Below are 117,381 nucleotides of genomic sequence, written 5' to 3' on the forward strand. Positions count from 1 at the left end.
TAAGATGCTTTCAATCGAATGACTTGCGTCATGATTTTAGCGAAGGCATGGTTGCGTGTGGATAAGAGACATACGTGTGACCATCGTGTAGATGCGTCAATCAAAACCATGAAATATCTGAACGGTCCAGACAATGGTTGTATGGGGGCCACAAATGTCGCCTTGAATGCGTTCAAGGAACTTGAGTGGCTCAGCATGAATCTTAAGCGGAGATGATTTTAAGATTAGCTTTCCCGTTGCACAAGATGTACATATAAAATCAGAAGGTTTAGGAAATTTAGTAGACTTTAAATCATGACCAATGCAATTACCTGTGATTTTCCGCAACATTCCTATTCCAGGATGGCCAAGGCGTGCATGCCAAATCTTGAATGCGTCGACATTCTGAAAAATCACCTTGTACGTAACATGAGGTACAGGTTTTATGTATGTGTAGTACAATCCAGACGGAAGCGAAAGTATTCTTTCCAGAATGTTAGAGCCATATTCAGAAGGTTTGATAATGAGAAGAAATTCCTCATTATTTTCTGTATGTGTAGAAATATGTAAACCACATTTTCAAATATCTCGGAAACTCAATAAGGTACGAGTTGAATCAGGATACAATAAAGCATCCTCAATTGTAACTTGTGTATCCATAGGGAGCGTATAGTGGCTCGTCCAGAACCAACTATTGTTGCATCGCGTCCAGCGATTGTCAAGACATTTCCTGTTCTCTTAGTGAGAGTTTGGAAATATTTTGTTTCTCTAAGAATAGAGTTAGTGGTACAACTATCTACTAGGCACAATTCTTCCTCCATCGGATTGACTCCCACAAATCTAGATAATTAAAGAATTATAAGAACTTAATTAATTATACATAGAATTACATACATAATAATACGATAGAGTATGAAATGTACACACACTTATAGTCGATGTCTCGAGACTTATTACAATACATATGTCCCATACACACACAGAGACAATAGAGAGCTGATTTCTTATGGATCCTAGTTGAGGTCTCCAAAGACGTCATCCAAACTATAGTCTACGATGACGTTGTCTATGTCCATAGGCTCAGTGTAGGTCAGGAGTGGAAGGTTGGAAGTGCATGGTTCCTTTTGACTCATGCTTGGACTTCCAATATCAGCCTTCAAGTTGGATGGAGTGGCGAAGTGAGCTTCGTATTCCTGTCCTTCTGCAGCCTTGCCTTTGAAAGCTTGCTGGTACAGAGCCACTAAGTGGCGAGGAGTGCGACACTTGTTGGTGGGATGGTTGTAGCATCCACACTTCTTGCACTTCTCATCCTTGGAAGTAGTAGTGTCTTTCCTCGGAGCCTTTGTGTTTTTCTTACCCTTACGCTTGTTGCGTCTGCGCTTTCTTTGAATTATCAGAAAACTTGGAATGATTTTTGAAGCCATTCCCTTTCTTCTCATCTTTCATAGCATGATGTATTTCAGGCATAGGGGCAGCCCCAACACGACGTTGCTTATGATTTTTCATCGTAAGCTCATCGTGCTTTTCTGCCTGAAGCAGATCATGTATGAGTTCAGAGTAAGTCTGATAATTGCGAGCACGGTATTGATGTTGCAAGACCCTATCAGATGGGAGCATAGTTTGAAGTGTCTTTTCAATCTTATCCGCATCTGAAGGTTCCTTGCCACAAAAACGCAAACGAGCACAGATTTTATGAATAGCATGGTTATAATCACCTATGGACTTGTAGTCCTGGAGACGAATATGAGTCCAGTCATGATTCGCCTCAGGTAAGATTACAGCCTTCTGTTGCTCGTACCTGTCTTTAAGGGATAACCATAGTACATTTGGCTCTTCTTCCATCACGTATTCTGCTTTCAGATCAGGATGGAGGTGATGCCTGAGAATGTACAATGTGTTGTACTTGTAGGCATCATGCAGTGGCTCAGTCCTCTCTGCAGGAGGTAGCAATGCACTCAGAATGTTCTTTGAGGCAAGGCTGATCTTGATATGCAGCGCCCAAGTAGGATAGTTATGTCCATCGAGAGCGAGTTCTTCAAACTCTTTGGCCATTGATCCTACACAAGCAACCAGAGATTTTCTGTTTAGAAAATCATCATGGGTCTGTTATAGTATGTGTAGTAGCACAACATATTGTATGCTTGCTCGTATTGAGTTGTAAGAAATAACCCAATTTGAGATGAATAATATGCCATTTTGCATGAAATAATGATAATTTAAGATCTCAATGGCAAATAATGCAAGTGGTCAAAAAAATCGTCATGGCAAGGTTAATGATGCAGCTTATATAGTATTCAGAAAAATTAAGAACACATGGTAACTTAATTTTATGAATAATGTGGCATCAATTGTGGAAGGACTAAATATATTCTTGCTTGTATTAAATCACTTGGATTTAATTAAGATGAATTAAATTTTTGAATATGCATTTGAAGGAATGCAAATAAAACATATGTCAATATATGGAATATTGAAGAAAATATTCATTGACATATTTTCCAAGTTATAAAACCTTGGAAAATTCCTAACACAAGATGCTACTTGAAAAGTCATAAGCTGAGGATTAAAATTAACATTTAAATCCCTAAACATCATCAATTCTAATATCTGGAAATTAGAAAAATTAAATAACAGTTGAAGCTAAGTCCTTGTAGGCAGCCCAGACGCGAAAAACAGCCCAGCAGCTCGCGCGGCCCACCGGCGCGCGCGGCCAGCAGGGCCCGCAGGCGCGCGCGGCCCGCAGGCGAGCGCGGCCCAGCGTGGCCCAGCGCCGCGAGCGGCGGCCCGCAGGCACGCGCGGCCAGTGCGGCCCAGCGCGGCCAGCGGCGGCCCGCAGGCGCGCGCGGCCAGCGCGGCCAGCGGCGGCCCATGCGGTGAAAAACCGCTGTATAAGAGCCGAGCAGTTAGGGTTGGGAAACCCTAACCGCCCACTCCATCCACCACCAGCCGCCGCACCAGATGCGGCTGTGCTGCCGCGCCGCCGGGCGCTCGCCGCCGCGCCGGCCAGGGGCCGCGCCGCCCAGGGGTGGCGCGCTGCGCCGCCGCGCCGCGCGGGGCCGTGCCGCGCAGGGACGCGCCGGGCAGGGCCACGCCGCGCAGGGGCCGCGTGCAGCGGGGCCGCGCCGGCCGGGGGCCGTTCCGCCCGGGGGGGTCAGAGGCAGCGACGAGGGGGTGAGCGCGAGCGCTCGCGACCGGCATCCACCACGGGTGGATGTGCTGTCCTGGCCCACGAGCCCGGCTGGCGAGGGCGGGGGGAGAGATGGTGCGCCAAGCGGCGGACCATGCGGTTGCCGCTGGGGCTGAGCAAAGGCGGCGGGGAGGATGTTCCCGAGGGCTCGGCTTCGTCGGAAGGGCGCGTCGGGGGTGGCTGCGGGACGTCGTCGCCGGCAGTGGGGTCGCCCGATCCGGTTGCAGGTGGCGGCGGTTCTGTAGGAGCGGCCGCCATCCGGGCTGGGCACGACCCCCACCCATGGAGTGGGCAGTAGCGGAGGGGGCGGAGCGGTTGCGGCGTCTCTGAAGCCCGCAAGCGCTCGGCCACCCGCTCAGGCGACGGTGAAGGCGGGAGAGGCCACCCGTCCCCACGGGTCAGCGGCGGCCGGTACGGTGGCGCCGGCGCAGGTGGTGGAGGACCGATATCCGCCACTGCCAGTGGAGGAGACGCCGGTGGTGCGGCGCTAGAGCCCGTACCCGGGTCACCGCCAGTCCGCCGGAGTTGCTCTGGGTCAAGGGTGACCCAAGCATCACTTCGTCGAAGCCTGTGGGCAATACGACGACGGCGGGCAGTGCGAGCGCGTAGTAGGCGATGGCCGGAGTTTTCAACACCACGCCGGCGATGATGGCCGTCGTTCATGATGAAGCGAAGGATGAATGTGAGAAGAACAAAGGAGAGTTCTCTGTACATAATGACTTACAGATAAAACTCTCTTCTTTTCTTGTGGCTCCGTGGATAACAAGTGCTGATAACGTGTTTAGAACTAAAATTACAGTAGTAATTGTGAGGCAAAAAGTCAATCTTTATTCATTGATCACTGTTATTTATACATGTATGAAGGGGTGGAGGAGATGTCTGTTCAAAGAAGATCGTGACCATTGATTAGGCAACCGCCGTAATCAACGTCTGTGATTATACTACTCCTAATGATCAACTGATCATATATCGTAACATTCTACACCTACTATTTCTTGAGTTCATCAAGAAACAATCTCTCTTAATTTCTCTCTTTTCTGAGAGTGCCTTTGTCAAATCAACTAGTGAAGAATTGGGAACAAGCTCTTCCAAGGCTTGCCGTCCACGTTTGCCACCAGCTCCTTCTTTCCATTTCTTTCCTGTTATCAGAGTCACCACCTAATCTCAAGACACTGTCTCTTGCAGTCGCTAATCCTGACTCTAAAGTAGTGATTCTCTTCACAAGAGAGTTGTTCTCATCATCAAGTAAGAAGGCATCCATCTCCATAAAATTCACCTTGTCATCATCAATCAAAGTTTCTTTGAATGAATGCAACGCGGCCAAAAGGACAGGGGAAACTTCTTCTGTGCCCATAGGACCATCATCTTCAGAAATGCCTCCTGTCACTCCAGTTTCCGAATCCTGCTGTCACATAAAGGGGATTCATATAAGTAATCATCTAAAATTTTGCGTAGGAAAATTTCAGCAGGGCAATAGAACCTAATAGACAGACCGATTTATTTAGCTTGTACAGAAGCAATGAAACCGAAATAAGAACAGTTGCACAACCACTGTCACCTCGGTTAGCATTATAAAGTAAGTGGACAAAGAACCAGCCTCAAATAACAGCAATATAGCCCTTTACATCCTTACGGTATCATACAATATGAGATGGAACTGGACAGCCACAGACGCTTCTGTCTAGATTCTAAGGTTAGCCAGAAGATGCTAAAAAACAAAAAACATCTTTAGCATCGATCAACATCATGTTGAACTGCGAAAGACATAAGAAGCTATCATGGTCTGACTGCACAAAACAATGACTTCAGAACAAGTCCACAAGGTTGCTTTCGGGTGGCAGAAAAGTTAAGCCCATGAACAATAACCATTGGAAAAGGGGATTAGTATGCGAACCCTATCCCCCTATTTGATTTGAAAGGCACAAAAAATAAGAAAAATCTTTTTGCTACAAAGTCGCAGTTCAAATACATCTTAGTGGAGTCCAGGATGGAAGGACAGTAAATTCCTCAACCTATAAAACACTTTGGTGGATGCTGGTCCACTATATCATCTACTTCGATGATGCATAGTATGATGTAAGGCACATCAGATTCAATATGTCTGAGAGAAAACACCTGACACACTCAATTTTGATGAACTAGCACATAGGTCATATCTGGGTTTGAGAAAGTCACACGCAACACATATGCCTCATCATAAAAAAAAAATCAAATATCATAGACCATAAGTTCCTAACAGTATGGCATCGTTAGTGCAAATTGAAGTACAGGAGATTTCAATTATTCTTTACTCCCTGAACAGAAACATCAAATTGAGATGCAGCACCTACCATAAAGTAACCAGGAAAGAGAAATATGTGCATGCACGATCACAGATATACTGTTCTAGGAAAATTGCTTGCATGAATGCCATCAGCAGGAAATGATGAATAACCACATTCAAGCGCCAATAGGGAAAGACATGTCATACCAATTTTATGTTTACTAACTACTTCTTTGTTATAAACAACAGTAAGTCAATCTAAGAGCCTAAAGCCAGGGTAAGATAGACCAGCTAATAGTACCTATTTCGCAATAACCTCCTTGTGAGCCTTAAATGACAAAATCACATTCCATGCAAGGGCTACAAAATTAGCAGCAAGCACCTGAAAAAAAATGGCAGTAAGTTGGTGAGGGCAAGACACAAAGCATGCTAATATGACAACTTGTGAACATGAGTATCTTCAAAGACCTGAAACTTCTGAGGAACAAAGTAAAAATTCAGAAACTGAAACGGTATCCATAATTGCCAATTTGCCAACACTGATGATAACCACTCCTGTAGATGTCAGAAATGAAAATTAGATAGCCAGAAAAGTGTATGCGCACATCGTGCCAAGGGGTGAAAGATTATGGTAAGTTTCGGCTCACCTGCTTAAGCTTTGGCACTACAAGAGAAGACTTTCCCTCCAAGGTGACTAGTAAGCTCATAAAAATGCCGATGAAAATGGGAGAGAAAATGAACTGAGGAGAAGAAGATTAAGACAACATCAAAAGCAAATACAATAATTGTAGAAACAAAGAAACTGAAGGACACGCAAGAAAATGTCATGACTACAGTATATTTCCTCAGGGTTGCAAGGGAGAGAGGAAAAGAATGCAAACCTGATCAAGTATAAGGCGAGCAATGGCACCTGATGCTCCGCTGATTGTCACTAATTTACTCAAATAAAGGTACCTGCATATGAAGACTAACTATAAAACAAAGAGCAGTGCCGGAGAATGCTGGCTACACTATGTACTGATAAAGTGATAATTACTTCAGCTCAGAAAAGATTACCAGACATGTAAAGTTGGCCCCACAAGGGCAAGCCCCAAAAATGTGAACACAAATATTCTCCTTAAATCAAGCTCTGGAACTCGATCAATCACAAGCTGGAATAGAAAGCAAAGTGGATTTAGAACTACACATTTAAGTGTTTGAGCAGCAAACAACAGCGACTGCCATAAATATAGGATAAAAACACTTCAATGAGAGGCAAGCTTTCAACCTTAACAATTTCATAAAATGAAATCAGCATGTTTTCCAATCATTGCTGCGATACGCTTCTTGCTGCAGTCTCCTATAGTGTCAAACTGTCAATGGATTGGATTTCTTAGGTTGAATTCGTTTTCTTGCTTGTTAGTTGTTCGATTAAACTCTATATTTCAATTTTGACCTGCATACATTTATAGTTGATTTCACAAAGTTGGTAACAATACCATTTTTGTCATACAGTAGAATAGGAGTCTGTATTACTTTGCTTGTCTGAGAATTTTGGTCCTTTTTTTGAAAGACAGAATTTTGGTCTTTCAAGTTCCATAAGTACCTACCCCAGCAAAGGCCAGTGGAAATTATATATTACTGTTGTAAACAAAAATAACTCCACATAATCTAGAGAACGTCATGGTTGGCAACAAAATTTCAGTGGGATTATATTTCGGACACCAAGATTCATGGAGGATCCATACAACTGATTTGCACTGGGAAAAAAAATCTGAACACAATTAGGTTGGTAGATAGTGCTTTGATTATACCATAAACCTTGACAGTTTTGTGGTCCACAAAACAAACAGAAACATAGACGTACTAGGCTGCCTGAAAGTCACTACCAAATCCATGCATCAGACTGAAGCCAAATGCTGCAAATGTACCTGGCAGATGAGGTCCCCGGCCAGAGTTAGCACAGCAGAAGTGACCGCCTTAGTTGCAATCGGATTCTTATATAAACTTGTGCTAAAATCTTGAAAATAAGGATTCACTGTTAGTAGCTTTTTGGCAAAACAAACCCACCAGCCAAAAACCTTGCATACTAGGAGTCGGCTAAGTATATACCACTAGCCGGGTAAGTCTTGCTGAGTATTAGTTGCTCAGGGTTTGTTGCCCAAATTATTTCAGGTCCTGCTGATGTAGATTTCTGTCCTTGTTGTGCTAAGTTCATTCACCTTGATGTGGATGGTTGGGAAGCCGTCGAACCAGATGCATAGTCATTTGATGATCTCGGGTCGCACACGCGGAGGCTGAGTGTGTGATCCATCGTTCACGCCTTAATTACCGTAGTTGTCGGGTTTCCTTTATATCGGACTTTTATTCCAATTTCAGTTGGACTTGTGAATTATTTATGTATTCGAACTTGGCTTGTAAAACTAAATGTACCGTACTCGGTATTGTATTTGTAAGAACTCTGGCATATTTGTACTATCTGTGCTCACCTTCGAGTGAGAGTTCTGATGTTTGTTTCGATCGATGAAATCAGTGGTTAAATCGGGATGCTACCCAACAGACTGTCGAATTACAACGTTTTAAGTGCGCGTTGACCGAATTAAATATTCAAATGATGGTTGGCGCACTTAAGCCAGTTTAATTTGGATGGTTCTGCCACAGAAGTCCATGCTGCATTGCATCAGACTGAAGCCAAATGCTGCAAATGTACCTGGCAGATGAGGTCCCCGGCCAGAGTTAGCACAGCAGAAGTGACCGCCTTAGTTGCAATCGGATTCTTATCAAGAGACATCAAATACCTGTAGCATTGCAAAAATACAGTTTGAAGATGTAGCATTGCATAAATACCTGTAGCAGCTGCAGGCAGAGCATAAGACATATTGAGCGCAGAATCGAATTACCATGCCAAGTAGAACCGCCAATCCTTCGCGCCGGTAGCGCTTCCTCCACTGGTTCCTGCGGCCGGAGCGGAATTGTTGCAACAGGAGGCAGCATGGAGTTGCTGGAGACGCCCGGCCCTGCGCGGGTGGGTGGCGGCTTGGGCGGAGAGGGTGGCGGGTCGGGGAGGAAGAGCGAGGCGGCGGGAGTGGAGATGAGGCGAGGTGGGCCTCGTGGAGACAGGCCGGGGTGCGAGGAGGAGCGCAAGGGCGGACACCATGGCCATCATGGCAGGATGGCACCTGCAGCTGCCTGCTATGGAGGACGGGGTTTTAACCAGGCGGGCCTAGGATTTGGGAGGCAGGTATTCACAACTTTAAATGGTGTACAAAATTTCTTTGACAGCTCAAAGTACACATTAATAGCACATAATTGAGTACCGATAATATAAATGGTTCATAACTTGAAATTGTTCAACATATAGATAATAGATGTACTAAATGATCAAAATATCAAAATACGGTTACAAGCAATTGAGTTTCAGAAATATTTTCCTCATTATGACACTACATCTGCATTGTTGTGAATTGTCCATTAATTTCGTAAATTGCAATTACAGTTTTTACAAAATACGGACGAATTATCACTAACCTTTCAAGGTTAAGGGCTCGGTTGCCCTTGCCGGCTTGGCGCGGGCGCTCCCCCGCGGCGGAGCTTGCGCGGGGGGGGGGGTGCTGGGGGCGGGGCCGGATCCGCCGGCGGAGGGTGGGCTCCCCCGCGGCGGAGCTTGCGCGGGCGGCGGCGGGGGACGGAGCCGGGGGCCGCGGAGGGTGTTGGGGGGCGGAGCGCGGGGCCGGATCCCGCGGGGCGGAGGGGAAGGGGCCCCGGAGCGGCGGGGGGGGCGGGGGGCTCCGGCGGCCCGGGGGGGTGGGGGGGGGGGGGGGGGGGGGGGCGGGGGCGATCCGGCGGCGGGGAACGGAGCCGGGGGCCGGAGCGGGGGGTGGGGGGCGGAGCGCGGGGCCGGATCCCGCGGGGCGGAGGGGAAGGGGGCTCCGGCGGCGGGGGACGGAGCCGGGGGCCGGGGCCGGGGCGGGGGGGTGGGGGGGGTGGGGCGGAGCGCGGGGCCGGATCCCGCGGGGCGGAGGGGAAGGGGACCCGGTGCGGCGGGGGGGCAGGGGGCTCCGGCGGCCCGGGGGGGGGGGGCGGCGCTCCGGCGGCGGGGGACGGAGCCGGGGGCCGGGGCGGGGGGGTGGGTGGCGGAGCGCGGGGCCGGCGGCGGGGCGGATGGGGGCGGACGGAGGCGGGCGGGCGGGAAGACGGGGTGGCGGCTGGGAATTGGGACCTCGGGGATGGCCGGATGGAAGCATGGAAACCCTAAAATTGTGTATATATATAACTACTTACGTCCATATGTCAGCGGATCTGGCAGGTTTGCGGGTTCGGATATTAATTTTTCAAATCCGTTACAAAATATCCATTGGGTTTAGATCTGTACCCGCGCCGGTATCCGCGGGCACAAATCCAAACCCGTACCCGCGCCCACCGGGTTTAGTATCCGCGGGTACGCGGGTATTTCATACCCGTTGCCATCCTTACTTGCTGGAGCCATCCCCTGTGCGCCTGCGCGGGCAGCGCTCCCTGGTCCTGGTCGCCGGCTCGCTGCCCTCGCCGCCGGCCGCGTATCGTGGTGTCGCCCGCCGCCACTGCTCGTGGAGCGCTCCTGCCGCCGCCGCACCAGGGAAGAGATGGAGATGGCACGGCGGCCGTGGGCTTGGTGAAATGGATGACGCGTGAAGGGAGTGACGGGCTCGTCGTGCAAGGGCCCGCAGGTGCACAGGCCGGCCCATGCTTTAGGGCCCATCTACTACACCATCTTGTTACGTTTTTTTTGTGTGTGTATGGAGAATTAATTGCACCTTACCCATTATTGCAGAAACTAGCGCAAATACTACTCTCTCACCCTCTCTATCTCTCCCATAGTTTTTAAGGCGATAAGGCGAGGTAAGGCGAGCGACCTCCTTTTTACCTTTTAAGCGGGTAAAGCGTAAGGCGAGGCGACGCCTTAATATAATATGAATATAGGAAAAATATAGGAAAATAGTCTCAAATAGATAGCAAATAGTAGCAAATAGATAATGCTCTCATATCTCAAGTAGCCACTCTCAATATCCATCATCAAACTCATCGAGAATGGAAGGATCCATGCTTTGTTCACCATCTTCGCCACCGACCTCTTCATCACTATTACTCACATCTATGTCATCATGTGGATCGTCCTCAATGTCTTCACTACCCCCATCATGTGAATCTTCTTCAGGTTCTTCTAATCTAGCCCTTCCACGCCTTTGGGAGCCTTCAGTGTAGTTCCGCCTAGTAGCTTGCCTTGGAAGGTTGCGACCTCGAAGCGACACTGATGCTCCTGTAGCGTCATCAACATGATCCCATGTCAAGGCAACAAGGTCATTGTCGCTCCCACCTTCTCTGTGAACAACCGATGAGTCTATCCACTCATTGTCCCAATCAAAATCTTCAATAACTAATGGATCATAACTTGTGCCAGCTTTCTCCTTCCTCTTTATAAACCTACTTTGCATCTTTCGGTTGTATGAAACAAAGACCAAGTCATTTAACCTCTTGTGTAACAACCGGTTCCTTTTCTTTGTATGCATCTAGAAAAAACAGCAATGGCAACCAAATGAGTAACTAACAAGACACGAAGCACAAAGACCATAGGTTCATATCCACTACTTACAAATTCGAAGGTGCTCCAATTCCTCTCACATCCGGAAGATGAAGCACAAAGACCAACCACACGTTTTGCAAATCTTTGAAGTTCAAAGGCTCGGCCACCATATGAACGCCACCAATCAACTAGAATGACAAATGCACAGACATAATAAGAGTTAGAAAAGAGTTGACACTAAACAGCCACACACACATACATGATAGAAATAGACTTACGTGGGCTTTTTGCTTCAATATTTTGGAGTGCCAACTTGTTTGAAAAGATAGGTCCTCGTTGGTCCTCATAATGCATGGCATAATCATCAATCTTAGCACGAACTAGCTCATCTTGTTCCATCCTTGCAAGCACATCATTGAAACAACTTCTCAATTCTGCAACATATCTATCATCTCCTTTTTTTTAGATGGCAAAGAATTTCCCAGGGTTCAAATAGAGTGCTGCTCCATACAATGGATGATTCATTTGATCCTCCCACCGCCTCTCAATGATGTGTGTGATCTTGTTCAGCAATGCTTGCTTATTTTGGGTAGGGAAGCTTAACTTGATTTTTTCTTTTGCAACATTCATTAAGGCTGCAACTTCAGCCATAGCTGGTTTCTCATCACCATCAGCTGCCCTAAGCACAATAAGAAGAGGTGCTGAAGCTCTAAGACAATCTTCAATTGAGGACCAAAAGACCTTTGCTAGAACAATATCACACACATTCTTGCCAGCTTGTGTCTTTGCCAACTTGTTATAGTTCCATATATCACTCACAAATAGTCCTCTCAATGCATCTCTATGCTTATGCAAGCTCTTCAAAGTAAGAAAGCAAGTGGCAAATCTAGTGGCTGCAGGTCTTACAAGATCCATCCCACCTGTCTTCTCCCTCATCGCTGCTAGAATTCTTCCATGCCTATAAATAAAAGTGGTGATTTGTTTGGCTTGTTTAATAGGCTTCTCAAATTCTCTCAATTTTCCAATATCTTCCAACATTAAGTCCAAGCAATGTGCTGCACATGGGGACCAAAACAATGTTGGAATCCGCTGCATTAGAAGTTCTCCTGCTGCCTTATAGTTAGCTCCATTGTCGGTGACTACTTGAACAACCTTGTCTCTTCCAATGCTATCTATCCTCTTCTCAAGCAAATCAGCTAGCAACAGTGCATCATGCTTTTCAGCTGATGCATCAACTGACTCCAAGAAGTAAGTCCCCTCTGGGCTATTGACAAGAAAGTTGATCAAGTGATGCCCCCTTCTATCGGTCCATCCATCAGACATTAGTGTGCAGCCATAATTCTTCCATGCCAACTCATGTGCAGCCCTCATGTTACTCACATCCTTGACACACTCACGAAGTAAAGGCTCTCGCACCTCATGCATGGTAGGAGGCACATACCCTGAACCATATTGTGCGGTGGCCTCACAAGCAATCTGAAACTGTCGCGAGTTTATGGTATTGAATGGCACACCACACTCATAGAACCACAAAGCCCATTGCTTGTTCACATATCTCTGTCAGCCTTAGACTTTATGCTAGCCTCTATGGTGGTTTGGTGTGCGCTTGACGATCGCCTATCATCCACCACTTGTTCAGGAGTTCTCCTAAGCATTGTTGCAACTTTTCCAGCCTCTTTTGCTGTGCTAGTGGGTGTTTTTGAAGGTTGACCTGCTGTCCTATACTGGAATGCGGCCCTACTTCTCTTGGCAGCTGTCCCTGAGCTTGGATGAACAATCTCAACCTCTTCGCTGTCTTGCTGTTCCTGCCCTCTCCCTCTCTGTTGCTGTTGTCGATCATCATTGTCATCATCATCAATGAAGATTGGTCTATTTCTCTTATTCTTGTCCAAATATGCTTTCATCTCTTTTCTAATCTCAGTAGTAGTCTGGGAACACATGGTCGTGTCTGCATACCCTCCAACAAGGTGCTCTTTCAACCTCTTGATTCCACCTGTTGTCACTGTCTTGCAAAGGATGCAAGTGACCTTTTCTCGGTTCCCAATTTCTGTCCAGTACCCATACTTCCATCCGGGATCATTGGATTTCGCTCTCCTCTTTGGATCAGCCATGGGATCATAGCCATCTGCATTTGCTGGAGCAGCAACAGAGCCAGCACTCTCCATCCTACAAACACATCACAGAGCAGGAGCATGACACAAGCACAACATCAATGCACATCTCAGAGGACTGAGAGGAGAGAGGACAGGGAAGAGGCGCTACCATGAGTTGGTGAGCTGGCCAGGGGAGGGACCGAGAGAGAGCAGAGCCGAGCCGAGCCGCAGAGTAGACTGCAGAGCCGCAGAGAGGTGCGGGCGCGGCAGAGCAGAGCCGCAGAGGGGGAGGGAGGACTGGAGGAGCTCGCCGGGGAGGGAAAGGGGGAGGGAGGAGAGGGAGGGGCTCGCCGGGAGGGAGAGGGGGAGGGAGCAGAGAGGTGCGGGCGCGGCAGAGCAGAGCCGCAGAGGGGGAGGGAGGACTGGAGGAGCTCGCCGGGAGGGAAAGGGGGAGGGAGGAGAGGGAGGAGCCGGGGAGGGAGAGGGGGAGGGAGCAGAGAGGTGCGGGCGCGGCAGAGCAGAGCCGCAGAGGGGGAGGGAGGACTGGAGGAGCTCGCCGGGGAGGGAAAGGGGGAGGGAGGAGAGGGAGGAGCTCGCCGGGGAGGGAGAGGGGGAGGGAGGAGCTCGCCGGTGGAAGGGCGCGTCTGCAGATCCGCCGCACCAGAGCCGCCCCTATGCGCCGCGCCGCCGCCTCCTTTGCAATTCAATCGGATTCCAGGGATTCCGTCAAGGGGGGTCGGGGTTCCGGGTTCCAGGGCTTATAAACCCTAAGGCGACGCCTTCTGGGACGCCCCGAGGACGAGTGGCGACGCCCTGACGCCTTGGCGTCCAAGGCGGACGCCTTAGGGCCTTTTCAGGGCGACGGTGACGCCTTGCCGTCGAAGGTCGCCTTACCGCTTAAGCGTCGCCTAGACGACGCCTTAAAAATACACCGGACCAAGCACTGTGATTCTCTGTGTAACAAAATTGACATATGCCAAATGTTTCCTTTCAGAATTCAAACCGCTTGAAACATGTGTCATAGTTTGTAACCACCGCTGTCACATTCTGTGTAGCATCTAGCATGCTCAGACAGCCTAGCAGAATCAAATCAGAATTATTGTAAATAGAGGATAAAAAAAATTCTGTGTACTGAAGGAAGCTTGGACCTTCAGTAAGCCTGAGAAGCAAACCCAAGATCCCAATAAACCTGAATACTAGCTCTAATTCGAAGCACAATCTTTGTAGCACCTCATGACTCGTGAGGTACAAAATGATCATGTAATTTTTCAAAAAAAAAGACAAGAAAATGCTCATGTAAGGAAAAAAGGTACAGCCTTTTTAATAAAACAAATAAAAAGGAGAAAAAAATTCGAGAAGCGAAGTTGCAAAAGGCGGGAACGGATAAGATAACAAAAACGAGGCCCCGCAAAATCGCGCTCCGTTCTCCAATGGCCGCCGCCGCCGCCGCCGCCACCACCACCTTCCTCCCTCCACTCCCAACTCCACGCCCCCGCCTCGCCGTCGCCGTCCGCCGCCCTCCTCCCATCTTCACGGGCGCCGCCAATGCCGTGCCCCCGCCGGAGGACGAGGACTCCAGCGACGACGACGACGGCGACGCCGCCGCGCCGCGTAGGAGCGCCCGCAAGGACCGTCGCCGCGCGGTGCGCATCGCGTGGGAGAAGCTGGTCCGGTGGTCCCGCTCCTGGCGCCGCCGCAACCGCAGCGACGTCCTCGAGACCACACGCAAGGTAGGCCGGGACGCTTCGCTAGCTTCCTTGCGGTTGCAGGATCTGATTGGGAGCGGCTGCGCGGGTGGGTTTCGCAGGTGGTGGTTCTCGGGGGAGGGTCGTTCGGGACGGCCATGGCGGCGCACGTGGCGGCTAAGAAGGCCCACCTCGAGGTGTCCATGCTGCTCAGGGACGACCTCGTCTGCCGGTCCATCAACAACAGCCATATCAATTGGTTCGTAACTATTGTTGCTTCCTTTTCCTAAGAAAAAAAACTATGGCTGCCTCCTTTGTACCTTTCTTGATCGGTGCAGGGAAACAGTTTGCTACATTCTTCTTTTATTCTCGGAGCATGTGTTAGGAAGATCATATTTTTGTCCATCAAAATTTAGATTCTTGGTCAGCACCCATGGCACAAGTATTTAGGATCGTTCGACTGTGCATTCCCATCAATATTGCTCCTGAAAGTGCAATAGTCCTAGGTAAAATATCTGATGGACATTGTTGCCGAGGGAGGAGAATGTGCAAAGGCACCACATTTGATCTAAACTGACTTGAATTCAAGAGTACATATAACTGCGTGTCATTTATCATTTTGTCCTAAGTGTCCATTTTGCTTGCAACATGGTCAATCTGGATATTAATTTTGCTTTATCAAGAATATGCTGCATTGCAATTCATGTAGATGTACTATTTGGCATCACACAGAAGAGAACAAGATAAAATATTTTGCTCATGTCTATAGATACCTGTTTTCATTTCAACGTGGAAATAATGTGAGTCATCTGCATTACAGCTTGTCATTTTACTGCAGCAAATACTTACCAGAACACAGATTGCCAGAAAATATTGTTGCAACAACAAGTGCTGCTGATGCTTTAGCAGGAGCTGATTTCTGCTTCCATGCTGTTCCGATTCAGGTATTCAAATGTCTTTTTGAAGCATTGTGCGTTCTGCAGGGATTTCGTCCTTTTTGACTCTGATATTTTTTGCGGCAGTTCAGTTCATCCTTTCTTGAAGGTATTTCAACACATGTTGATCCAAAGTTGCCATTCATATCACTTAGCAAAGGGCTGGAACTCAATACCCTTCGGACAATGTCTAAAATCATCCCACGAGCATTGGGAAATCGACGCCAACCATTTATTGTTCTATCAGGACCTTCTTTTGCTGTAGAACTAATGAGCAAATTGCCTACAGGTTTGCTGATATTATTTTTCATATTGTTAACCTGTTATATCTTCTTCAGGCCCTATTTTGATTGGTGCTAAGCTATTTCTACATGAATTCTTTTTATCTTTTCTTTTCACATATCTGTATGTAAAAATAAATTCAATGGAATCCAAGGCACCATAATAATGCTAAGAATGATAAATTCTGCTAGTATTTTGGATTTCTTCCTTTCATAAGCACTTTGAATCTGCTAATTTGGATTGAAGATCACGGTTATTTAACTTTAAAATTGTAGCAATGGTGGTGGCATCTAAAGACAAAAAGTTGGCAAGTTCTGTTGAGCAGCTATTAGCTTCCCCAAATTTGAGGATAAGCACATCAAGGTAAAAATGCCTAATCCCAAGGCTTCATCACCAATGATATGACAACCAACTTTATAACATGGGAAATTGCATGCCATAAAAAGGCGAATGAAGTAACAAAAAGGGTTTGCTTGAAAGCACTTGAAGTTCCAGAGGTTTTCCATACAATGTTGAGTTCTCAAATTAGTTCCCCCAGTTTACATGGCTGTCCTTTTAGTTTACGAAAAATTGGCTTGTTTTTACTAAAAAATGGTAGAGAAGATGAGATGAAAGAGGTGAGCATGAATGAAATGGGGGATTTTTGCTCCACTGTTTATAGTACTCTTTGATTTTTTATGTTCAGAAAAACATAGAAAAAGACCCATATGCTAAATTCAGAGAAAAATAAACAATATATACGAATATCTGTTCAAAAATTGTTTTCCCTAAGATGGTACTTGCTGAGTTCCAGAACATCATTCAATAGTAAAAAGGGAAAAGCTCTAGAATTTTTCCTCAGTTTTCATCTGAAATTAAACTAGTAGTCTAAAATTTACGACTAGTATATTCCATGCATAAGAGTTAGATTAGTAGAGATATTATAACATTAGGAGAAGAAGAAGAATATTTGAATGTGACCTGTGATACTTCAGTGATGTTACAGGAGTGGAAATTGCAGGTGCGCTGAAGAATGTTCTTGCAATAGCAGCAGGTATAGTAGAAGGCATGAATCTTGGGAATAATTGTATGGCCGCCCTTGTTGCTCAAGGTTGTTCAGAAATACGATGGTTGGCAACAAAGGTCTGCAATATCTATCATCTGCCTTTCCATTATTTATGAAGTCTGAAAACTTGCTACATTCACTGACATCAACTTCTTAAATTGAAGATGGGAGCGAAGCCGACAACTCTTTCTGGTTTGTCTGGGTCGGGTGACATCATGCTTACATGTTTTTTCAATCTTTCACGGAATAGAAATGTGGGGCTGCGCCTTGGTTCAGGCGAAAAACTTGATGAAATCATGAGTTCTATGAATCAGGTGTGCAGCATTCTTTCTATGACATCAATTTATGCACAATACATGACCTGTATGATACAATATATTCTTCTGTCTTTAGGTTGCTGAAGGTGTATCAACTGCTGGGGCTGTGATTGCATTAGCTCAGAAGTACAATGTCAAAATGCCAGTCCTGACTGCAGTTGCGCAGATAATTGATAATGAGTTGACTCCGAAGAAGGCGGTTATGGAGTTGATGAATCTTCCTCAGGTAAACCATTTGATTTAGTATACCAAATGTACTTTATTCCACAGACAACCTTCGAATTATTGCCGTATTTCAAATTGTTGTGCAAACTTGTCCTAGGGACTTCACTATTTAAGTTAATACATTGCAAGTAGGCAAACATTGGTTTCTCCATTTAGCGAAATGGTGGTTTGTGCTTTGGCTAACAAACTTGAAGCAATGGTTTACTAATTTGTCTAACCAACCAAGTTGTCTCAAAAAAGGCAAACAAACCAAGTTCCTCTTGCAATCTTCATTTGTTGCTTAGTGTCTTTTGTAACGTTCCAGCAACATATTTTGATCATGAGAATAGGCATTCTTATTGGTTCCTTTGACTAAACAAACATGCTGTGCATTTCAATTTGATGATTTTAGTTGTAAGGATAATTTACCTGAGACACTGATGATTTTTTCAGTAATTATGCTGGCAGAAAGGTTCCTGACCTGATATCTGCGTATTTTAGCAGCTCTGCCTCTTGTCTTGTTCGCGTAAATAAAACTTCCATTTTACAGGTTGAGGAAGTCTGACAAGGATGGCAATGGAGTTATGCTCCGTTTGTCTGGACTGGAAGTGTAGTTTTGGGACCGATCATACGAAAATCTGCTGAAGGCCACGATAGTTTTTATATATGATCTCTGCTGTGCAGGTTTATTTCACTTCAGAGGCTGTACTGACAAATTATTCGTTTATTAATGCGGAAGTGGTATCCAGCTTTCGGGGAATAATGGTGGCCTTTTGCAAGTTCCAAGTTTTTGTAGTTTTTTTATTTTTTTCCCCTTCTTTACACGGGTAAAATCTTGGCCATGACATTTTTTCAAAGAAAAAAACTTTACACGGGTAAAATCTTGGCCATGACATTTTTTCGAAGAAAAAAAATCTATTGGTGGCGCTGGCTTAACTGAAGGTGGGCACTATCCGCACTCACGGGAGATGAACTCATTGTCGCATTTTACTCGCAATGATGTTGCAAGTGACCATATGCTGTGATCAGGATTTCTTTTTTCTCGAATGCGCAATATGATCAGGGATTGCACTTGCTAACACAAGTATTTAACCTCGAATCCTCGATCACCAAGCCTTACCTTCCATTATAAGAGCACCGTTTTTTTCCATCTTTTACGGCGCATAGTACTGCCGCTTGGTAGTACCTAGGAGTGATAAGATTGTCATTAGTAATTTAATATAAATTAAGGATAATTTTATATTTTTTTGCAATTTTATCTATTGCAACCATTTTAGCTTATTGCAACACGTTTAGATCGTTGCATCAGAGGTGAAATCTTGTAGTGAAATAATTTTTCCCATATTACATTTATACTACCTACACTATCTAGATATGCTACCTCGTACTACTAAAAATTCTCAACCGTCCGATGTTTACATACAAATTCTTTTCACATAGTAGTATATGATCCTATTATATGGTATAAAAGTGCTCTTTTATACGGTGCCATTGAACACCGAAGAAATCCGTGGCTGGTTTCGTGCCACAGATGGTTACTGTTAGTCGTCAGTTCTTGTTCTGCAAGTCCAGCAGGAATTTGTCTTCTTCACAACTCGAAACAGGATGTTTCGAAGACGTGTAATTTCGAGTTCACAAAGATATGGAATCTGGTAGTAATTATGATAACGGGCAAGTCATGGATCATCCATGGGACACGAGAGGCGAGAGCTCCGAGTTTCTGACCAAGCTCACGCGGGCCGAACCTGGGAAGAACGAAGAATATCACGCGGCGCGGAACGGGACAGAGGCGAGGCCGCTATCCGGCGCACGTGTCGCCTCCTCCGCCGTTACAGCCCCGTGAACACCCGCGGGGGCACCAAAAACCCAAGCCCACACACCCTTCACACTTCCCACGCGCACCCACGCCGCTGCCGCAGCCCGTCGCCGGCGAGCCCCCCCGCCTAGCCTCTCCTCTCACCGATGGCGGCGGCCGCGAGGGCCGCTTCCGCGGCGCGCTCCCCTCTCCTCGTCCACCACCACCGCCACCGCCTCCCCCAGGTACGCCCCCTTCTCGCATCTCGCCATTTTCCCTGGGAGAGTAGTTGTCCGTCGCGTTCAGCTGCTCCGGGTTCTCTCGGCGCTGGAGCGAGGTTGCCCTCGATTCGACTGCGCGGCGGGGCTGGCGGATTTGACTGGGGTGGGGTCTGTTGCAGGTGCCGTCCGGCGGGGGAGGCTCGCTCCGGGGGGCGGGCCCGGACGCGGCCGGGAGGAGGGGCGGAGGCGGGCCAGGGTCGGGGTTAGGGTCTTCGCGCGCTACTCCCAGGCCCAGGACTTCTCCACGCGCCTCCAAGGTAACCAGCTGATTTCGATTGATCCCCGTGGCTGTAGTTATCACCTGGCAAGCATATGTCGCCCTCAGCTAAACCGATTCTGCAATTTCTGTATCCATGGCATCTACTAGTTAGCTAGGACGGAGAATGTCAGGATGATGTGAAATCAAGATGTTTAGTACCATATGTATGTGGCTCTTTCAGAATTTGTGGCGCTGTTGATAGTTTAAATGGTGATCTGTTGGGTGGACGAATGGTTTTAACGCTATTTAACAGTGGGGTGGAGTGACAAAGATTATTGTGTGACTTATAGTTTGTTTCTTCATTGCGAACTGATCATCTGGTTCTTCGCTTGTTTTTTTTCTTTATACGCAGATAGAGTTGGTGAGTTGCCTAAGCTAGTGGAGGACCTTCTCCAGACGTCGATTAGCACAGGGCCCCAAGGTGCTTTCAGGATAGCGCAAGGGATCCAAGCTGTGCTTGGGGTTGGTGGGGAGTGGCTGAATGACCTCTCAAAGGTTCGGCTTCTCCTGTTTTATACTTTAATTTTGTCTTTGCGTATCTGGTGCGGTTGAAAATGCTAGTGTTCTTGTAGTTGTAGCTCTCCAAAAAGAGAGGTCATACTTAAATGAAAGGTCTCCTGTCACAATGCATGCATCAGTGGTGCACATTTGCGCAATCACACCCATGCCCCACATACATGCTTGTATGCTGAAGGCTCAAAGAGTCATAGCTGATCATGGAAGGATCGGCATAAAACTATTGCCATACTGATTGCTTGAATTGGGTAAGCTTTTAAGGGACATTAGTCTGGTCAAGGTGGAAGGGAGGTTCCATCGTTGCAGGTTAGCCTGAGGTTGAGTTTTGAATAATTGCCATGCTTGACTGAGATAATTTTTATCAGTGATTTGAATTTTTATTTCAGCAGGAACATAATTTCATTTCATGCTCTTAATCTATTGCAGACTGCTAACACATCAGCAGGAATTCCAGCTCAGATGCAGCTTGGTTTGCTTTCTCCTCTTTACCTTAGGAGGCTTTTTGAGCGCATGGGTGCAACTTATATCAAGCTAGGCCAGGTAAGGGCATCTTCAAACTTTGTACTATGATTGATGGTAATCCGCAATATATTAGATACCAATAGAAATCTTTCTTAATGTTTAGTGATCAATGTGGTTTAAGTTGAATTCATGGCATTCTTAGTTGTAGTAATTATGTGTACATGGTAAATGAAAGAGGCTCCTAATGAACAAATTGATTATGCAAATAGCATCCTTAGATGATTACTATACCTGGGTTGAACCAACATGTTACCTTTTCTTGGATGGTCTTTTGAGGTGGGTGTGGGGGTCGAATCTGAATAACTTTCTGATTCCATGATTATGTACCATTTCTGCTCCATTGAAAACCATGTACTATTTCTAATTATCTGGGTATTGATAGTCAACTGACTGTGCGATGGTGCAGTTCATAGCATCTGCACCAACTTTGTTTCCTGCAGAATACGTCGAGGAATTCCAGAACTGCTTTGACCGAGCACCAGCTGTACCTTATGATGTGATTCAGTCAATATTGCGTGAGGAGTTGCAGCGACCATTGGATAGTATATATGAATACATCGATCCGGTGCCAATAGCTTCTGCCTCAATAGCACAGGTTTCTCTTGGGAACTTTTGAATTACATTATGCTGTCTGCTGTTGAAGCATTGAGATAATTCATTGTCACTCAGGTTCATGTGGCTAGGTTGAAGAGCTCTCAGAAGGATGTGGTGATTAAAGTTCTAAAGCCTGGTATTGAAGATACTTTGGTTGCTGATCTTAATTTTATCTATGTCATTGCACGAGTTTTGGAGTTCTTGAACCCTGAGCTACAGAGGACATCACTGGTAAATGCTCTCCTAATGATGAAGTTCATGTTTGACGAGATACTTGACTGTTTCATGACATGATAATTTTTCTTTAAATCACATACTCTTTGATTTTCTTTCTTTAATTAAAGCAGAACAAATTCATTATCAGCATTGAACCATATTTTATCATACAAACCAATCTCTGGACCAAATGGTTCTTGGAGAATGTGGGGATTTATATTCTGAAAAGCAATGTAGCTGAGTTTATCATCAAATTGTTCATTGTGCTAGAATTGGTGGGGAAGTCAACAGATCTCGAGTATAAACATTGAATAGAATCGTTTAATTAGGGATGTTACATGAGTATAGTAATAGATATTGAGGCTTTATCAAGACAAAGCTAAAGGGATTGTGAAGAAAGTTGAGGAATGGCTGAAGCTGCTGAACAACTTCAGGCCTTGACCTCTGACGTGGTGGAAATTTAGTCTGGCGTGTCAGGTTGCAGGCGGGGCGGGTTGCGGCCAGCCGCAAAACCGCAGAGCTCGCCGCTAATATATTTTTGCGGGTCCGAGGATGTCCACAAAGTTTAACACGCGGCCGACAAACCGGTCGTGGGTTTTGTGGCAGAAAATTTAATCCCGCATTGAAGGCAGCTAGCTTGCTTGCCCGGACAGGCAGCTTGCTTGCTTGCACAGTGCAACTCCATTTGATTAAACCAATAAGTATCGAGTATAGCTGATAAAAAGTAAAATACTGAAACAAAACAAAAGTTAAAAGGGTCATTAATACTCAGAACAACCGTGTCTTCTATCATTAATCAAATATTCAAATTAGAATTATATTACATCATCACGAATAAACAAGAACTGGTAGCTTCTTCCAAGGACAGGGGCGGATCTAGGGGGTGGGCTGGGTGGGCTCCAGCCCACCCTAAGATCCAGCCCATTAACCTCCATCATTTATTTTTTCTGCTGTTGAATGAATTATGTAGTGCCTCTGAACTTGCTGCTACTATTGTTTTCTTATGTACAACAACTAATACTTAAATTGAGAATGTGAAAAGTAAGGAATTATAATTTTATAAGATTAGATTAATTTGTTCACTTAACTATTTTTTTAAAAAAAATTATTTGACCACCCTAGCATGAAATCCTAGATTCGCCACTGTCCAAGGAACCGCTAGCTTCTTCCAGTTGTAAACTTGATACCTCACAGGGCCTTTTGATACCCCCAGTAATCACCATGGATAATCAAACTAGGATAGATAGCATCATCATCAGAAAACAAATAAGGATAGATGATTAAACTAATCATAGTAAGCTCACAAGAAAAACTACAAAATATTGTATCCCTCCAAGCATCTTGTTTCTTCAAATCTAGAAAGTTCAAAAACATAAGTGTTCATCAGAAATGCATGTCTGCAATGTGAAGGAATTTTGTAGCTGCATGGGCTCATGCCATTTCATCAATTTTTATCAACAGTGGAGTCCTGAACTTAGGTGAAGGTGCTAAATTTAACTGCAAAACTGAAATGATGTACAAGAAACCGGATTTCGCAAACAGTACTGAAAAAGTAAATGACAGTTCACTACAAGACAGTTGATTGTAAAAATTAGTTGTACTGAATTTCTTTCTCAGGTTTAAAAGTAAATTTTAGTCAAAATTACAAGGCTAGGGAAACTACTTTTGGCTGAAATGCTTGACATATCAAACAAAATACATGACCAAAGGCAACAAACACCTCTGGTTGCTGCTACATGTGGAAAAAACATGAACTCTACATAGCATTGGCACGGTACAATACACCTAGAGATTTAATCAAGCAAGAATAAAGGCAGGTTAAGCCTAGCAAGACCAAAAACAATTGTCATAAACAAAGAGTGAAACAAAACTTGAGCTCTGCATACTTGAGTTTGTACTGCTACCAACATCTGAACCATATAACAAAACTAGAAGCTAAACATTCTTAACAACAATTGGTAAACAAGGTATCTATTATCTAGTAACATTGTTATCTGCATAATTGATTTCTAAATTTCACTAAACCGATATAAGTAGAATCAAATAAGCAGGTGTATTCATAAAAAAACACATCCATGTACAGGAAGCCAGCTGGTGTCCCTCCTCTCGCATCTCATGTCAGTGTAGGTCACCGCCAAGCAGACGGTCAGCACAAAGATCGCAATCAAGCACCTAGAGCCCTGAAGCAGATGCAGCTTGACACCTAGGTGGAGTTGACACAGATCCGGCTAGATCCTAGACCTAACACAGATCTCCGCAAGTTCATAGAGCATGAGGGGCAGCTCGGGGCTGAGGGAAGGAGGTGCTGCCGTACCTGACGCTTGCCTCGCTGCTGTCCTCGGTGCCGCCGGCCCCGACGAGGTTGGAGGCGAGGAGCGGGAGGGCTACATGTCCCGCTGGGACAGGTCCCCGGATGCTGACGGCAAGGCCCTCCACCGCGCCATCAAAGCCTTCAAGGTGCACCTGGCCAAGGAGGAGAGGGAGAGCGTCAAGGGGGTCGGCGGGGTGTGCACCACTGCGGATTTCAGCGGCGGCGGCGACGAAGGTTTCGGGAGTGGGAGAGATGTGAGACGAGGAGGTCGCGGGTTCTTGCGGGTCCTTGCGGACGTACCCTCTTGTCTGCGGGCTTGGAAGGATGTTTATCGCAAGCCCACAAAGAAATAGCAGCTGGGCTGCATCTGCCACAAACTCTAATTTTGCGGGGCGGCTAAGCGGGCTTGTTTAACAACCCGCCCCGCCGGCAATCTGACTGGCGTGGAATGGGATAGTTTGCTTGGTTCATCCTTTTGTGTAGCTTCATAGTGTAACTGGTGTCCCCAGCAGGTTGTGAACTTTTGTAGACCTGGTATTGCTTTCAGTAAAAAGCAAAGTGATTTCCTTACCAAAAAAGTGGCTGTGTCCAGGCAGAAATCTATCATGTGATAACTTGCACAATAGGTGCAACATAATCAGAAATCCAAGAGCATTTAGTTTATGCGTATTGAAGTGGGGACAGCAAGCATTATGAAATTTTCTTTTATATTTTGGAAGATTTTTAAGAAAAAAATCAGCCTTTGTATTGTCATTCAATGAGCTAGACAAACTGCAAAGCATATAATTTATAAATGTAATCTTGACTAAGATTTTTTTAATTGTAGGTAGGCATTGTGAAGGATATAAAGGAATCGATGCTTGAAGAAGTTGATTTTAGAAAAGAGGCTGCAAATATTCAGGCTTTTCAGGGATATATAGATGCTATGGGATTTGACAGGCAGGCAAAAGCCCCATTTGTGTATCAACACTGTAGCACAAAACGTGTGTTGACTATGGAAAGATTGTATGGTGTCCCGCTTACTGACCTTGATTGTATAAGATCTCTTGTTCTGGATCCTGAGTTGACTTTAGTCACTGCCCTTAATGTCTGGTAAGATGTACAGCTGCTTCACTTTTTCTTGTGATATCATACACCATCAATTTTGAGATTTTTGTTTTCCTTTCATAAACTTTGTAGTGCCTTGGTCTATGCTTCTGAAAAATGCAAAAATATTGCAGGTTTGGAAGCTTGATTTCATGTGAATCCTTCCATGCCGATGTGCATGCTGGGAACCTATGGTTGCTCCGTGATGGGCGAATTGGTTTCATTGATTTCGGTATGCTTTAGCATTTTCTCCCATAGTCCTTTTTTTGTAGTGGCTCATAATCTACGTCGTAAATGTAATGGAGCATGAACCATATCACACAATTGAGGGTGGACTTTTACCTCACAATACGCTAAAACTCCTAGTACCCTAGGTTGATTGTTGTTGCAACTTTCTTCATTAGTTGTATAATTATATTAATTAATACTTTTCAGGTATTGTTGGTCGCATATCTCCAAAGACTTGGGCTGCTATGGAGGTCTTTTTGGCTTCTTTTGCAACTGAGGACTATGATGCTATGGCCTCTGCCCTTTCTGAAATGGGTGCTACAGGGAATGATATAAATATTGATGAATTTGCAAAGGACCTGCGAAAGATATTCTCATCAATACAGGTAATATTTCCGAGCGATAGTAGGCTATTTGATATCCTGAAAACTTGATCAACCTTTTTGAGATGATAAGGGCTTGATGAAATGATGAACCATCTTTTGAGTGACCTAAATCAACCGTTACTCTGTTAGTGTCTTAGTAATGTGCTGTTTTGGAGAAACATCTTTGCTAAAACTGTATTAACTTAATTCCATAGCAAACATAATCTTGTGGTTGTAACAGTTACAGCCACAGATTCTCAATAAGATGCAAATTGTAGGCAACTAATGCACATCAATTTATGTGACTAGTTTTGTATTTATGGAGAGGTACTTGCCTTCCTTAATTTCTGCTGTACTTGATATCCCATTCTTAAGCTTATTTTGACACAGAAAAATGCACTAATGTTCTTCATTTGTTAAGCAGGACTTGGATACTGAAATCATAGTCGCAACAGCAAGAGGTCCTGATGCTACAGCAGTATCTGCTAATGTTGTCCTTGATGAGAGACAGATGAATGCTCTATTTCTTGATCTGGTGAGTTACTTTCTTTTGTGATTCGGTCTAGAGCAGAAGAATGGTACTGCTACAAGCAAAAGATTACATGGGATAATAAGCTGTAAAAATGTTATTCCTCCTGCAGTTAGTATTTTTTTACTACAGAAATCCTTTTTCTTTGTTTTACCTTCCCTGATTATGTGGATACACTGAAATTTCTAAAGTTGATTCACAAGTCCAGAGTTTATTGGCCTGGTGACAACTCTGTCACTTGGCTGTCATGATGGTGTAGATGATTAGCTGACATGCTATTTGTGTATTATTTTTCATGTTTGCAATAGTTGTCTTGATGTGTTGCATGTTGCTATCTGAAGTTGAAAGGCACTGTTTTGATTTTAATTTATTCACCATGCTTTCATGAATTTTCCCGAGCTATGCATAATGTTTTTCAGAAATGAAGGGATAGAAAATGAAAGCTGACATTTTTGTTACCGCATCTCCCAGGTGAGGGTTAGTGAGTCTTATGGGCTGAAATTTCCTCGGGAATTTGCTCTTCTCATGAAGCAGCTACTGTATTTTGATCGCTACACAAGGTTGCTGGCTCCCAGCATGAACATGCTTCGAGATGAGAGAATCAACATCTCGACCAATCGACAACCCAGAAGAACAGATCGATTTCAATGAGGCCACTTCGTCAATAATTAGCAATATAGTAGAGGGGTGATAATAGCAAGCTTATGTTACCAAACACTGTATATAGTTTTGCCAGACCAGCATAGAAGTGAGCAACATGTAAAATATGTTTGTTACGATCCAGTAGACTGAACTGCCTTGTTCCTGGTCGAGCGGAGTCAGGCTAAGATGTGGCTGTACTGTAAGTCTGTACTGCAACTGTCAACAGAGAAAGTGATGATGATGTATCTTTGTAAAAGCCCAACGGTGCAGGTGTATCATGTGCTAAAGGGCACCGTGTTCTGTTGCATTTTATCAGGGTCACAACGATCTTTGGGGATTCTACTAGGATTGTACGGCGTAAAGTGACTTTCTTGTCCCTTTACTGCTGTGGCATGCGTAACAGGATTCAGCGACATTGACTCGGAAAATATCAGCTCAGGTTCGAGCTTCGAATAAATACCAGAATGGCAGAATTCACATTTTACATTCGTGTGGTTGCGTTTCTCAGTTTCAGATTTCTAGAACCAACCTGTCGTTTTCGTTGTGTTTTCAGCAGAACTCGCATGCTGGCTTGTGTTTACAGTGACTGTAGCATATCTGAATGCAGGTCTCTATATGAAAATTACCTGACGTCTTCATAGGAAAATAGTATAACCCTAATCCTAGAGGCAGAGCCAAAGGTTGGAAGAAACTCCGGGCTTTATTAGGTCCCACCGTCGTAGACAGATAAAATGGTGGTTGAAGCCTAGGCTTTGTTGGCAGATTGGTCCCTGTGAGTTTTTTTTTCCAAATAATATTTTAATACTCGAGGTGTAGGAATCATCAAACTAACAATTAGAATCCATTACAGACTTGGTCACGATGTTTCAAGGAGAAACAAGGTAGGTTTCTTTTCCTTTAAGAAAGGTAAGGACGTGGTCACGATGTTTAGTTTGAGAACCAATGCTTGTACTACTTTTTTCTTCAAAAAAGGACATGCTCATTGCTAACATTCAAGTATGAACATTTGTTAGTTTTCACCCATTGCGTTTTCACACATAAACATATATATTCCGATTTTGCCCTCCGGAAATATATCCCACTCAAACCCCTATCAAGTTGAGGGGTCCATGTCCATGTCCATGACAAGTCACTTAACACATCTAATTCTGCTTATTTATTCGAAGGGCATTTCGGCCATCTTAAATGCTAGTATGTTAATTTCAATGATAACCCTACATCACTAAACTACCGAATCACATACAATCATGTCACGGGGGCTCCCATTATTTTTCTCCTCCTGGAGGTCGCCAGTTCTTCTTGATGCGCAAGCTGAAGCTGCCCGAGCCCAGCTTCTAGAAACGGTCCCCCGTCCGAAAACTCTCCCACACCCGCACCCCCCCACCCGGTTCGTTTAGCCCCCGTTTGAATTTCCGAATATTCGAGATCCGACCCGAGGGGCACCCCCGTCATTCCGCCCTCCCCCGCCTCCCCTCCTCCCGTCCCCCCGGCCCCCGCAGCGAATATGCCCCGCACGGCGACCGCCCCGCCACGTGGGCACCCCCCGCCCTGAGGCGGAGATTCCTTGCAAGGCACCGCCACCGCGGAATTACCGAAACGCCCCTGACCCCCCCCGCCCCTGTTCGGCTAAAGACGACTCCTCCCCTTCACTTCGCCCCCTCGAGGCCCGTCCCCAATTTCCCCTTCGCTTTCTCTCTTCCCGCTCGGCCCCCCCACCGAAACCCGCCGATTCGTCGATCGCCGGAACCCTAGGCCTAGCTGAGGAGCTGCCCATGGCCGCCGCGATCGTGGGCTGAGGCGGTGCTGTTGTTCCATGGGGTGAGGAGTAGGCGCGGAGGCGTGGGGATGGACCCTACTAGCCTGAAGGAAGAAGAGATGAGGGCGGCGGAGGAGGTGGTGGGGGAGGGCGACTTGAGGGAGGTGGCGAGGGCGGCTGCGGCGCCGCGGTGCCGGGTGGTGCGGATCATCGTGCACGACGAGGACGCCACCGACTCGTCCTCCAGCGAGGACGAGGACGAGGACGAGGACGAGGAGGAGGAAGGGGAGGCGGGGAGGAGCGTGAAGCGCAGCCGCGTGCTCCTCCAGACCGGCGGCGGCGGAGGGGAGGAGGACGCCGCGGAGGGGGTGCGGTTCAGGGGCGTGCGGCGGCGGCCGTGGGGCCGGTTCGCGGCGGAGATCCGCGACCCGCAGCGCGGCCGCCGCCTGTGGCTCGGCACCTTCGACACCGCCGAGGAGGCCGCCGCGGCGTACGACGCCGCGCGCCTCCGCATCCGCGGGCCGGGCGCCTCCACCAACCGGCCGCCCTCCGCCGACAGCGACCCGCTCCCTCCGCCCGCCGCGCCCCTGCCCCCTCGCCCGCCGCCTCCGCCCCCGCAACGCCTACCTCAGCTACCGCTACTTCCGCCGAAGAAGCAGTACCTTCCGCCGCCGCCTCTGCTCCCGCCGAAGAAGCGGCTGCCCTCCCCGCCGCCTGTGCCGCCGGAGACCGGGAAGCAGGGCGGCGCGGCCTCCTCAGCCTCCCCGCCTGCGCCGCCGCCGTTCTCACCGCTGCCGGTGTGGGCGCTGCTGTCCGGGAAGCGCAAGAAGCGGTCGGGCTGCGGCGGGCGCGTCCCCGCCCTCCGCACCCCCGCCGCCGAGGAGGCCAGCCGCGCCTGAGCCGCCCACCGCTCTTGGCTTCGGTACCAATCTGAATCTCTTACTACTACCGGCTCCTCCCCGAGTCGTGATTGCAATCGATGCTAGTGTCGACAATCTCTGTAACTCTCTCTGATTCATGAACTGATGATGATGGTGTACATATGCTGCTGCTGCTGCTGCTAGAAGTTGCAGCGGACGATGAACTGATCTGATCTGTAAAATCTGATGAACCCTTTTGATGTGCGATAAATAATATCCGTTGACAAATTTTTTTTTTGGATCCGGGCAATGTTCTCGCCGTGGAGATTGCGAGATTGCTGCTGCTGCTGTTGCAGCCGTTTGTGGCTTTTCGGTTGGATCCTCCTGCAGTTTTTGTGGCAGTGAAAGTTATGAGTTCTTTTGTTTAAGAAGACTTGTACTGTAGTCTGTACATGTGATCCATCTTTGGACTTGGACCCTGACTTGTGTGGTCGAGCGGTTAACCTGCGCACGTGCGGGCGGGCTTGCGCTTTCTGTCAGCGCAAGCTCCTGACACCAGGATCTAAACGTCCGTTGCGTCACTGCGTGCCAGCGCTCAGAGCGGAAGAAAAAAAAAAAGGAGAGAACAGAACAGTTACCAGTTGATGATGTAACTAAGAGTTGTGACAAAATTTTGTTTGCAAATAAAAAGCTCATTTTTGTCACAAGTTTGTTCATGTGTTTCTCTGAATTGACACGATACTGAGAAAGAAGAGTATCGATGTGTTATAGGATGATTTCAAGAATGAAAGAAATTACATTCAAGAGTGACCTTTTTCTTTTTGCTAATGGCCAACGACTTTGAAAAACTCTCGAGTAATAGGAAGGTACGAGTGATGGGAGGGCTGTTTACGAGGGCACCCATTTGATTGAATCCACCAACGTTTAGATGGTCATGCTCAGGACAGATAGATATAGGGAGTAATCTTGCTCATCCGACTTGCAAGCGGATCTGAGATTCATACGCGAATATCTCTCGAGGTCGTATTGACCTCTCATGCTCCACCCTCTCTGCCCTGGCTCCACACATATAACCATATGCTTCTTCCGTTCCAAATTGCATGTCGTTTTGGTAAATTTAAATATATAATTTTTATTATGTATATAGATATGAATATATATCAAGTATATAGCAGAAATTATGTATCTTGATTTGCCAAAACGACCTACAATTTGAAATAGAGGGAGTATATAAATATATAATGAAGGGGTGAAAAGAATCAAACGTTACAATTATATACTCGCATTGCTAGAATACATATACATGGCCGTATATTATTCGCAGCTAGCTAGGCGAGTGGCTCTCTTCTCCGCTTCCTGCAGCGTCACCCGTCGGCCATCCCGTTGGCCAACTTGGACGCGTTATCCACGACCATGCCTGGGCCTGGCACGAAGTATCAAAGAGAGAGGCCAACTTGGACTGAAACCCACGGGCAGGCTGCAGCAGCTTTCCCTGCAACCTGCCAAAGCGTCCCTACCGCGGGAAAGCCCCGACACGCCGCCGGCCGCCGCTGAACGTTGGTGGGCGCTGCGGGCATGGCTGGCTGGCTGCTGCCATCACGCATTCCGAGGACGGCACTGGGGTGGGGGTGGGACTCTTCCTTCTGTCCTGAGGTTACCTCGTCAGGCCACGTCACCTAGGTCATCTGTGCATGTGTTACCCATGGCAGGATGAACTTTCCTGATTACTGTACTGGCAGTCTGGCACTCCAAACGAATGCGGAAGTACTCACCGTTTTATTTCCCGTTAACTTGGTCATCAATGTTTGTTCAGCGAGTTAGCGGGTGCATGCCATCTTACCATCATCCAAAACTACCCGCAGTTTTTAGATTTTTTTTTTCATTTTTTACCGTGGCTCATGGTCCACGTCTAAAATAAAATACTTGCTCCGGGCAAAAAAACTTTATTAAAATTAAGAAAATGGACTTTCCTTGATATAATATAATTTTGCTATGTTTTTATAAACGTATGACAACAAGAGAAGTTGTAATTTGCAAATTGTAGCAGGGCGATTCAGAAATTGTGGAAGCTTTGGTTTGATCAAGCTGCTGAGTATTGAAAACAAGCTGGAAAATTCTATGAAGCACAGAAACTGGTTGAAAGATTACGAAACGCTTGTCTTCTAAAAAGAGAAATATTGAATGAATAGATTGTAAATTCTGAACGTTGTGACCAAAACGTCATTTATTTATTTGTGACCGAATGGAGGAGCAAATGGGCAAGTAAAGATGCACACTACCTTATTCTGGTCAAAATATGCATATCAACTTTAACAACCCAATTTGTAGAATGAAACCTAGCCATTTGTTTGTTTTAAGAATCCATATTAATTGAATCCCCACGGATCCCCTTTGTACTATCACAGAATGGAGTGGGCCATGATCTTCTGTAATGAAAACATGGGAATCCACATACGAGTGCAATGCACTTTGATTTCACATTGTCCATTCAAACCTGCCATCATCAAACTATCATAGAGTGGAGTGGACCATGATCTTTTGGTTTTTTTTCCCAACTCCATAATGTAACAGGGGACTAATACAAGCTAATTAAACACCTAAACGAACAGATCACATTCTCAGGCTTACCTAGTCTCCCCTGAAATCACCTATCCTCAGCATCACAAGCTACTTAGGGTTAAACAGTCAATAACGAATAAAATGAATGTCCATGACCTTACAACAACACGCCTGGATCCACACAAGATCCAGACGGTTCAACAGCCATTGATTTCTCCTTATCCGAAGGAGAAAATGCGCTTGATACCAGACTAACCATCCAGCAAACGCATACCTTTTCTTACACAAGCACCCACGATATAAGCAGCACAGGCTTAAGACTCGAGAGCCCCTGGTTGATGCTGCACCTTGAAGGACCGAAGGGTGGAGAAGCAGCTTCCCTAGCTACTGACTCGGTTTCGCCCTTTTCATGCCACCGTTACTGAAAGGAGAGACACTTCCAGGATGAGGACTATCTTCTCTCAGACTTGAGTTTAGCATGGCCAGTTCCCTCAGTTGTTGCCTTTTGTAGAAATCTTGTGACTCGTCCTACATAAAAGGAAAACAAGTATTTACTTCGAAGGAGTTTCATATTTTCAAAAGAACTTAAAGAGGAAAGTATAAGGAAAATACAATATATGCACATTACATGCATGGTAGGTGAAAACCAATTTTCAGAAACATTGAGTGAAAGGGAAATAAATGCTCTTAAAGAACAAACAGCATGTAGCTCGCAATTAGCCAAACCTAGATTATAAAATGACACAAGTCAACAAAATCATATTTTAGCATGCCATTTCTTCTTTGGCTCTCTCAAGTCAATAGCCATGTGTTCTCTACTGAACCTATTAATACCCCACAAGCCACAAACAGTTAAGTGATACTTGACATGGACTCTGCACCTTTGACACCATAATACCATAGTATCCTTTGAGGGAGATTTACACATGCCCCAACATGCCACTCATCTTTATTTCAGGGAATATTATTATTTACATGCAGTTGAATTTTTTTCTGGGAAAAGTATGAATGGTTTATATTTTGAGAAAGTTTCCACCGAATTTATGCACTACAGCACCTTCAAGTTTTGGGATATACATTTCTTTTCATTGTAAACTTTAGATTGCAAAGTTACATAAAACAAAACTTCATTTTAGCTGCAACTAGTCACTGGATACAAAGTGATGCAAAGTACCACTAGCCTTTAACAGCAATTTACCAAGTAAAGGAAATTTGACAAGTATTTGAAGTGATAAATATCCAAATATTTCAAAATAAAGTAATGCACGGATCATGTATTCTTGCATGACTTCAAATAAGAGTACCCCTACAAACTCCTCCTATCGCAGAAGAGGACCCTGCAGGCAGAATTTTATTATACACTAAAAGAAGTTACCACTGGCTTTAGCAGTTCTTCCATGACTTCTTGAGCCTGTCTCAGTCTTGTATCAATGATATTCGCTGGTAACTCAGCCTCAATCAATATATGCAGTGGCTCATTTAGATGTTCATACCCAGGTTTTCCTTTAAGCTTCTCCTCCTAAAGCAATCCAAACAAAAATGTCTAACTGTATAGTCTTGGGGAATAAACAATAAAGAAGAAGAGAGAAAATGGAGCAGTAGGACCATATGAGTTGTAAATATGAAGTAATAAAGATTAAATGATGGGAATCATAAATATGACTTCTTGATTATCCCAATAATGATGTAATGATAACAATAAGTTAAGGAGGTAATACTGCCTTCCCAAAGATAACCACAAGGCATTGCAAGCAGAAAACACAGACATCCAAACAGACTAATATATGATATTCAGATATATGTGATAACATTCATAAGTGAATATCATGAGTTTCTAAACAAAATATGACATTGCACTAATCCAACACATTTGACCATAATAGATAACTAAATGCTACTATTTTACAAGGTATCGATTGTCTAAGACATGGGATAGTGAGGGAAAATAACAGGAAATGGATGTGATTCTTCAAGCCTTCTTCAAAAGAGGGCTCTAGTAAGGTTAATGGATATTCATAATACAGGTGCATCTAGGATTGAACACCCAAGATGTACAGTTTGGGAAAAAAGATGTAAACACCCAAAACTAATGATGCTTCAACGGTATGATGGAAAAACAAAGACTGCGAAATTGTGATGGCAGATGGAGAATAGGATATTCTTTAGTGGAAGATTAAAATAATTCCCCAGATACGCCCTTACATCATAGTGATGATCTTTCTCAGAATGCCATGGGAGGATTCGAATCCTGAACAGGACATTCTGTCACTCGGTCCCAAGCCAACACCGAGATCTATGAGCAAGGCAACATGCATATGTGACCTGCCTTGAACAGTACCGAAGTGTTAACCCAAAACAATGTTATGCCTGTCCTTATATTTTTTAGTTTTGCTGGTCAAGTCAGGCAAGAATTTGAAGATCATGAATACCAAAGTTTAACCCATTGCAGTGATGGCAAAGGTCAGAGGCAAGCAAGACTAGTTGAACAACATTAGGGTTACAAGTCAGGAAAAAAAAACTGAAGTGGCATGTAGTTTGTAGAGTTCCGTAACCATACATTGCATTAAATATGTTAAAGAAGCTCCTTGATCCAACAGGCTATAAAACCTTTCTAAACTTAAGATATCATAAATTACACAAGCACATAGGTGGGATACGATTACGAAATATAACATTTTGATTACCTTTTCTGTATCTTTGATGGAACCCTTCCCTCTAATAAAAACACGGCAGCCAGTTGATGCTTCCACCCTCTTTAGAGAATTACCTCTTGGACCTAGAATGCGCCCCACAAAATTGAACTGGAGAAATTTGAAAGTGGAACATATTAGAACTGAAACATCCTTCAGTGCTGAAGGATCGTTCGAGAAAAATTTCAGTGCTGAAGGATAAACTGCACAGGTTGTGGGAGGCAATACATTTGGGTAGGAGTCGACGGGAACTTCCAAGCGTATAATCTTCTTCACAATATAAGAGCCAGGACTTGGTGGTGCTCCTTGCCAGTCCATACTTGTTCCAGGAGGAGGAAAGCCCAATCTCTGTTATATTAAAAAAAACAATTACTATTTATGAAATAGACAAACCCTGGCTGAGGTATGTTCACTACAGAACATGATAACATTTGATAGATAATCATAGCCCGCATGATTGTAAAGCTGTGACCAGAATGTAACAAGAGTTGAAAATCCAAAACAATTAAAAAACACATAAAAAAGATGGTTATTGAAGAGATCAAAACATGTTAAAATAGGAATTTTATTACATTGATTAACATATTATGCGTACCTCTTGGGGTATCCCATTCCAAGGACCAAATCCATTGCCATGTAGATTAGGCCGGACAATTGGTGAAGACATAGGACTGGGACTTCTAAACCGGCGCCTGTCAAAATCGCTGAATCCATGGTCGTGAACCATGCTTGATACCCGCATGATTTCTATGTAATACAAATGATGAAAGAAAAAGAATCAGCCAACTTACTAGTCAGAATCAGGAAGGCTTCGATAATTTGCAACAAAATGTTACTGTTTATTAAAATCAAAATCATAGTGCAGTATGGAACACATATACAGGAAACAGTAGAAGCGGAAAAACATGTCCAATGTTACATAATGTAAAACTGGTTCCTTGTGAGCAGTAGATCCAGAGTATCATATATACTTCTATGGTCAACTAAAATTGTATACTTCAATCTGGTCTGTGCCTTCAACTTCCCTTTTTGATGGATAGTATGATGGGCTTTTTCAAAAATCCATATATGCAACAGGAAGAGGAAAATACCAATCTAACATAAGATATGATATTCATATTTTAAGACCAAAGGACAAAACCCTTTTTCAGAAGTAGTACTGCATGAATTTAACAGCTTGATCTTTTTGAGGGGAGCCCAAGGGTTTAGTTTCTGTAAGAGGTGTCTAGTCCTTCCATCTAAATGCAGCAATCTTACAGTAAACTACAGTTCCCTTTGCATTTGTTAATCAGCATCCTAAAAAAGCCAGTTTGGCCTCGTATAAAGGCTTTTTAAAGGGAAAAGGTCACTTCCTGTTTTGAATATTGAAAAAGGTCAAAGTAGCTACGTGGTTAATCAGAAAAGGACTTTGCTACACATACGACTAGGATGGATGACCCACACGTGTGACCAACGGACCAAGTCACAGCCCACCGCTCAGTGCACAAACAGTAACAGCGCCGGTGCTGGTCGTACACAGGGGTCGTGTGATCCAGCCGTATGCACAGCATTTTCCAACTGAAAATTAGTGGTTATCCAGTCCATTTACTTAGGTAAAACTATAGGCCATGCTTGAAAAATAGGAAAGGAGATGAAGCCTCATGCATGATAAAAAAAGGATGTTTTCAACTTTTGTGGATAAGTATGAAAGCTCCAGCCTACATAAATAGAGAAAAGATGCATTAGGTGCTGCGAATAGCACCACAAAAAGGAAAAAAAGAAACATATCAAATACTAGCTCATTGAGTGCATAGTATTTATCCTCGAAATGATTTCCCCAAATGAAATAATTAATTATATTTTCTAAACAAGATGATTGAAACCCAACGTAGTGTAATACATACAACCAAACTAATAACACTGCACAATGCAAGCGGTGAAGAAGCAATCAACAATGGATGTCCATCCCCAAAAAAGAACCTTCCGCATTCAATGGGCTCATAGCTATTTACATCTACAGATTGTCTATGAACTAGTATCAAGTATCAACCAAGAACAAATTACAAAAGTTGCTAGCAAGTCAAAACAACTCGCTGCATCACTTAAAAGGCCAATCCATTGGCAATTCCCAGCCGGGTATTCATCAGGTCAATATGACCAACAAGATTGTTCTGTGCTAGTTGCGAAAAATCAAGATGGCAGCTTGCCAACTATCCAATCATCCCACACACGACCCCCCTCAAAACATACGCTGCAGAAAAGATCAGCAGCCATCCGAGCATTGGGCTCAGGCGATTCCCCAATCCCGATTGCAGAGAAACCCTCTCCGATAGTCTAGTACTCATCCGCAAAAGGATTTCTCACCAATCCGCAAGCAACAGTAAGCGAGGGATAAAAAAGATCTCACCTTGGTTGAGCAGCCGGCTGCATATCGGCAGCACCTGCATGAAGGGCCCCAGCTTCTGATGCTCGGCAAGAAGCTCGGCCAAGTACTGGCTGCAAAGGAGTCAAGCAAGAATCGCACCACCAATTAATCACAAGGGTAAGGGGAAAAGAAGCAGCCGGAGGAGCAATCTTTGGATCAAGAACCAGTAAGAAGCAATCGGATAAGAAATCAGTAGTACCTGTCAGCATCGGGGTTGCTTCTAATCTGGGGGGAGAGGGTTCTTGCAGGGGAGAAGCCCTGGCTGTAGAGGCCTGACATGGTGGCGGCCGGGACGGAGAGAGCGAGCGCTGGGGAGAGGTTTTTTCCTTCCAGAGGAAGGAGGGTGATGATAGAGAGAGGAGGGAGAGGGACCCAGCCCAGAAGAGGAAAACAAATACTAAGAAAGGGTTGATGGTGTGAGGTGGTAGAAAGGTCTTGCTGCTTTAGGTTGTAGCCTGCAGGTGCTGCTGCATAAAGTGAAGCTTGCTCCGATGGAAAAGAGGAGAGGTTGTTGCTCAAGTAGGAAAAGGCCAGCCCAGTGAATACACTGCCTTGGTTTGCTCCTATGTGCTCTCTCAACACGATTTATCCTCTTTCTATGTGCTAATATGCAGACACCCGTTATTCTTATTCGACATCGATATATTGAGTTTTTTTGTCAATGCCATTTTACGTGTTCTTTTATTTCCAACTCATGGGCTAATGATTTTTTCACATGCATCATCAAATCTATTTGCATTGTTGTATCATCACCGCCTCTTTGACCGTCCATAACCTTTCCACCATGCCTCCCTTGCCCCACAGTTGTTGCCTTATGGTCCACTGATGGAGAGGAGCTGTGAACTCTAACCTTTCTCTAAATGATGCGAGTCCTCTAACGAGGGATTGTATCTCCATTATCACAATGCTTTTCAGTACCACTACTCCACAGCCATGTTAGACGTTCTAGAAATAAAAAATGACAAAGGCTGACCTAATAAAGTTTTCATCCATACATTTGAACTTTTTTTTATCACAAACAATTACTATAAAACTAGAGATACTTAGCACCTCAGCCAAGGGCAAACTAAGCTTGAGGAGGCCTCTTGACCTAGAAAACATTGAAAGGCCAGAACGTTATTTTTGGGCTTTTGGCCCATCTAGCCTATATGTTCCCATATCAGCCCATACGAGCACCACACGGACACAACAACTTTCAGCACTCAGGGCCCACGCTTATATCCACTCTTCCTAAAATAATAAAAAAAACACAAAAAAGGAAGAAAAGGAAAAGGCTAATCAAATCTGCGAATTGATATTGGGGCTCGAAGAAAATGAACTTGATACTCTTTGTCAGGCAGGTTCACCCGGAGTGCGGAGGTGTTGGACAGTTGGAGAATGATCAGAAAGAAACTTTTCTGAAGAAAACCAAGTTGCCCGATGCGAGTTCACCAAGCTGCTGGCGGGCTCATCATTAGAAATACAAACGGTGAAGTCCAGGGAGCAATTTGAAAACGACGAAGCTAGAGCAAATATCATGGGTACGTACCCTGAATTTTGAAGCTGAAGCATGCTCTTCAATTTGGAGCAGCCCAAATGGGAATGAGGAACTGAGAAACACATGAATGGCGTCACCTGCATAAGCACGTGTATACTTGCATTGCCTCTACAACCCCTGACAAAGTACCACAGAAACAATGAGGAAGAACCACATAAACTGCAATCCGCGAGACAAGCGTCCTGTGCAAGCCGTGTCTTGTGCTTGCTGTATCCTACGCTCTCTGCGTTTGCTACAGATCAGAAGCAGAAATTTGGTACTACGTAGCTCTATTGGCGGATGACCATGTAGCACAGAGTGCCATAGCTTCACCAGTAGCGGGTAAGCGCCGCTCAATAGCAAGAGCCGGCACCGGACCGGCACCGGCACCGGCACCGGCTGGCGAACTTCATGGAGGATGCTGCTCCACCAAAAGATTTGCGCGCTGTGGCATTGGGAACAGCTTGGGCAGGAGCTCCTGACGCCTCCTTTTCCTACTAGCTAGATAAACATTACAGAAATAAAAACAAATGGATCTTGTATGCTCTTTGTTAGAATAGAGGTAACAAGCTCTGTATGAAACTAGCTAACAAACGATCAACTTGGTGGTTGGGCTATACACACACACACACACGCACGCACGCAAGTTACACAGGTGCTCCGAAAAAAGTTCGGCAGCCACAAAAATCCAAGCGAAAGATTCTAAGATAGAGAACATGGAAATAAATGTTTAGACACAAAATTTCAAGATAAAAGAAATCAAAGAAATGAAAAGGTTAAAGACAAAAGTTAGAACATACGTAAGTTAGGAAAATAAAATTATATAAAAAAGGAAAGGAAAAGTTTATGTATAACTTATGCATAAAAGTTGTCGGGATGCGCAGGCTGCCGCTCCTGACCGTACTCAGATTTGAATTCTGAACGGCGCCTGTTGATAGAGATATCGGTGGATGTTGGGTCTGCCCCTCTTGGCTCTGCCGGAGAAGCCACGGGTGGGAGACGCAGACACTACCATTTTATTAGTAGTAGAGATAGCATGTAGACTTGACTAATGAGTATGTTTAAAAGGTTGAAATAATGTGTTTGGCTGTTTGCTAAATGCTAACTGATGTGCGTCTGAGGACAACATGCATGCTTTCTTTTGTTATGGAAATATTGCTTGTCATAAACATCTTAAAGGCTCGACGGTAGACAAGACACATCAATTTTTATTAAACCACGGAGAATCACGCAACGAAACCACCAATATGCATTCAACAGGATGTACTTGAGCCTCATGCTTTGAGCCACATGTATTAAACATATATTAAACAAATAAAAATATTCAATTTAGAGACCTGCTGATCAAAACGTCGAAACTTTCACTAGAAAAACCTATGAACATAACGTGCTAGTAAGGTTGAGCTGGCCACGCTGTAGGGAGGGCTCCGGCAATTCCGTGGGAGGACTTCAAGACGGGACTTGTACTGGCTAGTGCCAACTGCCTGCCCTACCTCCAAAACTTTGGTCAACGCAGGATCACTTTCAGCTACCCTTTCTTGTTGTTCTTTTCGCGTTGTATGGCACGGGTATCTTTAGCCCAAATTACATTTCCTTGAGAACTTGGGCATAAGTTTCTGATGCCTCCTTTTCCTACATGATTCTACAACCATATATATCGTGGCATTATATTTCTTGTTCATATTCTTCGGCCTCAACTTTTTTGGCTCTCACTCGAAGTGATAGATCATTGAGTATTTGAGACCGTAATGCAACACAAAAAAATAAGGCTCGGGACTTTTCCTATCTAATGAGGGGGATTTTTTTGACCTAAGTCTGAAATTCGCTTCCACGGGGAGTAGAATCCAGGATCTGAAAAATGCTACTAGAGCCATCCAACGAAGTCAGCTAGAGGTCCGTTCGCATTAAAATAAATATGAGCTCTTTTGAAGTTGATGACAAGCAAGCTGTTCCTCAAATAGCCATATGCACAGTTATCAGTGGCTAACCGTGCCAGTCACAAGCTCTGTCCTTCGAATATTGTGGTTCGTATAGAGTCCTGGCCAAGATTGGGAAGGTGGTTTACAAACTTGAGCTACTGGTTCACAACACCATATATACATCTAGTCTTGCAGGTTTCCCAATGCAAGGAAGATCTAAAGAAATACATAAGCATCAGTTTCCTTTTGCTCCTGCTAGCTACTTTTGTGTCCCTTGGAATGAGTTCCTGGTGCCTCCTTTTCCTACTACTAATATAAATGTCACGGAGAAAAAGGATCATGCATTATTTCTTCAAAATGCTCTATGTTCGATCAGAAGCAAGCTAAGGTCAGTGTGAAACTGAAACTAATTAACAAATCAGCTTGGTGGTAGGCCACTAGGCCTATATATGACACAGGTGCTCCTAAAGACCATATATGTGCAGAGGCCTTGTGGATATCTAAATGTATAGGTAAGTTGTACTGTATTCCCCTCCATCCTAAATCTTAAATTATTGGTCGTTTCGGCTTTTCTAGATTCATAGTTTTTCTATGCATCTACATATATTATGTCTAGGTGCATAATAAAATTTATAAATCTAGAAAAGTTAAAACAAATAATAATTTGAGACGGAGGGAGTAGTAATGTATATGTTGAAAATTTATATGGATCACGGTATAATTGATTGACCAACCTTACGTGGGCCCTGCATTGAAAATTTGAAATGAAGTTTTTCCTACCTAGTGATATGTGCTGAGGACAACGTTTGGATGCTCTCCTTCGCTATAGAACTATTGGTTGTTATAAATATTCTAAAGGATCGGCAGCAGCATACATAGACACATTACTAAATCATGGGTAATCTAAAATAAACTCATCAATGGACATTCAACTGGGTTTGAACCTCATGCTGCTGATAGCCACCTGTCAAAGGATGTGACTGGTCTGCTTCCTTGATGCATTTGATGAAGGCATATTTGGATGATTTAATTGCAGAATCAATAATCTACAATTGTTTCTGCACCTAGCTTGACAACACCACCCTAGTGAAAAATAGTGCTTACAGAGAAACATGAAACAATTGCTGTTGTTGTTGACTATATATATGCTAGGTCAAAATATATAAAAAAATGAAGTTCTGTGTGCTTGTTTTGCTTCACCGCCTTGGGTATGGGTGCTACTATACTTATCTTTTTCAGTTTTCCTGTTGGGTGAACAACTCAAGCTCAAGTACTTCTATCATTGTTTGGGCCTAAGTTTCTGATGCCTCCTTGTCCAACCTAATTCTACAACAACCAAATCATGGCATTTGTTGTTCACATTCCTTATTTAGTTTCCTAATTCTTTCTAGCACTATATGGAAACAAATCAACTTGGTGGCATGCTGGCAAGGTCTGACTCACGGAATTGCCTGTCCACCAACTAGCATATAGAAATCACTGCCCTGTAGTAAAGTCATCGTTAACTGATTCCCAAGTGTTAATATCTATAAAAGGACAAAGATTCAAAGTTCCTTTGCTACATTATTAGCTGGATTCTCTCTAAATGATGACACATGGCATGGTAGGAGCAGTCTCCACCACCACGACGCCGTGAAAGGCTTGGGTTAGTTGCAACATGATGCCATCGGTTGACATTCTCATTGTCCAACTCACGGATGCAACATGATGCCATGGCCGGCTGGGCTCTGACCATCCCGGCGACCTTCAGCGTGATGGCAATGTTGCCGTACTATTAATACAAAGATATGCAGTTCTCCTGCATGCTTGAGAAAAAAATAACAATGCTGCTGTGAAAGTAGACATCCTGCACCACGACAGCATGCATCACCCAAGCAGGTTAATTTCGATGAACTAGATCTTGTCCATGATCTCACTTCCACAGTTTGTGATATGCTTGTTCAGTTGTTCGGTTCATGGGTACTGTCTTACTGGGCATGAAACATAAATCCAAAAATTATCTACTGGTTCTAGTACATACCGAGTTCTGCAATTGAGTCTTGTTGACTGAATTTCATCTCGTGTATCACGAGAACATATTCCATGGTTTATAAACGTGCGTACGTAGAAATAAAATAAAGTCAGAGCAATTATCCTTGAGGGTGCTCGAAAGAATTGAACTCGATATTCTTTGCTAAAGGTAAGTTCACCTGGAGTTATTGGGGAATGATCGAAAAGAGTTTTTTTTTTCTGATGAACAAAATAAAGTTGCCAAATGTAAGTTCACCAGGACGGCGGTCTTACCATTAGAATTACAAGCGGTGAAGTCCAGGGAGAAAACTAAAAATGAGGAGGCTAGAACAAATGTCGAGGGTGTCCTGAATCTTGAAGTTGAAGCATGCTCTTCAATTTGAAATGGGAATTGGGAGAATAATCGAACTGAAACACATGTATGGTGGCACCTGTATAAGCACGTACGTGTATTTGCCTCCTGAAACTGCAATGCATGACGAAGTACCACAGAAACAATGAGGAAGAACCACTGGGCTGAATTCACGAGACAAGAGCATCCAGAGTAAGCGTCTTGTGCAGTTGTGCTTGCTATGTATCCCATGCTCTCTGCGTATATTACAGATCAGGAGGAGACCTTTGACAGTAACTCTAGAGCGGACCACAATGTAGCACAGACTGACATAGCTGCCTCAGTAGCAGCACTCTTTTAGGGTAATTAATGCAAGGATTTTTCCATATTTTTAAATTTTTTCCAACATTTATATTAATTGTCACAGTATTTAGTATATGAAAAACAATTATTTTCTAACTAAATTAATATGCTTTAGGGTGTATTAACATGAGTGTTGCATTCATGATAAATTGCATCGGGTGTTCCATGAGAAAGAATCGATCATAAGATGCCAAATAACATCATAAGATCCATTCAAGAGGAAAAATCATAAGATGCCAAATAACATCATAAGATCCATTGATTCGAACATGCAGTACATAATAGATACAAGAGCAATCTTGAGGCTAACTCCTAAAGCTTTGAAGATCTTGCACTAACACACGTGATACAAGTATATCGCGAAGACTCTGAAAAGGGTGGCATCTGTACAAGATCAACTCATGACATGACAACACTAGCCGGAATTTGATATCGGCAAGGACCAAGGTAAATTCTGCTCGACCAAAAAATTTGGGCGCAGTATCCTGGGGAACATCTTGAACATGAGCTCCTGATTCCTCTTTTTCCTACTAGCAAGATAAACCTTATAAAAAGAGGATCTTGCATGGTCTATGGTTGAATAGAAGCAAGCTCCACTGTGTGAAGCTAACAAATCAACTTGGTGGTTGGCCTGGGCTACATACAAGTGCAGGTGCTCCTGAAAACGACCATGGCTAGAGACCTTGTTGGTATCTAATATATATAGCGTGTAGACTGTAGTAATTTGTATGTTTGAAAGGTATGTGGCTCACGACATAATTGATGGACCGACCTAATGAGGGCGCTTCCTTGAAATAAAGTATTTGTCTAACTGGTGATGTGTGGCCGAGGACAGACTCTGGATCCTAATAAAGGCTCAACGAAAGGGAAGACACATTGTTAATTATTAGACCATGGAGAATCACACAACGAAATCACCAATATACATTCAACTGGACTGGAACCCGTGCTTCTAGACCCGGATCATGTACATGCCATAGGACTAGATATCCTCTTGGAACTTCACTATTGTTGTTGTGCTCATCCGAAACTACTAAACTAACCAACAAACCGTTTTTTTTCATAAAATATGAAGGAATCAGTTATATTTATGTGACTGAATATGGAAATTCAGAATACATATACATAAAAAAACAATTAACCATAAAACTACAAAGCAAAAACACCTACAACAATATGAAGTTACAATGAGAGTACTGCATGAAACTTATGTAGACAGGATGTCACTTCCACTGGCCAATACGATAACCTCTACCTCTGAATCCTTTGTCCATGATCACTTGTGTTCAGCTACCCTATCTTCATGTGTTTCTCGGATTGGATGCAGATCTTAAGCTCAAAAAATTCATTGAAGACTTGGGCATAAGTTTCTGATGCCTCGTCTTCCTATGTGATTCTACAACCCAAATAGATCATGGCATTTGGGCTGTTCATGTTCTCCTCTATTTTTCTAGCTATCACTCTAGGAGACAAATCGATTCAATGGTCGAGATTTGGATGCAACACAAAAGACAACGGCTTAGGATTTGATCCTATCTAATGTCTATATAAATGGTAGAAGCATGATGTATGATTGCAAGGTCGATATGACTCGTAGTATTATTGATCCACCAACCATATGTCCATATGAGGTCACTGCCCTGCACTATGTATAGTCTTGTTAACACTCATATGTAAGTGGTAACATCTACATACAAACTACTGAACTGACCAACAAACCGTCATTTTTTTCTTCATAAAAGATGAAGGAATCAGTTGTGTTTATGTGGCTGAAGTTGGACATTAAGAATATAGATACATTTAAAAAAAGGGAAAAATACCTACAACAAAACGTGAAGTTACCATGTGAATACTGCATTTTCCTTTAAGATTACATAGTTGACTTTGATTTATTGAGCGCGTACTGTACACAATTATTTGTGCAAATGGACAGCGATTTCATCACTAACACAACCGACAGATAATTCATGCTTAACGTAATGGCATTTTAACTGCTTTGTAGTCATCATCACGGCATTTTGGACTGGATCGTTCCATAGAATGTACTGGATCCTTTCATTTTGAACTATATTGTTGTGGGAACGATTGGCAGTGGCCGATCGCGTCCTTATCAGAGTGGTTTACGACCTGTCAGAGTGGGACCACAAACCAATCAAGGTCATCACACACTACTGAAACAATGCGCCGAGTATACAGAAACTTTCATGACTGAAGAGTGAGTCCATTTCTCACATCCCAAATGCATCAGCCATCAGGGTGTAAGAGAGGAGGATTAACAGCCAAACATGGCCAGCGATACAACGTAGTTACACAATCATCACTTAGCATGATGCGATTAGTTGCCTGACAGAGTCTTTTAAGAGTTCCAAATGCGTATGGATCACCAGGACGAGCTCTTAGATGGCATGGTGTTCCTCAATTACAATATGCGCCCCACCTGAAAATCTCAGCACGATATGCCTTACTGTCTTTTGGGCATCAGTTCCTAGTGCCTCCTTTTCCTACTAGCAAGATAAATGTCAGAGAGAAATAGGATCATGCATTATGATAGGCAGAGACCTTCTTGATTTCTATATGTATATATAGGTAAATTGATTCAACAACCTTACGCGGGCCCTACCTTGGAATTGGAATAAAGTTTTTTCTTATCTAGTGATATGTGGCCTAGGACACCGTTTGGATGCTTTCTTTTGCTAATAGAACCATTGGTTGCCACAAATATTCTAAAGGCCCGACACTAGACAAGACACATTATTACATCATGGATAATCTACAATGAACTCACCTTTCTACATTCAACTGGACTTGAATATCATGCTGATGATAGCCACATGGCGAGGATGTAACAGGTCATGAGCCTCTGCTGCTCTGCTTCCCTGATGCTTTGTTCAAGAATATTTTTTTAGAAAAAGGAATCGTCTCCAGCCTTTTGGATCGCACACAATCAAGTTTTGTTCAAGAAATATTGGGATGAATTAATTGTAGAATCAATAATCTACAAGTGTTTCTTCATGTAGCTTGACAATTCCACGTGCCTAGTTATTGACTAGATGCTAGGTCAAACTATAAAAAAGATCACTGAAAAAAATAACTTGAAGGTCCATAGACTTGGTTTTGATTCACGTCTTGGGGGTATAACCAGCTTCCTCAGCTTCACCTTGGCATCTTCTCCAGGCATAACCACGTGATCTTACTGCAACAATAGGAAATAGGAATGGAACGAGAGATGGATGAACAACTGTTTATTGTTTGGGAAATTTAATCATTTTTGTGCCGTCCAACTAATTGAGCTGATCTATTGAAGGATGCCACTAGACAGCAGTAACACACTAGTGGCTTTCTTGTTTGCAGCGCAGATGGTGGATGGATGACAAGTTCAAGCCTAGTGTTCGGCTACACATTTCTGGTACCTCTTTCATGTTCGTAGACCAAACCAAGATCAAGTACTTCTCTCGAGGTTTGGGCATAAGTTTCCGGTGCCTCATCTTCCAACCTAATATACATATAGTTACCTGACGCGCCTTCAACTACCTAGGGTTAACTTTACCGGTAAAGGAAAAAAACCGGAGGTCGCCGATAAACGTGTTTATTAGATTTCTCAAAAAATTATCGGATTTATCGTTTTTCTTTCGAACAAAATTTAGAAAAATTCCATTACTAAACAAAATTTTCGACAAACCGGCCGCCACCGTTAAACGCGATTATCGCCACCTGCAGCATGATCCATTCTTCCCTAATGCTGCATCGTTGCTTTGATCCCAAAACATGCCGTTGCCTACCTTCAGAATTCTGACACCAGCAAGGTCCAACGAAATCCTCTCCCAGCAGATGGCCTTACCCCTCTGCTGCAGTACCATTTGTTGTGTCTTCTCCATTCAATGTCTTGTCCCTCTGTCGACTTATATCCCCAGTGAAAAATAATGCTAAGGGAGCAAAATTATAATACTGTGTTCACTAGATGCTAGATGAACTATGAAAGTTATACTTTGTGTCATAGGATTTATACTTTGTGTCAAAAGAGCGAGAGGTAGTTATTCAGCAACAAGTATTTAGTGGTCACCAATCATGAATACGTAATCCAGTCCCACTGGATACAGGAGTTTTCTGAAAGTTTTAGCCAACTATCATGTGCATATGGCCTAAGCATAAGATGGAGTAGTATAGATCATACCCAGTTATTTTTTTTCATATTACCTGTTGTCCCACACCATTAAGTACATAAATCACTAGAGATTATGTGCAATTGCATCGAAAATATTGGAACATCAATTGCTAGCCATCTCATTGCGGTTGGGAAGGTGCAAACATCAAACATCACATCACCAAATTTATTACTATGAAGTATACCATACATATGATAAAGTTTTACAAAGAGTTCCGATGGTAACAACTCCGGCCTAGATTACATCTTGACAACAAATCATAGCTAGATATCTTTTGGTGACACACATCAGTGGCAGAGTCAGGATTGAGGGCTAGGGGGTGCTCTCATTTCCTTCTTCCTCCTCCCTCCTCTCCTTCCTTCTTCTTCCTTCTCAAAATTTTCTCATTTCTTTTTCTTCATCCTCAAAATTTGTAGGGGGGCTTCCATGTGAGCCAGGGTGGTAGGGGGGCTCGAGCCCCCCCTACACCCCCCCATCCGCCCCTGACATGTATACAACATCACAAATGAAGGCACACAACATTTGTGCTCTATTGTAAATTGTGCCCTATTGTAAATGATCAGTACATGCATCTACGACTGATGATCATATTATTCATAACATGTTAAATTTGTAGCAATCAACCAAGATTTGGGTTGTTGGGGAAATTCCCCAATCCACCAACCTCATGGACACCACCACTAAGTGAGGGATCATCGTTTGACTTGAAATCCATCAATCATATCTGATACATAACTCGGATGGATCGCGCATTTGTGTTGTTCATATTCTCCTCTGTTTTTCTTGCCATCACTCTAGGAAACAAATTGATTTGGTGGCTGAGACCCAGATATATAACCACGGCCAGGGAATTGTCTCATATATCTAATATATAAAAATGGTAGAAGAATGGATACATGCAAAGCAGGTCTATGATTCGCAGAATTATTGATCCATTATGCGAGGTCATTACCCTGCAGTATAAATATCTGACTCGCAATATTTACAGAAAGGATATTTAATTCCACACGTACCTTTGCCACATGTCATGGATTGGATGCCATAGGATGGAAACAGTTCCTCTAACTTTTATCCCTCTGCATTTGGGTCATTGACACGTGGGACCCCAATCTGGGATAAAGTTAGTGAAGCCTTATCCCCGTAGGACTACCCAGTGCCCACCTGCTTGCCACTTCTCCCGTTATTTTCCCGTCATAAAGATGAAAGAATGTGATAACTCATGACTGATAGATGCAAATTAAGGATACAGATAGATCGAAAACACTTAAGCATAAAAGACCATAAACCAAACAGCACGAACAACACCAAATTGCCCTAAAAATACTACAATTCCCTAACCTCTACCTAGCTTGACAATATCAGCCTACTAATTGCAGAGAAAAGTAGTGATCATGGTGAAAGATAAAGAATCTGTTCACTGCATCCTTCCTAGGTCATGATCCGTAATCAAAATATGATTTGCGCTTTGTGGTTGGGTTTGTTAGGTTTGGGGCCTATCCAGATTCCTCAATTCTCACATCGGTCAGCCCACATATTCTCCAGCATGCGTGGGACGTGCGTGGTGATTTACAGATCACATAGACTACTTTGAAATGCAGCTAATAGCAGTGCTGCAGTGCAGTGCAGTTCAAGAACTGTTACGGAGAGAAAGATCAACATGTTCCACATTAGCTTCAGAGGTGAACCGGTCCGAATGGCAGAGTGGCGGGTGAGCGTGTTTGATCAACAAAGCGCACTGACATTGGTTAATGGGCACCAACTTCAAGTCATTAGCTTGGACATGAGTTGCTGATGCCTCCTTTTCCTATTAGCTATCAAGATAAATGTTCTTCGGAGCTAGTACTTCCAGTTGATTTTGAGCTAGCTAGGATCCCTAATGCGTCCCTTTCTTACTGGACATTATCCATCGCTGTCTTCAACTCTTGAAATTTAAGGAGGGCTGAGTTTTCTTCTCTGAACTCTGTACAAAATAGCACATCCACTTCCATCATCGGAGTGGTCATTTATATAGGTGTAATAGAACATAGACAAAAGAAAACAAAAAAGTGGTAATGCACCAACCATCCAGGACACCTGTCGGCTGTCACCAAAACAATTCACAATAAGGGGGGACTTCTGCCTTTGCCGTTGGCCACAGGACACTATCACCCTAATCCCATAGTCCTGCCGTCTGTTCACGACTGTAAGGACTTAAAGAGTCGACTAGTAACAATAACCTACTTCCATTTATGTAAACTAATAAAGCCTAGAAAGAAAATAATTTAATTAAAGAGGAATGTCTTGCTCATGGAAAGTAATTAAATGGCCAAAAGTACGTAATGTTAATAGCTCAACAGCTTTCTCTAGATCTTCAGCGAACAAGGTCGTCGGTCGTAGCGAGAAGTACCATGTACTTAGCATGCATCTTCACCAACCAGCCAGAGCGGTCCAAATGCCTGATCGAGGATCAACTTCCGGTCACTAGCTAGTACTCTGCAAAGGTTAGAGGTCCAGCCTCGGCTTTCCTAAGCCATTGGTTACATCTGATTCTATGGAGAGAGAACTTCCAGTTTATTCTAAACCAAGATCCCTGATGATGCCTCACATTCCTACTGGGCTTAGGCGCTTGGCTCTGATCTCTGTCTTACTCGAAATTTAGGGAGGACCGGAGGACGAACATGGTTCTCTGAACTCTATACAAAATTGGAACATCATCCTTGGTCACCGGAGTGGATATTTATATATAGGTGTAATGGAACATAGACAAAAAAAAAACAAAATAAAAGAGTTGTAATGCACAAACCATCTAAATTAAGACTGAAGTGAGTGCTTGAGTAATTCTTTACAAGCAATGTTTGGCAACTTACCTGCGACGTTCAGAATGTGCTCATAAATTCTACAGGATGGCATTTGCACAATCTAATAAGTGAAGCTAGAGATGAAATAAATATACGGAGATTTCCGAGTCCTTCAAACTTTATTTACTGTCCTTCAGTCTAATGGTTTTCGTCGGCCTGGCTGGGGCAACACAGCAGATACCTGTTACAGGAAAACTTACTGCGACTAAACACCACATAGGCAACTGCCGAGAAGGTGTCCGAGTCCAGGCAATTTGAGCCCATGCTGCAACCAAATGAGCTCGCTCTAGGTGCTCAGCCCACAGCATATGGCCGGTAGAACTACACCACACATACTGACATCGACGTTGCCGATGCAGGCGACGTGCTGAGGTACTACCACACAGACATACACCAGATCAACTTTCCTTTGGTGCATGCTGTAGGCCAATCAGAAGAAGCACGTACAAGCTTACCGACTGAACCTTGGGCATGAGTTTCCGGTGCCTCCTGTTCCAATCCAGAACCCACAACAATATATAGCAAGCCATATGGCATTTCCCAATAAAATAATCTATAGGTTTTTAAATTTGCTGGAAGCACATCATAGGATTTATACTGTGTCAAAAGAGCGAGAGGTAAATTCAGGAAAAGTATTTAGTGGTCACCAACCAGGAATACGTAATCCAGTCCCACTGGATACAGGAATTTTCTGAAAGTTTTAGCCAAATATCATGTGCACATGGCTTAAGCATAAGATGGAGTAGTATAGACCATACCCAGCTTTTTTTCATATTACCTGTTGTCGCACACCATTAAGTACATAAATCACTAGAGATTATGTGCAATTGCATCGAAAACATTGGAACAGCAACTGCTAGCCATCTCATTGCAGTTGGGAAGGTGCAAACATCAAACATCACATCACCAGATCCGTTACTATGAAGTGTACCATACATATGAGAAAGTTTTACATAGAGTTCCAAGGGTAACAACTCCCTAGATTACATCTTGACAACAAGTCATAGATATCTTTTGGTGACACAGATACAACATCAGAAATGAAGGTACACAACACTTGTGCCCTATTGTAAATGATCAGTACATGCATGTAGGACTGATGATCATACAATTCATAACATATTAAATTTGTAGCAATCAACCAAGATTTTGGTTTGTTGGGGAAATTCCCCAGGCCACCAACCCCATGGACGACACCACCACTAAGCAAGGGATCATCGTTGACTTGAAATCCATCAATCAGAGCAATGCTTGAACTCGGAGCTGAGGAGGAAGCCATAGGATTGGGATTGGCACTCTGGGAGGTCGAAGCTACCTCCATAGGTGGCTGTGGCAGTGACCTTGGAGTTTGCCTTCCTTCAACCATCACCTCATTGACCTTCTCTTTGACAATAGCTTGTATTTCTTCCAGCTTCGTCTGGAACTCCAGCAGCTCATCTAGACCTAACTCAAAGATATTAGCATTCAGCCACTGCATCACGCGTCCACCCATCTCCTTCTCGGTTGCCTCTTGCAACCTCTCCTTCCTCTTCTTTTCAGCCTCCAGCGACTGCTCCAACTCTAAGTACTCCATGTTCAGCTTACTGACACCATCTGTCACGGACCCCTCATTACCATGGCTTGCACCGCCCGGCGCAGGCGCATCGGTAGCGACCGGGTTGAGGAATCTGTTCACAACATCATCAAAGGAGGGATGGCCAAAGGAGAAGGACCTACCAGAGGCTGAAAACACCACAGCGGCAACCATGGCACCACAGAGAATAGAGAGCTCGCTAGCCTTCTTGAACAGGCCCTGCCGGCGCTTGGAGAAGCATGCCTGACGCGCTCCTTCTTTCTCGATCGGCTTGATCTCGATCTTCTTCCGTCTCTTGGATTTCTTACTACCCTTTTCCATCTCCATGACTACTATGAGGTTTCTTGACTAAGCCTTATGAGTATTGTACTGTAGATGGGGATAGTATGCAATGGTAAACTGGTAGACAAGCGTTTATATAGGCAGATACATGGGGTAAAAGTGGAAACTGAGATCTGCAGTGATCTGAATGTGTGTCATTTCGTGCTGGATCAATATAGCTGGATTCCAAATTATTATATTTGGAAGGCATTTGACTGTGTGAACATGGAACTTAGTCCATTTTTTGGATCACAATGATCTGGAATAATAATACAGCAACATTATGTAACTGGCACTGGAACAAATATGGGATCAAAGTGGAAGCTAAGATGATCTGCAAAGATTATTTGAATGTATGTTGTTTGCAAAGATTATAGCTGGATTCCACATTATTACATCAGGAACACGTTTTTGTAGATTTTTTAGCAAATATATATATTGTGCTAATGCGGAATGCAGTTAAGTTTTTTCGGTTACAATGCTCTGGAATATAATACAGCCACACTGTAACTGGAACTTTCATGTGTGCTGGTTGTAATCCTCCCATCAACTAATGATTTCGATAGTAACCAGCAGTGGGCCGCGGTCAAGGCAATGGGCGCCCGGCTTTGACCGTCCAAGTTCTATCCCCACGAGGTCCGCCGTGACGTGGCGCACACGTGGACCTAGTTCTCATCGTGGGATTCTGGCCAGAGAAGAAAGAGAGCGCAAGTGCTGATGGGGTCGAGCACACCGACCTGAACTGGGTGGTTCAGAGTTCGTCCCGGCCTCCAAGTCAACGACTTTCGGTAGAATTTTCTCGAGATTTGAAATAGATGTTGTAGCTAGGAGATAGGGCTAGATTTTGTGTATTCATAGTTTTTCTATTGGGTGCAAGGATTTGAACTTAAACTGAATCAAACCAACCCGAGAGCACCGGTTCCATCAAGGTTCAGATTCAGAGTTTTTGGTTTGGTTCAACAAATTTTGGCTAACATTTAGAAAGATCTAGAGTTTGAATCTGTGGTGCTTAACAACAAAATGTCCAAACCAAACACAGAAGTATATATTTAGTTTGGGTTTTTGCCATGTGTTTAAGCAAAACCAAAAGTTAGAACCATCTGAACTTCAGGGTTCAGACACGGATTAGGGACTTGGGCAAATTCTGAATCTAGGCTGAAAACAGAGGTTTTGACCAAGCTTTCGAACAGCTAAACCAAAACTCCTTATGCGAACATCATACTTAGATTAAACAACATACTCCGTACTGCAACTTTGCTGTTGGGAAAAAGTCAGGTACGGTGTTAAGTCAAATTAAATTTTAAACACCACCCTAATACTGTAACCTTGACCCATTTCAGCACTTCACTTGATGTTTTCATGTTTTGCCTCTCTCTTTTTTTGATAATACGTATTTGCCTCTTGCACGGTCCAACGAAGTCACAGTTAAATAGTAAAACCTGAGTGGAGCTTTGTGACTATATCTATCAGAGTGATGGAGGTGCAGTAATAATAGGCTCCTGGGTTGTGACATATCTGGCTTCCTAGCAAAAAACCCCTTCGATTCCTCCATTAGCAAAAAAAAGGCGTGTTGTATATTATTCTTACTTTGTTTCAGGCCGGCATTAACAAAGTTCCCATGTCTCCCATTCCTACAGGACTTCCATGTCAATCTTCAGTCCTAGCTAGATTTGTTTCAGGCCGGCATGATGAGCACAACCTGTTGTGATCCTTGTTAGATGATTTCTGTAGGTCCATTTTGCTAGAAGCTTCACGATAATGAGAGGAAAATGTCTAGCTCACACACTGTTCTATAGTTCTGGTATATACGTACAAGTGAAATACAATACAATAGGCACTTGGGCCATGGGCCTTATGGGCCATTATGAACTAGATATATATGTAACTATTTGAAGGCTTCGTGGTTCAAGTTGAGTCACCTTAAGTAAGGTCTGCAAGCTATAGTGATTCAGTGATTTTAAGTAAGCAAACGGCTCCAATGGTCCTCTACGTTTACCCCTTCTGTCACGGATATTTCTTGCTTTATTTGAGGCGAAAAGCTTTCTAGGGTTGGAGTGTACTACAACGAACCCAGAGGCATTACAGAGCTAGCACCAGCAAAAAGACTCGGCGCATTGGCATCTGGATGCATGGCTAGCTGCAGTAGCAGTCCAGCAGTGATGGTATGATCTCATGAGGGGCAGAAGAGCATGTGCCCATCAGCGCGACGCCCACGCCGCCACCACGACCACGACCACCGTGTCTTGACCAACCGGCGGCGGCGCCTACCAGTCCCGACGACTCACCGGCCGACGGCCGGCTCCGAGGACGAAGGCTTCGCTCTTGTGCTGGGTGCTGCTGCCGCACATCCCTGGCGTCAGATCGGAAAGCCATCCGTGCCCGCTGTCTGCCCAGTGCGTTCCACGGCGCGAGTTGAGGAGGCCAGCGAACAGCATCATATACCTCAGCATACGTCAAATCCTACGGGCTTGCTCCAAGTAGATCTCATTCTTAAGCTTCAATTTCAGATGCCTCCGATGCCCACATCGCCACCAAGAAATACACTGCTTTTTGCTAGCATCATGCACAACATTTTCTAGAGAAAACTGAGAACTGCTTGTTTCAAGCTTTAATTTACAACTCGGCCAAGGGTATAGAGAAGTGCATACTATTATTTATAGTCTCTTGTCTTGATGTTGTTGCAGCATACACATGTAGTGCTTGTTATGCACAAACATAAGTAGTTCCACCAACCATTCGTGAACTTTTTAGTTCAAAGTTAATATTGACGCTAGTTATTCACATAAGCATATTGTTCAATGACTTGTCTGACTTACATACCAACATGTGCATATAGCTATTAATTTTTGTATGACTCATCGTAATTAATATGAATTTCTGGATACATATAACATTGGTCTAGGATAACTGCTGATAACCCACATGGCCAGACATAATTTTCCATGTGTGCCAAAAAGCCTACATAGTTTTTTTTTTGCTGGTAAAAAAAAACTTCATAGTTAAATGTCACAATAAGTTAGTTCACATTTGGTTGATGCTTGACTACTTAAGTCATTCCAATGAGGAATGTTAGTTGTTATGACTGCTTATCACGTTATTAGCAGTTTGTCTGAAACAGCTAGAAATTTCATAGGGAAAGAGGCAAAGTCAAAATATAAAGCCGGCCTGATACGTAATCTAGCAGTATCAGAACAATTGCTTCACATAATTCTCAGCCTTAAGCTTGAAATCTTGATTCCCCTCAAGTCCACAATCTGATAGTCGAATTGTGAGGGTGGTGGACTGCATTAAGGAAATGTTGAGTATGCCGTATGCGCTCTAGGATTTTCATACTCTTGTAGAATCCTTTTTGGTCTGATGGGCAATCTACGTCGAAGAAGAACTGCTTGATATGATCTCTGGACATAGGCTTCAATTCCTGATACCTCCCACGTCCACATAACCACCAACCATATGATCTCTGGACATAGGCTTGAAGACATTGTGTTTTCAGTAAAACCCCTGAGCTTCTCGCATGCACATATTGTCCAATGACTTTGTCCACTGTATATAGGCATGTCCGGCCTGTGCAAACTTTGACTCAACACTACCGTTTTGTAAAGATATAACATTGCATGATGGGAGCATACCATTACGGATACAACTATGCTGTTTGGGTGATTGGATCCACACGAAAAGCCCTTTCTTCTCAAACTTTCATGGGAAATAAAATTGATTGTTTAGTTTTAATAGCTAAAGTTCACTGCAACTCTGTAATGGAACTACTCAGCATATCTAAGTTTCATTGCATATAATTACCACAATTTGTTGCAGATAGTATAACCGTATAAGATATTACATTGAATATTCTATACAAGGTTAAGAAATTAGGTTTCCACACCTCAGTTCCCATACATAAAAAATTATGCTAACCCTATGTCTCAGACTTCTGCTTATTCCACTTCTAATAAGTATGATATAGTATAGTTCATGTGTCCCTTTTGCTGCCTTACATTGGCCACGGGAACCTTCAGATCCTTTCACTGAATCATGCAACATAACTCAGTCACTGCATTTTCCCAGCAAGTGTTTTTAGTGCATCTTTAATTTACTACAATATGCGAGTTCCATAGAATATTTCAGAAGAAGTATGAATGAGTTACAGTTATTAGTGAAAAATCTCATGACAATATTCTCAATTCTGTAATTTGAAATGTAACAAAAAAATATTCTAATATGTTTTAATTAAGCTAACAATAACTTATAAGTTAATCATATCTTACATAATTCAAGTGCAATGCTAGATTACTGTTGTGAATGCATTGTTTCATTCAGCCACATATAAATTTTCAGCATATTCAAGGCGGCCATTGCTTGTTGTGTTTATCATTTCAAGTTCAGGAGTAGTATTGTTAACTTTTAGTTTATGTCACAGAGGCCTGAAATAACTGTAAGGTTAGGTGTAACGTTGCATCTTATGTTTCCAATACATATTTGTAAATATTATTTTTAGTTTGCTGCCAGTGCATCTGTAAGATTTATAATTTGTGTCAACAGGTGAATTTCATGCTTTTTTCACTTGTTTATGGCTTGGCAGAGCGAGTTGAACGAGAGCCTTACCCACTGCTACAACTACTGGCGCTTCAAAGGGCTTAGATTCTAAGGTAGGTGTGTCAGACGTGAAAGCCTTTGGTACTTAAGTAAGGCGAGCAGCAACATAAAAAATCTCAAGTGGTTGTTATATATTCAGGAAAACGATTTAGAGGTCATTAACAAAGACTTTGTCCTCGTCCCACTAGATGATGGATCTTTCTGAAAGTTATTTAACCAAATGTAGGGTACATGGCTTAAGCACAAGATGGAGTAGTATAGATTCATCCCCAGTTAGATTTTCACATTACCTGATGCAGCGGGCACCTACAGGTTCAAAAACCACTAGCGATAATGTACACACGCACTGAAAACATTGGAATATCTTTGAGCAACTGCTATCTCATTGTGGGGAAGGTGCAACGTCAAACATCACATCACCAGATTTATAAGTAAGAAATATACCATACATATGAAGTTTTACAAAGAGTTCCGATGGTAACAACTTGCTTGTAGATTGTATCCTGACAACAAGTCATAGATATATCTTGATGGCAGGCATACATCTAACATCAGAAATGAAGGTACACAAACACTTGTGACCTATTGTGAATGATCAGTATATGCATCTACTACTGATCATATTATTCATACATATCAAATCTGTATCGATCAACCATGGTTTTGGTTGCTGGGAAAATTCCCCAGGCCACCAACCCCATGGACACCACCACTAAGCAAGGCATAGTTGATTTCAGATCCATCAATGGGTGCAGCGCTTGAACTCGGAGCTGTGGAAGCCAAAGGATTGGCACTCTGTGAGGTCGAAGCTACGTCCATAGGTGGTTGTGGCAGGGACCCTGGAGTGTGCCTTGCTTCTGCCATTACCTCATTGATCTTCTCTTTGACAATAGCCTGTATTTCTTCCAGCTTCTTCTGGAACTCTTGCAGTTCATCTAGACCCAATTCAAAGACATTAGCATTCAACCACTGCATCATACGTCCACCCATTTCCTTCTCAGTTGCCTCTTGCAACCTCTCCTTTCTCTTCTTTTCAGACTCCAGCGACTGCTCCAACTCTAAGAGCTCCATGTTCAGCTTACTGACAGCATCTGTCACTGACCCACCATTGTCATGGCTTGGACCACCCGAGGCAGGGCCGTTGGGATTGACCGAATTGAGGAATCGACTTATGATTTCATCAATAGAGGGATGGCCAAAGGAGAAGGACCTACCAGCCGCTGAGAACACAATAGTACCAACCATGGCACCACAAAGGATGGAGAGCTCGCTGGCCTTCTTGAACAGGCCTTGGCGGCGCTTGGAGAAGCATACCTGACGTGCTTCCTCGTTCTGGATGGGCTTGATCTCAATCTTCTGCCTTCCCTTCGACTTCTGACCCTTCACCATCTCTCCAGGATGACAAAATGTATGTGGTTTCTTGACGAAAGCTTTAGGAGTAGTATGATGATTTGGCCTTGGTACACAATCGTTTATATAGGCACATGTAAGGGATCAAAGTGAAAGCAAAAAAATTTGAAAAGATTTGAATGTGAATGCTATTCCGTGCTGGATTATAGCCAGTTGGATTCCAAGTTCTTAAGTTGGAAGGTAGCGTGAAGAGACCATGACAGAACGTGGATTGTAGCATCTGTACAGCGTGAGTTTGAGTTACCATATATGAGCGCATGAACAGCTGGGAAGGTAGCATGAAGAGTTAATGATGTTGCTGAAATGAAGCAGCTAGCTAGCTTCTTATGGTCATACAGCAACACAAAATAAACTCCAGATGAGCAGCATTTAATCCTGATTATCAATACGATCGAGCATATATACATAATGACTAATTCGAGGGTAATGAACTAATGTATGGCAAGGCCAGATGTTAATAATGTTCCAGGCCGCAAGCTTGATGATGATTAGCACATTGGGTGGCAAATTTGAGATTTTATGATGGCAGATTCACAGTAATAGCAATTCAAACCAGTGGCAAAATACATTGTTCATGTTCTACTTCTGTTTCTTGAAAAAATCCAAATAATCAAAAAAATGTTCACTTGAAATGCTCTTTAAAAATTTGTAAACATGTCATGTTATTGCCAAAAGAATGTTTAACTTACTTTCTGTAATCATGCGTTTTGTTCATAAAAAAAGGGCAAGCACTAGGAAATATACCATACACCCTAAGAGCAATGGAGCATGTGGCTTGGCATTGCGAAAGAGCAGAGCATCCTTCTCACGAGTCAGGACAGAAACAGCTTATTTCGGACCTGCTGGCTCCCGTCAGCAATCAACGGTTGCCATTGCATCTCCAAGATGGATAAGATCATCTTGAACCTGAATTCCGGATACCTCCAATGCCCACGTCGCCATCTACACTCATTTGGTCTCCGTTTTCTGCGAGGGGTCCATTTCATACCTGTGCAAAACCTTTGCCTAAACACTCAATTTATCCTACACGCTTCCGCAATCCCTACAGCATGTCATCAGAAATTGTATTAGCACAGGCATGTTTCTTATTACTTTTTTATAAAGAAAAATACAGACCCTTTTTGCGTCACAGGTGCATATAGCCACTGTCACTTATCACAGATTGTTTATTACTCTCAATGCTCCAAAAAGACTGTCATTCTAGTTTTGCCCTAAGTCAACCATTTCTTTCAAAAAAATTCAAATCATCTGACATTTGATCAGTTTACAAATAATTCATTGTCAGTTTATCGTAAAATATTTTTTCATAATATATCCTTTTTATATTATCAATGTTGATATTCTTCTCTATTAAGTTGGTCAAACTTAGGATAGTTTGACTTAAGATAAAAGCTCGATTGACATTCTTTTTACGATGGAAGGAGTATTTACCTATCCATTTTCCAGCGATGCTTTCATGATCAGAGCCTACTCTACAGTCCATCAACTTAAATATATATGCTCAACGCACATACATTATTTGTGTTCTATCCAAAACGTAGGTGTGAAATAGTTTCACTTTCAACACATTCAATCAAATTTTAATGTATATCTTATGGAAATTATTAGCGTGTATGTGTGCACACCCTACATGCCTATGAACCCAATGGCGTACACTCATAAGATGCTAACCCACTGGAATAAAAACTAGCTGCACATCTCTGAATTACTTGTGGAATAAAATTAGTGGCAGTAATAAACTTTACTTTTTTCATATTAAGATGACCTAGATTTTATGTAAAAGGCATTGCAGGTGAAATCTCTACTTACTTGTAAATTTTTACAAAGCCACAGAAGAGTCCATTATATTAGTAGTTATTACAATGCAAGATGATAAGTATCATTTCATTAAGAAAAAGAGAAGAAAAGATTAATCACAAAACTAAGATAGAAGAAATTAATAGTAACCCCAGCACTATAATATGGTGCAAACATAAAAAAGGACATGTCTAAAGTGCACCATAATAATTACTTTAATATATAAAAGTAGTAGTGGCGTTAATCTAGAGGAAAAGGAGTCACTTTTCCATCCACTTTTGATAAAAGTTTGGTAAACGTGCTTTAATAATTAAAACAAGAAACTTTTGGTTAAATTTTGTCAAAACAAGCACTAGCAACCTTTGCAAGAATTGTTTGCTCAAAATCTGGAAAGTGCATCCATTTCTTTTCCAGGAGCACACAACAGAGGAACTCTTATCATCGAATCTGCACTTATGCCCGCCATGTGCACACATTCTGATACGAGTAAGAGGCAAATGGGGTAGTGGTAGCAGGGAAATTGTATTCTTTTATGTAAAGGAAGGATAAATTTTCAAAAGAACAGTAACAAAAAGTGATTATAGAAATAATTTGGGTGCTTTGCATAAAGGAGAGCAAACTAAAACAGATCAGGAATCTACTTAAAGACTAGTACTAGACATGAAACAAAAGCTCAACTACTAGTGAGTTTGACGGATATATACTAGCTCAGCCAGTTTCCCATGCATATTTTGGTCCCTAGATTTGGGACAACCACATTATCCCTTATAACAAGATGAATGACTCCAGCGAACTCGCCTTCTTTTTTTTTTCTTTTTATTGGATTTCTGAAAATACAAATATTTCGACAAAGTATCAGGAAACTGCCTATATATGTTTTACCTGGGATGGTCCAGCTTGAGTGTAAGATGCAAGAGAACCTTTACAGCAACATTCTTCACATCTGCACAGTGCAACACCAAACGACAAAAGAAGCGGTGTCATCACCAGCATAAACTGGCACAATCATGTCATACGATGACGGCAACAGATTTCAGCTGCAGTTGACATCCTTCTCAACTGCAAACTCTCCCTCATGATCATACAGTCTCCTTTCCCATACTTACCAGTCGCTGGAGAGGAAGAGGGGGGACCAGCGCCTGGCTTCCTAGGTAGATGCATGGCACCATGTGCTTAGTGGAGGCCATGATCCTGTCTTCCCAGAGCTTCCGGTAGCGGCGGCAACCGTGAGGATGATACCACTAGCCATGGACACAACTTTTATTCAAATGGGGCGTTAGTGGTAGTCCACCACCCTCATTAGAACTACTCCCAGGTAATGAAATCGCAGAAAATGCAGGCATCCTGAAGTAGGTCATACAAAATTTAGTTTCAAAGTTTTGTAATATATCTATAAGTTCTTAAATTTACTCTGAAACCTACGAATAGAATATTTCTCTTGAAGTTGCAGCAGTTTCACAATTTTGTTTTAAATTTCCTAGGTAACTTGCTGACCTGCTTCGTTCTGCTGCTGGCAGGGGAAAGAGTGGGTGCATCACCAAACCACGAGGACGGAAAGAGAGCACAAGGTCCAAACAGAAGGTAATTAGCACTTCAACACCCGGTAGCTGAAGTCCTAATAATCAACACTACTACTGTAAGATATATGTCCTCAGTCTAAAGCTGGCAGTTCAGAAACTGAATTTTATTCTACAACTCTCTTTGACAAGGAAAAGGAATTTAAAAAAAATACCTGACAGAACTGAATTGGAGAAAGAAAATTTGAAGTCAACCACCGATGGGATCTTGTAAACTTTTAACAGAGGTTGACCTCCTGATCAGAGTCAGTACTAGATTTCACAAGTTGCTTAGCTTGCAGAGCGTTGACCAATCTGGGCCATCAACCACTTCCGCGCTCCATAGCTGAAAACTCGGTTGGATTCCTCTTCGCCGTCGACCTCGTTTCAGAACATGGTGTGAAAACACAAGTGATCTAGTAATCTTATTCTAAGTTAGTTTGTTGGACTGACTGTCCGACTTGATTGACACTAGCACAGAGAAAAAATTAGTACATCTCATAATCATGACTTCAGCGAGGATTCCTTGTTGGATGTTAAAGAATGTACCATACCAGCCTGTCAGCGTTGAATATCCACTGTAATCTCCATCACAATCTTCAGGTTTTGATTTCTTTTCGCTGAATATTGACTAGTTTAAGGTGTGCATTCCGCATTGAAGCCACAAACTGGGACGGTTCGCTTCCAAGAATGTCTGAAAGCTTTTGTTTCTGCTGTTCGTATATGGTGGTTCTCTGCTAGGATGTTTGGTGAATGTGCTATATACTACTTTGAACACAACTTCTCCAGCACGGCTGCACCCGAATCAAAATGCTTTTCTATATGTTGCGCCAACCGATCATCGATTCATCGTCGAGTCATCTTTAGTTTCATCCGAGGTTGTGGTGTTGAACTAAATGTACGACAGGAACCATTTTAGTATAACACCCCACGATCATTTTGGGACAAACATGTATTCGCATTTCATAGGGGTAAATTTGTGTGCTACTTATAAGCATCTTTTTTGGACAGAAAAAAAACTTGAATTTCAGCAAATATTTACCTAGTTCAGTGATGCAAAGAAACATTCACTTAGCCAATGCTGAAAATTGGAAGGAAAAAAATAAATACTGTCATGCTCTGAAGCCTGAAGGCAGAGGGTGAAACGGCGAGCCAGTTTGTCAAATGTCACAACCTCCACCTCCCATGCTCTGACCCGTTCCCATTTATGGCCACGTCGTCCACTCCCTGAGCTCCCTCGCCAGTCGCCACGGAACCCACACGACATGCTCTGCCTCGCCGCCTTCCTCCTCCTCGCGCTCGCGCCACCACCCGCCGCGGCGGCAGCCGAGCCTGGCCCGGCGAACGATGCGCCGTCGTGCCCGTACGACCTGGCGACGGCGGCGCAGATGATCCCGCGCGAGTGCCACGCGAACGCCACGGCGGCGCCGGGCGCCACGGGCTGCTGCTGGTACGTGTTCGCGGCCTACATCTTCGCCGCCGCCGACCACGCCAACCGCACCGGCGAGGCCTTCCTCCCGCGCGGTCCCGCGGCCGCGTGCTCCGACGCCTTCGCCTCCGCGCTCCTCGCCGGTGGCCTCGTGTCGCGGTCGCTCCTCGCCGGGAACGGCTCCTGCGACCTCACCGGCGACCCGGGCAAGCTCGCGGCGGGGTCGCGCCCGTGCCAGCTCGCCACCATCGACGGCGTGCGGGGGCTGGCGCCGAGCGCGCTGCCCAACGCCACGCGCCTCTGCGCCGCGCCGGGTCTGGAGCGCGCGCCAAGCGTCGGGCCCGACACGCCGGGCTGCTCCGTGTGCCGCGACGCGGTGATCGCGACCACCTACGAGATGCTCGCCAGCGCGCGCACCAAGGAGTTCGTGCCCTGCGGGATGGCGGCCACGGTCGCCGTCTGGTCGACCGCGCCGCCGCCGCTAGAGCGCTACAGCGCCTACGCGCTCTGCATGCTCCAGGTCCTTGAGAACGTCAACAGCCTCGGCACCGGCGACCTCGTGCCCTCACCGCCGCCGCCGGTTGCCTCGGCCACCCTGTCGCCTCCAGCACCAGCCGCTTCCAGCTCTTCCTCGAGCAAAAACATCGTCGGCATCGCCGCCGGCTCTGCTGCAGCAGGCGTGGCGGTCGTCGCTTGCATCGGCTTCGCCGGCGTGGCAATTGCGAGAATCCGTCGCGGGCGTAGGCTGACTGCAGGGGACAGTGAGAGCGGTGACGACGGGAGCGACGACGACTCCGTGGCGTCTCTGCCGCCTCTGCCGCGTGAAGGCTTGTACATCTTCACCAAAGCGGAGCTGATGCAGGCGACGAACGGGTACGACAAGAAGCTCCTGCTCGGCACTGGCGGCGCCGGCAAGGTGTACCTCGGGCACCTACCGTCGGGGCAGCGCGTGGCCATCAAGAAGATATACCGGGCAAAGAAGGTGTCCGAGTTCTACGCCGAGGTGGCCGTGCTCGCCAAGCTGCGGCACCGCAACCTCACCACGCTCGTCGGCTACTGCCTCGGCGGCCGCGGCGGCGACCACGCGCTGGTGTACGAGTACCTGGCCGGCGGCAACCTGTGGCGCGCGCTGTTCCAGGGCGAGCTGCCGTGGCGCCGCCGGCTGGAGGTGGCCGTGGACGTGGCCGAGGGGCTGGCGTACCTGCACGGGTTCCGCGAGGGCGCCGTGGTGCACCGCGACGTGAAGCCGACCAACGTGCTGCTGTCGGAGTCCGGCACGGCGAAGCTGTCGGACTTCGGCGTGTCGCGCATCGTGCCGGAGGGCGGGACGCACGTGTCCACGGAGGTCCGCGGCACCCGCGGGTACGTGGACCCGGAGAGCTTCAGCGCCGGCCACGTCTCGGAGGCCGCCGACGTGTACAGCTTCGGCGTCGTGCTCCTGGAGCTCGCCACGGGGATGCGCGCCGTGGTGCCGACGCCGTCGGGGGGCGCCGAGTCCATTGTGCAGGCCGCGCACTGGGCCGTCACCGAGGCCGGCGGCGAGCCGGGGCCGGCCGCCGAGGCCATGGTGGACCGGCGGCTCGGGCCGGTGTGGGACAGGACCACCGTGCGCGCCGTGTTCGCGCTGGCGTGCCGGTGCGTGCGCCCGTACAAGCACGAGCGGCCGGAGATCGCCGAGGTGCTCGCCCTGCTCAAGGGTATGCTCGCCGACTACACCGCGCGTCTCATCAACGGCGACGGCGACGAATTGTCTCCCGACGCCGAGAGTTCGGAGGTCACGGCCTCGTCGTCGGCCGCGACGCCCGAGCCGGTGTCCATGCCGTCGACGTCGTCGTCCACGCTCAACACCGAGGTGATGTCGACGCCGTCGCTGCAGGGCGTGGAGTAGCGTGGCTGTCAGGACCCCGGTCGAACACCTGGTGGTTGGCCCAATGGCGCCAATCAGGACAAAGCAGCACATCAGTATCAAATGTCTCCCCACTACTGGACTGTTTGGAGATGATGATCCGGTGGTGCTGTGGTTTGATAGTAAGGTTTAAATAAAAATTGAAAATACAAGTCTTGTTCCATCAGTGACATGAGAATGGGATGAATCAAGTTTGGGAAGGCAGGGCACTGCAAGAAGGCAAGTCTAGTGTTCAGAGGACAACTAGCCACAGGATGGCCTCTGAATGACTGTAAAGTTTTCTCCGATTTTTGTGATTATTTGTAAATTTTAGTTGATATTTGAATAGGCATGCCAAAATTTATACTAATTCTACAAATTTATACCACCAATTTGCTGCCTAGAGTCCTTGGGTGTGTAGATTTATTTTTTTAGATCAAGAAAACTTCCAACCTTGAACATTCATATGTGAATGTCTATAGCCAAACTACAAGAGCTCTAAGGCTCTAAACCTCTCAATGAAGGATTAAGAGGCACAAGAACAAAGAAAGAAAGCTAGAAGACTACATTTCAATCTTTTTCTTCGTTCACATTTCAATCCTACAATAGTTTTGCAAAGCACCAATCCAACACATCTCTCGTCTGCTTAGAAACTTGATGTCTGAATCTTCGGTTCCTTGCCAAATCCTTCCACGTAGAAATCATATAAACAAACTCCCCTTAAGCAATGAGTTTAGGAACACAGAACTCCAGGGCAACGCTTCCAAGGAGAACATGATATTGAAAACGCCGTCGTCGCCCATCCGACAAGCTGGAGTTAGATTTTTCACCCGGAGAACTGCTGATCCTTGCAGAAAACATCACAACAATACCTTAAAGGAGTAAAAATGATGCCTAGACAGCGCCGTCGGAGTTGGCCCGACGCATACATCTAGATAGAGCTTTCGTCCGAAACTCCTGCAAGAAAACATTATCACCATCGCGAGCAATCAGCCCATAAGACGGCCACCGAAGTCCCACCGGCCGATCTGAGTCGGGGAGTGGAGCAGGCCATTGGCCTCTCCTATGGCCACCACGCAAGGGAGCCAGGGGTTCTAAGTTACAAGCTCAATTATCAAAAAAAAAAAATGTTACCAGCTGTCTTAAAATGCTACAAGAGTATATAAATTGCAGACCGTTATTGTGATAAATCTTCATACTTCTCCCATAAAAATGTTATTGCAAGATTTGTAACTAAAAAACCCTTTCAATACAATACAATTAGGAAATAAAGTTGTCAATTGTCAGGATTAAAGATCATGTCAATCGCAGAAACTGTGTCCGATAGCGATGGTCGCTTGATCCTAAATAAATTCAGTCAGCATCCAGTAGATTCGCAGCCTCAATTGTAACTGAGGGCCTGTTCGTTTCCTCCTATCTAAACTTTAGACCCATCACATCAAAGAGAATCTTGCTATTTAGAAGTACTAAATAAAATCTGTTTATAAAACTTTTTGCACAGCTAGATGCTAATTCGCGAGACAAATTTAATGAGCCTAATTAATCCATAATTTGCCACAGTGATGCTACAGTAATTGTTCGCTAATCATGGACTAATATACCTCATTAGATTCGTCTCGCGAATTAGCACTAGGGTTCTGCAATTAGTTTTGTAATTAGACTTTATTTAATACTTCTAAATGATAAGATTCTCTTTGATGTGACCCCTCTAAAATTTAGATACCCGGAAACCAACACCCCCTGAATCGATCGTCGGTTCTAACGTAGTATGAACTTGGTCAGTATCCCATGATGTATAGCAGCCGCATTTCACAAGCGAGGACTGTCAAAACTCAAAAACTGATCTCTGTTCCATCCACAGCTTTAGCACGACTGCCAAGATCCGAGCTATCTTTTATCTTTACCGCATCTCGCTGGTGGTTGGGACTTGGAGCTGCGAGGCGAAAAGTTGTACTAGGCCATCGCCCAGTCTCTGTCGATCGAAACGCAGCAGTAGTCTCAGATCTGATCTGATCTGATCCGATCCGAGAATGTGACAATGTCGACCTACCAGACCATAGTCCTGACAAGGGGGTGAGGTCCAAGAAATGCCTCGAGCGACGGCGACTTGGCCCGCCATCGATCATGTCGTTCGTGGATCAGCAAACGAGACCAAGGCCGTCACCTGCTCCCAAATAGCAATCAGGGCTGGACTTGCTATGTTCTTTAATATGAAATCAAAGCGATGTTTTGCTCAAAAAAATAAAAAGAAAAAGAAAAGCTAACCATGAAAATAATGGATGGATCTTTATTAGCTAGTGCGGTAAAAAAAACATGCCTTGTCATGGATACGTTCGAGTTGATCGCATAATAAGCCATCTCTGGTGAGAGGCCAAATAATGGCAGGATGGAACACAGAGATATAAAACATATCGTCTTCCCGCGCCGGGGGGGGGGGGGGGGGGGGGGGGACTGTTCCAACCTAACCTATAACCTATAAAGAAATAAACGGAACAGTTGAAATTTCATAAAAGAAATGCCCGGAAATAAAAGAAAATAACATAATATCTCATGTCAGAAGTGGGATTTGAACCCACGCCCTCGTTAGAGGACCAGAACTTGAGTCTGGCGCCTTAGACCACTCGGCCATCCTGACGTTGCCGTGCAAGCCTTAATTATCAAGCTATATAGTCACAGCCACACACCCGATGGCGTGCCCCTGCCGTCGTCTGGCGTGAGCTGGCGTCGTCATGCGAGGGCCCACCCAGCGCTCGGGTTCGGCATCCCACGCGCGCGTCGCATTTGTATCATGTGCATCGGGTGCTTCAAAACCATGGAAACAATCCAATAAATGCATCGTCGATTCGCTAGCTAGCCTGCCAAAAGACCCCGTTTAAAACTTTGGGCGAGCGCATGGGAAAAAAAAAAAGAACAATGCATCACCGATTTTGATTCGCTGGATTTAGACCCGGTTGGATCCACCTGAGATCGCGGATCGTTTAAAGCTTGGATTGCAGAAGCTACGTGCTGTTTAGATCTCTCGAGCCAGCTTGTGGGATTCCACGATAGATCCAGGTTATACGTACTGTATCTCTATGATGCGTGCCCGGCGTTTTAATTCAAACCACCAAAATCTTCAAAATTTGATCATAACTTTCTAGCTTGGCAAAAGATAGATCTCAGCAGCAGCTGGCGATGACCATTTTAAAAAAATATATATATATTGTACAGGTATACAGATCAATTCATCACGTGGTGTCATGATTTTTTTCCAGATCGTGCATGTATTCTGCAGAGTCGAGTCAGCGCATGGTGTCATGGTCTGCCAGATATTTCCAGGCCTTGCTGTGTTGCTACGGTGTCGCGCTGGGGACCTGATCATAGATAGGGGCGACGTGGTCGAAGGGGAAAAGTTCCTGAACGGCTAACGTTCATCTCCCCCAGCTCATCGGGTCAAAAGCGTATTCTCAGCATCATCAGCATCCGTCAAAATGCTTCGCCGAGACCACCGTATGTACCTGCAGAACAAGAAAAACGCAAATGTTCAGAGCTCACCAACCTCACTGCTAACGCAAGGAAACAGCTTTTGGATTTGTCATCGCTTCGTAAACTACAGCACCGCAACACTACCCGACTACGATCGACTGAATTCTGCTGCCATTTTCCAATCGGAAGTTTCAGTAAGTCTGGACCTGGGCTACATACGCAGTAAAGTTTCAGTTCCTCATTGTTACTGTTCTCAGATAAATATACAACTCCATATATATGTTCTTGAGTTATAATGCTTTATAGTTCTGGCTGCTAACACTGTGCCTCCATCAAGGTTGGCTGCTGCTTTGTATCAGTATTGTGCTACATGATCCGCAGCATATCTTCGAGGACTAAATAATAAAAAAATTCTTCGGACTAATACAGTGTTTTATGTCAGTATTGTGCTACCAAATCTGATGGAGCCTCTGGTTTGCACAAACATGGTGAATATCCAATATTCAGAGGCAAGGAACAAAAGCCTTCTGTGTTGGCATCTAGCTAGCCATCTGAAGTTCTGAACAACCAAACAAGAAAGATCATTTTTAGTCGTTACATAAAATTCTTCAGAGTACATAAAAAATGATCCTGCCTATCCGATGATGGAGACAATGTGGTCAGATCAATGTACTAAACAATGCACTGAACAGCTCTGGTAAGGCTGCTGTATGATCTCACCAGAACAACCAAACATCCACTGCTACATTTGACCAGACAGAAACATGGTGCGTACGGAAGCAAGGAACGTGGTGCTCACCGAGTAAGTACGATTCCTGAATGTAGAACAATACGCCGAACAATCACAAACGAAAAGGCAAACGGAAACGGGATGACCATCCAATATTCAGAGACAAGGAACATAAAATGGCTGAATGCCATCTGCCCATCTGAATTCTGAAGGAACAAATCTAAGAGATGATAAACATCTGAACCAGAAACGAAAGAATTTTGTCACTGATCACAAGCTCCAATGATGAGCTTCAGTCCTACACTGGACTCAAATCCTTTGCTGACCTGCATACCACTACTTCTGCACTACAGCACTACGGCACTACAACCAGATATTAGCAGGAATTTTGTTTCTCCGAATGGAAAGCAAATCTGAACTATTCACAGTTGCAGCTGCATCCCTCCTCGGGGTCGGAGCAGAGCAGCGCAGAGCTCAGAATAACGGGAAGCCGCCGTCCTGCTCCGCCTTGGGAGCCATCGGCGACGCGAGCATGTTGCCGAAGAAGTCGGCGTCCCCGGGCATCTGCAGGTAGTCGAGGTTGATCCCCGCGAGCCAGTCGTCGCCGCCGAGGTTGCCGAAGTCCTGCACCTCCTCCTTGGGCAGGACGGCGCCGGCGGGGGCGAGAGCAGGAGCGGGGCCCATGTCGTCAAACTCCGGCAGCGATCCCAGCTCCGGGAACGTCTCGTCGTCGATCTCCGACTCCGGCGTGCGCGTGTCGGAGTGGGAGTGCGAGAGCGACGCCTCCAACTCCATTGCCTTCTCCTTCTGCTGCTGCATCTTCTCCCACTCGTTCTTTTTGTTGTAGAGGCGGCACAGCACCCAGTCGTCCAGCTGCAGGAGGATCAAACCAATCCAACATCGAAAGCATCAGCATTCCCGTCGATCAAGAACAGTTCTTGGTGCATCAGGAAATGGGTAAAATTTTGAGACGACGTGAGATTGTCAGGGCGTTCTTACCCTGAGCGAGCCGTTGCCGGGCTTCTTGCCGCCGGCGTCGGCGAGGCGGTACTCGTGCATGATCCACTCCGTCTTGACCCCGCGCGGCGGCTTCCCGTGGTAAAAGACGAGCGCCTTCTTGATCCCCATGGTCCGCCCCCCGTGCTGGACAGGCTTGTCGGCGCCGGTGGCCTTCCAGTACCCGGTCCCGGCGGCGCGGTTGGGGCGGGAGCCGTTGGGGTACTTGCGGTCCCTCGGCGTGAAGAAGTACCACTCGCGGCGGCCGAAGAGGGCGCGCTCGGGGAGATCCCAGGGGTCGAAGCGGTAGAGGTCGACCTCGGCGATGATGGGGACGGGCGGGCTGCGCCCGGCGGCGCGCGCGCAGAGGTAGTGCGCGACGAGCTCCTCGTCGGTGGGGTGGAAGCGGAAGCCCGGGGGCAGGTTCAGCTCCGCCTCGGCGTCACGGCGCTGCGTCGCGGCCGCCGTCACCATGGCTGCTTCTTGGTTGATGGCTCTTGCTTGCGGTGGGTGGTGGGTGGCTGCGGCTGAGGCGGTGGAGTGGAGTGGGGGGTTCTTGGGAGAGGCGGGGAGCGGAGGGGGAGTGGGGATAAATAGAGAGGGGAGGAGGGGTCAAGGGTAGGAAGGTTCGCGGGCGCCGGGGGGTCAAAGCGAGGGGGCGAGGTGGGATTGGGGGCGGCGGCGGCGGCCGGGGGAAAGGGCGGGGCAGGGCAGCCCAGGGCAGGCAGGGGTCGCGATGGTTGGGGGCAGCGGTCGGCCGCTTGCGCAGGATGCTGACGTCCATTTGACCGGCGACCCATGGGACACCGTTGGATACAGGGAGCGGCCGCTGTCTTTATTTTTTTTTCCCCGCAGAAAAAGAAAAGAGAGACAGTGACTGCGAGGATTCTTCTTACAGTACAATTCAGGCTTCCTGGAACTGGAGCAAAGGCGCTGCATCCATTTAAATTTTATACTCAAAATTTACCAGAAACACAGAAGAGCAAACTGTTGTCCAAATCCTCGGACATGGCTGCTACAATGTAGATCCCGTTATTTCTAATAAGTTATAACCGTTAATCTTTAATGTGTATCGCTTGTCGCCGAGTGGCCTTTTCAGCGTGTAGAGCGTGTATTTATGCTTATCCTAAGAAACTGCCACCGAATCGGATCCTGTCGATTTTCTCTTCCAACGGCATCCGACTACGTGTAGTTACCGTTTTAAAACATTAGATGGCTCACGTGTCGGCTATAATGTGTAATTATCCTTTCCAGAAGTTATAACCGTTAATCTATAACGTGAATCACTTGTCGGCTAGTGGTTTTATCAGAATATTAATTGTGTATTTATACCTATCCTATAGCTTTTAAAGAAACTACCGTTGGATCAGATCTTTACGGTTTCGTCGTCGAAACCGTACACGACCGAAGGCAATCACCTCTTCAAAACACTATATGACTCGCTATAAAGTTGGCTACTATCCAACACCCTCTATTATTACCTAGCGCTATTAGTTATGATAAATATAACCTCTACCGTAACAACTATTTCTATCCGAAACCTATTTCTCGGTCCTATTTTCTCTCCCAAATGAACAACCACCATCTTATCACTAAAACTACTAGGATAAACTAAAGACCAGACAAGGCGTTGACGGTAAGGCCAGGAGGATAAACCCTGCATAGAAACCTAGGTGCACCTGCGTCCATCTCTCTGATCTCACCTCGACGACAATGTCAACAAAAACAAAGTCTGCACGTGAGCACGTCTTTAGGAGTGTGGGTGAGGTCAAGCTTGTATTTTAATATCCTTGCCGGCACGTGCGGCGGTGCGGCCGCTGGGTACTCTCCTGCGACCTGCGGCGGTCTCGGTCGACAGGACGCCATGGCAACAGGTCGCCTGCCTGCCTGCCTGCTTCGGTTCTCTGAACCCGACGCCGTCACGTCGCCGTCAACCGGATCAAAAGCCACCCGCCGGGGACCACCAGACCCGGGCCTACTGCCTTTGCCGGGCGGAGGCGGTGACGTCATCGACGACATCATCTCGCCCCTTGCTGACAGGGGTGTCCGCATCAGCGGGTACGGCAGCGCGAGGTGGTTCCTCTGCAGCCGCGGGAACGTGTGGCCCGGGATGTGGCCAGTGTGGTGGGTCGTACTGGCATGTGGATGTGGTTGCTGTTTGCGACGGTAGGGAGAGTAGGGACTAGAGAGTATATAGGGGGTGCTAGGGTGTGGGTGTCAATGTCCTGGATGGACTTTACGGGTGGACCATGCGAAGAATCTAGGGACCCGATTCATCAAAAAAAAGAATCTAGGGGGCCCTTAGAATAGAGGAATATCAAGGGAATTGAACTGCGTATGGATTTTTATTGAAGCAAAGGAGTAGAATTTGAACATCCATATGATTGCTCGGAAAAAAGGGGAAAAAACCTGCATGTATCTTTCCTATGGACATGTATGTTACAGGTTCAAGAATAAAGCTCAGGTTGGTTATGGACTTATAATAATCTGATTTCCGGCAATATTCTGCTAAAAAAAGGGCAAGATGCAAAACAACAGTCTTGTGTTTTTGGCCATATCTAAGGCTCTCCAGAATGTTTGGCTAGAGTGAAGCCCAAAGAGGAGAGAGAGCATTTGGGCATCGCTTGTCACATTGCAACAACCGATGTCAGTGCTTAGAATTTCAGGAGCAATACACGTTCATGTGCACCGATGCTTAAAGAATAAACAAACCGAATGGTACACCTACATGAGTGGTCAACTGAGGAACTTGAGGGCAAAGTAAATAATTGTGTCATTTTTTATTTGTTGTGGGGGCATGGAGATGGCAAGGAGTGAAGCTAACACATTGTGGGTAAAAAAAAAGGAATCAAGCATCACAGTGAGGTGTCGATCATCTATAGTTTTAAGCTTCATTCACACTATAGAAGGCCTAAGTAGAAAAAAAATCCACCGGGAGCTCATCATTGGACATGATCCAATCAAACTCCTTACAGTAGTGCTAATTATAGTTTTCATCACCAAATTGAGGTGTGTGAGCTTGTGATTTTATTTGTGTTATCTCTTTCCTTATGAAGTTTTTTGTGGTGAGTCCTTGCTGCTGTTTTGCTCTTTTTTACCTTTTTCTGATGATGAGAATTACTATGTAGCATATATAAATTGAAGAAAAAAAGTAATGTAGTAGGGGCGGAGCTAAGGAGGTATGGCACACACCCTATGATCAAATGAGGACACCATCATTGCCACATTTGAGTTCAAATTATCAAATGAGGACACCATCATGATGTGTAGTATGATAACACTCTCTATACTCCATTCAAACACCGAGCGACAAAAAACACACCGAAGTTGGATCTAGAGGCAACTATCTTCTATTTTTTTTGCGTTAGGCACAGCTAAGATGATATAGTATTATTCTTTTCTTCTTTATGGGGAACGATATATCATATTTTACCTCTCCCTCACACCGGAATTTTTTCTTCCCATCTATTACCCTAATTCTCTAACTCTCGTTAGATCCCGTGAGCTTTTAGTGTTCGGTTATGCGGAAGGAGAGTTACCTGTGTCCAATGGACCAGAAGAAGCTCCAAGATGACAACGTAGCCGGTCGTGGTGGCGGTTGAGGCGATGCTCCCCTGCCACCATTCCAGCCGAAGTCGGCCCCACAATTCTCAGCATCAAATCCATCTCTACTGCTAGTCAAGCGGGTTGGAGATACACGACTCCATCGGCGCTCCCCAACACCATCGTTACTGCTGGAGCCATCCCCTCAGTTTCTAGCACCCTATCCGGTGACGGCATAGAGCAAGCTAGGGACACACGTCTCTATCAACGTTCCTTGCCCCAACTACCATCTGCACCACCACGCCCACGATGATGCCTGCACTACCAGCACCACCTCTTCCCCCTCTCTTCGCCATCTGCCCTGGCTTCCATGCTGAGCACTATTTTCGCTCCTCGACCAAATCATCCTAGAATCAAGCAATGGTATGGTGCGGCATGGCACATTGCGTGGTGGGGGTTGAACTGTGTAAGGTGTGGTCGCAATAACCAGCGACAGCCGACGGCGGCATGCAAAGGAGCCACCAGAGCTCGGAGGGGTGGTGGTGGCAGCGGCAAGAGACGTCACGCGTCAAGTAAGAAAAGGAGGAGAAAGAGGCGGGCAGACGGGCCTTGCGGACTCCATGGACATCACCGGTGAGGCGAAGGGATGGAACTGCGGCGTGCGTGGATGGATGAGATGGAGGCAGAAGGAGAGGTGGGCAGAATATAAGGAGGAGAAAGGCTCAATTCAAACCGTTGGTCTCGTATCCGAAGGTCTAGAATTCAAGTGCGGAGGGGTGGGGTAGGAAAGTATTCTAGGGCACAACTGACGGCCTTTTTTCTTTCCTATCTCATCTTTATACCGGAGATACTCATCTATGGCAAGGGAAAAATTACATAAGTCCTAAAATGAATGGAGAAATTCACAAGTTTTCTTTATACATAAGAGCATTTCTAGCTGCGCCTTAATAAACATCTTCAAATAAGATCTTATTTGATGTTCCAATAGCGCATTTATAGGATACTGGGATATATATTTCGGTGTTAGCTAATAATCTCATCCCAATATATCTGATATATTGGGAGCGCACGAACTCTTGTTTTATTTGTAGGAAATTTAGGTGAATTGTTATAGAGACAAATCAATAATTATTAGAGAAAGTAAGAGATGTTGAAAATTATTGGAGCATGTCTCTTTTACTAATAATCATAGTATTGAGGTCCTCACTCCATGTACCATCTCCGGTCGAGGGACCGCAGCGGTCGCTGTTGGTGTGTGGCACGAGGGATCCCGTGCCAACCGCAGTCGTCGCATCCCCCACCAGGCTGCCCCTGCCCGGCCGTTTTTTATCTTTTACGTTTCCGGGCGTTTGCCCGTTTCCTTGTCTGCCTGTCCCTTGCCTGTCTTCTGTCGTGTATTGCCTGTCTGCCTGTCCCGGCTGTAGCTGGGCTGCGCCGCAGCCGTCGATCGGAGCGCGCGCTCGCAGTCGCAGCAGGTGCATCGCACGAGGACGCACGCCCGGCGGGAGAGCCCGCCGTCCGTCAAAAAGTCGGAGCGCGACGACCCCACGTCACGCCTGCGGCAGCAGCAGCGAGCCTCCGAATCAAGCGGCCAGCGGGCAGAGCAGCCCCCACCCCGCACGTGGCGACACAAAAATTATAAAAAATTGAGCCCGGGCAACCACCCTACCGAGCCGCTGAGCGTCCGCCGCGTGTCCCCGCGGTAGGTCCGGTTGCTGGGGTCGCCGGTCGCGTCGGCAAGACCGGCCGCTCGGAGCCAAGAGGAGAGGAGAGGGTGGTTTGGGGGGCACGCAGTCACGCGCGCGCGCCGCGCCAGCTTGCTCGATCGTCTCGAATGGCGAGCACGCGCTGCACCCTCCTGCGCAGTGCTGCGCTGGTGTACAGCCGGCGGCGAGTCATCACCGTCCGTGTTGTTCTGGAAGGAGAGGGCCCGACACGTCCGCGGGTATGCGGGACCACCTCCGCTGTTGTAGTACCAGCTCAGAAATCCCAATCCCAATCCCAAACACGTGGTGGTATCTCGTAAGCTTGCGTCCCACGGAACCCAACACGTGCGCGTCGACCGCTCATATGCGGGAGTACGCCGATGGCCGGTCTGGCTGCTGGCTGTCTCGCGAGCGCCCGCCGCGTGTCCGGATTCGCATGGCACGGCAGGCCAGGTAGGCCCACCCCACCCCTGCCGTCGCACGTACTAGTACACCCGTTCGCCCGCCCGGCTGGCGACGTGGCGGGCGCCCTTTCGTCCCGCCATAGGACCAGGCCATCGCTTCTCGTCGATCGCTTTGCCACGCGGGATCGCGGCAGGACGAGCGCGAGATGCCGTTCCCACTGCTTTTTTGCCTCCTGCTGCCGGCCGGCGCGGCGCGACCACGTGACGTGGACGCGCGCGATGCGCCCACTGGTACACAAACGGGTTTCAGAGTGGGTTCGTTTCCTAAGTCTAAATTTGAGAGGATCATATTAAAGAAAATCTTATCATTTAGAAGTATTAAATAAAGTCTAATTATAAAACTAATTGTAGAACCTCAGGTCTAATTCGCGAGACGAATCTAATGAGATATATTAGTCCATGATTAGCGGATGATTACTGTAGCACCACTGTGGCAAATTATGGATTAATTAGGCTTATTAAATTTGTCTCGCGAATTAGCACCCATCTGTGCAAAAAGTTTTATAAACAGATTTTATTTAATACTTCTAGATGACAAGATTCTCTTTGATGTGACGGGGTCTAAACTTTAGAGGGGAGGAAATGAGTCCGGTTATAAAGCTCTTTAGTTCCGCGTCCCCGATTGAGAGGACGACCAAAATCTAGATCCGTACACGGCCAACTACTCGTCCCACGGTGTTACAGTTCTTTTACTGCTATGCTATTGCAGAGGGACACTATTTCACTTGCTTGTCCTTGCGAAGGGACGGGACATACTGTCATCACGACACGGCGGACGCGCCTCCATCACAACGGAGTGACGGGACGTAGCGCCAGGGATGAAGCACGACTATCATACCATACTCATCATCGCTCCCCGACTGACAGTTGGTGGCTCCGACTAGCGGAGCTGACGACCCCAACCAGCGAAGAAAGGAACACTAGATGGTTTTTGGCAAAAACAACCCTCAGCCAAAAGCCTTGCATATCTAGGAGTCGGCTAAGTATATACCACTAGTCGGGTAAGCCTTACTGAGTATTAGTATACTCAGCCTTGCTTGTGGCTTTATTTTCAGGTGAGACCTTTGAAAATATGGTTGCTAGTTTGACTTGGCCATGTACTTTTCCTTCTGGTTGGTCGGTGGAATGGGATATGTCCCCGGCCAACGATGATAATGTTGAATGATGTCATGTACGGGCTGTTGTTTTACCATTTTAAGTGCATGTTAGCCCGCATTGCCTCTATGGTGATGGTTAGCGCACTTAAGCCGGATTAATTCGCGCGGTTCTACCACAAGGGGCGTGCGGCGTGTGGTGCAGGGGCACGCGGGGCCGAGCAGAAGGGGGCGTAGGGCTGCAGGGCGTTGCATCAGCAGGGGCGCAAGGGGCGGCGGTACTCCTAGTGCCTCGGCGAGCAGCAGGGGGCGGGGCAGGCCTGGGTGCACGGGCTCCTGGTGGCGGCGCTGCATGGGAAAAAAGAGGGGCGGCAGCAGGGGGGTGAGGGGCGTCGGGCACTTGCATTTTATAGGTGCAGCAGCCCTAGTGTGACCGTGGCACGCACGCCACGGTTCCAGGCGACGGTATCGACGGTGCCCTCGCCAAACTAGGCTGCGAGCTGCTGGCCAGGTTGGGTTTGGCCGAAACGAGTTCGTTCGTGGGCTGAAGTAGGTTCGGTCATGGGCCGAACAATAAAAACAGGTTGACGGAAAAGGAGAGAGACGCGGGCTGGAGAGCAGGATAGGCCGGACGAGTGGTGCTGGGCCAATCATGAGAGCGGATGGAAAGAGAAAGAAGGGAGAGAAGGGTCAATCGGGCTGTACCTTTTTGTATGGCGCGGATAGCCATGTTTGCATGACGCACATGTCGACGACAAAAGCAAGAGCTATCCGGTCTCAAACGAAGTCCAAAATGGAAAGAAAAGCTAGCTCAGCCTGCAGGTGGGGTACGGTGAGGCCGAGCATGCGTGACTAGAGCAGACTTGACCAACTGAGTCATGGTGCGCGCACACATAGGAAAGCGGAGATTGGCATGGCATGGCTGTCGTGTGGAGGAAGGAAGAGAGGGGAGGGGGAATGGTGGCGGCCGAAGTAGGTCGGATCAAGTTTTGGATTGGGGTAGGTTTGGCTCATTAGCGAAGATGGCCCGTTTAAGAGCATGAAAGAGAGAGAGTGAGAGGGGTCTGCAGCTACGGTGTCAGAAAACACCGAAGACGTGCCACGGGACCTCGTTTCGAGCACGATTTGGTCAGGGACGAAGGTTAGAGAACGGAGAACTTGATGGAGCATCTACGGTTGTCGGACAGGATAGAGAAAAAGGACGGATAACGAAGAAACGGCTCGGTTCAACTATGACGAGAAATTAGAAATTACAGAACGAGCAAAAAGAAAGGGAAGCAGGCAAGGAAGCTTCCTTACAGGAAAAATCATTTGAACAACTTCAAATCTCAATGAAAAGCCTCGGTCCATTTTTGTTGACCAAAAGCGATGGACGAGGAGGTGGTTTGCTAGCTTTGACGAGTAATTAAACTCTGGGACAGAAAGAAAAAGGGAAAACGAGGAGGTTCGCGTAGGGTTCCTCAAAGAGAAGCTTCTGGTCTATTTTCTCGATGGAAACGCAACACACGACGAGAGTGTGGCGGTGGCCGAGCTCAAGCTTGCACATGGCATGATTCTAGAGGTTAGGGTGGATTAGGTCAAACATAGATAGAATGAAATCCGGGAAGAAAAGAGATAGGATTTCATTTATTCGGAATATATTTTCAGACTTCAAATAAATCTAGAAAATTCTATATAAATCTTTTGAACTACGAAAAATATATCCAGAAGAATTCCAAAAATTTCGAAGAAAACTTGGGAGATAATTTGGGATACGAGGAATCCAAATAAAATACTTGGAATTTGAGAAAAGAATTTTAGAACTTTCCAATAAATGGATTTAGCTCTACGGAAAAAAGAGAATAATTATCAGAAAAATCTAGAAAATTCTCGAAAAACCCTAAAGATGGATGAACATATTCTAAATGACATTCGCATCCTAAAATTAAATATTTTAGGGTGTGACAATGACAGGGCTGAATTTTTAACTTATTGAAATTTCAATAATTTTTAGATGCTGGAAATAAAAAAAGGAAATTAGATTCAACTTTTTTTACCTACTGGAACGTTGCAACCATACTTTTCATTTCGAAATTCACACTGTTTTCCAATCAGATGGCGATAATTATTATTGTTCTCTTGTCTATTTCATTAAGCCTTTCCATTTTCCTGAGGTCCTGGTGGTAGCTGGAAAAGGACATAGATACTATAGGTTAGAACTTCGTTCAAATTCCCAAGGACTGACCCTCATCCATGTTGGATGGATCAAGGTACAAGTCCAAACGAAGTTCTATGTTCCTACGCAAAAAAAAAATTGTTGGTGGTTAACAATCCTTCTCACATTATCACAAGTACATATGTATATATGACATGCTTTCCTCAAAGCTGTTGTCCTCTGTTCCTCAAAGCTGCTTTCCTGAACTTGCAATGCCATCCTTCTCACGTCGTCACATGTACCTTACAATGAGCTCAAGTTGTTGATTTTGATAAATGTGACTACGTACTAGTACGAAATATGGAGAAGTGGAAGGTTTGGTGCAGAAGGCTTTCATTTGGGCTGCTTGTATCATTTGTTAGTTTTTACACTCGAGCACCTGCTCTGTTACGGATCTTCGCCTTGGTGAGCAGATAGGTAGCAGCAGTGTCTCTCTGTACTGGTTGGTCTAGTTCAAGAAAGAAAAGGAAACCGAGGACGCGGAGCCACACTAATAATTGTTCTTGACAGTCTCTCACAGTGTCCTGTCATGAGAACTTATTTGAGTTAGGTAGGCAGTAAAGATGGCAACGGGTAAACTATCCGCGGATATTACCTCTGGATATCCATACCCGCGATCTAAAAACTATATCCGAACCCATACCCATTACCCGCAACGGATAGCAAAATGTATCCTTATCCGTTACCCGCGGGTAACGGATATCCGCGGATATATCCATTTGTCCAATAACAAGACTTCAGAATTATTCAAAGGATAAATTAGCATACAGATTTTTTGCATAAAAAGATACATAAATGTCCAGCAGAATCAAATCTGAATTGTTCAAAGAATAAAATTACAAACACAAAAATACACTTGACAATAAATATCTCATCCAGAATCAGCACCCAACACACAAGATTCTTCTTTGATGTCTTTTTCGTTATCTTCAAGGCAAGACCAAAAACTGTTGAATCTTCCATTATCAACAGATTCAGCACCTAAAATGAAGTTACATTGACATTATTATCTACATACTTCAAATATAACATATTAGCAAAGCAATAAAAAGTTTGTTTACCTTGAAGAGTCTGACGAAGCCAACTTTAGCTACACATTAAAGCTTCAAAAATTTTAGGAGTAAGACGACTGCGATGATCACTTAAAAGCCTGCCACTTGTACTAAAAGCATATTCAAATGCAACAGTGGTGATTAGAATAGCTAAAATGTCTCTAGCAATCAGCCTCAAAGTTGGATAATGAGTTCCCTCTAGCTTCCACCAACCAAGGATGTCAAAGTTGTCATTGTCATAATTAGGAAGAGTTTCTTCTTCCAAATATCGCTCCAGCTCATTCTTACTTCTAATAAAGGTATTAGTCTTCTTATTTGCAGCAAGTGACTTAAAAATGGACAACACTGCAGCTGCACTAACAGTAGAAGATCCACTAGAAGAGGAAGTTACAAACTCTGGTTCTTTCACTTGGTAATGCTTCATCAATTCAGTTAGCAATTCATGGGCATCTGAGACATGTTGTTCAGCTACTTCTTCACCAAACAAAGCAATATAACAAGCATGCACTAACAAACTTACGAAATCCATGGTGATAATGGATACTCATGTAATATAATCATAAAATAAAGTGCTCTTCTAGCTACATCTTGATTGAATACATAATTTTCTACGGCCACTTGCCCCTTCTCTGATGTAGCAAACCTCAAATTAGTTTGTATTTTTACTCCTTTCTTATTTTGATTATAAACACAAGACTTCAAATGTGCATGTAAATGTGATGTACCAATTTTTTGTGATGCCCGAAAGTTTCTTCTTGCAATGTTTGCATTTAGCCTTCGATACTCCATCAACTTCTACGGGTTCAAAATCACTCCACACATTAGATCTGAGCTTCCTCTTCGAGCCTGAAGAGGTAGGTACGTCCCCTTGCTCCTCTTGCTCCGATGAGGACTCCACATCCATGGTACGACGGTCGTCAACAAGGGCAAAAGGACTGGTGGCAGAGCCTTGTTGAGTGCTACCAGTAGGGGTATCCATCACAGCTGTATTAATTCAAGAAACTTTTAACAATCAAAACTTTTAACAATACAAAATAATCCATCACAAGTTCACAACCGCATATTCTCACCGTGGAGGGAGGTGGCAGATGGAGCAGGTCTTGGTCTTTTGGAAGAGGGGGGCGCCGGCAGGTCTTCGAGCAGGGGGCGCCGGCAGGTCTTGGACTCTTGGAGAGAGGGCGCCGGCATGTATGGAGCAGGGGGCGCCGTGTGCCTAGTGCACGCAGAGGGGAGCCATCGAGCCTGGTGCGAGCAGAGGGCGAGCAGGGATGCGCCGGCACCCGGCAGCATGCGAGCAGAGGGAGGGCGCCGGGAGCGTGCCGCATGCGAGCAGAGGGAGGGCGCCGGCAGCATGGGAGCAGAGGGGAGCCGCCGAGCCAGCAGAGGGCGAGCAGGTAGGGCGCTGGGACGCCGGCCGCGCTGGGCATTGGGCGCTGGAACGGGAGACGGGGAGAGCGACTGAGGTGGAGGGAGGGTGGGGCGCTGGCGGCTGGGTGGGGGTGGGGCGCTGGGTGTGGATGGGAGTGCCAGAAACCCTAGCGTTTATATATGATTTCTAAATGGACCCACATGTCAGATGTGGATTTCGGGTTTCGGATATGGATAGCAATTTTTGTTACCTGCTTCAAAAATATCCGTGGATATTATTTGTTATCCGTACCCGTACCCGTGGATATGAAATAGTAGCCAAACCCGTACCCAACGGCTTTTTTACCCGCGGTTTCGCGGATAATTCGTGTCCGTTGCCATCTTTAGTAGGTAGTCTAATTTGCCTAGTGTCCTCTTCAACCTCTCGCAATCAGCGCCAGTACAGCACGGGACAGTCGGCTATAAAAATCCCATCCCCAATAAGCCTGCACGGTCCCTCGTCGCAATGAGGCCACCGCTTGTCCTCGCTGTCCTCCTCGTCGCCGTCTCCACCGCTGTGACGGCATCTCCCCGTCCCCACCCGCTCGACCCGCTTTCCGCCACGGAGCTCGCTGCCGTCCGCGCAGCCGTGCTGTCGTCCGCGCTCGCTGCCGTCCGCGCCCGCTGCACTTCCACTACGTCGGCCTCGACGAGCCCGACAAGCAAGACGTCCTCTCGTACGCCCATGGCACCTCGACCACGACCCTTCCGCGCCGCGCGCTCGTCATCGCCCGAGCCGGCGGAGAGTCCCACGAGCTCCTCGTCGACGTCACCGACGCCTCCGTCGTTTCCCACGCCGTCCACCGCAGCCACGGCTTCCCGATGATCACGTCGGCGGAGGAGACCGCCGCGATGGCGCTGCCACCGAGGTACCCTCCGTTCGCGGAGTCCGTGCGGCGGCGCGGCCTGGATGTCAGCGACGTCGCCTGCGGGGTGCTCTCCAGGGGTTGGTTCGGCGGCGGCCAGCCGGCGTACGGCGGCGCCCGGGTAGCGAAGATGCAGTGCGTGGTGACCGGCGGCGGGGAGACGGCCAACTTCTACGCGCGGCCGCTGGAGGGCGTGACGCTGGGGGTGGACCTCGACCGGATGGCCGTCGTCGGGTACGAGGACAGGGTGCGCCCAGTGCCAGGGGTGGAGGGGACGGATTACCGGGCCGACAAGGCCGCGCCGCTGTTCACCGGCCCGGCGGCAGTGCCCGGCGTGGTCGTGCAGCCGGAGGGCAGAGGGTTCCACATAGATGGTCGCGTCGTGAGGTTAGTGTTCATCTGTCGATGCTGTTCTTGCAACTTGTGCAAATGTTGAGCTGTTCTTGCAAATTGTGCAAACGTCGAGGTGTTCATGACACTAGAAGTTCAAAAGTTTGTGCGCTAGACAGCATCAGTCGCTACCAATCTCCATGTTTATACATGTTTGACAACTTAACTACCTCCTTTTGTCAAGTCCCTTTTATCTACATGATAATAATTGGAGGGAACACATTTGTTTGCCAGGGGTGTATTTTTTATTCAATTGTGTACACGAGCATTTGTATCGGAACAAATTCATTTTACCTGTTCAAAAGCATGTGGATCAAGCACTGATTACCAAATTCAAACAACAAAAAAAGGTTAGGCTGAAATATTTTATTATTATATTGTTGTTCCAGCCAATACTTACAATTAATGAAGGCTAATAATAAAATTGATGTGTATCATTAATTTACATTAAAAAAACTTGTTAGCACAATATGTTGATTGGACATTTGTTTAGATAAGGAAAAAGTTACGGCCTCAATCATTCACAAGCGAATGTCTACAGCCACACAAATAAGAACGAAGGATGCAGACTGCTAGCGCACACTAACAAAGACACCAGAAGATCAGCCCTATGGTGATTTACACTAAGCATGAGCACTATGAATGTGGCCGCCTATGACATTTTGGAAATATTGGTCCAACAATTTTAAACTATGGAACCGCAACTCGCATTCTGAAGCTGCATCATTATAATGACAAGCACAACATTCTAAATTACAAATAAATACAAATATAGGAAGCCACATCTAGAAGAAAAGTTACTAAACACAACATTCTCCTAAGTTTACTGCAGTTAGTGACCATCTTGTACATCAGTCCTGGATTATACAAGACGACTAGACTACAACTACGACTAGTACTAGGCTCGACTAATCGGACCGATCGACGACTAATCGCAACTAATCATCTTATCGGTACTCTTACAACTAGACACGATTATACGATTTGAAAACTCAAACACATTCTAAAATTCTTAATGTCTTTTTCTAACATTCCGCCACACTCCGATCCTCTTTCTCGTGACTACTGCAGATGGGCGAACTGGGAGTTCCATGTGGGTTTCGACATGCGGGCTGGCATGGTCATCTCGCTCGCCTCGGTCCACGACGCTGATGCGGGCAGGCGGCGGCAGGTGCTCTACCGCGGCTTCGTCTTCGGGATCTTCGTGCCTTACATGGACCCCAGCAACGAGTGGTACTTCCAGACCTTCACCGACGCCGGCGACTTCGGCCTCGGCGTCTCGGCATCCCCGCTCCGGCGCGGCGCCGACTGCCCGGCCAACGCGGCCTACTTCGACTGCCGGCCACTACGCCGATGCCAGTGGCGAACCCGTCGAGGCTGAGGATGTGGTGTGCGTGTTCGAGCGCTACGCCGGCGACATCGCGTGGCGCCACACCGAGGCTACGCTGCAGGTCACGGAGGTGAGGCCGGACGTGACCTTGGTGGTGAGGATGGTGGTGACCGTCGGGAACTATGACTACATCCTGGACTGGGAGTTCAAAACCAGTGGCTCCATCAAGATTGTTGTAAGATTTCAAGAGAACATTTTTGCATCTGCTTCGATCCCTGGCCCATTGATCGATCAATGCATGCTTTGCCGCCGCAGGTGTCCCTCACCGGCCTCCTCAAGACGGAGGCGACGTCCTACACGCACGCCGACCAGATCAAGGTGGACGCGCACGGCACGCTGCTCGCTGAGAAAACCCTCGGCGTCTTCCACGACCACTTCGTCACGTACCACCTGGACCTCGACGTGGACGGCGCCACCAACTCCTTTGTCAAGAACACCATCGTCCCTAGGCGCAACTCCGGGGACACCGCCGCCGGTGGCGGCGCCGACACGACGAGGCGGAGCTACTGGACCGTGCGCCGCGAGGTGGCCGAGACGGAGGCGGAGGGTCAGGTGGACGTCAATGGCGGCGCACCCGCGGACCTGCTCTTCGTGAACCCGGGCAAGAGGGGCAGGATCGGGTACAAGGCCGGGTACCGGCTCATCCCTGCCGGCGCGACGGCAGCCTCGCTGCTGGCCGACGACGACTACCCGCAGCGCCGCGCCGCGTACACCAAGAAGCAGGTGTGGGTGACGCCGTACAACAAGTCGGAGAAGTGGGCGTCCGGGCTATACGCCGAGCAGAGCACCGGGGACGACAGCCTGGCCTCCTGGAGCAGGAGGAACAGGAGGATAAAGGAGGAGGACATCGTGCTGTGGTACACGCTGGGACTTCACCACGTCCCCTACCTGGAGGACTTCCCGGTGATGCCGACACTGAGCGGCGCCTTTGAGCTACGGCCATCCAACTTCTTCGAGAGGAATCCGCTGCTTCGAACCAAGCCGCCTAGTAATTATGACTACCCAAACTGCTCCTTTGGTGCCGCGTCGATGTGATCGATGCCGTTTGAGTCTCATTATATCGAACATCATGTAGTGTGGTAATGATTGACACTATAAATGTTGCAATTTCAGTTGAAAATCTTTCACTGCTGGTTTTGAGATGAACCGGCGGTGATGGTCGGTTTGCAAACGTCTTTTCTGTAGTATGTATGTACATGATATTCTGCTTACATAATAGACAAAGTCTTTGCAGGGTGGGTTTTCGTTTTCAACCAAAACGTGGAAATCAAATCGACCGACGACCATGTTCTTAGAGCGAGATCGAGATATGATTGTTCCGTCATTTCGTCTCTATGCAAACTGCACACGTCTAGCATACATGAAGTTTGGACTTGTATCTTACTATTGATTAAAGTAGGCAGAAACGGGCCACCGTCTTTAGGACATTGGCAGTACCCACAAGGAAACAGAGGACATCCGATCCGATTCTCCTCCTCCAAAGATCCATTTACCAGCGGTGCCGTTTAATTATACTCTTCACTAGTAAAGTCGTCGAGGATTTACGACGATTGGTTGGGCTGTTGTGCAATCCTAATGTGCAAAGATATATAAAGGCATCTCCTTGGTTTCACACGACGACATGAAGGACATGATACATAGTCACTGCTCTATTGACACAATGGCCTCAAATCCTCGGTTTGCTCCATGTTTATTTTGATTGTTGATAGTATGGGCGTGGGATGCATCAGGATGCTAGCTGGTGTCTTCTGGGACCGGCAGTTTTGTGTCAGGATTGGAGAGCGATACGCTGTGTTGTCGCATCCGTACGTGCTGATGGATGCTTCCTCATGGCAGAGGATCCACCTCTTAGAGGGCCTCCACCCTCAGATCGGCCGGCACAGCATGCTGTCGATCCATCTTATGAATGCGCGAGAAATGCAGCTGTCTCTAGCTGAATCAACATATCCAACACTCCTTGAGCAACTTTTGCCCCAAGTCCTGGCCTCTCGCACCACCGAGAATTCCTAGTCGTGGAATCGAGTCTCATTGCATGACAAATCGGGCCGGGCAAATATAACCGAGAACCGGGAACCTAACCGAAAGGACCAGGAACAGGAACCTAACGAACCGGAACTGAGGAATTTGGTTCTCTATTCGGTTCCTATTTCTCAGGAACCGAATTACTCGGTTAATTCGGTTCCTAAGCTCGGTTAATCAAGGAACCAAGCAGAAGAGCAAATCAGCCCATCAGCCCATCAGAGCATTAAGCCAAGCCAAGGCCCAGCCAAACCCTAGCTAACCCCCCCAACCCCCCCACCCCCAACCCACTCCCTCAGGCCGACGCCCGCCGTTGCCAAGCGCCCTCCAGCCCCATCCCCTGTCAGCGCCCGCCGGCGCCCAGCGCCTCCTGCCCCCACCTCCGGCCTGCGCCCGCCATCGCCGGAGCCCGCCAGCACCCACCGCCAAGCACCTGTCGTCGCTCCCCGACAGCACCTTCATTCCCACCCTGGCACGCGCAGCCGCTCCGAAGGTGAGCAATGGCGATGGGATGGCGTCCCCGCCTCCGTAGCTTGCGCGGGGACGACTCCGCGCGCGGATCCTGCGAGTGTGGGTTGCGGCAGCCACACCGGCAAGCGACAGCCAGCACGTGCGCTGGTGGCAGCCGAGGAGGCGAACAGCGGCGCTGGAAGGCGAGGACGGGATCCAATTTTTTTATTTTGTGAACCTGTGTTGAGATAGACTATGTTAATTCGGTTATAACCAGAACCGAACCGATATAACCGAAACCGAATTTCCTCGGTTCCCACTTTTGAAGAACCGATTGGTCCCTGTTTTCTGAGAACCGAACTTGTGAAGGAACTGAGGAACCGAATCGATCGGTTCGGTCAGAACCGAATGCCGCCTAATGGCAAACACACGATGCAGTCATGGAATTGATCGAGTGCATTGGTATTCTCTATTATTATGGACCCTTCAGGGGTATTTGGTTTGTAGTTCATCAAAATAATGTTATGTCAATTTGATGTTTCGCGCTCAAGATTATGGTAGGTAACACAAAACTACTATTTGAATAGGAGAACAAATTTTTTTTTCAGGCAAACATGCTCGTCATAGAGTTGGAACAAGTCTCATTTTCATATGCATTTCATCATTGTTTTCAACTTTTTTTTTGGGTGAAGCGTGCTCTCTCACCGCCTGCAATACACCATCTGATAAATAAATTTAAAGAACTCTTCATCAGTTCAACACTTGACCGATGCAGCTTAACACAAATTTGTAGCACGTCCAAATTCCATAATATTGCAGGAAACGGGAATTGAAGGAGTACTTTAGTAATTCTTGTTCCGTCCATTTAAGAATTAATAAAATGTACTTGCACTATGACTTTTACGTTACTCCCAGCCTTAAACATGCATGATCAGCTTGGAAACAACTGGGGACATAACTGAAGTTAAATTTATGAGCAGATTGAACCAGCGCCACCAGTCATATGTTGATTACTGAAGTTAAAACTCCAACATATATGTTGACTGAAAACCAGCGCTGAATCCTTCTTCTACATCTAGAAAGCAGTCCAGGCATCTCGTAGCAAGCTCAGTCAAACTTTACCGTGACATGCATTGTAATACCTTATTTATAATATGCGTCGGGATTTATAACAAAAATCCAATCAATTTTGTATCATCTCAAAAGGTAGGTACTTATAATGCTCAGAAGTACGCACATGGCATAGAATATCCTCGAATAGGGATGGGGGATGGGGCCTGTCCCATACCTTATCTCTGTTGTAAGCTATTCGGACACGAGTAAGACTAGTTGGAATAGAAGGAAACTACCCGAGTAGTAATTGGGTAGAACTCCTAAGCTCATATCTGACTAGGATCTCTTTAACCATGTCCCCCAAGACTATATAAGGGCGGGCAAGGACCCCCTCCAAAGCACAACCCCCAATCAACACCTAAGACAATACAAACCACCACATATGACGTAGGGTATTACACGCCATGCTCGACAAGGGCACAACGTTCTCCTTTGGCTCTTGGGTCTATGTCGCCAACGGTTTAGGTGGTTTCAACAGCCACTAGCCGACACCAGGAAGCCGGAGGCACCTGTAGCAAGACGACGCAGTGATCTCGATGAATTCATCGACAACCTTGATGAGATGCTGCTCCCTGACCTTTTCCAGGGAGATCGAGGAGGAGTCCGCTTTCGAAGCGACTTCTACTCATGCTGTGTAACGCCCGCGTTTTACCCTATTTAAATTACAGTACAAATCACTCGCTAAAAGTATCTTTTAAAAACCTTTTCGTTGTCAAGTTCGGATCGATCCTAAAACCCTCTACAGCCCGAGCTCTTAATCGCCCAAAACAATTCCCCGGCGTCTCGCCGTCTGACCCCCAAAAGATAATCGCCATCTTTTCTCTCTTCCTCGACCCGCGCGCCGTGCCGCGTGCTCAACCCCGCGCTCGCGACTGTCGCCGCGAATCCCGCCGACGCCGCACCCCCTCGCGCGTCGCGCCGCACGCTCGCGACCGTCGCCGCGAATTTCGCCGACGCCCCCTCTTCCTTTTTCCTTTTCCCTATTCCTCTTTCCCCTTTCTCCTTTCTCTGTTCCTGTTTCCTGCTCCTCTCACCTCCCCTGCATACGCAGCACGGCACCGAGCAGAGCTCAACGCCGGCCACCACCACCACCCCCCCGCCCTTTGACGACGCCACAGGAACGGCCTAACCCGGCCCCTCCTCTGCGCACGCCGTGCACCCCTGCCGCCTTGGCGCTCACGCTGCCCCTGCCTGCCACGGCGCCGAGCAGTGCCGGCCGCCGCGCGTCGCCTCGCCACGGGCCGTCTCCCCCTGCGCCGCACGCCCCCAGGCCGCCCCTCCCCGCTACACGCCACCACGCGCCCTGCGCAGCGACGACCAACGCCACCGGCCGCCCTGCGCAGCGGCAATCCCGCCCCCACCGCCATTACTGACCGCCCCGAGCTCGCCGACCTCCACCGCGCCATCTCCCCCCCCCTCGGCCTATAAGTACCCCCCCCACGACGTGCCTCGCCGCCACCACAAACTCCCCCGCAGCCCTAGCCCCTCTCCCCGGCCCTGCACTACCGCCGCCGCTAGGCCCTCCGCCTGCCGCTCCTGGCCCTCGTGGGCAGCCCGCCTCACGCCACCCCGGCTCGTGGTGAGTAGTGGAATGGATTCCCCTTGCTCTCCTCTCCGTGTAGCCCTATCCCCGGCCGCTGCCGTGCCCTAGGGCCGCCGGATTTGGTGCCGCCGCCGGCCCCTATCCCCCCCCTCCTCTGTTCTGGTAACGGGAGGAAGAAGAAGGGCACATTTGCCCTGAGCCCCCTGCCTCTTTTGCCTATTCCCTTAAGAGCCCACCCCTTTTACCCCTCTTTACAAATAAACCCCCCCTGCTCATTCTATTTAGGAAATGAACCCCTCCACTACACAAAATAATTACGGATAAGTCCCTGGCCCTTTTTAGAGTACCCTAGGTATTCCCGGAAATTCCAATCAAGCCCTCCCCCTCCCAACAGTAATTACAAATAGGTCCTTAGACCCTTATCCCTTCCCTAAAACCCCGTTCGGCCTATCATTTCATGCGCCAAAAATCTTCCGTTTGCCTCGAAACTTTACCACGCCATTTCTATCATAATGCCGGCCGTGCCATCAAGAAATTCCCCGAAAATATTCTTTCTACCATTGTTTCTTAAGTTATCTCCGATTCGGGCTTGTAGATAAAACCTTTACCTCTTTTCTTTATTGAATGTTTGTTTGTGTGCGCCGTAGATCACGAGGTGACCGAGGGAGAACCCGTCGACGAGCAGTACTGCGAGCAAGAGTCCGAGAAACAGTGCCGTGAGCCAGAACCTGAAGGACCGTACCTCGATCAGGACTTCCCGGAAGGCTTTGTGAATGGCAAGTCCAATCCCACCCTTTGATGCATATTTATCCCAGTTTTATAAATGCAACCTATTGGCCTGTTTTATAAAATGCTTTGTTTTATTGCAAGACACGGTTGGATAGCCACCCCTTGATTGCTATGACTATTCCTTGATGACCTAGGTTTTGCTCCGTTAGACGTTAACCACTGCTAGAGATGCTTATTACCTGGTATTCCCTTTATTGTATTTTAAACCATGACCACAAGCGCTTTACCAAAAATAAGGGTACGAGTGTTTTAAAAGATAGAACGGGATTTTGAGAAAATAAAAGAAAGACATAATCTGACGAGATGGACGGCGTTTTCTGTGTGAAATGCCACTAGTGTGCTCGTACCTTTGTGGTTGAGCATGGTTGGGAGATGTCCGTCTGGTAAATATAAGGATGAACTGAGGTGTCATCTTGCCTAACCCATTATCGTACAACCACTCGACCGTTGTGTGGGCAACGGCTTAGCATAAACCCCACTAGTTGTTCTGCTAGCCAAAAGGAGAGCGGGTGAGCAACGGGAGACCATGGAAAAGGAATACGATCTGTGTGAGTTATGTTCCGGTTATGACTTTGTTGATAGGTCATTAACCCCATGGTAGCTTCCGTGTTGGCTAGTTAGATTCAGCTAAGGTGGGTAATGGCTTTGTTAGGATCCGCCGCGACATTAAGGTGTTCGTAGTGCGGTACCCTACTTGTGGGTAAAGTGTACCCCCTCTGCAGAGTGTAAAAATCTATTCGAATAGCCGTGTCCACGGTATTGGACGCGTTACGGCATGGTCACTTCAATAGATGTTTCGGGATGATTGGTTTTGTGGCATAGGTTGTTTTGAAAGTACTCGGCGGTTGTGCAGTAAGCTACTGTGGACGCCGAGTCCGATGACACTAAAACTTGGATCCTTGGTGCAGGATCAACACTACTTATGATACGATTACTACAAAAATGTTTTGAGAAAGTGCTTTCGTTAAACAAACCCTTGCATGTGTAAAATCTCGCTTTATCGCAAATAAACCCTAACCCCACCCTTGATACAACCGTGCATGATCTCTGTTATCACCCCTCCGCGGGTGTGGTTGGACTTGTTGAGTACCTTTGTACTCACCCTATATATATTTGTGGTTTTCTCAGAGGAAGATCCGGACTACGTGATCGGAAACGACGAATAAGGGTTGCGTCCGCGCCCAACCTTGCCTGTGGTGTTGACCCTCCGCAAGATGCTTCTGCTAGCGTGTTACTCTGAGCCCGAGCTGGATCCCACGTGGGTCACGCTTTGGTGCATTACCATAGCTATTTTATTACTAGTTATCGTTTGTATCGAATGCCCGCCTCCTCGGAGGTTTGTACGGTAATGTACCATCTGATGTAATAAATGTGTATCAGCCTCCTGGGACTGATTTTTATATCACATTTAAGTCACCTCAGCTGAGGGGACGCTTCATGCTGCACTAGGACTTCTCGGATTGGATACAATCTGACCTCGGGAGCAGCGTACCCGATTCCCCTTCGGGCTACACAACGCGGCCCCCGTCTAGCAGGAGGCCTTACGGTTCAAGCCCCTCTCCGCATTGGAGGAGGACTTGGATCGCCTACTCAAGATTGGAGAAGGAGAAGCCACCGCTTGCCGGGAGGCTCCCCTTTTCGACAAGTACTCGAACTCGGATGGCGACCCCGAACCTTCCACGGGTAGTCATCTGGGCTTGACAATCACATCTACGCCGCAGGGTTGATTCGTGTACTAGAAGGGCATGGAATCCTTCGAGCTACTCGAAGATGACACTCGCCTTGTGCCATACATCCAAGATCTACCCTACCAGGAAGGCAAGCCACTCTCCCCCATCGCCGAGGGAGAAGAAGCCAACATGGTGCTGATCGACTATAGCACCACCTCCGGCGAATGCTCGCCGTATCGCCACATCTACATGGCTTCCATAAGGGACGAAGATGAACCTAGGAGAGAGTATGACGACGAACTACTCGAAGACATCTCTGCTGATGAGAACACGGCGAATGCCCCTCGAGATGAAGATGAGGAGAGCAGGAGGATACGTCAGGCAAAGAACGCCAAGCGTGCTAAGCGCAAGAGGAATGCAGAAGCCCGCTTACAAAATGCGCCCCGCCGCAACCTTCACGACGCGTTCGCGGCAGCTGCAGACCGTCAATACGCCACCCCAATCGCAAACATCGCTAAAGCAGCAATACTACTCCAGCGATTACCCCAGAACCCGAAGACCGTGAGAGTACTGCAGCTAGCTCAACATGCACTCATACAACTGGACCAGCGGGACCCTATGCCATCGGTACACTGCAGCCGTTCGAGAAGCGAGCGCCATGAGAGCAGTGCCCCCCAAAACAGCCGCACCCTGGGAGGAAGACGCAACCCTTGAAGGGACCAGAACTGCCATGGCGGTCAAGAACATCAGAGCGGACAAAACCATCAGGAAGATCAGCAGTCCGCGGGTGGTTGAGGCGATCAGGAAGTCCACAGCCTCCGTCCTCGTGAGGCAACCAAAAAGACGCAAGGCCTCCAGCAAGAAGTCATCTTACGGAGGCCAGGACCACCGTAGGACTCTCCGCGACTTGCCCATGAGCGACCTTAGACAAGTCATCAATGACGGCCGAGACGCCTGAGACATCATCGAATCAAGATGTTGGGAAAGTGGCGAGGGATTTCGCCACATCGACCACAGTGACCGCTTCCTAGTGTTGACCCGCAACATCACCCACCATGAATACCCGAAAGAGTTCAAGTCGGTCAGCATCACCAAGTACAACGGCAAGCAAGACCCACGACAATGGCTGCGCTGCTACTCAATGGCCATTGAAGTATTAGGTGGCGTCAACACCACCAAGGTCATCTACTTCCCGATGGCGTTGGAGTCTGCACCGCTCACTTGGCTTGAAAGCCTCAAGCCAGACTGTCAGAAACCGATTACGACACAAAGTAGATCAAAAACAGAGAAGACACGGATTTAACGTGGAAAACCCCTCCAACATGAAGAGAAAAAACCATGGGCGCCGACCGGCAAACAATCTCACTATTTTCGGGGTGTTTACAGAACGCAGGAGATTTACAATGAGATAACTATCTCCTGCGGCTTACAAGTATATTTATAAACGCGGAACCCTAAACCGAGTAGGAAATGATTCATACCACGACGGGCCTCCGCTACGCTACGGAAAAACTTAGCCTTCTCTGAATTTGGATCACATATCAACAAACTCCACCTTAAGAAAAATTCCTTGCAGCATCATAATAGCAAACTCCACCTCAAACAATACATCATCATCTTGCCGGTGCCAACAACCACTAGGGACTAATTTGTAATACCAACTAAGCTTGGGCATAGCTCAAACTTAGCAACAGGAACATGCTTTGTCATCATATCAGCAGGATTATCATGAGTACTGATCTTGCAAACCTTCACCAAACCTTTTTCAATGACATCACGAACGAAATGATAGCGAACATCAATATGCTTGGATCTCTCCGTAATCATCTGATCTTTGGTGAGATAAATAGCACTCTGACTATCACAATGAATGGTAATGCAAGACTTAATTCCACATAGCTCTGAATATATACCTTTCAACCATAAAGCTTCCTTAGTAGCTTCTGCAACCGCCATATACTCAGCTTCTGTGGTAGACATAGCAACAGTAGCCTGTAAACAAGCTTTCCAGCTCACAGCACAATCTCCAACAGTAAAGACATAACCTGAAAGTGATCTCCTCCCATCTAAATCACCAGCATAATCTGAATCAACATAGCCAACTAGACCATCTCCAGATTTACCATAACATAAGCAAGCACTAGAAGAGCCACGTAGATATCTGAAAATCCACTGAACAGCTTTCCAATGCTCTTTACCAGGATTAGACATGTATCTAGCAACAACGCTCATAGCATGAGACAAATCAAGACGAGAGCAAACCATAGCATACATGAGTGACCCAAGAGCACTAGAGTATAGAACTTTTGACATATACCCAAGATCAGCATCAATTTCAGCACACTGTTTAGCAGACAGTTTAAAATGAGGAGCCAACGGAGTACTCACAGGTTTAGCATTATGCATGTTGAAACGATGAAGGACCTTCTCAATATAATTCTTCTGGCTTAAGTACAGCAGTCCAGACTTCCTATCCCTAACTATCTCCATGCCAAGGATTTTCTTTGCAGCACCAGATCCTTCATATCAAATTCGCTGCTAAGCTGTGCCTTCAAAGCAGCGATTTCCTTCATGCTCTTGGCAGCAATCAACATATCATCAACATATAACAGCAAGTATGTAGGTGATCCATTAACAAACTTAAGATAAACACAGCTATCATATTGAGACCTCCGAAAGCCATTAGAAAGCATAAATGAATCAAACCTCTTATACCACTGTCTGGGAGATTGTTTCAGACCATATAAGGACTTCTTCAACCTGCACACATAGTCTTCTTTTCCAGGAACAACGAACCCCTCAGGCTGGTCCATATATATGTCCTCCTCCAAATCACCATGTAAGAAAGCAGTTTTCACATCTAACTGCTCAAGCTCATAATCATGCATAGCAACAAGACTAAGAAAGGTACGAATTGAACTATGCTTGACAACAGGAGAATAGACATTAATGTAATCAATTCCTGGAATCTGACTAAAACCTTTAGCAACTAGCCTTGATTTAAAGCGCGGAGGCTCTGTTGGAGTCATACCTTCTTTTCTTTTGAAGATCCATTTGCACTTAACTGCCCTTTTGCCAGGAGGCAGCCAAACTAGTTCCCAAGTGCCATTCTTCTCAAGAGACTCCATCTCTTCATGCATAGCACCCATCCACTTTTCACTATCAGTAGACAATATAGCTTCCGAGTAATTCAATGGTTCCTGAGCATTATCAACCTCTTTAGCAACAACCAAAGCAAAAACGACATTGCACTCTTCAATCAATCTTTTGGGCCGAACTATCTGCCTCCTAGCTCGGCCTTCAGCAAGAGACTGCGGATGAGACTCCACAACAGGTTCAGCAGATGGTGGAGCATGATGATCAACATCCCCCACGTGCTCCACCTGCACACTGATAGACTTAGAATTCTGGTTAGTAGCACTGGTAGATACAGCCGAAGTGAACATAGCAGATTCATCGAACACAACATTTCTACTATAAAATGCCTTCTGTGTATCAGGATTCCACAATTTATATGCTTTAACACCAGATCCATAACCCAAGAAAACACATTTAATCGCTCTAGGCTCAAGTTTACCATTATCAACATGTGCATATGCAGTACAGCCAAACACTCTCAACTGAGAATAATTATAGGGGGAACCAGACCAAACCTCAATTGGAGTTTTCTTATCGATAGCAGTGGGTGGTGAACAATTGATCAAATGACAAGTAGTGGAAGCGGCCTCAGCCCAAAACTTTCGGCTCAAACCTGAATTGGACAGCATACACCGAGCCTTGGAGATTATTGTTCTGTTCATACGCTCCGCCACACCGTTCTGCTGAGGCGTATGTGGTATAGTGCGGTGCCTCACAATGCCCTCCTTCCTGCAGAAAGAGTTAAAGACACCAGAACAAAACTCCATACCATTGTCAGTTCTCAGAACTTTCAGCTTCCTCTCAGTCTGCTTTTCAACCATAGTCTTCCAAACCTTAAAAGACTCAAAGGCATCTGATTTGTGTTTAAGAAAATAAGGCCAAACTCTGCGTGACTTATCATCAATGATAGTCAACATATAATGAGCACCACCATGAGAAGTTCTACGTGACGGCCCCCACAAATCAGCATGAACATAATCTAGAATGTTTTCGGTATTATGAATAGCAGAACTGAACTTTACCCGTTTATGTTTATCGAAAATACAGTGCTCATAGAAATCAAGGGTATCAGCATGGCAACCATCAAGAAGGCCTCTCTTGCTTAATTCTGCCAAACCAGGTGCACTCATATGGCCAAGACGCATATGCCAAATTTTAGTAGTCTCAGGATCAGAAGCAACAACAGCATTAGCAGAGGCAGAACTACCTCGAAGCACATATAAGTTTGCAGCTTTCAAGTCACCTTTAATAACCACAAGAGAGCCTTTTGTTACCTTCATAACATCGTCACCGGCGTAATACTTGTAACCTTTCGTGTCTAGTGTACTCAGAGAGATGAGATTCCTAGACATGGATGGAACATGCCGCACTTCTGTCAATGTGCGCACAACCCCATCGAACATCTTGATCTGCACGGTGCCCATGCCAACAACAGTGCAAGGGGAATTATCGCCCATCCGAACAGTGCCTCCGTTCTGCACAGCTTCATAGGTACTAAACAGAGATCTGTTATGCAGACATGATACGAGCAAGCAGAATCAAGGATCCATTGGGCATCATCAGTAGCACATCCAGCAAAGGCAACAAGAACATCACCATTATCATTACTATTATCGGAGGCGATAGAGGCAGTACCATCGGTCTTACCCTTCTCCCTGTTCCTCTTCTCCTTGTTCTGTAGTTTGTAACAGTTCTCAATTACATGGGTCTTCTTCTTGCAGTATTTGCAAAACAATCCACCGGATGGCCCCCTTGACTTCGAGCGATCCCTCTGGTAATTTCCTTTTCCTTTGCCACCTGAGTTGGACTTCTTCTGCTCAGTGCGGCCACGGATAGTTAAAGCTTCTCCACTCGAGCCGCAGCATCTTTCGAGTTAACCATCTGTCTCATCTTCTCTTTCGCAGTCAAAGCTTCATACACTTCGGTCATGGTTAGAGTATCACGACTGTATAGGATGTTATCTCGAAAATTGCTGAACGATGCAAGGAGGGAACACAGGAGAAGAAGGGCTAGGTCTTCATCATCAAACTTTACCTCCATAGATGTCAGATCGGCCACGATCTCCTTAAACACCGATATGTGCGTTAGAACGGAGCCTCCTTCCTACAACTTGTGGGTGAACAACTTCATCTTGACATGCATCTTGCTGGTTAGATCCTTCGACATACAGATCGACTCCAGCTTCAACCAGAGGGCAGTAGCAGTTTTCTCCTCCAAACACTCTTGCAACACATTGTTCGAAAGTTGTAGATGAATCATGGACAGAGCCTTATGATCCTTCCTCGATTCGTCCGGTGTCCATGTTTTCTGATCCTTCCCGAAGCCCTCCAGGGCATCATCAAGATCATAGGACGCGAGCACAACCCGCATCTTCACTTGCCACAGCGAGAATCACGTGTCGAGATCCAGCAGCGGAAGATCGTACTTCATTATCGTCGACATACGTGCGCCGACAGGAAACCCTAGCACACGGATCACAAGAACACGACTCTGGTACCACTTGTTAGAAACCGATTACGACACAAAGTAGATCAAAAATAGAGAAGACACGGATTTAACATGGAAAACCCCTCCAACACGAAGAGGAAAAACCACGGGCGCCAACCGGCAAACAATCTCACTATTTTTGGGGTGTTTATAGAACGCAGGAGATTTACAATGAGATAACTATCTCATGCGGCTTACAAGTATATTTATAAAGGTGGAACCCTAAATCGAGTAGGAAACGATTCGTACCGCGACGGGCCTCTGCTACGCTACGGAAAAACTTGGCCTTCTCTAAATTTGGATCACATATCAACACAGACTCCATCGACTCGTGGGAGCTCTTGAGGCGCGTCTTCATCAACAACTTCTAGGGCTGCACGCTTTGCGAAGGTACTCGCCACCACTTGTCCCACTGCAAGCAAGAACAAAATGAGACCTTGAGGTCCTACACCCAGCACTTCTTCGACACCCGCGCCACCATTGCTAACATCTCCGATGAGGACGTCATCGACTGCTTCCAAAACGGCTTCACCGAGCGGCACCTGTACCGCAACTTTGGACGCAACCGCCCCAAGACAATTGTGGAACTCCGCAACATGATGCAGTGATGGGCAGACCAGGAGGACCAGGAACGCGACCGCTACCGTAAGCATGACAAAGAAAATGGGGGAAGGCGGAACAACAACAACCGCTCCAACAAAGGCCAGCGGGACTACTCAGGATCCCCCCGAATGCGTAAGCCAGACGATCTCGTCGTGGCTGTTGAGCGTTAGTGAAGGGGTCCTCACACCCATAATTCTAGTAGTGCTCTGAGTACTGGTTTTCGACTAGTACTACAAGCTTGCGCAACTGAAGGGGTCCTCACACCCATACTTCCAGTAGTGCTCTGAGTACTGGTTTCCGACTAGTACTATAAACTTGAGCTACTGAAGGGGTCCTCACACCCATAATTCTAGTTGTGCTCTGAGTACTGGTTTCCAACTAGTACTACAACCTTGCACTCCTAAAGGGGTCCTCACACCCATAATCCCGGTAACAGCTTCGAGTATTAGTCTTCTCACAGATAGTATCTACAGGTGAATTCCGAAGGGGTCACCAAGCCCATAATCTCAGAGAATTGTGAGTAGTCGCGGCTACCCAATTAGTTTGAAGTATTCCAGTAATAGCTCCAAGTACCAGTCCAACCACAGATAGTAACTTTGAGAGTCAAACTACTGAAAGGGTCTCCAAGCCCATGTTTCCGACTACTATGAGTACTAGCCTATATGGTTCACCGGAACCAAGCGCATGGTAACTATGAAAAAGACAGAGAGGTCATTGAGCCTACAACTCCAAGCAACTCAGAGTACTATGTGGAACAGGCATTAACATCGTGCTTCAGCAACAACCCGCCATGCCACTTGGCTATTAGTTCCGTGCATAATATGGTCCAAGCTTTCTTGCTCAAATATTTAGTTATGAATCTGATTTTCACATTATCATTTTGTGCATACATTTGTAGAAATCTTAGCTCATATTATGCTAGTGTAATGAACTTGTGATCCATCTTAGTAAGCTTCAAAATGGTATCTTCATTGATATCATCTTATATGGATCATGATTCATGGAGCTAACTCCCTAGGCTACTAACTTTTTCTTTTGAGCTATATTGTTTTGCTAGGCCTTTTTAGGTGATTTTATTGCAAAGGGGGAGAAGTATGGAATCAAAGCAAATATGGGCAAATATGGGGGAGAAGTAGTGGTCATGCAAGGATTGGGATCAACAAGAAATCCAACACAAAACACTCATACCAAATTCAAAAATTTAGGAGAAACAAAGGGGGAAACCATGGACTTAGGGGGAGGCCAAGTCCAAGATTGGATAGTGGTAAGCATCCAAACAAATAGGGATTTGTAGGGGGCGGCTGGGGGGGGGGTCACCCGACCCTACAAATGAATTTCCAGGGGCGGGTGAGGGGGTGACCCGCCCCTAGAAATGGGTTTCCCCCTATTTTTAACGATTTGCATTCCCGCCAATTTTGATCTCTCAATGTAGTTCGTGATCGTGATTTGCATTCCCGCCAATTTTGATCTCTCAATCTAGTTCACGATCATGATGCGGAATATGTTCGGTAACTAAAAATACTTATATATACAAAATTAAATTATATGGAAATCAAACATCATTAGAGCACATCATTAAAGTGCACATTGAATACATGTTTTTCCTCTATTCCTCTCTAGGAATGCTACTAGAGGCGGCACGGTGCCGTTGATTGTCCCACTCACGAAGTCCAATGTATTTATCTTCCGTTGCCAAACTTGTGCTTCGTAAAAAAATTTGCCCCTCACGTTGACCACTTCATGCATAATGAAACGGCACAAATCGTCGACTACATCTAGAAGTTGTTTCTCATGGAGCCGCACACGGTATTGCTCCGGGTGAATTTGCAATTATTGAATCCATGGTAAAATTAATTAACCAAGTGCTAGTTACAGTAAGAAAACAATGTACATATATGCATCTTTCCCTAATAAAGAGTAGCACCTTACACGTTTGGGATCAGTAGTATATCTCCCTTGCACCCTTAGATGCTCGCACATGTAGTACCCACGGTACACGGAACCCGCAGGTTGCTTGTGGCATGGGAACCTTGTGCTTATAGTCATTTTCTCTGGTTTGCCGGCGGGATGAATTGATCCTTTATGAATGTAGAACTGGTAAGCCCTGTTTTAAAATGAAAGAAATGAAAAGTTAATTTATAAATGTATACTTCTGTAGAGAAATAAGCATGATGTGCATAGGGAAGATAAGAAATTCACTCACAATTGTAGAATTTCTATGAATTCTTTGTATCTCTGGGTTGACCAATCCAAGGAGTCCAATACGAGTAATCTTCCAAGCTTTGGCTGTAATTGGAAAGCAATCCAGTGATTTCTGAAAAAAATATTATGTACGATTTGTAAGCAATCCAGTGGTTTATTATATCAAATGGTTGATGTTAGACTTACTGGATGTGGTATGGCGCAAATATGACATCCATGTCTTCCCATCGTGTCATCATATGCGATATGTAGGCCGCAACCCTCTTCACAGTCTCTCGGTGAAATTTATGTCGTTCCTTTTGTTTTTCCTTCTTTGTTGCAAATGGCTTTAGGTAGTCATTGTCTTCCTTCATCCATTTTTGGCCCGGCGTGCCTAGCCTCGCAAATCGCTGCAGGGTCAAGGTACCAGACCTTTTTCTTAAAAATAATGGCATCCATTGTTTGCATCCTGTAGAATATAATGTATGACAATTAAATATTTGTGCATATATAGTACTTTAGGTCATAATATAGATCAAATTAGTATCAATGAGGCACTTACATGCACCAGAGTCAAACCATTTCAATACCAAGTTGTTGGAGGTGGAACATGTGTTGGATGTCCTCAAAATCGAACATGATATCAAAGATTTTTTGCCCCTTAAGTCCGAATACATCCGGATGGTGCGGAGCATATATAGTTTTTAGCCCAAGTATACATGCCCTCTTGTACCAATTATGAAGCCTCCACATAAAACTAGAACAATCCCTTAGTGCCCAGTCCGGTAGCAAGTCTTTCCCGTACTGAAACTTTAAAGGAGCATCATCTAAGTCTGAAGGTCATCAACCCCAATGTCCTTTTCATGCTCCGTGTCAGTGCGGGGTGTAGAAAAGCCCGACCGTCGGCTGGCACTACAATTTGCTGGATTATCCTTTGACTTAGCCTTCATAGCCTTTTCATCAGACTTCTTGTTTGCGGCGTGCCATCTATTCACGATTTCTGACCCTTCCTTGTCATTTTGGTAAGACCACAACACTCGAGGCAACTGTGATCGGGCCGGTAGCGGAGCCAGTGGTGACACCGAGGCCTGTGGGGATGGCTCTCATGGTGGTGGTGATACCTGGGCCTGTGGGGATGGCTCTCATGGTGGTGGTGGTGATGTTCAAGCTGGCGGTGATCGTGAGGCCGTTGGTGATTGCTCTCGTGATACTGGAGCCGCTGGTGATGGCGGAGCCTGAGGTGATGGCTCTCGTGATACTGGAGCCACTGGTGATGCATCTCATGGTTGTGTTGACGGCAGGCGCGGTAGTGAATGCTCTGGTGCTGCCCCCTGCTCTTGTTGTTGTGGTGCTGGCAAGATATGGTCCGGAGCAGCCAATGGTACCTGACCAACCAGTAAGATATCTCGTTTATGCCATAGAATGGTGCTGCTGACACATTCCCCAAGGCAACTCTTTCCATCTGCGGTGGGGATGTCTATCTCGTTATCCTCATAGCTTGATTTTAAGAGTTGCTCCACTTGTACGCATGCATATAGGGCCGGGATCGGTTTTCCCTCAAATAAACCCCCTAGCTGGATGCACCTGGCCCTTGGCAAATTTCTTTGTCTTTCCAGCTCTGCCTACCGGATAGAGCAACAAGCAGGGAGTAATACTCGTTATGGTATCCACCGGGTATTGTTGAGTTGTGGTCGAGGCAGCACTGCTCTGTGCACATGCCGAACTCGCTTTGCCAAGTATCAAAGGTTGCATGCCCACCATCTGTTGCTACCCCACCTCTTGTGACGGGTTGAACATAAGTAGCCCTGACTGCTGCTGCTCCGTAAGTGTTGCCATGAACAAATCCTTAAACTTTGCTTGCATTGCATTCTCTCCTGCTGCCACGATTTCTTCTTTATAGCGGTCATGGCTCCTGTACCTAGCTCGATCCTTCTTGAACCCATCCTTGATGCTCAACTTAGAGGACTGGCCTCTGACATGGCCTCCATGCTCTTTGGACCCGATGGCTGTACTGAGCACATCCTTTTCCCTATGGGGTTTGAATTGACCTTTTTTCTGAAGCTCGACAGGTTGTAACATTTTTTCTGCCACCGCTTCGGTCTCGGGTCGATCAAATTTTGGTTTCCCTTCAACTATCTTTGGCTTCCTTGCTTCAAGCCACCACCATCCACGTTCGTCCAAGCCTTCATAAGGGTCGGGCTGCCCGGTAGCTATTGCCGCCTCCCTTTCACGCCGCCACTTCTCGACCTTCCGTTGGTACCCACCTGGCCCAATGTGGACTCTATGTATGTTGCTCTTTGTTAGTTCACTTTGCTTCTGGCTTAGAGCTAGAGCTTCTTCAATGGTCTTCTATCGAACAAACTCTTCCCATTGTGCTGGTGTAATGTCTCCGTAATCTGCAAATGGCGTTCGATCCTTCTGGACATACCGGGTATTCGTTCGCTCTTCCACCGGCGGAAAGTTTCACCCAGCATCTTCAGAGCATAATGCTTTACTTGTTCTCTACTTCCTCTGGGCAGAATAAAAATTCTGCTCAACAATTGCCACATCGCTTCTTTCCTCCCCTCATGAACCAGGGGCCAATTGGGGATCGTTGGATCCAAAACCAACTTTGTTCTGATTATAGCACCAATAGCATTCCGAAACTTTGCTACAACCTACAGAGGATCTATGGGCTCTCGTGCCGTGCTAATTGCATTGACAGTGCATTGCCCTTCGGGGTATTGGTTTCTTCCTCGCTGACCCCGTTTCCTTTTATTTTGGCTGTCAGAGGTTGTACTTGCAGGATCGGGATCCGAGCTTTCATTGTTTTTCTCTGTGGGGCTAGGGGGTTCGCGTCGGCGCTTACTCCTTCCTGTCGGAGCTGCCTACACAAATAATACACATCATACAAGTCATTACTCGTATAGTCTGCTTCGTTGTAACCATGCATTCATTACCTGATGTGCTTCCGTTTCGTAATCTGGATCGAACACATCCCCTTACCGTCTTTCTCTTGCTGGAACAGGGTGTGGATCAATCGGATCATGCCACTTGTTTCCTACCCAAGCGCCTTGTCCAATCCTAGGGCCCTGCTCATCCCCAGATTCGACACCGACGTCATCGGACTCCTTGTCCCTAGATTGGTCACCAACGTGGTGCTCGTTGTCCCGCTCCATCTGGGATGCAATTTGTTCAAGCTTATCTTGCGGTGCGGCATCATCCCTTCATGGAGAAGATGATGGCAGAGGATCCATCTAGACTTCTATGCTACATAGCCATTGAAGATATATTTTAATAAATATTTCAATTCACAACGAAATGAGAGAGAGAAATTTCTTACAAATAAGAAATTCCTGAACATTTCACATTTAATATCATGAATATTTCACATTTAAATTACAATTACTTTGAATAGAAATGCTGCAAATATATACATCATTAGAGGTCAACATTTGCTCAGCACTGATTAGAGGTCAACATATTTGAATATAAAATTTTATGATTTCATGTGTTCACCTGAATATGAAAGTTAATAGATAGTCCTCATATTTTCTTATAATAAGGACTCTGCAATGTCCATATTATCACTCTCTCTAAGTATTTGTCTCTCACTCTCTCTATATATTTGTCTCTCACTCACTCTATGTATTTGTCTCTTAGGAAAGAGAGAGAGAGAAAGAATGGGGACAAAGCAGAGTCCTTCCTATAATCGAATCGAGGACTACTATTACACTAACTAATCAGATGAATTCACGTTTACTAACTGTTCAGTTTTACACTCTTCAGTTCATTTTCAATACATCATTAGAGTACAAAATTAAATAAATAAAAATAAGAACTAACTATATTGCAATAGAAATATATTTGAATATAAAATTTTATGATTTTATGATTTCATGTGTTCACCTGAATATGAAAGTTAATAGACAGACCTCATAATTATAAAAAGGAGTCTGCGATGGCCATATTATCACTCTCTATGTATTTATCTCTCATTTTATGTATTTGTCTCTCACTCTATGTATTTGTCTCTCAATGTATTTGTCTCTTAGGAAAGAGAGAGAGAAAGAATGGGGACAAAACAGACTCTTTCCTATGATCGAATCGAGGGCTACTGTTACACTCACTAATCAGATGAATTCACGTTGACTAACTGTTCAGTTTGACACTCTTCAGTTCATTTTCAATACATCATTAGAGTATAAAATTAAATAAGCATAAATAAAAACTAACTATATTGCAATAGAAACATTCACATTTTTCTTGACAAACTCAATCGCCGGATGTAATTTGATGAAAAATTAATCTTCAGTTTATCTGCAAACTCAAGTATCTCTTGACAAACTAATTAACTAAAGCTTTCCTTTCTGAAACTTTATAAGGACAAATTTGACAATACTGCATCTCAAAGGCATGAGAACAGAATATGGGCAAGGTACATCAATTTTTTATTCAGAAAAAGGTTTCTGCATAGGTTCAAGAATTCAGCACAGTATGTAGGAAAATTAACAAAGAGTATGAAAACAGAAGTCGTATGGCCTACAATGATATCGACAGACAAAAAGGCCATATGTTAGCTCCATGTAATACTAACTGACTGACTGACTACTAATGGCCAAAATGATGAAATAAACTATGAGATATACTTATAAATAGCTAAACAGTTGTGGATAAGGAAACAATCAAAATTCCTACATATAAATAGCAATTAGCAATCATTCAAAGAGTTTCAGGTGCAACTAAATTCCATCAAACTAAGCACATGTGATTAGTTTGAAGATTTCGTATCCTTCTCAGTGAGAATTCTATGGGATGTTTGCATAACTTTTTTAAGCATAATTCAACCGACTATGTATGATTAAAATTGCTTACATCGGCTCAATGAAAATATTGTCTCACAATGTATAGTGCTGAAATCCTGAATGCAGTATACAGTTTGCTCCCTTACTACTCCACCAATTCACTGAAACACATACAGTTTGTTATCAGAATAAGCAGTAACTATATCAAATATTGTCTGAACTAGAACAAATCATCCCCTATAATGTAATTGCAAACTCCAAGCCATAATTTGGCCCACTACTTTACCATTCTGTCCTACCCTTCTAATCCCAACACGAGATTAACATACTTAAATGAAACATAACAGAACCATCAACCTAGAGCAAACGCAGAACCAGTATCGGGAAGGAGAGCTTCGGGGGCACCGCGGGGACGCCCTGGGTAGCGACGGCCTTGACCACTGAGGGCCTCGCCATTTCCATCCGCCGCCTCGGGGCCGCCGCATCGATGGGAACGCGGAGTGGCTGATGAGGGCGGTTGCCGCAGGGTTACGGCGGTGGCGGCGGGGGGGGGGGGGGGGGGGGTGCGCGGCGATGGTGGCAGAGAGCACTTGCGAGTGCGACTGGAGGTTGGTGATGGGATGGGAGAGTGAAGGAGGTAGGGAGGGAGGGAGAGCGGCAGCGACGGTCGAGGGCGTAGGCGGGACTGAGGGAAACGGGATAGCTCCGACTAGGGTTTTAACATGATTTCGACTGTTTTTTAAGGAGTCTTCCCAAGAGGAGGAGAGCTCGTCGGAAGAGGAGAGAGAAGAGAAGGGCATACCTGGTTGATGCCCGTCGCCGGTGAAGGGTTGGGCAAAGGCGTGACGAATGGCGCCGCCGCTCACGGGGAGGAGGTGCGGGGTGGGGAAGCACCGCACAGAGGGGAGCTCGAGGCCGCGCGTGGAGGGGAGGCCGGGAGCGGGCCGCGGCGTCTGCGGAAATTTTTGGCAGCCTAATGGCGTCTGCTCGTGCTTGCCCAGGATCTTAAATTTTCTAAGTCCGGGGGCGGACTATATAGGAAAAGGATTTGTAGGGGCGGGCCGGGGCGCCACCCGCCCCTACAAATCCTTTTCCAAATTCCACTGAATATTCATTTAATTCAAAAGTCATAGCAAACACATCAAAAAAACTTAAAATTTTTACCATAAGCATTATGTGACATGTAGAACTTAATAAAAATATCAAATAACTATTTTATTATATGTAATGGTTTAAAGTGTCGAGACCATAATGTGCACCTCCACAACATACTATCTCATAGCACTCAAGACTCTCTTTGTGTTTTGAACACTCTCAATCATTATATGTACTGAAACATGTTTGTTGTATTTTTTACTTGTTCTATACTACACAATATGTTTCTAGTGCAAATTTGAATTTTTTTATATGTTTTGCTATTTCTTTTGAATTAAATGAATTTTTGGTTGAAATTGTAATAGTATTTGTAGGGGCGGGCTGGGGCATCACCCGCCCCTACAAATCAATTTTTAGGGGCAGGTGGCGCCCGACCCGCCCCTAAAAATCTATTTGTAGGGGCGGTTGACGCCCCCACCCGCCCTTATAAATCCTCTAAAAAATTATTTTAATTCAAAAGTCATAGCAAAACGCATCGAAAAAACTTAAATTTTTTACCATAAGTATTATGTGACATGAAGAACTTAATAAAAATATCAAATAACTATTTTATTGTATATAATGGTTTAAAGTGTCGAGACCACAACGTCCACCTCCACAACATACTATCTCATAGCACCTACAAATAGTTTTCCACTTTATGCCGAAAATCCATTTATTTCAAAAAAAAATAGCAACACACCTTAAAAAATGTGAAATTTTTACCATAAACATATTTTTATATGTGGAGCATAAGAAAAATATCAAAATCTAATTGCAGTGTATGTAATAAATAAAAGCGTTGAAACGTCAATGTTCAAGCAGTAACAATTCTCAATTCGCCATCTTTATGTGCCCATGGCTTGTCGTCTTCTCTTATGCTTGCTTCTAGAATCCTCATATTTTGTGGTACGTCTGTTAAGAGGTTCATCTCATCATACTGATTATATTCTTCCATATCGTCAATACCATCTACTCCTATGATATCTTGTTTCCAGGGACAATGACGTGTTTTGTCTTCTTTGCAGGATTAGCTACATAGAGTACCTGTGCGACTTGTGAGGCAAGTACCCATGGGTCATCTTTATAACCAACATTGTTGAGGTCGACAATCGTGAGTCCATAGCCATCCACCTCAACACCTTTTGGGTCTTTGACCCAACAACACCGAAAGACCAGGATTTGTATATTGGAACAATAGTACACTTCCCATATATCATCTATGACACCAAAATATGTTGTACTTTGCCTTGTTCTCTCATCTAAGACCTCAATACGAACACCACTATTCTGAGACACGGTCTTCTTATCCTTGGTGGCAGTATAGAATAGATATCCATTAATATCATACCCTTGCCATGATGTGACCTAGCTAGATTGACCAGCTGCCAATCTTTTGATCGTTTGCTCCTCCACGGTCTCCCCATGTGGTAGATCCAGGTCATTCAACCTTGCAGTCAGCCGATGTTTCTGCTCTCGCATGATCCAATCATCTCAGCGACCATTACTTTCTGCACGAATCATGCTCAAGTGTTCATTGACTAAAGGAGTCATTATCATGAGGTGCTGCAAGATGCTATGATAGGATTGTTGCACACCTTTAAAATCTTTGTCGATGAAGATTTTCCTCCCAATGTGCCCACACCTTCCAACCTCGCCAAAAATCATGGAATAGGCAAACCAAGGGACACGTTATCCTTTAGGTAACCTAGGCAAGACTCGATGACATCCTCAGTACTGTATCCCTCTATCATGGACCCCTCAGGATGAGCATGATTCAGTACGTACCAATTGAGGATGGACATAAAATGCTCATACATCCACATTTCGTATCTGATCGACCATGTGAATCACTAGGTGTTCGGTTATATCAAAAAACCCTGGAGGGAAGCACATCTCGAGCTGCGCCATAGTCTCGCCAATGAATTCTTGGAGATCCTGCAACTCATCTTCGTCGATCACCTTTTGTGAAATCCTATTGAAGAAGTAACACAACCGAGTGATTACCATCTTTACATATACTGGCTTGATCGCTCTAATTGCAATCGGGAGGAACACTGTCAGCAACACATGAGAATCATGACAGTTATAGCCGCATAGTGATAGATCTTTCATCGAGACTAGTTTCCTTATGTTGGATGTGAAATGACTCGGGACTCTGATCCCTCTTAAGCTCTCGCACATTGCCTTCTTCTCATCACGTGTTAAGTTGTAGCTAGCTAGGGGAAGTTCATATCGGCCATTCCCTTTATCCTTAGGGTGAAGATGTTGTCTTATCTTCATGGCTACCAAGTCCTGATGCGGCTTCAAGGTATCTTTTTTTTTGGCTCATGTCTCCAGGAGGAGCCCAATTGTGTTACCAAACACATTCTTCTTTAGGTGCATACCATCGATTGCATGGCGGACCTCAAGATCTGCCCAATACGGCAAGTACTTGTAGAAGATGGACTGCTTCTTAAATGGTACGTCAACTTACCTCCAAGAGCCCCCAACTCGAAGGAAATCAAGTTGAAAACCTACCCCCTTTTTCTTTTTTTCGGCTCTTGGGGGAGCTCCTCTCCTGAGCAAACAATAGGGGTTCGAAGGAGCAAGAAGGTGCCCAGATTTTTTATAGATATTTTTTGGGGCGGGTTGGGGGATGAGCCACCCCTATAAATCCATTTGTAGGGGCGGTTCACCCCCCACCCGCCCCTGAAAATGGCGCCCATTTGTAGGGGCGGCTGAGGGGGTGAGCCGCCCCAACAATTGGATTTACAAGGGCAAAGATTGCAAGGCACCTAGGCTACTAACTCCCTAGGCTACTAACTTTTCCTTTTGAGCTATATTGTTTTGCTAGGCCTTTTTAGGTGATTTGATTCAAAAGGGGGAGAAGTGTGGAATCAAAGCAAATATGAGCAAATATGGGGAAGAAGTAGAGGTCAAGCAAGGATTGGGAACAACAAGAAATCCAACACAAAACACCCAGCCGCCCCTGAAAATGGCGCCCATTTGTAGGGGCGGCTGAGGGGGTGAGCCGCCCCAACAATTGGATTTACAAGGGTGGCTCGGTTGCTACAATACCGCGCCCCATTTGTAAGAACGGGTGACATTTTGGTCCGTTCATAAAAAATATTTGGGGTGTTGCCACAAATTTGTTTTTGTAGTAGTGTAAGGCACGTTCTCAAAAAAGAAAAAGATAAACACTAAGGATAGATGTGATGGTGTTACAATGGTAGCACAAATGGTCAGATCGGACACACAATGCGAGGCACCTTGTAAGATGGACCTCAGCATCAGCAATTTACACGTGAACAATGGGAAACTTGCTGCGAGAAGCAGTTCCTCAAAATCCAGCGGCCTGCCACGACTCCTCGAAGGGAATGGAAAAAATCGACTCCGCGATAGAAAGACTGCGAGCAGATCGAACGGCGCCCATGATTCTCGTCGAGCGAGGTACCTCAGCTCCCAGGTAATTAAGACTGCAACTCATGATACAAATAATTTTTTTCTTTTCTGTAGTTGTTAGGATTGACCCGGAGCAAGTGAGCACACCTAGGCTACTGTGCCTCACTTTGAATATCCTGAATACCTGCAACGAGGCTTCTATACCTCAGTTTGAATTTTGAATTGGTACCAGGTTGACAAGACTTGAACAATCTGAACCACGGTTATTAATAGACATGGGCCAAGGGGTCAGCTTGTCAAACTGCCATTACCTATGCCATTTCAGCTTTGATGGTTCACGGTAACTTTGGATTAATAAAAGTGGCAGCATCATCATGGTTTTCGGTTCTTACAGAGTTAGGCACCTAACTGTGTTAAAAATCGCATTAGATTCTTTTACATTTCGATCATCTTTACACATTCCACAAATTATTTTCACAAGTATCTACTTGTTCCTTTCTTATATCAATCCTTCTCTAGTACTTAGGGTCCGACTTCTTAGCCATCGAATTGCAAGATAACAGGATTGTATCATATGCAAGGAACAGTCACGAAAGATGTACTTGAGTAAAGATTATATAATCATAGTCGAGTACATTCGCCCATCATGGCATGCGGAACCAATGCATTTAGCATTTATTTGACCAAACAAAAAATAACCAAATCTTTTCGTAAAGTTGGAATGGGCTTTTGATACATCCACCGAAAGGGCTATCAATCTATCCTTCGATCGGTGGGTAAAAGGAACAATAGCAATTAACCAGGTTAGGAAATTAATAGTGTAGCTTCGCCCAGGGTCATCAGGTGCTAACCATGGGCGTGTAGCCGGCCGATGATGTATTGGTGGCTCACTTCCACATCACCTGCGTTTAGGAGTGCTTGCGACAGCGGGCGAGGTGCAGGACTTCTTGCAGGTCTCGATGCGAGCCGGGTCGGTCTCTCCCATACCACAGATGGTGTGGCACGCCTTGACGACCTCTGCAAGTCCAGCCTCATATTTTTTTTGGCATCCATCCTCACAAGCCTTGACGGCAGGGGGGTCCTTTAGCTCGGGGCATTTGCTTGTGCACGTGAAACCCTCGAGGAATGCCGCGTTGGCCCGCTGTCCAAGGCCGCACATCTCAACGCAATGGGGGCCTTTCTCAGCTTTGTCCTTACAAAGCACCTCGCAGATTCCTAAAGCGACCTGCTCTACTTCACTAGTCTCTTTTGCCTGCAGCACTTTGGGAGATTGTAGAGCGAGGACCAATATGAAGAGCGCGGGTAGGATGGTCATTTTCTGGGCCATTGATGTAGTTTCTGTTGAGAGTAGTGTTGTTGGATGATGCCAACTTTGCTTATAGAACTAACAAGTATGGTGGCTATATATAGAGGACGGTACACAAAGGAGCGATGAGTATGCGGCCATTAGAGTTTCCCGCTCAACCTCATGGTCATATTTGCATGTAGCTATGCTTGTGATCCATGGCTCCTTGGTTTTCCATTTTTTCTGGATTACCGCAAACGTTTGTTCCCATTCCATGCATGCACGCGTCTAAAATTTTAGAAAGTAGCCATGCGCATATTGCGTTTGCCCTTGGGTAGGAAGGGCCTATGGGTGGCGATAAAAGATGCTTTTTATGAATTTTCTAACGTGCTGGCAACCACACCTCGTGAAATAATTTTTGATTCGTACCATCCTGAATCCGTGAGTTTATAGTTGAGAAGTAGTTCCTCATACTCATTATATATCTATGATCATTCACTGTAATTCATTCTTCCTTTCTATTAGTGTGCTCTTCAAACTTAAGCACCTAACTCAGAGTGAATTTAACTAGCTTTTAGGTTAAAGGCATATAAAGCAATGCAAGATAGGGTCGCATTGTGCTAATTTAACGGGCATAGGAGCTACTTTGAGTTATCTTTTTTGGATAATAGCGATGCATGAAATTTCAATTATGGTCAAATGGCAATTTATTAGAACGGATACAAGGTGTTTGTGGTGGCCTTTTTCTAATGATAAAGTTAGGTAATCTAGAAACATTTTAGGTCCAATGGCTTTTATTGTTCTCCTTGAGGATGGTAGCCGACCATATTAGTTCCGTGCATAATATGGTCCAAACTTTCTTGCTTAAATATTTAGTTATGAATCTGATTTTCACATTACCATTTTGTGCATACATTTGTTGGAATCTTAGCTCATATTATGCTAGTGTAATGAACTTGTGATCCATCTTAGTAAGCTTCAAAATTGTATCTTCATTTATATCATCTTATATGGATCATGATTCATGGAGCTAACTCCCTAGGCTACTAACTTTTCCTTTTGAGCTATATTGTTTTGCTAGACCATTTTAGGTGATGTGATTCAAAAGGGGGAGAAGTGTGGAATCAAAGAAAATATGAGCAAATATGGGGAAGAAGTAGTGGTCAAGCAAGGATTGGGAACAACAAGAAATCCAACACAAAACACCCTGTCAGACCCGGGGCCACCGGGCTGGGTACGTAACGTAGTTTAAGGAAGTCTAAGAGATTAAGTCTGTCTTATCTCTTATTCATCTTGTTTATCTCTTATTTATCCCGTTTAAATAAGAGATAAGGCTAACCGATACAGGGGGAATCTACTCGAGATGTATTCTGGTACGATTCCTGGGCCGGTGTTGGTTAGTATCTTTGTAACCTTGGCCTCTTGGATATATAAGGGAGGTCAGGGACCCCTCTCAAAATAGAAGATCATTAGGTCATTCCACACCAAAGGAAATACAAATCACCATACAGGACGTAGGGTGTTATGCCCCGTGCGGCCCGAACCTGTCTAAGTCTTGTGTTCCTTGCACCTTCGAGTTCCTGATCTCGGCGTCTCCTCACCCAAAACTTACCACCTTGGATATACCCCTCGGTGGGCAGCCGGTTAAACACCGATACACCCAATACCAAATTCAAAAATTTAGGAGAAACAAAGGGGGAAACCATGGAATTAGGGGGAGGCCAATTCCAAGATTGGATAGTGGTAAGCATCCAAGCATGTGTAAGTGGTTAAATTAGTCAATTCCTGCAAAATTATGCTTGCTTTGATTGTGTTGTCATCAATTACCAAAAGGGGAAGATTGTAAGAAACGTGGCCCATTAGGCCATAATTGTGATTTTGGGATTGTGTGACAATATAATCAATAGGACTAAAAAAGTTTGTGAGCTCATATTTGTAGGATTTCTAGGTCCCATGGATGAAGTCCAATCCATAGTCAAGATATCCAAATGATTGTCAGGACACCTAAGTTATAGTGAAAAACCAGAGATAGAAATCAGCTGACCGGATGAACAGATGATAGCTAAGTTAATTTAGACAAGGTGCAGCTAAAATTAGCTGACCGGAGGAACCGATGACATCAAAATATAACAGGTCGGTGCATTGAGAAATTGCAACCAGGACCAAATGCAGAAAATCCAGTAGCACCGGTTGAACCGACACTATTGAAGAAGGCGACGGTGCAATGGTGTTGTGATTACTCAAAGAGCATGTCAAGCAGCAGAGGACCTTGGGAAAAGAACTCTTTAGCACCGGATGAAACGACGTGCGTCGGTTGAAGCGTCGGTGCAATGATGCAAGCAAAAGAAGACGTGGCAGAGAGGGGCCAACGGCTACATGGCAAAAAGGGGTTGATCGGATGAACTGACACTACTGGTGTGCTGGCCCCTTGGAGTCATAGTGGCTCGCTGACAAGTCTTCGACCCTTCGGCTTGGTGTGGAGCGGCATCGATGACCGTGTTCGGGGGACGAGGAGACCCCTCCTTCGTGGAAAGCTCCTTAGGTGTCAAAGTGACAGGTGCAAGAGGTGGTGAGTATTGCCTTTGTGGCAAGATCCTCACCTACTTGGTGTGAGCCTTAGTGGCGAGACCAAGCTCTTGGTCGGAAGAGACTTGATGACCGGGAGCGTACCTTGGTGGAGCTCCAATGTGGACTATGAGTGGCTTTAGCGGTGCCGAGTTTGATCTTCCTAACCCACTTATTTACGTTTTCTCATTTCATACTTGCAACTTGTGTGTCTTTACATTCGTAGAGTAGTATCAAGCTATGATTAGCTACAAGTTGCAAAACTTTTTTTGGGTTTGGTTGGAACACTGAAGAATCTTAGTTGCACATTTAGATAGCATGTTTTCATTTATCTTTTGTGCAAACTAGTTGAAGCCATAGGTTAAGATTTTAATTGGCCTAATTCACTCCCTCCCCCTCTTAGGCTATGAGCTCCGATTCTTTTCAGGTAATAAGTTTGATCTGTCCTAACTCATGAATTTACATGATGTCCTTTCACGATCACTGTTCTCCAGTTTATGGATTAGTGTTCTTTTTTTCTAAAAAAGATCCCAGAAATTTTTTCCTCTATATTATTTTGAATTGTCAGGATCTACTGTAATTGCCAAGCGCATTACAAGCGTAGCCACAGAAACACGCATGCCCAGCTCAGAAGACCACAACTTACATTTATATATTACTGGCACGAGGCTCACCACCGCACCATGGTAAAGCACGAAAGCCCTTTGTACCTTTTGTTTTTGAAACAAACCCTTTGCACCTCTTGATTGTTGCCATTCTCAAAAGTAGGCTACCTAGTATAAGATCGGGATGCATTGGAAAGTTCAGATGATAGGACAAGCTTGGTTTACCTGGCATGTTGGCCTTACTGCGTTGGACATTTTAGGGGATTTGGTGCTTCAACGCCTACTAATCCCACCATCGTAATAATTGCAAAGCCCAAAGATGGACTTTTCGTCTAGCAACGACTGCTTAGTCATGTACCATCTGGACATCGACATCGACGGCACCAAGCAGAACTCGATCGGGGCCTAAGGTAAAATCAGCACTATGGGCCCTAAAACTTTTTTTATTTATAACATGATAAACCAACACAGCAGCACTAGTGCACTAGATAATGAGATTTAATTTATTGCAACACATATTCTTAATTCTCAATCGATGAACAATATCGACACAACAATAGAAAACAATATCGACACAAAAATAGAAAAACTAAAAATAGCGCAAAAATATAAGTAGTATTATTACCTTACGAAATTAGAGATAACAATTAATATTCCCATGTAGTATACTCATTCACATCTCGCATTTAAATTATGATCAAGTTTCTGCCTTGACCATTTACGTAAAAATTAGTTGAAACTAGAAAAATATGTATGTATATGGAGCATATATGGACATAGAAATACCTAGACTTAGTTATTTATGATACAACCCTAACAAGCGAAGATGGTACTCCCTCCGTTCCAAATTGTAGGTCGTTTTGGCAAATCTAGATATATAGATTTTAGTATGCATCTAGATAAACACTGTATCCGGATACGTAGCAAAAATTATGTATCTAGATTTTCCAAAACATCCTACAATTTAGAACGGAGGGAGTAATTTCTAAGCAGATTGTAGATAAAATTAACATACCTGAAGACTGGGGATGCACTGAGGGCTGGGGGGCACTGGGCTCCGGGCTCCACGGATGAGGCAGAGCTACTATACTACGGGGCATTTGAGCCTCTGCTGAAGCGCCTTATTAGCAGAAGGGACATCACTACTAGGCTAGGACCTCAAGACATTCCTTGGCTGGGCAGCCACAGTTTGGACCAGTGGGTGGCCTTAATTTCACAAATGCATAACATCGTGTAAATATTTTTTTCCATTTCACCCTATTATCTGACCTGATGAGGGCAAAAAGTTGGGTAAACCCAAACTGCTAGATTGCAAAACAATATATATAGTGAATGATTTGTGCATGGAAAATAAAGTAGTATGGATTTTTGGAGTTGATTAGAGTACGTACGTACTGGACCATATCTGTTGCCTCACTGCCTTTAAGTCGTCGCATTATGGCCCAACATTTTTGTCCAAAGGTCAGAGCTGACCGAGGGCACACCGAAGGCCACCTAGCTAACGTGCCGTAAATAATATTTAGTGCCCTTTCTCATTTCTACATGCTGCGGCAAATGCTATATATCCATATATAGATATGTTGCTCGATCTGTTTCAAGCAAAGTATGGGATTTTAGCATATAATCTTTTGCTACTCTTCTATGCTACTTTTTTTTTAAAGTATGGGATTTTAGCATATAATTTTCAAAGGCTAACTTTTTTTTTAACAGCCTAAAGTGTATAGGATTTTAGCATATAATCTTTTGCTACTCTTCTATGGCACACGACAGCTCTTTCGAAAAATGACCTCATCAAAAAATAGTGATGGCACTGGCACTCTCCTTAAAAAATTTCGCACAAATTCACTATTAATTTATCACAAAAGTTTTGCTCACTGCATTGCTGTCAATTCATCAAAAATTCACAAGTATTCAGCAATTGCAAGGATTTATTCACAAAACATGAAAAATTTCTCACCCTAGTAGCACCCATGGCCTGCCGCCGACATGCAGTACCCAAGCGCCGTGCAGGCAGGTGGCGCTAGTGGCCTGGTGCTGACGCGTCATGTCCCCCAGCCGGCCTAGGCAGAGCCGCTGCCTGCTGAGCGGAGAGCCGGAGCCACGGTGGCCTGCGCTGCGCGGCATAGCCGTTCGCCGCCATCCGCCCATCCCTCGTCCGTGGCAGGCTGGCCGGCGGCACGGGTCCGTCGCCCGTTCCTGGCGAGTTCCTGGGCTGGGCAGCCGCTTGAACTCGGGAGGGAGGGAGAGGAGGTGGGCTTACTATCATTTTTGGGCCTGAATGAGAGGAGACAACAGGAGGCCTGTTATACGGTGAAATTTTTATTTTTTATTTATATATATGGAATATAATACATATACAAAATGTTTTGCTACAAATAATGAGTACCCTTGAATTGAAGTGGGCCCGCCCCTGGAGAGAACTCTACTGCCTATAATGAGCTATTCATATCAGCAGCATTAGAGGATATTATGGGTTTTGGATGCATTAGGATGTTCGCTAATATCTGCCGCTTACTTTGATCTGTTTGTATGCAACTCCATTCTCATGAAGCCAAAAAGTTGGCTAACACTATCGGATTAGGTGCCAGGTTGCACATTCATTTGATCATCAGATGGGCCACCTTTTGATGGCTTATTGGCTTACCTCCTATTGCGGCTCCTAAACTGGAGAATTTGCACACACATGAAACAGAGGAAAAGGAAGATACGGCAGAGTACATCGGACTTCGCGTGGTAGTAGTTGTGGGTGATGGAAGAGATTGCAACTCTGGCTTATGGGGAAATGATGGTGGTGATTGTGTGAGGAGATTGAAAGCTTACTCATCAAAGTGTTTGGTATTGCAATATTGTACTCCCTCCCTTTTCATATGGCACATGTTCCGTTAGGATAAAGCTTTCGACGAGTTTCTAGGCAAGCAGCAATAGACCTTAAATTTTGAAAGAAACCGATAAGATACGTAGCAACTGAACGACCAGAGTAAAGTAACACAGCAAAAAAGGAGTACTTATGACTCACCTTGCACTATATAACATTTTGCTATACGGTCAGCAGGTAATTAGCAATGTAAACTAAGTTCAGGATAGCCTTCATCCGAATGAGAAATTAGAAAGATAGAAAAAACTATTCAGATAATGGATACAAGAAAAGAAGTCAATGTAAAGAGATAAAGAAAAACAGACGGCAATATCTTTTGGAATAGAGGAGTTTATGTTTGCATTCACAGCAAACATACACAAAAGAAGTCAATGTTTGAGAAGTTCAACTTTTAATTAGCTATTTTGACATATAAATAGCTAGGACTTGTTTAGATGCACCCCAAATTCCAACTTTTCACACTCTCTCTTCATCACATCAATTTTAGGACACATGTATGGAGCAGTAAATGTATGTAAAAAAATAACTAATTGCACAGTTTAATTGTACATCAACGAGACGAATCTTTTGAGCCTAGTTAGTCTATGATTAGATAAAATTTATCAAATACAAACGAA

At 45.5% G+C, this 117,381-nt stretch overlaps 11 protein-coding genes, 3 long non-coding RNA genes, 1 other non-coding gene and 1 pseudogene across 17 annotated transcripts; 5 read left to right on the top strand and 11 right to left on the bottom strand.

Annotated features, from left to right (window-relative positions):
• Window positions 1-1,338: 1,338 nt before the first annotated feature.
• LOC112880812 lies at window positions 1,339-2,031 on the bottom strand. Its single transcript, XM_025945561.1, has one exon. The coding sequence runs from the start codon at window positions 2,029-2,031 to the stop codon at window positions 1,339-1,341; it is 693 nt and encodes a 230-aa protein (XP_025801346.1).
• Window positions 2,032-3,971: 1,940 nt separating this feature from the next.
• On the bottom strand, window positions 3,972-9,089 carry LOC112880409 (protein sym-1-like). Of its 3 annotated transcripts, none has more exons than XM_025945019.1 (9): window positions 8,937-9,089; window positions 8,309-8,631; window positions 8,119-8,206; window positions 6,486-6,580; window positions 6,311-6,383; window positions 6,077-6,169; window positions 5,898-5,984; window positions 5,731-5,811; window positions 3,972-4,568 (listed from the first exon to the last, which is right to left on the bottom strand). In XM_025945019.1, the coding sequence occupies exons 2-8, from the start codon at window positions 8,572-8,574 to the stop codon at window positions 5,731-5,733; spliced, it is 783 nt and encodes a 260-aa protein (XP_025800804.1). In that variant the 5' UTR covers window positions 8,575-8,631; window positions 8,937-9,089; the 3' UTR covers window positions 3,972-4,568. The 3 variants fall into 3 exon arrangements, with proteins under 3 accessions (XP_025800804.1, XP_025800806.1, XP_025800805.1); XM_025945021.1 differs by having other exon boundaries at window positions 3,972-4,571; XM_025945020.1 differs by having other exon boundaries at window positions 8,309-8,597; window positions 8,937-9,068.
• Window positions 9,090-10,869: 1,780 nt separating this feature from the next.
• On the bottom strand, window positions 10,870-11,261 carry LOC112880410. The gene is made up of 3 exons (XR_003226317.1): window positions 11,247-11,261; window positions 11,038-11,156; window positions 10,870-10,954 (listed from the first exon to the last, which is right to left on the bottom strand). It is a non-coding gene; the product is annotated as an uncharacterized LOC112880410 (long non-coding RNA).
• Window positions 11,262-11,430: 169 nt separating this feature from the next.
• On the bottom strand, window positions 11,431-13,133 carry LOC112880813. Its single transcript, XM_025945562.1, has 2 exons — window positions 12,597-13,133; window positions 11,431-12,450 (listed from the first exon to the last, which is right to left on the bottom strand). The coding sequence occupies exons 1-2, from the start codon at window positions 13,131-13,133 to the stop codon at window positions 11,431-11,433; spliced, it is 1,557 nt and encodes a 518-aa protein (XP_025801347.1).
• Window positions 13,134-14,491: 1,358 nt separating this feature from the next.
• On the top strand, window positions 14,492-18,292 carry LOC112880403 (glycerol-3-phosphate dehydrogenase [NAD(+)], chloroplastic-like). The gene is given in 9 exon segments (XM_025945007.1): window positions 14,492-14,800; window positions 14,803-15,005; window positions 15,585-15,690; window positions 15,769-15,970; window positions 16,239-16,326; window positions 16,938-17,085; window positions 17,173-17,322; window positions 17,402-17,551; window positions 18,080-18,292. Coding segments are annotated over 9 exon segments (1,371 nt in total). The 3' UTR covers window positions 18,095-18,292.
• A 768-nt stretch (window positions 18,293-19,060) lies between these two features.
• On the top strand, window positions 19,061-27,185 carry LOC112880814 (uncharacterized aarF domain-containing protein kinase At5g05200, chloroplastic). Its single transcript, XM_025945564.1, has 12 exons — window positions 19,061-19,149; window positions 19,259-19,569; window positions 19,725-19,862; window positions 20,217-20,359; window positions 20,807-20,920; window positions 21,309-21,497; window positions 21,572-21,727; window positions 24,850-25,115; window positions 25,244-25,341; window positions 25,545-25,723; window positions 26,127-26,237; window positions 26,703-27,185. Exons 1-12 carry the CDS (start codon window positions 19,061-19,063, stop codon window positions 26,880-26,882), a joined length of 1,974 nt encoding a protein of 657 aa, XP_025801349.1. The 3' UTR covers window positions 26,883-27,185.
• A 1,334-nt stretch (window positions 27,186-28,519) lies between these two features.
• LOC112880408 (ethylene-responsive transcription factor ABI4-like) lies at window positions 28,520-29,942 on the top strand. Its single transcript, XM_025945018.1, has one exon. It carries the CDS (start codon window positions 28,719-28,721, stop codon window positions 29,526-29,528), a length of 810 nt encoding a protein of 269 aa, XP_025800803.1. The 5' UTR covers window positions 28,520-28,718; the 3' UTR covers window positions 29,529-29,942.
• A 1,999-nt stretch (window positions 29,943-31,941) lies between these two features.
• On the bottom strand, window positions 31,942-37,576 carry LOC112880407 (KH domain-containing protein SPIN1-like). The gene is made up of 7 exons (XM_025945017.1): window positions 37,342-37,576; window positions 37,125-37,213; window positions 35,334-35,485; window positions 34,967-35,086; window positions 34,733-34,849; window positions 33,424-33,567; window positions 31,942-32,576 (listed from the first exon to the last, which is right to left on the bottom strand). Exons 1-7 carry the CDS (start codon window positions 37,419-37,421, stop codon window positions 32,433-32,435), a joined length of 846 nt encoding a protein of 281 aa, XP_025800802.1. The 5' UTR covers window positions 37,422-37,576; the 3' UTR covers window positions 31,942-32,432.
• A 13,629-nt stretch (window positions 37,577-51,205) lies between these two features.
• Window positions 51,206-52,218, bottom strand: LOC112880406 (agamous-like MADS-box protein AGL29). Its single transcript, XM_025945015.1, has one exon. It carries the CDS (start codon window positions 52,179-52,181, stop codon window positions 51,231-51,233), a length of 951 nt encoding a protein of 316 aa, XP_025800800.1. The 5' UTR covers window positions 52,182-52,218; the 3' UTR covers window positions 51,206-51,230.
• Window positions 52,219-57,416: 5,198 nt separating this feature from the next.
• LOC112880815 (agamous-like MADS-box protein AGL61) lies at window positions 57,417-58,154 on the bottom strand. Its single transcript, XM_025945565.1, has one exon. It carries the CDS (start codon window positions 58,152-58,154, stop codon window positions 57,417-57,419), a length of 738 nt encoding a protein of 245 aa, XP_025801350.1.
• An 860-nt stretch (window positions 58,155-59,014) lies between these two features.
• Window positions 59,015-61,220, bottom strand: LOC112880411. Its single transcript, XR_003226318.1, has 3 exons — window positions 61,079-61,220; window positions 60,855-60,915; window positions 59,015-59,217 (listed from the first exon to the last, which is right to left on the bottom strand). It is a non-coding gene; the product is annotated as an uncharacterized LOC112880411 (long non-coding RNA).
• A 1,573-nt stretch (window positions 61,221-62,793) lies between these two features.
• Window positions 62,794-64,845, top strand: LOC112880816 (proline-rich receptor-like protein kinase PERK3). The gene has a single exon (XM_025945566.1). The coding sequence runs from the start codon at window positions 62,794-62,796 to the stop codon at window positions 64,843-64,845; it is 2,052 nt and encodes a 683-aa protein (XP_025801351.1).
• Window positions 64,846-67,393: 2,548 nt separating this feature from the next.
• Window positions 67,394-67,477, bottom strand: TRNAL-CAA. The gene has a single exon. It is a non-coding gene; the product is annotated as a tRNA-Leu (tRNA).
• Window positions 67,478-69,166: 1,689 nt separating this feature from the next.
• LOC112883110 (NAC domain-containing protein 67-like) lies at window positions 69,167-70,602 on the bottom strand. Its single transcript, XM_025948343.1, has 2 exons — window positions 70,037-70,602; window positions 69,167-69,910 (listed from the first exon to the last, which is right to left on the bottom strand). The coding sequence occupies exons 1-2, from the start codon at window positions 70,505-70,507 to the stop codon at window positions 69,512-69,514; spliced, it is 870 nt and encodes a 289-aa protein (XP_025804128.1). The 5' UTR covers window positions 70,508-70,602; the 3' UTR covers window positions 69,167-69,511.
• Window positions 70,603-79,777: 9,175 nt separating this feature from the next.
• On the bottom strand, window positions 79,778-81,585 carry LOC112882079. The gene is made up of 3 exons (XR_003226592.1): window positions 81,157-81,585; window positions 80,096-81,070; window positions 79,778-80,015 (listed from the first exon to the last, which is right to left on the bottom strand). It is a non-coding gene; the product is annotated as an uncharacterized LOC112882079 (long non-coding RNA).
• Window positions 81,586-81,959: 374 nt separating this feature from the next.
• LOC112879657 lies at window positions 81,960-85,375 on the top strand (annotated as a pseudogene).
• Window positions 85,376-117,381: the final 32,006 nt, after the last annotated feature.

This window comes from Panicum hallii, chromosome 2 (assembly GCF_002211085.1).
Source record: "Panicum hallii strain FIL2 chromosome 2, PHallii_v3.1, whole genome shotgun sequence".
Classification (NCBI taxonomy): Eukaryota; Viridiplantae; Streptophyta; class Magnoliopsida; order Poales; family Poaceae; genus Panicum; species Panicum hallii.

Bases quoted from the DNA above. Each gene is read 5' to 3' on its own strand.
- LOC112880406 (XM_025945015.1), bottom strand. From the start codon at position 52,181: ATGGAGATGGAAAAGGGTAGTAAGAAATCCAAGAGACGGAAGAAGATC.
- LOC112880814 (XM_025945564.1), top strand. From the start codon at position 19,061: ATGGTTACTGTTAGTCGTCAGTTCTTGTTCTGCAAGTCCAGCAGGAAT. The intron at 19,570-19,724 runs GTACGCCCCCTT...GGTCTGTTGCAG, and splicing joins ACCGCCACCGCCTCCCCCAG to GTGCCGTCCGGCGGGGGAGG. The intron at 25,342-25,544 runs GTATGCTTTAGC...AATACTTTTCAG, and splicing joins AATTGGTTTCATTGATTTCG to GTATTGTTGGTCGCATATCT.
- LOC112880815 (XM_025945565.1), bottom strand. From the start codon at position 58,154: ATGGTGAAGGGTCAGAAGTCGAAGGGAAGGCAGAAGATTGAGATCAAG.
- LOC112880409 (XM_025945019.1), bottom strand. From the start codon at position 8,574: ATGATGGCCATGGTGTCCGCCCTTGCGCTCCTCCTCGCACCCCGGCCT. The intron at 6,581-8,118 runs GTACATTTGCAG...TTTCTATTCCAG, and splicing joins CCGGGGACCTCATCTGCCAG to CTTGTGATTGATCGAGTTCC. The intron at 6,384-6,485 runs GTAATCTTTTCT...CTTCATATGCAG, and splicing joins GGGCCAACTTTACATGTCTG to GTACCTTTATTTGAGTAAAT.
- LOC112880407 (XM_025945017.1), bottom strand. From the start codon at position 37,421: ATGTCAGGCCTCTACAGCCAGGGCTTCTCCCCTGCAAGAACCCTCTCC. The intron at 37,214-37,341 runs GTACTACTGATT...ACTCCTTTGCAG, and splicing joins AGCAACCCCGATGCTGACAG to CCAGTACTTGGCCGAGCTTC. The intron at 33,568-34,732 runs GTAATCAAAATG...GGATTGCTTTAG, and splicing joins CCATCAAAGATACAGAAAAG to GAGGAGAAGCTTAAAGGAAA.
- LOC112880408 (XM_025945018.1), top strand. From the start codon at position 28,719: ATGGACCCTACTAGCCTGAAGGAAGAAGAGATGAGGGCGGCGGAGGAG.
- LOC112883110 (XM_025948343.1), bottom strand. From the start codon at position 70,507: ATGGTGACGGCGGCCGCGACGCAGCGCCGTGACGCCGAGGCGGAGCTG. The intron at 69,911-70,036 runs GTAAGAACGCCC...ATCCTCCTGCAG, and splicing joins CCGGCAACGGCTCGCTCAGG to CTGGACGACTGGGTGCTGTG.
- LOC112880813 (XM_025945562.1), bottom strand. From the start codon at position 13,133: ATGGAGAGTGCTGGCTCTGTTGCTGCTCCAGCAAATGCAGATGGCTAT. The intron at 12,451-12,596 runs GTGGATGATAGG...AACTCGCGACAG, and splicing joins GGAGAACTCCTGAACAAGTG to TTTCAGATTGCTTGTGAGGC.
- LOC112880812 (XM_025945561.1), bottom strand. From the start codon at position 2,031: ATGGCCAAAGAGTTTGAAGAACTCGCTCTCGATGGACATAACTATCCT.
- LOC112880816 (XM_025945566.1), top strand. From the start codon at position 62,794: ATGCTCTGCCTCGCCGCCTTCCTCCTCCTCGCGCTCGCGCCACCACCC.